This window comes from Lonchura striata, chromosome 1 (assembly GCF_046129695.1).
Source record: "Lonchura striata isolate bLonStr1 chromosome 1, bLonStr1.mat, whole genome shotgun sequence".
NCBI classification, from domain to species: domain Eukaryota; kingdom Metazoa; phylum Chordata; class Aves; order Passeriformes; family Estrildidae; genus Lonchura; species Lonchura striata.
The window spans coordinates 114534010-114674179 of NC_134603.1; the positions used below are offsets into that span (position 1 = coordinate 114534010).

General features: G+C 41.7%; 3 protein-coding genes across 4 annotated transcripts; 1 reads left to right on the forward strand and 2 right to left on the reverse strand.

The window, feature by feature from the left end:
• Positions 1-31547: 31547 nt before the first annotated feature.
• Positions 31548-89551, forward strand: ZNRF2 (zinc and ring finger 2). Its single transcript, XM_021548797.2, has 5 exons — positions 31548-32053; positions 62013-62108; positions 81741-81846; positions 82563-82640; positions 83747-89551. Exons 1-4 carry the CDS (start codon positions 31582-31584, stop codon positions 82618-82620), a joined length of 732 nt encoding a protein of 243 aa, XP_021404472.1. The 5' UTR covers positions 31548-31581; the 3' UTR covers positions 82621-82640; positions 83747-89551.
• Positions 89552-97387: 7836 nt separating this feature from the next.
• On the reverse strand, positions 97388-122778 carry NOD1 (nucleotide binding oligomerization domain containing 1). Of its 2 annotated transcripts, XM_021525907.2 has the most exons (13): positions 122737-122753; positions 119648-119690; positions 115903-116232; positions 113903-114077; positions 110896-112699; positions 108754-108837; positions 107648-107731; positions 106005-106088; positions 104277-104360; positions 102136-102219; positions 101433-101516; positions 99291-99374; positions 97388-97917 (listed from the first exon to the last, which is right to left on the reverse strand). In XM_021525907.2, the coding sequence occupies exons 3-13, from the start codon at positions 116116-116118 to the stop codon at positions 97845-97847; spliced, it is 2856 nt and encodes a 951-aa protein (XP_021381582.2). In that variant the 5' UTR covers positions 116119-116232; positions 119648-119690; positions 122737-122753; the 3' UTR covers positions 97388-97844. The 2 variants fall into 2 exon arrangements, with proteins under 2 accessions (XP_021381582.2, XP_077643062.1); XM_077786936.1 differs by lacking the exon at positions 119648-119690 and having other exon boundaries at positions 122737-122778.
• Positions 122779-123295: 517 nt separating this feature from the next.
• On the reverse strand, positions 123296-133261 carry GGCT (gamma-glutamylcyclotransferase). The gene is made up of 4 exons (XM_021525908.2): positions 133100-133261; positions 129845-129990; positions 126654-126789; positions 123296-124780 (listed from the first exon to the last, which is right to left on the reverse strand). Exons 1-4 carry the CDS (start codon positions 133220-133222, stop codon positions 124631-124633), a joined length of 555 nt encoding a protein of 184 aa, XP_021381583.1. The 5' UTR covers positions 133223-133261; the 3' UTR covers positions 123296-124630.
• Positions 133262-140170: the final 6909 nt, after the last annotated feature.

Genomic DNA, 140170 nt, shown 5'->3' on the forward strand with positions numbered 1-140170 from the left:
AAAAGAAGGAAAAGAACCGAGCATTTAACTTGATAAACATCTCAGGAGGCCTGCCTGAGATTAGTTGATGAATACATGGGCTGCTTGGCAGTGTACTTACGTCATTCCTTGGTTTTTTCCTAGGCTTTTCCTCTTAACCCATAATATGACAGGGTCATATTTATTTGGTGTTGCCCACACAGCTAAAGGTCATTTGATGGCGGGTAAAAGATAGAGAGAAAATCTCAATAAATGTCATTTGCAATCTGAGGGAGGGAATAACAAGAGTGACTCATTTTGAGAACACAGCTTTCTGAGCCAAGGTATCCATTTACCTGGAGGTGGAGGTCTGGTGCAGATCATCTTTGCTCCAGAGTTTTGTCTGTGGTGGATTCTGACTTGCAGATGTCTGGGATAGTAAGTTGGAGGGAAAAACAAATAGAGAGGTTTTCCTCTCATGTATCCATGCTGCCAAAGAAAAAGATAAGCAAAACCTGAAAAACTCTCAGGAGACCTGTTTCCCTTCAAATTGCTCTGTGCTTAGCACTGGTGTTTTTTTTGCAATCTGTCTGTTGCATATGAGTAGGTCATTTCATCACAAGCATGTGTTTTACAAGCCATAAAATAAAATTTTTAGCTCCCTCAAAGTTCTTGCTTGTCAAAAGCTTTGCTTTTCCTTTAAAATTGCTCACGTGCTTTGAATGCAGAGTGCCCCGTGTCTGACTTCACTACTCCGTTAGACACAGAGAGGGCAGACCGAGGGACACAATGGGGCAACAGATTGGCCAGCGTGGCAGCAGGTCTGTAATTGCCTGTTCCTGGCTCCTCTGGAAACAATGGAGGAGCAGAAGCAGCTGGTCTGCAGAGGAGATGAGGCGTAACATCTCCGTGGGAGCACTCCTGGCCCTGCCAGTCCTGGGCTGTCCTGCCAGTCCTGGCGAGGGCTGGCCAGCTCAGAGGCTGCTTTGGGGCTCCTGTCTGCTCCTGTCTGGCTACCATTTGTTACCATTGCCCAGCACAGGCATCTTGCTCCAATCTGCTGCACTTCTCCACGTGCTGGTTCTGACAGGAGCAGCAATGATGCTGAGAGGGTTGGGTGCTGGACAACCTTGGAAAATGAATTTGGCTCTTAGTGTGTTACCAGAGGAAAACAAACAGCACAGAAAGCACCAAAGTGTGGATTAAACAAAACGACTTGCTAAAGACATGCCTTTCTTCATGTCCCCAGCTGGACTTGCTGAATTCATTGATTTTAATGGAGTTATTCCAGCCTACCTAGCTGAGGTTACAGCCCATTAGATGATATATTGCCATGTAAAAATTCCAGTGAGTGATATGGTTCATTTTCTCATTTGTTGGTTCTGCCATCTAGCATCGTTTTCTTATATCCATCTCTATTCACTATCCTCTGAAAATATATTTTGTGTTCTCTACAGACTGTTACTTTTCCCTTGCCAAATGTTAGCTTCATGACTGAACACTTTTGATTCCTTTTGAAATCACTTCACAACATCACTTTTTTTCCCCTGACAATACCCTCAGGTGTTTATTATGATATTGGATTGTGTTGCCAGGTGTACTATGAGTTAAAAGAATACAGCTCCAGTTTGGCAAACATTTGTGCTTCTTTACAGCTTTAATGGGTCCTGGTGACTATAAATAATAAAGGGAAACTAAATAATACACTACTTCTTTTAAGTCACATGTAGGTTAGCTCCATTTTGGAATTCACCTCCTGAGAGAAGAAGGTTTGCCTCCATTTTAGGACAGACAGGTATATCGTCCTGCAATGGCACAGGATCATCCTGTAGTGGATGAAAAGTCATGGATGTCACAAACACCAAAATGACACATTTAAACTGTAAACTCTTTGTGATTGATTCAGAACATGTTCTCCCAAAAAGGCTTGTGCTCACCTACTGAGGGATGGGATTTGGAATTTTCCTGCAAATATTCCCAAATATTTGGCAATAATGAAGTCTAAATAATAATAATAATAATAATAATTTAAAATAATAAATAAATTAAATATATTTAATTTCCTTTAACTGGATAGATAGAAAAGGTTGTTCTAAGCATGAAAAAGTGCTGCTGAGGTTTTCTCTCTTTGAGACACACCTGAAGAAATGCAAGCACAGGTACTGGTTGGTACCTGTCAGCTGGTGCTTAGAAACAGGAAAGGTGGGAAGCAGAAGCATAATGGTGAAGCCTTGCAGTCCTGTTCTGACAGAACAGTCAAGGCACAGCACAGGGGGTTACTCTGAGCTCTCAGTTCTTATGGAAGTGGGAAGTACTCAGCAATTCTTGGGTGGTCCTCAGAATGTTTCAAGGCCTGGGCTTTTATTTTTTAGGACATTATGTATGGGTTGAACCACTTAGAATGGATAAACAGGAATTTTAAAATAAATTGTGACTATAATATTCAGGGGAGGTGACCTTTAAGAGTAAATAAAGCAGAACTTTTTCTGCCCTGGAGGGTGTCCTTTGGTTGAGTCTGTGTTTGTGAAATGATTAGAGAAAATTATATATTTAAAAAGATATATTTAAAAAGACCAGGAGCAGCAAGAACAAAACACAAGAGAAAACATTTAAACACAAAGGCAAGGTGGCAGAAGGGCCATGCACAGAGAGAGCTCTTCCACATTTCACTGCTGCTTCTTTCACATTTGCAAATACACCACTGAGAGATTAGCTGAATTAAGTACAAGAAAGGATGTAATGCAAAAAAGAAACTGTGATTCCCTAGTAACTGACTGGCAAGCTGGTGTAGTGGATCAGTGAATGCCATGAACCATTTCCAGACCAATATCAGAGAGTAAAGGGGACACAGTCCACTTAGCTGGGCATTTGTGCAGGGCTTTGACTATCTGAAGTATTCAGAATACCATTGTTTTTTCCTTTCTCACTTATAACCTCCTTTCACCTCTGTTCCTTCCAGATTCAGCCACGTACTTGTTAGTCTACTTTGCCTAATTCTTACTTTGTTTCATCATGTTAATGGAGAAGCTGAATTTCAGTTTGTTTCAGTTGTTTTTTACCAAGAGGAAATCACACCTAAGAATATTTTGTTCCGTTTCTTCCAAGTGCTGAGCTTTTTATTGGGTGAAATAGAAAAAAAAAATCTCATATTGGGAAAAATAAGCATTGAATGGTGTTGTGCCTGATACTATTTCATATTTTGCCTCCATCTGATTGTAGCATTTTGTAATTGGAAGACCTATGGAACTTGCAATCAAATTATTCTGGTGTATATGGAGTTCATATCCAAACAGTCAGATATGGGCATCCCATAAACATAAATCAAATAAATCCATAGAGCAGGATAAATTTGTCTTATCAAGATATCCAGAGCTGTCTGAGACTGCTCCTAAAATCAAAGTGTGATGCATAGCAAACAGCTTGGAGGAAGAGTAGCAATCAATGCATCAGAGACAAGAAATGGAAAACAGGGCTGTAAATTTAAGCATCCCTAATGCCACAATGTTTCTGAAGCAAGTTTGACACGCCTGTCATGCTTTTACATGAGATACAGCTAGGTCATGCCTGAGATTTTCAAAATCCCCACTTGAATCTGCAGTTCTGTCAGAGTCTAAGCTGACCAAGGTTGCTGTTGCCTCTTGGCTACCTGCCCCTCTGTCCTATGACACTGCTGACTGGATTTTCCACCTCTCCCTCACACTAGCAAAAAAACCATACCTAATCCTGCAGTGAGTTGGAGAGCTAAACTGGAAGGAAATGCTTCTTTTCCTCTCTGCACACCTCATGAAATGAGTTGCCAATTTCTCACCCTTAACTGGATCTCTGTATCAGGAGAGGAGAGGAGAGGAGAGGAGAGGAGAGGAGAGGAGAGGAGAGGAGAGGAGAGGAGAGGAGAGGAGAGGAGAGGAGAGGAGAGGAGAGGAGAGGAGAGGAGAGGAGAGGAGAGGAGAGGAGAGGAGAGGAGAGGAGAGGAGAGGAGAGGAGAGGAGAGGAGAGGAGAGGAGAGGAGAGGAGAGGAGAGGAGAGGAGAGGAGAGGAGAGGAGAGGAGAGGAGAGGAGAGGAGAGGAGAGGAGAGGAGAGGAGAGGAGAGGAGAGGAGAGGAGAGGAGAGGAGAGGAGAGGAGAGGAGAGGAGAGAGCATGTAAGGAAAGGGGGAGGGCAATCCCACTTTAGATCATATACTAAAATGCTGTGGAATTGCACTTGAAGAACACAGCCCCACTCCCAGTGATGCATATGTGTGTTTGCGGGTGTTCCAAAAGGACTGCACATTCACTTTGCTGCATTGGCATATGTTTATGTCTTGGTTAGACAAGACAGGAGTCTGTGAAAGAGGGCAAAGCCTCCTGTGCAATGGAGAACGGCAAACCCCCCTCCCTCTGAATTACCAGGATCTTTAAATTAAAAGGCTCTCAGGCAAAGATATGGGAGTGGGAGTAACAATTCTTTACTAGGAGAAAACTAGACAACAATTTAAAAAGGCAAATGCAATCAGTACAAACAAAACCAGTGAAAGAAAAAGTCTAGAACCTGAGGAATGCCAGTATCAGTTTTGCTGGGACAATTGCTTTCCCTTGCAATAGTTGATGAGTTGCAGCTGAAGTGGTGATCTTTAGAAGGGTATAATTTTCCTCTGAAGATCTGGTGGCAGTGGGGGCCGGTCTTCCTCTGCGCCGGGGTTGCCTCTGAGCTCCGCTGCCGTCGCCTCTGCGCGCGCCGGCTGCTTCGCTGCGAGTGCCGCCGAAGAGAGAGCGAGAGAGAGCTGCTTTTCTGGGAATCCCGCAAAGAGAGAGAGAGAGCCGCTTCTCTCGGAGTCCCGCGAAGAAGAGAGAGAGCTGCTTCCCCCCTCTGGGTGGGACCCCTCACGGTGTTACATTTTTTTCAGCCCTTCATTGAATCAGTCAATGGTGTATAAACAAACCATTGCCTCTACAGGACAAACCATTGTCTCTGAGAGAGATAACAAAAACCTGTCCAACCGGTTCGCCTTCGACAGATGGCAAATGGAATACAAGCTTATCTTACAACCCAGGACATTATCCACCCCTTATTCTATTTCCATCTGCACACCATGAAATCTTACACCCAGTTCTCTCTTAAGACCAAGTTTCCCTGTGGTACACAGCGGGTCTCCCCATCTTCCTGCATTACCCACCAAGTGTAACCAGGTCCTTGAGCAAAGACAATCCCACGAATGGGTTGGTCTTTGCCTGAGGTGGGATTAATCCAAACAGTTTTCCCTAAAATACCTTTCATATGTACTACAGGGACCTTATCTCCATCTACTGCGTGTAAGGGTTCTGACTGAGCAGGGCCAGCTCGATTGACAGACCCCCGGGTGTTGACCATCCAGGTTGCTTTTGCCAGGTTAATTTCCCAGTTTCTAAATGTTCCCCCACCGAGTGCCTTCAGGGTAGTCTTAAGGAGTCCGTTGCACCGTTCAACTTTGCCGGCAGCTGGAGCATGATAGGGAATATGATATATCCATTCGATACCATTTTCTCTGGCCCAGGTGTTGATAAGGCTGTTCTTGAAATGGGTGCCGTTGTCAGACTCAATTCTCTCAGGGGTGCCGTGTCTCCACAGGACTTGTTTTTCCAAGCCTAAGATGGTGTTCCGGGCAGTGGCATGAGGTACAGGGAAAGTCTCCAGCCATCCAGTGGTGGCTTCTACCATGGTCAGCACGTAGCGCTTGCCTTGGCGTGTCTGGGGCAGTGTGATGTAGTCAATCTGCCAGGCCTCCCCATACTTGTACTTGGACCACCGCCCACCATACCATAGGGGCTTCACTCTCTTGGCCTGTTTGATGGCAGCACACGTCTCACAGTCATGGATAACCTGGGAAACACTGTCCATGGTTAGATCCACCCCTCGGTCTCGTGCCCACTTGTAGGTGGCATCTCTGCCCTGATGACCTGAGGCATCATGAGCCCATCGAGCCAGGAACAACTCCCCCTTATGGTGCCAATCTAAGTCTATCTTTGACACCTCTATTTTTGCTGCCTGATCTACCTGCTCGTTGTTCCGGTGCTCCTCATTAGCCCGACTTTTGGGGACATGGGCATCTACATGACGGACTTTCACCATCAGCTTTTCCACCCGAGAGGCAATGTCTTTCCATATATCAGCAGCCCAGATTGGCTTTCCTCTACGTTGCCAGTTGGCCTTCCTCCACCTTCCCAGCCAGCCCCACAGAGCATTGGCTACCATCCATGAATCAGTATAAAGGTAGAGCTTTGGCCACTTCTCCCTTTCAGCAATGTCCAGAGCCAGCTGAACGGCCTTGAGTTCAGCGAGTTGGCTCGATCCACCTTCTCCTTCGGTAGCTTGTGCAACTTGGCGTGTGGGGCTCCATACGGCTGCTTTCCACTTCCGGTTCATCCCTACGATGCGACAGGAACCGTCAGTGAAAAGAGCGTAGCAGGTCTCCTCTGCTGGTAGTTGGTTGTATGGTGGAGCTTCTTCAGCCCTTGCCACTTGTACCTGCTCCTCATCATCAGTGAGACCAAAGTTTTCACCTTCTGGCCAGTTTGTAATTATCTCCAAAATCCCAGGGCGATTCAGGTTTCCAATACGGGCGCGTTGAGTGATGAGGGCAATCCATTTGCTCCATGTGGCGTCAGTGGCATGGTGGGTAGTAGGAACCTTTCCTTTAAACATCCACCCCAGCACCGGTAGTCGGGGTGCCAGGAGGAGTTGTGTTTCTGTGCCAATTACCACCGAGGCGGCTTGAACTCCTTCAAAGGCAGCCAAGATTTCCTTCTCTGTGGGAGTGTAGTTGGCTTCAGACCCTCTGTAACTTCGGCTCCAGAATCCCAGTGGTCGGCCTCGAGTCTCCCCAGGCACTTTCTGCCAAAGGCTCCAAGACAACCCATGGTTCCCGGCTGCAGAGTAGAGCACATTCTTGACCTCTGGTCCCGTTCTGACTGGGCCAAGGGCTACAGCATGAGCGATCTCCTGCTTGATCTGGGTGAAGGCTTGTTGCTGCTCAGGGCCCCAGTGGAAATCATTCTTCTTTCGGGTAACCAGATAAAGAGGGCTCACAATCTGGCTATACTCAGGAATGTGCATTCTCCAGAAACCTATGGCACCCAGGAAAGCTTGTGTTTCCTTTTTGCTGGTTGGTGGGGACATAGCTGTGATCTTGTTGATGACCTCAGTGGGAATCTGGCGCCATCCATCTTGCCATTTCACTCCCAGGAACTGGATCTCTCGGGCAGGTCCCTTGACTTTGCTCTTCTTGATGGCAAAGCCAGCTTCTAGTAGTATCTGGATGATCCTCTCACCTTTCTCAAACACTTCTGCCGCTGTGCTCCCCCACACAATGATGTCATCAATGTATTGCAGGTGTTCTGGAGCCTCACCCTTTTCTAGTGCAGCCTGGATCAGTCCATGGCAGATGGTGGGGCTGTGTTTCCACCCCTGGGGCAGTCGGTTCCAGGTGTACTGCACGCCCCTCCAGGTGAAAGCGAACTGAGGCCTGCATTCTGCTGCCAGAGGAATGGAGAAAAACGCATTAGCAATATCAATGGTGGCATACCACTTTGCTGCCTTGGACTCCAGCTCGTACTGGAGTTCCAGCATGTCCGGCACAGCAGCGCTCAGCGGTGGAGTCACTTCATTTAAGCCACGATAGTCCACAGTCAATCTCCATTCTTTGTCAGATTTGCGCACAGGCCAGATGGGGCTGTTGAAGGGTGAGTGGGTTTTGCTGACCACCCCTTGGCTCTCCAGCTCCCGAATCATTTTGTGGATGGGGATCACGGCATCTCGATCCGTCCGATACTGCCGGCGGTGCACTGTCGAGGTCGCAATTGGCACGCGTTGTTCTTCCACCCTTAGGAGTCCTACTGCAGAGGAGTTTTCTGACAGTCCAGGCAAGGTGTTCAATTGCTTAATGTCTTCTGCCTCTACAGCGGCTATTCCAAAAGCCCACCTGAGTCCCTTTGGGTCTTTGTAATATCCGTTCCGGAGGAAGTCTATGCCTAGGATACACGGAGCATCTGGGCCAGTCACTATAGGGTGTTTCTTCCACTCCTTCCCAGTCAGGCTCACCTCAGCTTCCACCAGAGTCAATTGTTGTGATCCCCCTGTCACACCAGCAATGGAAACAGGCTCTGCCCCCACATGTCCCGATGGTATCAGAGTACACTGTGCACCAGTATCAACTAAAGCATCATATTTTTGTGGCTCTGATGTGCCAGGCCATCGGATCCACACTGTCCAGAAGATCCGGTTTTCCCGTGCCTCTCCCTGGCTAGAGACAGGGCCCCTCTAACACTGGTTATCATTCCTTCCCTGGGCATACATACTAGAGGTCCCTTCAAGGGGGTCTGACAGATCGTACCCACAAGCTTGGTCACGGGAGGTTGAGGCTACCTTCACTTTGGTGGAACTCCCCCGGTTAGAGTTTCCCTCCTTGAGTTGACGGACCCGTGCTGCCAGGACAGAAGTGGGTTTCCCATCCCACCTCCCCATGTCTTCCCCATGGTCACGCAGGAAGAACCACAGATTAGCCCTTGGGGTGTACCCTCTCTCTCTAGCTGGGGATTGTTGGGTGCTGATTCTGGGGCCTGTGACTCTCACGGGTGCTGTATTAACCTTCCTTATCTCCTCCCTCATCTCCTCTTTAAACTCCTTAATCACAGCTGAGATATGAGCCTGCATTGGGCCATTAATCATACTCTCATAATTCCTAAGTTTGTTGGCAACAGAACCTATTGTCTCCCGGTGGGTGTCAGCATTGATCGTTGCAATGAAGGTGGCGTATTGAGATGGCCCAAGATTTGCCAGACTCCACAGCATTTGTCCCGTACACCTGACCTTGTCAGGGTCATTATTGTGTCGTCCATCCCTCCCAAAGAGTACCTCCAATACTGCCACTTCTCTCAGCTGTTGGATCCCTTCCTCGAGGGTCTTCCAGCGCATTCTATGATGGTGCTCTTGCATTCTCTCTCTGTGGATAAACCTCTCCCTGACACTCATTAAGAGCCGCTCCCAGAGAGAAAGGGACCCTGGTTCCCTTACAAAAACCTGATTTATACCCGAGTCCTGGGTCAAGGGTCCCAAGTTCCTTGCCTCACCACCGTCCAGCTGCACGCCTGTACCCATAAGATCCCAAACCCGGAGTAGCCAGGTAGCATAAGCCTCACGCCCTCGTCGCACAATGTCTTTATGCAGATTGCGAAGACTTTCGTACGTCAGGGACTCGGTGATGATAGCAATCTCTGGCTCCCCTGTGGGTTGTGAGGTTCCTCCATTCCTGTCCCTATCTGCAGGGTGCTCTGCTTTCACCTTAGACTTCCTTGTTTCTACCGGGGCCACTGCTGCTGACCGTGACTGCCCTTGTGGTTCAGCTGGAACCTGGACAGTTGTAACATTAGTGGGTTCCACAGCTGTACTATTAGACTGTCCCTCCTCAAGGCAAAGGGCCGGTTTCTCACCAGCTGGGGAAATGCACTCCTTCAGCATCTCTCGTATCTCCTTAACCAGAACCCTCACCCAATCTGGGCGGTTCATTTCTGAGGTGGGCTGTGGGGCAGGGTCAGGCTCTGGAGCAGCAGCATCTCGAGTCTGTGGTGTAGGTGTGAGGGTAGTTATCCAGGTTAATCTTCCCTTATCTCTGAATGCTAAATATAACAGGACTATCAGCAACACCACCCATTGTATGGTATCATTAGCACTTATAAAGGATCTTAACCCTTTGAGAACTGGTGGAGCAGACCCAAAAAGATGGTTAAAAGGTTGAGAGAAAGTTTGCCCAGGTGCTATTTCCTTGCAGTAGGTACCGTTATTAAAGTAACCCCAAAAACATACAGTTAACATGTGATAGCTATGAATCCATGTACCTGCCTTCCAGAGGAAATTAAAGATCCATGAATTCCTCACCCAATTAACCCAGAAGCCAAACTTGATAACAGACACCGTAGCCTTAGTTATAGGACCCATTTTTAGATAAGGGTCTGCAAATGGGAAAAGTATAGCTACGATCACATGCCACCCAAACCAAGGTAAACTAGACCACATGGTGATGCTGAAGATGTTTTTACACACAACAAAACCAAATTACTTAAGAACTGTTAATCCTTTTTCCCTCTCAATGCCCTCGGGCCTCACGTTGATGCGCCAAATTCTGTCTTGGTTAGACAAGACAGGAGTCTGTGAAAGAGGGCAAAGCCTCCTGTGCAATGGAGAACGGCAAACCCCCCTCCCTCTGAATTACCAGGATCTTTAAATTAAAAGGCTCTCAGGCAAAGATATGGGAGTGGGAGTAACAATTCTTTACTAGGAGAAAACTAGACAACAATTTAAAAAGGCAAATGCAATCAGTACAAACAAAACCAGTGAAAGAAAAAGTCTAGAACCTGAGGAATGCCAGTATCAGTTTTGCTGGGACAATTGCTTTCCCTTGCAATAGTTGATGAGTTGCAGCTGAAGTGGTGATCTTTAGAAGGGTATAATTTTCCTCTGAAGATCTGGTGGCAGTGGGGGCCGGTCTTCCTCTGCGCCGGGGTTGCCTCTGAGCTCCGCTGCCGTCGCCTCTGCGCGCGCTGGCTGCTTCGCTGCGAGTGCCGCCGAAGAGAGAGAGAGCGAGAGCTGCTTTTCTGGGAATCCTGCGAAGAGAGAGAGAGAGCCGCTTCTCTCGGAGTCCCGCGAAGAAGAGAGAGAGCTGCTTCCCCCCTCTGGGTGGGACCCCTCACGGTGTTACATTTTTTTCAGCCCTTCATTGAATCAGTCAAAGGTGTATAAACAAACCATTGCCTCTACAGGACAAACCATTGTCTCTGAGAGAGATAACAAAAACCTGTCCAACCGGTTCGCCTTCGACAGATGGCAAATGGAATACAAGCTTATCTTACAACCCAGGACAGTTTACTTTGATACAGGATTCTTGAAACACTGGGTCACCTTGATTAATGAGTTAACCATCGAGAACCACCATATTCTTTGGCATTTATTCTTCTATTAAAGTACAAAAATTGCTCTTATCTATCATGGTTGTTCAGGAAATCTTCCTAGTAGGTCCAAACTGTGCAGAGTTTCCTTTCTTCAGTCCAAAAATAGTCTGAAATTATACTGATGAGATATAAACGCTGCCCAATTTGCTTGTTTCTATTCAGGCTTTGACTCAAAACCTTACTGACAACATTATAAATGTCAACATTTGATACATAATACATGAATACATTTTAGCAGATGGGGAGGAATAGAAATGAAGCCAAGATGCAGTTGAGGCTAGGCTTGGAATTGCTGGATGGAGAAGGATGAAGAAAGGAGAGATGCCAAGAAGGAAGTAGAGCAGAAAGAGAGAAAGGAAGATGGGAAGGAAGATAAGAGAAATAACCCGTACTGAGTTTTGCTGAATCAAATACTGAAAGAGTGAAGGGATAATAAACAATCCATTACCTTCTGCAGCAAAAAGTGAGGCTTTGCCTTTGTTCATTCTGTGAAGCTCTCTTTGAGACAGGAGCTGTGCTATGGACAGAAGGCAATATGCTTGTCCATACTCATACCATAGCCCATTCTCTGTATCCTGGGGTGGAGTTTGTTCTCTTCCACAGGATGAACAAGGTACCCACCCTTGGTCAGAGACACCTCAACTGAAACAGCCTCCTAACCACCAATTTTATATTCGCAAGAGTAACCTATTGCCTAGAACCAATAGCTTATACCAAAACTACAAACTGCACTAAGCTTCTGGAATGGTTCTGTCATAACTAAAAATTATGATCATTCTAGATTAAACAGATACGGAGTGCTACCATTCATTCAGTCTGTAAAAAAGTTCAAACTATTTTAAAAGGCTAATTGCCGTCCAGCAGAAACACATGGTATAGGAATGAACTGCCTGTGAAACAGTTGTTGCAATATGCCAATGCTAACTATACTTCTAGGGGCTAACAAAAAGATGCCAGAGGACAAGACAGGAAACAAGGTGAAAGTAAAAGGTAAACTTACGATTTCGCATTCTGGGGACCAGGTTACCAATGACTATTATCACTACCTGTGCATCAAACAAGCAGAGAATGTGATTTTCAGAAACCCCCTTACATTTTCTAAAAAGGAGCTCTATGAACCTTCTCTTCTTTTTCCTATGTTATTTCTGTACTGAATATTCACACTTCTTTTCTTGAAAAGACAGCTGATTTGTCCCAAAGTGTCTGCATTTAAAATATGACTATTATTTCTGATATTCACTATTCCCATGCTTTTCTTTCTCAAAATTTAAAAGAACAATAACAATGCAATACTAAGAGGAAATTTCCCTAGAAAAACAAGGAATCTCTTCTATTTCAGATCCTTGGTAGCTCCATTTTCATAGAGCCGATCAGTTTGTCTTCTTCCGGTCTCAGAATTGCTTTTCTAGCCTTCAGCAAGTGCAATGCACAAGTAGAAGTCTGACAAGCTTGATTTATGTTAAGAAATAATTTTTCTGTTGTCATAGAAACCATTGCAAGATGATCCAGGCATGAGTAAAAAGTAACAATGAAAAGCAAGTTGCTGGTTTCACCAATGAAATTCCCTTCGCTGTTGATGTCCCATCAGTAATTTCCTTGCCCTCTAAGGCAAAAAGGGCAAAAAGATTGTATCCAGAAGGTTGGTTGAGAGGAAAAATTTACCTAGAGGGAGGCTTCATTGTCACAAGACAGGCACATGCCTCAGTCCAGAGGGTGTGCAGCCAGCCCAACTTCTGCAAGGCTGCAGCAGGGGAATGTTCTTTGCAATAGGGAGCAAAACCAGACTAGAATTCCCTCAAGCCTGTTATAAAGACGTCCATGCCATGGTGGAAAGAAGCAGAATAATTTCCTTCTCTTATGCCATGGGTTTGCTTCCATCAGCAGAAATGAATCATATCCACATTTTAATGTTTGCACAGCTCTTGGCACCGTGCTATGCATAAACAATTTCTGCTTCAATAAGAGGAAGCATTCACCTGGACAGCAACAAATACAAGGGAGTAAAAGCATCAATGAAGGCTGAGCATCATGACATGTTCACGTAGAAGCCTCTGCACCCAACCCAGCACTGCCTGCCCACAAGTTCTGTGACACAGCACAGGCAGCTGCACCCTGCCCAAGAGAAATGATCATTCATTGCCATTTTTGCGCAATGAGAGCGCAGGAATGTACACTGTGTATGACAACACCTACCCTCCACTCAGGCTCCACCATCAGTCATTGACATGTTAGGGGTGTTTATTCCCAAGATTTACAAGGGCAATGAGCATTGCTAGTACTTGCCACTACAGCTGTCAGACTGACTTGACATTATTTCCCAAGGGAAATCTGTTTCTGCATCTGCTACTGTTGGTTCAGTTTAAACCAGGCTTTCAGCTAAAGGGCTGTTGCTGTGGATCCCTGGCCTCACAAAAAGGCAAAAGGATAAAAGTATTACTGAAAAAAAAAAAAAAATCAGAAAACCTGCAACATTTTGTTCAGCCTTTGAGTTCCTGTAAGTAGAAAAGACAGAGGTTTTCAGTCCAGAATACTCCACTGCTGAAATTAGTCCTGGGAACAGTCCAAAAAGAGGAGGACTTGGATAGATTGTAACATTTTTTTTCCTCTCATGCTGAGTAGTTGCAGTTTGTCAATAATTAGAAAATAGTTTCATGAACTGATATTGCCTCTTTTTCAGATGGTACTCTGTCCAGACACTATTGTTTCCCCCCTGTTATTTATCATTTGAAAATATATGCCAGGCAATCTCTCAAAGTCCTTTCTGAGATGAAGCTTACTGGCATTAATTTTGCAAGTGTAAGAAACAGAGGCAGGTCTAACATTGGTTCTGATTCCTGATAAAGTAGAATCAGCTTTTATCACTGGGTTATGCCATAGATTATGAAAAGGGAATTCTGAATGTTCTTTGTAAAATGCATTCTTGTAGGCTTTCCATGCAGCATTCTTTTTTTAATAAAGAAAAAAATACAGACTTCAAGGGGTAGGAAGACAGATGAAATAAATTTCCTGATTTTATAAGTGGATGTTAATGGACATTTTTGACAGGGCTCACTGAACCTAGTTCTAAGGATCTGAATAGAAAGCCTCATTTGCTCTTGGTCATTTGCTCATTGCAAATGACCATTTGCAATTTAGTAATTTACTTCTTCTCTTGAGAGACACAAAAGTGCAGGGAGGATGGAAAATAAAAAATAATTCCGTTATTGTCATGATTATTGTTGCCACATTATAAGAAATCTGCCACTTCTCCCATATGTGCACATGTGCATGTCTCTTTTTATGTTCACTGCCTGTCCACAGCTTGTCTCACACGTGCATCTCTTTATGTCTCATTATCACATTTCATTTCCATGCTCTTTACAATGCAAAACAAGGTGTGTATTTGGTTATGAAAATGCTAGAGGGGGTTGAGGACAGTTTTGCATGGGAGATGCAAAATCACATCAATCACTGCTCCTTCTCTTTCTTAGTCTTTGCCTATGAATCCTGCATGAGCCTCAGCTAGGGTGCTTCTGGCACTGGGGAAGCTGAGATTTAGATAGCAGGTTCTCAGCCCAGGTCCCCTGGCATGTGATTCCCACACTTTCAAACTTGCACTGAGGGGCCTGAAGGTCTCCTCCCACCATGCTGAACACCAAGTTTAGAGCTCAGCATAATTTGTAGGTTGCTGGGGGAAGATGGTCCTTCCCAGCTGGCCTCTTTCACTCTAGGCTTACATATAATCCTTTTATTTTTTTTTCCAGAGGGAGGGCTGTTGCCTGTTAACCAGCCTAGCTACCAAAAGGGGAGTAGGGGAGGGAGAGCACAAGCTTTTGCTCCAGCATAATGCTATCCACTGGTGCTGGCTGGATATGCCATTCCTACCTGTCATCCAAGCTCCTGCTGCAGTTTGTCCCCTGTGAATGTGAGTACTGATGAACCTTCTGCTGCTGCTGATCTGCTTCCCCTTTCTCTTGGATGTGAGCTGCAAGTTTTGACCTGTGTTCAGCAGGGGATGCCGTTACGCATCAGGACCCAAAGTCTCTTGGAGGAAACTTTCTTTTTTTGGAGGCAGCAGGGCATGCAGAGGGACCATAGAGGGAAAGGACAGGGCACCTGCCCCTCGGGAGGGGAGCAGGAATGGATGGAGGCAGAACTGCAGAACAAAAACCATTCAACTGGAATAGAAAAGGCTGCTGAGCAACGGTGGTTGCTGTGACCTGAGCTGTGGGCATCGTGCTCAACTGCATGACCTACACTCCCCAGAAAAAAGTGAACCTTGAAAATTGTTATGAACAAAACAGCCTGGCTGAGACACTTGGCTCGAACTAAGTACTGACATTGAAATGTTAATTAGCTAATTGCTCCTGGGAATCACCTACCACCTCACCCTCACTATCATTCTAGGACTGAGATGCAAAATAATCCAGTGGAATCATGGGAGGGGGTTTTGGGGATGAAAAACACCCCTAAATGGAAAAGATGGGCACAGTGGAGGGGGCTGGATGGGTGTGCAGGTTGGGGAAAAGGGAACCCCATCCCTAGTCTGTGTTTGACCTGTCACCATACCCTGCAGAGGACCAGACTGGACTGGGCTGTGGGAAGCAGGCACAAAGGAAAACAGACACTTTACCTGGTGTTACCAGCAGGGAAGGAGAGGGATAGCTGCTGCTGGACTTCGGCAGCAGGCTCTGCACATTCCCCCACCCTGTGTGCCAGGCGGAAAGGAGAGAGGACGGTCTGCTGGGACTTCAGATACAGGCTGCACACCTCCAGCTACCAGTGTGCCAGCGAGACTCCAGGGACGGACTCTGCAGCCTCCTCACCCTTCGGCTACTGGGAAAAGCTACAACAGTGGGGACGAGCTCTGTGTCGAGCCCCCTGCCCAGCTGACTGTTTAGTAAAGAGCTGAACATTTATAAAGGCATAGACCCTGCTCATTTCAAAAATGAGTGCTTAAACCACCCGTGTGCTCAGAAGGCACAGTCTGGATTGCTGCATACTGGGGCGACTGTAGATCCAGCACATTCATCAGCTCTTGGCAGAGGCTCTTACACGGCGAGATGGGACAGGAGAATGGAGATGTGGAAGAGGAGAATGCTTGCAGTAATAGAAGAGTAGCAGAGCAGGCAGGTTGGTGGGAAAGAAGGTGTTGCATTTGCTGGGATATGGATATAAAACGCAGAGATGCCAAATCAAACTGTTCCCCATGTTTCCTTTTTTTTTTTTTTTTTTTTTTTTTTTTTAATTTTAATTTAACGAATAAGCAGTGACTTAAAGACAAAGACCGATAATAGTATGCCTGCCTTTATATTCCAGAGCGTCCCCCTTCTCCCTGCTGTTTGGCATCGTGCCCATTTCCAGCAGGCACTTTCAGATGCAGATTTCTCCCTGAATAGGTACGGCGGGGCTCTTTGTCCTCATCTCCCCCACCTTCATTAGCGGCTCTGCTGCTCCTGGGGGCCTTGCTCAGCTATCAGAGGCACCAGGGCCGGGCAAGGAGCAGAGCAGAAAAAGCCCCCTTCACACTGATTCATCACCACACAAATGGAGGAACACCCCAGCTATGCAGAGGGCGGTATCTTTCTAAAACATGCGTAAACAGCACAAAAAACAATGATCACACAGCGCTTATGCACCAGTTCAAATTCACCCTGGGTCGGCTGGATAACGCATATCCATAGAGGATAAAATGGATTCGCTTTGGATCTGCAAATGGTTCAGAGATGTCTCTTGAGATTGGGGCACTGCCTGGGGCACGGTGGACGTGTCTGGGTAGTAACCTATCAGCAGGGCGGCAAGCCGTGACAAGAAGACAGATGAGGAGAGGAGATGACCCCCGGTGTGTCTGTTGCCCTGGTTTAGGCTAAATGTTGAAAGATGAGACATCCGTGTACCAGACATCTGTGTATGTGTGGCTCAAAGGCCAGTCATCCCACATAAATGGTGTTTGGAGGTTTGCGTCAAGCAAGAAGACTCTCAATTTTCAAAATTTGCTTTGAGTAGGAGAGGAAAATGCTGGGTAACTCGTGTGTTCAAGAACTGAAAACCAAGCCTGGTTTTAAAGTGCTTTTGGTGAAATATAGTCTGACCTCATGCTTAGTGAAAATAGTATGTAAGAAACACTATGAAAAGTCTATTTTATAAGAATATATTAATTATGTAGTTTTTTTGATATGTGAATATTAACAGCATATAGAAAAAAAAGTATTGACTGGTGAGAACACACTCCTGGATGAACATGAGATGGGATGTCACACGTTCAAGACAAGGAATTGTAAGGAAGAGATTGATTTCCTCAGGCCATTTGGGATATGTTCCCTCTCTGCTGGAAGTTGCACACTTCTCCATCAAGACTGCTAATGTCTGCATTTCCTGAAGTTACCTAAACTTACACTTCTGAAGTTGTAAATATCAGGGTCATGTTTGGGAGGAAATAAAAAGTGAAAACAGATCTAACAGCAAAGAGAGGTCAGGCCACAAGTGGGATTAATTAAAGAGCTGTCCATGGGAAACTGTCCATGAAACTGGGAAGCTTCTTGCCTGGGCTGTTTAAATCCAGCATTTCTGGACAGGGGCTTTCAGGAGGAAGAAGATATTGAGGCAAAGCCTGTGACCCTCCAACTGCCCATACAGGTTTGCAGAAAACAGATCTGAGTGGGAAGAACCACTCTGTGCCTTTGGGGTCAAACCCCTCATACAGCTAAAGGACCATCACAGCCAGATGCTGATAAATTAATATTGTCAGGAGAAATGGTGTCAGTCTCTCTGTGAACATCTTGTCAGTACTGAGGGCCCAACCACTCCAGAGGGTGGCTGGACACTGGAACAGACCCCCCGGAGCAGTGGGGTCTGCCAGAGATCAAGGAGTGTTTGGACAATGCTCTCAGGGACATGATGGGATTGCTAGGGTGTCCTGTGCACGGACAAGAGTTGGAATTGATGATCCTTGTGGGTCCCTTCCAACTCTGCATATTCTGTAATTCTGTGATCCCTGAGGATTCCCTCAGGGCTCTCGCTGGATGCTATGCCCAAATATGACAACAAATGCACACCAGCTCATCCAAGGGTTTCCTTTGCACTGCACTAGGCTGGGTTATGACCCTAAATCCCTTTGCTGTCAACAGTCACAGTGGCATCATGGGGAATGCCATTTTGCAAGAAAACCATTTAAAATGAGGGTTTTCCAGTCATGGCCTGAGATTCATTGGAAACAAATGACAAAACAGCTTGGGTTAGTATAAGGCTGAAAACTGTGGGATATACCCAGAGCAGCTCTGACACCATGATAACCAAATGATAACCAAAATGCTTGTGCAATTCTTCCACCTCTGTTTTCCTGCCCTCCTCTCTCACTTGGCACTAGGATGGTGATGGATATGGCACGTGAATGCAGCCCTGCAGCGTGACTGCACAGGCTCTGGCTGGGTCTGCTGCTCACTTGAATTAGACCTAGAGTGGAGACAGATCTTGAGGGGCTAGAGCTGAACAACATGGCCTGAGAAAACCTGGTTCATCAATTCCAACTCTTTTCTTGCCACTATCAAAAGATTTTCTTGCAGCATTTTATAGTGTCTACCTACAGCAATAGCCACACAGCAGGCTGGATTTCTAACCATATAATTACATTTTCCAAAATAATATATTCTTGCCCTCTAAAGACCTGAACAGGTAGGTAATAAGCACTTTTTTAGCAAGTATCCTAGAAGACCTTCAAAAACACAGTCTGCTGTGGAGAAGAAGAGGAATGAATCACCCTTTCTATAACCTCTTTAATTCATGGAGGGAAAAAAACCCCTTAAAATCTACCATGTTTCTTTGAAAACTAGCATAAGGCAATATTGTCTACAGAAATGTGCTTTATGTCCTTTCAGGTTCTCACTTTTCAAGCATATTTGCTGGTATGTGAAACGCATACGTGCCTCTCAGTAACAGCTATGATTTCAGATCTTTATTAACCAGTAGAACTGGGACACTGGCATATCCCCAGTCTGGGAGAGGAGGATAGGGAAAAGGTCTTCTGAGCTCCATGAAAAATGAAATTTGGAATATAATTCAGGATTTCTTGCAAATGTTGATCAATTGACCTGCACCTGCGATGTAAACCAGGCTGTAGTCTCATTAAGAGATTCCAGATTAATAATATGCCTCTCAAAGAGGCGTCTTAGTAAGATTTTTCTGCAAAGACTATTGATGTAATTCAAGTTATGTTTAATTCTTGTAAATATAAGGGCAGGTTTTTTAGGATGTGTGTTACAGAAAGAGGTGAAGAAGTATGTCAGGCTAGTTTAACCACGATTTCAGCAACAGTCTGGTTAAATCTGTTTCTAAATCAATCTAGCTCTGCTACCTCTGTGACCAAACCACACACAGAAAGGCCTTAAAATCTGAAGTGATAAACCACCAAGGAACAGCAGTTTTTAATGAAAACAACAGGGATGATAATTAAAGTTCCACCAGTGGTCTGAATTGGCAGTCAGCTCAGTTAGTGAACTAATAAAGAGACAGACCAAATTCTTTACTGCCTGCCTGTGGGACAGATCAGCCTTGACAATGTTTCACCCTACCTCTCTAAAATGGGCTGAAACACTGCTCAGGCAATAGGCAAAGCTGTTTCCATTTGGCATCCTCCTCCTTTCTCATGGGTTTTCACCTACCATTTATTAAGGAGCTGTTCTAGATAGACCTCCCCACCCCATTTGCCTCTGGACCCCCAGCTAATTCTTGTCACATTGCTTCTGTTTTGATGCCCATAAGACTTTTCAATAAGAATTAATTTTTTACTTGAGAAAGCCCTCATATGCACCATACAGCAATATTAGCAAAAACCAGTAGGTTCTGTACTATCTGATTTCTGGGATTTTGTGATTAATTGTGCAGCACTGACAGTAAATACATTTGGTTTATGTCAGTTGCTGATCAGAAAGAAAATGTATCTATTTTCCTCTAGTACAGGTCATATCTATAAATCACCAGGTGAATTCAAAAGTGGCTTCTCAGGCTGCTACAATCTCTACATGATAATGTATTTCTCTGACTAATTTTTTTTAGAGATATCCTGCTGTATACAAACTTACAAGGTATGTTTGCAGAAATATTTATTGCATGTTCTGTTCTCCATGGTCCTCCTTAGCAGGTGAGCATTAATGATGTTTTTTTGTGACTGGCATTTGCATAACTTGGATACCATGAGGTCCCTAAAAGTTCTGTTTCCAAAGCTCTTCTTATCATAAGGATATACTACAAAATGTATTGACCTTCTGTGCTTATTAACATGCTTTTACTTACTGTTTGAGCTTCCTACAATTTGTAATGTGTTTTATCCTGACAAAATGATAGAGGTTGGGAATAGAAAGGGAGGAATGGAATCAGCTAGAGACTAGACTGACTTATAAGTTGCCCAAATAATTAAGCCAGATAGCTGACAAACAAGGACAAATTTTCTTCTGACTTGTGCTGCTGCTCTTCAAGCATTGTACCCTCATTCCTTTTGTTCCTTTTCTTCTGGGAAAATATACTGTCTTTCCAGTTTTCTTCCACTGGGAAAACATACTTCATGTAAATAATTTTTGATTTAACAACATATTTTTAATAATTTGTAGCATCCTTATCCTTTAGCTCATCCTTATTCAGTTTGACTTTTTCTCTTCCCTTTCCAATGTGCCCTTCATAATAATGGAATTGCATTAACATTTCTCCTTCAGCCTCCACTGCAAATAGGGACCTGAACCAAAGCTCTGGTTTGAACACTATTAGTAGAGGCACATCAGTTCGGGTGGGTTACAGCTGTTGAAACCTGCTCTGTAATATTCTCAGAACAAACTATCAGATCATCAAATATGATTTTAAATGAAATCTGAAGTCTAAAAGGATTCTGGAAAGAACCATTTTCACATAAAGGCAAGGAGAATTACTCCAATTATAATGAAGGAGCTAAAAAAAATGCTCCTCAGCTTCCTCAGTTCTGGGGGGTTTACTATGTATTTGTGTATTTTCTAAAACATTGTTTTCCTCTGTTGTCCCTGTCTAACACTCCACACTGCATAAATATCATTGTGCATTTACATTTTTCTTTGTTGCTGAGGACAGCCAGCTTGAATTAGAAGTTGTTCATTGCCAAATTCCGAAGAATCGGGATATTAACTTGGATGTGGCAGTGGATTAAAGCAGGGCTGTCCCACCCCTTCTCCCAGCCTCGCAGGGGAGGGTCACACAGCTGCTCCTGAGCTGCCACTGTTCCTGACTGACATATTTTTTGCTTTACTCTAACATGTCAAGCTGTCTGTATCCGTCTGTCAGCTCCAGGCAAGGATGCCAGCCTCTAAGATAAGGGCAGCATGGTGAGGCAAGGTTGGTACTTGTGTCAGCCACCCCAGCTTGATCTGCTGCTGCATGCTTCTGCACACTGCCAAAATTCTGTCATTCCTGTCTTCTGGGCAGCTACTGCTTGTAAAACCGATCTACTTCTTTACAAAAGTTATTATTTCAGCCCAGATTGGGGACCTGTCCACGTCCTGAGTCACTGGGAGGCCTCATTGGGACTCTCTCACTTGGGCTGTGGGTGTAGCCCCTGCTCAGACTGTATGAACAGTCTGAGCCCCACTCCTAAGCAGAAGGCAAAGGATTGAGTAGGAGATTTAATATTAAGAACTGGATGCTAAATGAATACCATCCAACCTAACTCACTGCCTGCCCCCAGATATTTGAAATTCAAACAGATCATGCTCTGCACAAAGCAAGCCAGTGCTCTTGGTAGGGAATGTATCTGTAATTGCCTAGTACCACACTGAAAAACCATTGATTTCCACACACTCTGAATGTTCCTAAAGGCTTAGGAACTAATGTCAGCTGACTATATTTGTACTGGATGCTCAATCAGTGCACCAAATATGCTCTGCAAACGAGTTACCTTTAAAATGATAGTGGCACCTTCTTGAATGTATTGCTGCCACCGGATTTCATGGGTCTTCTTTGGGTTTTCTTGGGAGAAAAAAGGGAAAGGATGAATATGAACATGACCTGATGACAGTAATGTTGAAGTGATTTAATTCCATGTTATTAATATACATTTGGAATTTTCCCCATGTGTTTAAATTTCCTCAGGGACATTTACTTCATTTCTTTCTTGGCATTTTTTCCCGTCTTTCATTCTCTTCCCCTTTTTCTTTTCCTCTTTCCATTGTCCCTTTTCTCTCCTTTTCCTTTACCTCTCCCTGTTCTTTTTCCTTCTTTTTATTTTCTACTCTAATCTGTGATACATTCTTGGCTTTACTATTCTATTACTTTTTATTTCTAGAAAATTCTAGACATGTGATAGAGTTTTGCATGCTTTTGCCCCTAATAGTAATTATGGGTCAATTTTCACACCCTATAAATTTGGATGCCTAAATTTGGTGCAATTCTACTGATATTAAGGGAATTTTAACTGACATCGGACTCTAACCTGACATTTTAATGATTGATTTGCATGGTCTCAGCTGCAAGACAATTTGTCTTAAGCCCCCATTAAATCAGAAAATGACTGTTTCTGACTGAATATGCCAATCATTCTAGCTTATCTAGTGAGGGATGCCACATGCTTTCTCCTGCTTTAGCCTTATTTTTTGACAGCTACTTAAACTATTTACTGTCTAATTGGGTCTGCCAATCCTCCGTTCACATCCCAATCTGTCCAGCCCAGACACAAAAGTCTGAGAATATTTCTAAAATCTGCATACTGTTGTTGATTACAAGATATGGAGGCAAAAAAATGCAGCCTAGATGTGACAACATGCTTACTTCTGTATCATTATTTCCCAGCAAAAAATTTTAAAATTTGCAAAAACTGACAGAAGAAATTATGTCTGAGTACTGGGCTGATTCTGATTAATGAGGGGAGGAAGGGTACCATGTACAGGACAAAAGCCACATTTTTTTCTGTGGCTTTCACACTGGTAAGGCAGTAAGGGCTAAATCCTGCTAGTTGTTGCTTGCTGTGCTGTGAAGGAGGAGGAGGAGGAGGAAGGAGCTGCTCCCCAGGCAGTACCAGGAGATGCAGCTTGCTGTTGTGCCTCAGTGTGTGTCTGAAAGAACAGGATGCCCTCACACACAGCAACCCCTGCTTTGCCTCCATGCAGAGAAACAAGAACTCCCCTGTGCAGAGTCCCACTGTGTCATTCTGCTCATTAGCACCAGGATTCTCTCCATGAAGGATACATCTGCCAACCTCACAGCTGTGGCTTGCCAAACAGCACACCAGCATTTGGGCTACAGGTTCTCTCTGGAGTTGGCAGAGCTCTGACATCCACCAGGACTTGATCCAAAGCTCATGGGATTTAATGGGGAAAAAAAAGTCCATTGATCTTGGTGGCTTTGGATCTGTCCTTTTGCTCATCTCTTTTGATGATTTATGCAACGCTGACATGCATATTTCACTTCTGAAGCACACTCAGCACATGGTTTTAATCTCACTATTTCCCTGGTGACAGGGAAGTAACTGTGTTGGCAGCTAAGACACTGAAAAACATTCATTATTCTGTATATTATTATTACTTTTTACTTCCCCACAGAAGGTAGAAATTACAATTTAAAAAATCACAAATATTTTTTTTTACAATCTTTGCTTGCCCATAAAGGCACAATCAAATATTGTAAAGTGTAAATTTTTGTGTATGTGTAAAACTATGAGAATGTTTTTAATTGAAATATTAGGTAAGAGAACATCAAGTACTAAAAGCCACTGAAAAAGAAAAGAAAATCTCCCCTTCCCTAGAAGCAGGTTTAGAGAGGGAATCTTTCCAAAGTCCTAGGAAATTGTCTTCTCAGGTTGGAAGGTGAGAACAAATCAATCTTGTAAACTCTTTGTAACATGAAGATTACTGAGCCACTGGCAGCAGTTCTCTATTAGTTATGCTGATCTGCACCAAGTCCTACAATAGCAGTGGCTACAAAACAAACTTAAAGTCACAACTCAAGATTCCTCATGACCTCAAGTTTTCAGGAGCAGCCAGGGGATCTATGTTGTCTGTCAGACTCAGTATCCTGTGCATTTCTCCAAGGGATCCCCCCTCAGCACCCGAGTTCATGGAGACAGAGCAGCTCCTGCCCACAGAACAGACCCATAAGCAGCCAGGCATTTTCATAAAGCAGGAGGGATGCTTGGCTATATTTTTAGATCTTTCATTCCTAACCCAACACCTTTTCCCTTCTTTGTTTCCTCACTGGCTAGTGCAATTTTTTCAGCACTAGATGTCAGTGTGGACTTGCAATACCAGACTGCTCTGCAAGTTTTCTTCAACAGAGAAAGAATTGCTATCCAGAATGAATCCAAGCTTCTCCAGCCTCATGATATGCTTCTACAAAACAGGTCTTTTTTGCTGTTTAAACTCCATGTGGAAAGTGTAGAACTGCTTTCTGTCCTTGACTGGGATTAATACAGCTGTAAAAGGACCCTATCTAAATTGTGATCATATCATGACTGAGTTAAAGAGGAGTTACCATGAGTCCAGAGGAAAAGCCTTAGAAAATAATGAAGAAAATAAATGGTTCTGAATTGTCTTGATAATTTGTGATCTTGCTAAGAAAGCATTGCACATGTGGTCCATGGGAATGGTTAATCCTGCAACTAAGAATACTCATCTCAACAAGAACCTACTGACAAGACTGAGTCTTTGCTTTCCTACTTCCTAGAAAGATATTGCATCATCTGGAAGTGTACTGCTACAGCAAGCAGTTACAAGGACTGTTCTAACTTGCATTTGATTTACTATTTGCCTGGCTTTTTCTGAATACTGAACTGAAACCAGCTTGGGGCAGAACAACCAGCCAGGAAGTGTATGTTGGCTTTCTCAAGGGGTGAAATGACTAGTTTCTACCCCTCTTTGGAAAACATTTTACTTATTTTTTTAAGAAATTTAAGTCCCTCATTCCCTATGCTGTTATGGGAAGGCTGAGGAAGAGAACCCTGACTCCCCTCATTTTGCAAGCAGCAATCTAGAACAAGACACAGCTCCTCTTGCTCCTGGAGAAGTACAAACTGTAGAAAGGTAAAGCAGAGAGAGGAAGAAGTGGGTTCACAATTCTGATTTCTCATCTCTTACGTTCATGGGTTTTGGCTTCTGTTGAGTGGATCTGAGCCAACACGACAGATGGAGCCTTTTACACCACCCTCACGCTTGGTTTGCAGCAGGCGTGATGCACAGAAGCTGAGGCAGAAAACGTTTCTGGCAGAGAGCAAGGAGCTCTCCGACATCCTCCTGACCCGGTACTGCTGTAGCTGTGATCTAGGCCTTCAGAAAAATCCAGTTACATGCCTTTGTGTTCTTCACTAAGCATTTGCTAGTTAAGTATTATCCTGATACATGCATTAGTGTGCCTAGATTTTATTGTACTTTATGGTTGTTACTGTCCCTTTGACTCGTGCTGCACAAAGTCACTGTGACACATGTGACTGCCCAAGCAGCTGTGCTTAACATTCCTATGTGTTTTTGTTTCTCATTATTAAGCTTATCAGTAGCAGACTGCAAGCATGGGCTGTAGAATATCAATTAATAATTTATATAAAGTATTAGCAAATACTGTGCAAAAATAAGGACAAAGTCATTTTTTCTTCTGGGCTCTGAGAAGGTAATATTTGGTAGGTGAGAGAAAACCTGAGAGAATACAGATTGTACTTGGCAAATCTAATATCACATGGCTCTACCAGCTGCTCTCATTCCTACATTTTTTGCTGTTATTTTTCTGTAGTACTGCTTTCCATACACTAATCTCTTTCTATAGATGTCTGGCATTCAAAGAATTAGTATCAATAATGAAAGATGTATCCTGTAAAATAGCTTTGCCTGCAATCAGCTTCTGAAGACTGATTTACTTGTGTAATTCTCATTGTGTCATGACTTGAAGTGTCTTCCTTATTATTAACTATCATGAACTGCTCTAGATAAAGCTTGCTGTTAAGCCAGCTGCCTTTTTAGATGGGGAAAGATTTTGTAGTCCCACCCTGTATTGAAAAACAAATTAGTGTAAGTCAGGGATATAACTCAAAAGAGTACCATTATTTCCCCCTGCCCAAGTAAAGGGAGTTTAAGGTGATCAGTTGTCCTCCCCCAACTCCCAAATGCACACTCAGCTGGCATTGCTGGGTACTGACATGAGATCTGAAAACGAGAGAGAGTAAACGTGCTTCGCATATGTTAATTTGTCCCACACCCTCTCTTGGAGCTGGATGGGACCTTTATATATCAGCTTGTATACCCCAAACTCACATACCCACAGATGTATCATGCCTTGCCCAGATGAACGTGCATCGGTCTCACTTCATTAATGAAATGGTGCAGATTCCTCCAGTGCAGAAATGGGCATAGCCTAAGCAGCTATTTGTCTTCTCTAGCTTCTCGAGCATGTAATAAAAATGAGGGCTGGGGGCCGGGCTGTAACTTCCTGAAGGTTCAGGAAACTACACAGAGAGGTGATTAATGCAAAGCTAATAACAGCAAAACCCCCACCAACAAGTAAAACTAATACAGCATATGGGAGAGCCAGTTAACAGTGCTGGCCTGATCACATAGCAAAAAGGCAAATTCATATGGATAGCATTTGGCATTACCTCTGGTTGCCTACATAGGTACTCAGTGGCTATGATAATACAGATGTGAGTGCAGGACAGCATACAAATTATTAGTGTGAATACTCTTTTCTACGAGAAATCTTGAACTGAAGTATATTTCTTAAAGTATTACTTTACAGCATGTGATAATGAAGTGCACAGCACAAATTGCCATTTTGTCAACTATGTTATTTCCAACTATTTCTTCCTGTACAAAATGGTCAATCAATAAGTCCAGTCAAAATGTCAGTTTATTTTCAAGATTAACCTATCTTCTTTATGAACATCAGTTTTCTCTACAGACAACTCTAGAGTGCAAAATACAACATATTGTTTGCAGTGTGATAGAAACTTCAGAAAAACATAAACTTCAAACAAAAGATAGAAGGCTTTAAACAGAATTTTTTAAAGCAAGGGTGAACCTCCTTACCCTTGTGAGCACCACCACACATTTACAAAACAATTTTAGAAATCAAACCTCGAGTTTGACAAGCAGCTTGGTTTTTTTATTCCATGAAGATTGATCTCAACATGTTGCAGAATTGTTTTTCATGTGTCAGTGCAAGCATGTGCCCAAATCTTCATATGATTAACATCAATATGTGTAAAGAGTTATTTAATGCAAATAAAAATCTAAATCTGGATAATGGGGTCTCCTGCATCTATAAAAACACCAGACAGCAGCTGGAGCATCACTGACACCAAAATCTATCTAAAGGGATTCCTACAATAGCTTTGTGCATTGTTTTCAGTCACACTGAGAGGGATTATATGGGACCTATTTCCCTCAGTGTACAGATATGAACATAAAACAGCCTCATCTGCTGGATGGCTTACTCTAGCTACAGATGTAAGGCATGTACATTTTACATGTCTTATTTCAGGGGTATAAAACAGCTTTGTTTTGCTTTCCCTATGAGCAACTAAACACATCAGAAGTCTCTATTTTCAGTTATCTGTGCAGAAGTGGTGTGCAGAGCTATTTCTTTGAAACAGATGAAATACACAGTAATGTAAAAATGGCACTAACCTCTTCTAATCACAATGTGCAGTTCTAGCCTGGTACCTGCTCAGAAAATCTAGCTGGCTAAACCTTTTTAGAAGGTTTTAGAAGCCCATACTTCTTATTATAAAATTAAGCTGTATGTTATAAGGGTATCCCATTACTTTGCGAATACTTCTCCTTTAGAAAAAAGGAGATTGGTTCTGAACAGAATGAAACTCTGGCTGGCTTTATTAATTCAGGGTCAGATGCTTCTGTAAATAATGAAACCTTGCTTAAATCCTTGTTTCAGTGTCCCTTTAAAAGCCATAGAAGAAGGGGGCAGCAGGGGAGAGGGGAAATTATCTGTCTGCATAGCTCTCTGTCAAGCAAAATGCAGGCCCCTGTTCCATTTATCAGTACACATTTTCCAAAATGTGCAATATTATGAATTTTGTATGCTCAGGGCACACCTGTCACCTGGTATGTTCAAGGAAACCAGTCAAGAACCAAGTTCATTATTTTCATGTGCTGATAGACAAGGTGGTGCAACCAGAACTGAACAGGAGGTATGCAGATTGTAACAAAGAACAGTGAGTATATTTGCCTGTCTAAACCAGTTTTTTCCCACTATTCTGGACAAGGAACAAGTAGTGCTTATTTAAGTATGACTATGATTCCCTAGATATGTTTCTACGGGAACAAAAGCAGCATTCACCCATATAGACCTATAGAAGTTAATTTTTATATAACTATCTGCTTTTCCACTGAATTCTTGAAATCTGTAGCAGCAAGATATTCTACTTTCTCTCTGCAGTGCTTCCTCTCATCACTAGTGACTTTCTTTTGTAACTTATGAAGTTTTTATGCAAACTACTTCTGGAGTGTAGTAATGAACAAATGGGTGGAGGTTACAGTGCCAGATACTGCCTCTACAATAATAGACAGCTAAAAAACATTTGTTAGAAGAAATGTTATCTTAAAACCCTAACTGTACTGTTGCTTATATAAAGCAAATTTTCAAATCTAGAAAAATTTCTATTCATTTTTCAGAGAGATCAGGAAGAATTGAGGGGAGAAAGCTGGCTCAGAGATGTGGCATGCTTTTTTTTTTTCCTGAAGATGTGTTATTTGAGAGGTGTGTCTTGTTTAGACTCACACTTGGTAGTGAGAGAGCTGCAAATATGTCCTAGATGCCAAACAAAAACTGAAGCCTACAAAAAAACCCACAAAAAACCAAAACCAAAACCAAAAACAGAAAATCACATTGCACTAGGAGCAGTCATCCTCTCTGAGAAGGGAACACAGGCTGTCCTGTTGTGATTTCTTTTCTGTGAAATATCCTATGCTGTTAAATATAACTTTATGACTGTAAGACTGAGTAACTGGATGTCTTTTTTGTAGGGCTTTTTTTTTCCACCACAGGCATCATAATTTAGTCCTAAATTGAATAAAATATTATTCACAGTCACATATGATCTGTATTTAATACCTGCTCAATTCTTAAATCCACTGTAAAAAAAATACAGAAAGTGCTGTGATACTGTGTAGCAATGTACTATTTTCAAAAGGCTGTTTATTCTAGCAGCTGAACAGCTCTACTAACACTCAGTAGTGGAAATTTTAAAAACTCCATAAAACTCTGAGCATGCTCCCTTTAACCCTGCTCCAATAGGGCTCAACATGCCACAGGCATTCTGTGAGCAGCAGAAATTATGAGTCATGTTTGCAACATCCTTTGCCCAACCAGATTCCTGGAATTTAGCAGGATAGGAATTCCTATGGTAGTTTTCCTTTCTGTAGGAACATTAGAATCTCTGTCTTCTACATAACCACTTATTTTCTATACTGTTAATGTCTCTGAGAGATTTGGCTGAAGCTGGAGAATCATTTAAAAAGTAACCGGTGGTGGCAGCGCAGACAGCATATCCACACTGACTTTCTTTCTGCAGGGAATTGAACTAGAAAGTGCTCGTGATTGATCTACTTTGGAGTATCTACCACTGCCGGCAGAGACTGCATCTTATAATTCACAAGTGGGGATGACATAGCTTGGGACGGCAGATTATCGACCCCAGCTGTCTGCCCAACACCCAGCACACAAAAGACTCTTCATGAGACAGCTGTGGAATCACTGCCTCTTGCTGAAACGGGCAAACAGTTTACACCAGCATTCTCTAAATGGGGTTTACAGTATTCACAGAGTGTCTCAGCTATCCAGAAAAGTGGTGTTGGAATGAAGAGCGGGGCTAGTGCTACCCCCAACGATGGTACCTCTTCTTGCAGACCCAGCTGTGAGCTGCAGTGATGCCAGAATGTGATGCCACATGCAGTTGTAAGAGACACGGCAAAAGGAGGTGGAACAGAAGGCCTTTCACATCTGAGAAGGAGCATCAAAGATGGCACAGTGGAAACAGCAAAGTGTAAATGTAGTGCTCCGTAATGCTTTTTATTTTAATTAAGGTTTGGATCAGTTTCATGGTATTAATTATAACATACTGTGCCACTGTGACATAGGAAGGAATGTAGCTGGAATCCCTACCGAGACAGGATGATGGAGAGTCCTGATGCACCGCTTCATGGTGACATAGTCTATTTTAGAGCAGACAAAAATCCATAAAACAAGCAGTTTACCTCAGATGACCGACTGTAGGAATCATAATATAAATTCAATGTATGTGACACTCAGTATCAAACAAGACACAAAACAGTTTTTGGTCTCTGAATGTTTTGTCATGATCAAACTGAGCCTGCTATCCACATGGGTATTATACACTGGGATAAAATTTACGGCTTAGTTAATCCTCGTGTAAAAAAAAGTGACTTTGAGTGAGAGACTGAGGTATACAGGATTTTCCTGTATCACCTGTGAACCAAAGATGTCAGAGATTTCCATCCTTCTAGTCCTGCTTCCCGGTATGTCCGTATGTCTCCTGGTACATCCAGGTTCTCGGAGAACAGACTCACAGCAAACCGTCAGGGTTGGAAGTCCGGGAGAGCTCCCAAGGGGGGCAAGCGGCCCTTTCCCCCACTGCCCCGCCGAACCGCGGCCCAGGCGGGCGGCCGGGAGCCGCCCCAAGCGCCAGGCTCGGGCATCCGGGCGTTTGCTGGAGCCGCAGGGGCGGAGAAGCGAGCGGCGGCGCGGCAGGGGAGCACAGGAGGGCACCGCCGCTCCGCCACCCCGGCTCCTCTCCTTCACCTGCCGGGGCTCGAACGGAGCCCGGACACGGGGCCGCCGCCGGCCGTCCCCAAGCACGGCCGCTCGCGTCCTGCCGGCGGCGGTCTGGCTCTTCTCCGCTGCCCGGGGGCGGGCAGCCGCGGCACGCCGGCGGGCGAGGGGCCAGCGAGCTCCGCTGGTGTGCGTGCGTGTGTCCCGCCGCGGGGACCGTCCCTCCCGCCGGGGCGAGGGGGCCGGAGGCACGCGGGCCTCACCTGGCGCCGTCCCGCACCTTGCGGGAGGAGCGGGAGGCGGGGCGAGCCGGGGCCCGGCCCGTTGCGCCGCCGCCGCCGCCGGGGGCCGGTCTCCCGCCGGGCGCGGGGGGAGCCGAGGCGGCGGCCCCCGCCCGCCGTAACCGCTGCCCCTCCCGCCCGCTGGTGCCGCCCCCAGCATGGCGACACGGTAGAGGAGCGGCTGCGCCGGGGCGACCGCCCCCTCCCGCCTCCTCGGCACGGGCACGGCGCGCCGCGGGTGAGCGAGCGGCCTCGGCGGCGCTGCTGCCGCCGGTGCCCCGCACAGGGCTCAGCGGCGGCGGGCGAGGAGGAGGATGGCGGTGACGGTCGCGCCGGCGGCGGGCACAGCAGCAGCGGCGGCGGGGCCGAGCGGCCGCGCGGCGGGAGCCAGCACCGTCCCGAGCAGCTCATGGTGGCGCCCCAGACCCGCCAGCAGCGGCCGCGCCGGGGCCGCCAGCTGAGCCGGATCCCGGCGGGCGGCTCTCCCCTCTCCACACCGACCCACCGAGCGACCCGTCCCCCTCCCCCGACTCTCCCTCTCCCCCGTCCCCGGCGCGACCCGCGCCTCGGATCGCACCCGCCGGGACCGGACTGCCAGCACCCTCGGGCGCCGCGGGGAAGGCGGCGGCGGCGGCGAAGGGCACCGGGCAGCGCCCGGCGGCGGCGGGACCATGGGCGCGAAGCAGAGCAGCCCCACCGCCGCCAATGGCCGCACCCGGGCGTACTCGGGCGGGGATCTGCCTTCCTCGAGCAGCAGCAGTAGCGGCGGCGCTAACGGGACCGGCGGGCGCTCGGCAGGCGGCGGCGGGCGCTACGCGCACCTGGCGGCGGCGCCTCACGCCGCTCCGAGCGGCGCGGCGGCCGCGGCGGCCGGAGGAGCGGCGGCGGCGGGGAGTGCCGCGGGGTCGGCGCCCCGGAGCAGGTCCTTAGGGGGGGCCACGGCCTCCGGAGCCCGGGCGGCGCAGTCCGCCTTCAACATCCCCCACAGCAGCGGCCCCTACGGCTCGCAGGACTCGGTCAGCAGCACCCCGGAGGAGGGCGGCCGGGAGCGGCTCGCCGGGGGCGGCGGCGGCGGCTCCTCCGGCGGGCCCCGGCTAGTGATCGGCTCGCTGCCCGCACACCTCTCGCCGCACCTGTTCGGAGGTAAGGGACACTGGCGGGGCGAGAGGGTTTCGCTGCCTGGCCGGGGTTGCGGGCGGTGGGATGGGGTGTGGAGGGTCTTTCCCCGGCTCCGAGGTGGGACGGGTAAGGAATCATCACTCCGAGGAGAGCCGCGGCTCCTCCAGCCTGGCGTCCGGGTTTGGAGACGGTGCTGAGTCTCCCATTGTCTGTCAGGAGAGCTGTGAAAGGGGAGGTTAAAAATGAAACGAGCCCAGCGGCAGAGAGGAAGCGGAGCCTCTCCGGCCGGCGACTTTAGACTCTAATAGCTGTAATCAGTGCCTGTGTAAATACTCTTGCCTACTACTTACATAATTAGAATTTAATTGGATCATGTGTCTCCGCCGTTCATTCTAAAATCGGACCAAACCCCTCTTTAGGCACTGATTAATATGTGGCTGATGTTTGTTCCACTTTCTAAGTTCTCGGGTCGTCTCTTCAGAAAGTCGATACAGAAAAGCAGAAGTTAAAGTAAGTTTCTTTGTTAATGAGAGGTGAGCGGAGCCGGATAGCTGTCCGTGCCGCTGGAGTACAGGCTTGCAGCACCCTGCAGCCCTGAGGACGGGCACATGTGCTCTTGAGGCAGGAGGAACACTCGGCTAGACTCTGAAATAACCAGGAAGCTGAGGCCCTTTGATAAGCACTTTAAACGTGGAGCACGTTGTAGTTTTTTGGTCTGGAGCTGCCGAGATTAATTGGGCTGTATAGGACGAGTGTTCTGCTGCCTGTATTTTTTACCTTGAAGTTGGAAATCATCTTGTTATTTGTCAGCTGCGTTCAAAGTTGCTGGCTCCTTTAAGAACTGCAGCTTAGGCTGTTCGGATAGGTCAAACAATCTGCAAGTTTTATTTTTTAATGTATGTATTCTTCAACTGACATTTTTAATACACACATATATATTTATATATATAAGTATATATAACTGTATAAACTTAATACCCCAAAGCTTTTTTTTTTAGGGGGGGAAACAAGAGGCTAATGTAAAATTTCTATGTCTCTTTATTCTTATTAATCCATTTGTGAATACTATTTTGTAGTAGGTTGGCTTTCTCGTTTTCTGTAATTCACCCAGTTTTTAGCCAAAGCAGAGCTGTCTGCAGCCTGACCCTCGCAGGTACATGAGGTTTCTGTCACATGGCCTGCTGCCTCTGGCGTGGTGACCTCAAGACAGGCATAGCTGTTACTTCCTATATCTAAAACTGCTTCTTCCCAGCGGTTCAACATTAACAGAAAGCTGTCAAACTCTTTTATAATAAAATAATATTTAACTCTAAGAAAGGAAACATAACTATTTTCATAGTACCAAGCTGGTTGACAGGAGTGCTTTGTTGCAAGGATGCTCATTACACCATCAAAGTACCTTGAGGGGGGAAAAAGGTGCATGTGTTTCTTCTAGTGATGAAAGGATGCGCTATCACATGGAGTTGTAAAGCTCGTGCTAAACATTAGGGAGTCATTAGAATGTGTAGCCAATTGTTTCTCAAAGGTGAAACGTTTTTTTCCCCCTCTGTGCTTAAACACTGTACTTAACTTGCCTTGGTGCCAGGAGGGAGTGGATTGAAGGTAAACGAAGTGATGAGGATTAATAACCTAGGAAGCTGTATTCAGATGCAGGAAGGTCTCTTCAGAATAACTCTGAATTTGATCTTTTCTATGGCATGTAATCATTTTTTGATTGCTGTACTGCATTGTATTTTGTCCTTGGAGTGATGCAAAGCTTGTTGTTTTTACTGGTGCAGGAGAAGTGCCAGGAGGGGTACACTGTCTTTGTCTTCTCACTAATAAATAAGGACTGCCATATGTTAGGAGTATAACTGGAAAATTTCAAGATACAGTAAGATTTTTAGTGAAGAAGCAAACAGATTCATGGCTATCTTGTGACCACATAAAGACAGTGTGGTCTTCATCTTAGGGATGAATATCCACTTAATCATAATACTACAACACCTGTGAAGAAGGCCTCACTTGAAGCATTATTCTTTCTTTCAATTTAAATATTTTGTGATGTTGATGATATGTTACTCCACATCCCACTCAGTGTTGCCATCATTTTCTAGTTGTATGCTTTGTGTTTTCTTGATTCCTTGTAATAACTACATGCTTGGAAAAAGTAGCCCAACTGGAGATCATATATTAGTAATATCAGCATTCTGAAAAACAACTTGAAGCATTGTTTTTGTCCTGATAGTAACTAGCTCAAGCTTGTCTAGGTGTGGTATCTGGCATTTACGTTGTGTATCTTGAGCATGCTTGAAGTCCCCTCCCTTGTTTTGTAACTTACAAGTTAGATGAGTTATTTCTTTTTATCCTGAAAACTGCCCAAATTAATTGTGAAGATTAGCATAGTAATTCTGTGAAAATGAAAAAATAAAAAAGAACAAGAATACCTTCTGTAAGTTGAACCAAATCTCCAGCTATTTATGTTTTTAGGTATACTGCTTGGCTTCATCAGTCAGTGTCATGTGGGTGTTGCATTTGTTAAATTACTGTCATTAATTTGCCATTAGTGAATTACACTCTAGTGTCACTTTTACTGAGCTGTTTTGCATGCTAAAATAATGTCTAAATATTGACCCTCTCATGTAACTTGCTTAAGTCTATTCTAAGCTTGTTAATACACCATTTGAATGAGAATATAAAACTTACGTTAATGTATTGGCAAGTACGTTCAGTTATTGTCTATGTTCCTTTAGTAGGAACTGTAGTACTAACAGCCTTTCCTGACTGTGAAGGTCTCGTGTTCCCATCTGACCTCAGGCTACGGCACTTTCATGAACAACATACAGTGGAGTAAATACTGCTGTGTAGCTTTGTGTCATCTCAGGGGGAGTTCAGTTCACTCAATAATCACAAAAAAATATATGTGTGTGTTTAACTTTGTGCTGTGAGCGTGCCTGAAGTAGGCTTAGGGCCTTAAGTAGAGCGAGACCCAAATTCCATAAGATCTCAGGGCACTCCCAGAGGCCAAACCTGTGCCTGACATTCAAGAGCTTTCTTGCAACACAGTGCCAAGTTCCAGCTTCCTTTAAGGTGATAACACTTATCAGGAATTTTGACCAGTAGTTTCCCTGCTCTGTTCCTCAGTGAATGGGACTTCCCCTCTCCTCCAGCCCCAAGGTAAATATTCTTACATTCTGTTATGTGTAGAAGAGTTGGCCCTGAGGACCATGGGACCAGATTCACATTAGTTTTTCCACTGTGTTTTTAGAGATTACATACTCATCAGTGCTGCAACAAAGCTACCACTGTAGTTACAATGTAGCTTGTTTTTGTCAGTGATGCAACTGGTTCAGCTAAAAATGGATTTTTGGGGTGGCCTTTACTTTGGGTAACTGCTGATGTGTTACTTCCACCACTTAGAGTGTTGACAGCTCCTTAGAACCCTCTGTTTCTGGGTGGTCATGACTGGGAGAATTCTTGGCAAAAATACCTAGTCTAAGTGTCTTTCTGGTATTCAAATTTGGGAATGTTGTTGTAAGACAACAATGCCTTTAAACTCTTTTTTATTTTGTTCTTTTTTGTTTTGTTTTGTCATTTAGACTCTCTTGGGGAGTCATATATAAAAATTCAGCTGAAGACAGCAGAAACTCAAACATACTGAGTCTTTAAAATTTTCACATCAGTTCTTCTTTAAAGATGACTGAGCAGAGACTGTACAGGTATAATATAGAATCTCAGTTTGTGTTGCATATGTCAATATACAATTTTATATGATTTTTTACAGATAGATTTTTTTAAATATATAGTGTCGTCAGATACAGCTGTTAACAGCCTTCATGCCTATGTAAAGATTAGGAGTAATGATTTGGAGATAAGGTTGCATCTGTTCAACTTTATTAGGAGAAGGAAGTTTGTTATGTTTTTCTTAAGCCAAATAATGATCAGACTTCTTTTATTAAGTGCTTTACAGTGCAGGATTTGTCACCAGCTACTGAATGTTCATAATACGGTATGGGTAGAACCTTGTAGGTATATTATAGTAGCATCTGTTTGTGATAATAATTAGTACAAGTAATGAATGAATTCTTCATTTGATAAATGAAGGTTTATGAAAGCCTCAGGTTATAGAGGCTAGATGGATTGTGGGAAGATGAGAACAGTAAAAGAATTATGTGAATTCTCAGAAGAGCTTTTTAGATGTCTCTCAAACTGCCTAGAAGGCCACATCTTGTTTTGTTTCCCATCAGATCTGTTTAGTTGTATGATACATTTGGATGTATTTTTGAGGTTCAACTGTCTTTTGGTCACTTCCTTGCCCTTCTGTTCCAGTATGACACAAGTACTATTGCTTTGAGAAATTCTGAAACTCTAAAACACTTAATGCTGCTCCCATTTTGCCAGCCAAAGGGGCACTCTGAGGTCTTCACCCCCTGAAGTGGGAGAAAGGTTGGGAAGTGTGCCTTGTAATGGGACTGTTGGGCTGGTGGGGGCAAGGAATAGATATATTGAGTTGACTCCAAAGTGAGAGAGAAGAGTCACTTTTGCAGTCTCTGAAGATATGGGGGATTTTGTAAATACATTAGCATCCCCTTTACCAAAACACAGATTGAAAAATCCATTGTGCTAGGAGGGCAGTCCAAGGATAAGTCCATTGATAATGGGCTTTAGCAGGTCTGTTCTGACTGGTGAGTTTGAGGAACCCAGTCCCTTTGCAGTCCCTCACTGTTCCAGTGTTTAGTTGGGCTGCTCTGTTCCTGTGTACATTCAGCAGGCAATATACAGTTCCTGGTTTGGTGGCAAAGGTGTAAACCCTCCTGAGTGAGGGACAAGAAAAAGTAGCAAAAAGTCTAACACCACCAGCCACCTGCTCCAGCTCAGTCAAGAGAGTGCTCATAGTCTCAAATGTTAAGTGTTTGGACAAGTGAGCTAAAAGAAGAAGTGTTTGAGTCTTCTGATGGCACTCATGAAGTCCCTGGGAGTAATCTTTCATTTCCTTCAGTTGGAGACTGGTCTCTGTGATGATGAGTAGCTTGGGGCAGTGAAGTAAAGTCTGAGGTGAGTGACAGGGGCTCTTTGAAAGGCTCTTTTCTTTTTTGCTTTTTTTTTTTTTTTTTGAAGTGCTTTTTTTTTTTTTTTCTTTTTCCCTTTGTTCCCCTCTTCCTGCTTGGTCAACAAAAGGGTTTAGGAGAAGCTAAATGATAAAAAATGGCAGCACTGCATTTGTGGGAGAAATGTAAATAGTTAACCATGTGAAGGAAAGGAAACAGCCTAATTGTAATGGCATATATAAATATTTCTTTTGGCTATCAAGGTGGTGATAATACCTGATTGAACCTTTGCAGTGCCAGTTCAAACAAAGGCTTTCCTCTTATTTAATGTCTTCTGAATACCTATGCAACCCTGATATTCTGGCAGTGTCTCTCCTCATGTTCTGTCATATAATTGCAGACTAGTCTCCAACAACCTCCCAAGTAATTTCTTTGTCTCATAAGGAAAGCCTTTTGTCACTGCTAGAAATTCAAAACTGTTTTTAAAACACATTGCCTGTGCATCTGTTTGGGTAAGTTCTGCTCCCCTGTTCTTGCCAGCTGCTAATGGAAAACTTCATTGTTAAAACGTTCTTGAATTGCTCTTTCAGCCTTGCAGGAAACTTTTAAATTTTGAATAAAGTTGTGAAAATTTTTGGGTAGGTTTTCCTTGCTCTTTACGTGCAACCAATTTTATATTGCTTCCAAGATTTTTCTGCAGTGTGTCTACTGCCCATTAATGGCTTAATTAGTTTCAGGAGAAGTGTATGGTCATTCTGACAGATTGTGTTCATTTACTGTGGTAATGGAGCATGTTCTTGCAGATGTTTAACCTGTGAAAAGAAAGTGAGAAATCCTTGAATGCTCTGAGTTTCTATTTTGGAACATCTTTAAAGACATGCATCTTTCCAATCAAAAGAAAGCAATTTGTATAAAACCACAACTGTCTGGGTAAAACCAGAAATGCATATGTTAAGCATCTAGGAGAGTGGTTTTTGTTGTCTATTATCTGGATAGATATTTCGTAAACAAATGCCTATGTTCCCAAGACCACCTTTCCTTTGTAAATGATCATGGTGACTTTCATGAGGATATCTCAGTGTGCATCCAGAGGCTTATGACCTCTGTTGTTTTGTAGGCTACAAAAATTCCTGGTGCTTATAAAAATGGGAGGGTAAGCCATAGAACAAACGAGGCTGGTTCTCCCTTTCAGTCAGGACATGCTTCTATTTTCTGCATGGAAATTGAATAGTATTGACCTGGAGAGATCAGGAAGGAAAATCTCATAGGGCTCGAGGTGTCTGACTGCCTGCCAAACAGAACACATGAGAGAGTTGTGTGGGCTTTGGCTGTTATCACTGTTGTCTTCAGGAGTTGACCTAGCTGGGTGTTTTCTTGCTAGTCTGCCGTGTCTCAAAATCAGACCACCACAGCCTGTGCACAGTCCCCAAAGGGTGGGTGTGCTGCATACCATCAGGGATATTTTTAGTAGATTCTGTTTGCTGACTGACTTAGTGTGCTATAAATACAGAGTTCTCATCTGGCATGCACTTTGCTTGTCTTCTAGTAACTTATAATAAATTCACCTAAGAATAATGGCAAGGAGAAGCAAGCTGTTACAATTTGTTTGGCTTTCCATACAAAGTATCATTTATATAAAGCAATTATTTAGTAACATTTTAACTGTAAATGGTTTTTAAAACTAGTGGTATTCCAAAACACTTCCTAGTTGGGCTCCATAATTAGTCCTTATGTCAGATTGATTTATACTGTGTTTTTATTATGATTTTAAAAGTTGAAGGTAGGGTTTTTAGAGATGGGAGGTTACTTGAGCATCTGGAATATTGTTAGTACTAGTAAATTAGTCTTTTTAATACCAATGCTAGCATAGTCACTAAGTGTTATTCTCTGGTAAAAAATTGAAGCTTAGTTACAACTTTCCTGGATTTTTTTCCCCTGAAGTATAGGTATATATACAAGTTCTGGAGTTGAAATATAGTTAAGGCACTTATAGGACTCAATGCGGAAAGGGGAGGATCCCATGTCTTATTAAAATACAGATGCATTTGTCTTTGAGTGTTGAATTTGACACAAAATTGAAGGATGGGTTCTTCTTGACTTGTACTGAGTATAACCTAAATGCAGTTGTTCTGTACTGCTAAAATAACAACTGTCATAGCATACATTAACAGATGTGAAGTTTTCCATATGCAGCAAAAGAAAACTGCTCAGAGGTGCTTTCTGCAGATTGCCTGAATACATAAGCAGTATTTTGAGACTCTTAATTATTTTTATAATGAAATCTGGGCAAATCTGGTGATAGTCTTTCAGTAAAATTGCAAACTAGATTGTCTTCCTGTCATGAATCTTAGATTGTTCTCTGAAAATCATGTTACTTTGAATCCTGATTTCTTGCAGCTATCAGAAGTTTTACTTATTGTAGAACAAAGAAGAACACTTCTTTATTCTTCAGTGTGAATATGGATAAAAGTTCCAGTTTGGGGAAACAGAATCTTGCTTCTCTTAAGAAAATGCTGCAGCTTTTACCAAATAGAGCATCATCAATTAAGCAAATGTCAGAGAGATAATGGTGGACAATCTCCAGATCATAAAGAACAACGACAATAATAAAATGTGGTTCTCTGTGGTCATTTAACTGCTTTGCTTTCACTGTGAGGCAGTTCTATTTCTTCTCAGTGTCTTTGCTGCATCAGCAAGGATGACTGAAATAGCCTAAGATGCTAGACTTGAGAATTTGCTGCCATTTTCTTGTTGTCCTTTGGGAAGAATGAGTTCAAAATCACACACCCATTCTGAATATTGGAAGGCATCGTTTGCATGTGTATGAGTGGCTCAGGGCTCCTATAATATCTTACACTGGGTAATAATAATTCATCTTCAGAGCCGATTGTGATTAAGTTTTCTAAAAGGTGATATAGCTGAGTTCAGGTGTGCAGTGCCCAAGTACAGGGTTAGCTATGCAACTTTCCTTCTGATTTTTCAAGCTGTGATCTTTTCAAACCCAATTTTAAATTAGAGCTGGTTTAAGTGTTTGAATTTAGGGGTTTTTTCACTCTCTTATAGTTGTTGAGGCAGTCAGATCAGTTTTGATAGATACTTGTTTTATTTTTATATTGGAAGTATTACTCAATGAATGGCAAGTAGATTGGTTGCCTGAGTACAAAGTAGAGCAAAGATGATCTGTTTTTTATCAAACCTCTAGCAATCTATTAACAAATTACAATTCCAAAATAATAAAACATAATTGTAAAACTTTATATATTTTTAAAGTGCTGTGTAAAGAAATAAAATACCTGGTTTGCCCATGCAGTAGTGCCATAAAGCTGTTGCTGGCTGAAGAGAAATTATATACTAAAACAGCTAATGAATGAAACCAGCATGAAATTCACATATGAAAAAGGGCTGCATGCTATCAAAGAAACACCCTTTGAATATTTAATTAATCTGTCCTAACATATGCATGCTAGATATCTAATATTAAGATACCAGATGACAAGCGTAGAGACATTGCCTTGCTTTTTAAAGACTGAAATAGAGTTAAAATTAATTCAAGAGTAATGCATGTTTGCTATAGCTTGGCTGTTGGATTAGTTTATATCCCAATGTTCCATATCTATGAATTTGTGTGTTTTGTAAGTGATAACATTTTCAAAGACACATGATACTAAGCTTCTTCATAACCATGGACATGAAAAAATGAAGTGTTAAAACTATTATTGTAATAAAATGCAGTACTGAAATAGCTTCTGGATTGGAGGAAATACAGATGCCATTGCTAGAATAATAAACTGTGTACCAAAATAAACTGGTTTTCATGCACTTGATAAGATCAAGATTCAGTGACAGCATAAAACTAGGGAGTGGAGGAAATGTTCCTTGGAAATGTGGGACTAGTTTTGCTGCAAACAAAGGGATAAGAATGCTAATGCAAATAATGTGTTTGCATATTACAAGGGCAGGAATGGATGACATGTTCAGCCCGGGTTACTTTCTTTGTGCCTCTTCAGTCATAAAGCACACTGTTGTGTTCAGCTGATGAAGTCAGAGGAAATTCTTTTGATGAAGTTCAAATGATGAACACATTTGGAGCTGGAGGGCAGAAGTTCCTCCTAGTGGGGTGGACTGGTACATGTGACTTCTCTAGAGGTGTGCAGGCAACCAACCTCTTACATACATTTAATGATTGCACATTTTGCTTTAAACCTTTGTTTAGAATAAATGTTTAAAAGCATTGTAAGCTTGGATGATGTAATTTTTTGACATTAAACTGTTTAATGTGTTGGGGGAATCTGTTAATTTGTGAAAAGTGAGCTGGAATTAAGCTCCCCAAAGAGAGCTTGGACTGACAGCAGTGTTGAGATTGTTCTTACCCACACAGATTTGTGAGGTCATGGAGTGGTTGTCAAAAGCATTCTAATTTTTAAATTCTGGCCATTGTTGATTCTCTTTTAGGGATTGGCTAGCCAATAAGCAAGTTGCAGAGAAAGACTGCCATGTTACAACAAATAAAAGGCAAGGCATACTTAGCATTGATAAAACCATTCAGAGTATAATTTTTACCAGGAATTGTAAGCAATAGCAGAAATTAATGTTTATTATTCTAAAAGCAAGGACCACAACAAAAGTCCTTGAAATCTTTTGCTCTGATGCTTAAACAAACAAGTTAAAAAGGAAAATATTTAACAAGTTTTTAAAATAATTATTTAGGCAGTGGTCAAAACTACAGCTTGCCAATACCCTTATATTTTCAAAAAAAGCTCTAAATTGTTGTTTATAAGATGCACCTCTATGGACTGCTGTTTTTTATCATTTTTCTAGCATGGATTTGCACTGTCTCTGGGCTGTTAAATAGCTATGTCCCATGGCAGCCTGAAAGCTTGTTAGCTGTACCATGCAAGCATTCTTTGAAATTAGCTTTAAAATAAATGTTTGTATTCAACATGTTGCTGACCCAGCACCATTCACAAAGATGCAGAATTAAAATGAGTGGAAAATGTAAGCACCTCAGGAAATGCTAACCTCAAAAGAAATCATCTGGCAAGGATGCCAGACTTGTAAGCAAGAGAGAAGGGAAGGTCTGTATGGAATAGTGGTGTTTGTTCCATTCTTACTTAGAGGGAATTGGGATGCAGGGATATGAGTACTGATACAACTGTTTTTTGATCTCCTAGACTGTGGTCCTGTGACACTATAGTTCTGTGTCACTTATTGAGAGCCTCTCCTTTCTTCTTCCTTTTCCCTGCCCTTTTTCTGTTTTCTTTGTTGTTTGAGTCATCTTACTTGCAACACCTTTATTAGTAACTGTAGTGCTATTGAAAACAAAAATAAATATGCAGAAATATCAACTTAGCTGATCGTAAAAACACATTTAAAAAGAAGATCAGGGTTTAAGTTTAGGACTTGTTTCTTTGTTTTTCTTAACATGCATAATTTAAGGTATTATATATAATTTGGATTTTAACTAGTATACTAGTTTTATTTACCAATTGTATGTCAGTACTATTAATGGAGGAATAACACTTAAGAGCAACCTACTGAAATAGATAATTAGTTCTGTATCAAAAAGAAGAGGCCATTTTGATTAAATTATTTATTTTAGGATATCTATTCATATGTATTTTCTAAAATTAAAATTTTTCTAACTTAGATTTCCCGAAACTTGAAAATTGTGATGTAAATTTTGTTTTTTGTTGGCAGTGTTTTGAAGCACATATGAGTTAAAACTGATTAAACTTGCTCCCTCAAAGAGCTAACCATGTAAATAGGCTGTACATCTAGCACAAGGCACTCTAGCCTGGAATTTAAATGTCAACATATTAAATTCTAATCCTATTGGTTTTCTGTTTATGCCTTGAGGATTTGTAAATTTATGAAATTACACACTTGTAATTTGATTTCAGACATGTGAAATTTCAGATAGAAATAGGAAAGGAAGAAAAGCCTCAAGATAGGACCTTATTTTTGTTTTATTTTCCCTCCTGGAGTTTCTCTCTGACATACTAAGCCTCATGCTCCTTCAGGCAATGATGGTAAATGTACTAGGTACAATGTGTTTAAGCTATTGGTGCAGCTAAAACACTTTGAGGACAGTTTTACTCCTTGCTCCTGCAGGATTTCTTGTTTGCTCACAAATCTACCTTGAAGGGCATAATCCCATTTGTCAGGAATTGTCATCTATGACTGTCAAGGATTTCTTCCTCTGCTGAAGGGGAAGGAGCTCTTTCTGCAGTCTCAGTATTCATGCTTTTAAATTGTTAGATTTGTAGGCCTCCGCAGAAACTCATAAATTGTAAGTAAATTTTAATGATGCTTTCCTAACCCTGGAAGTCAGTGAGTACTATGGCAATTGAACCCTCTAACTGAGGATTACAAATATCACCACAAGTACTTGTACACAGAGAGGGAAGTATAGAGGAAAGATACTTTGCCAACTATTTCAGTCAGTTGTTGTTGCAAGCAATACTTAAACATTGCTTTTTCCTTTCTCACAGAGTGTTTTGGAAAATAATTAATCATTTTTAAAAATGTCATTATTATATTTAGGTTATGCATACAATGACTTCTCTGAAAACTTTACGAAAAAGGGCTTGTAAGGACAGATTTAATTCTAATGAGTGATGTGTGGGCAAACATCTCTCTGATGTTCATAGTACATGAAGAGACCTTGGGGTTCCTACCAGCACTGCAATATGGGATCAGCTGGGTTTGGCCCGTTCCAAGCAGGTGATGTTTATTCTTTCTTAATTTCTTAGTGGAAAACCCTCTAATTTCTCTGGTATTTTATTTTGACAACTAATTTTACCATTGGAAAAATTCCTAATAAGCAAATTACTCATACTGTTTTGCAACTGATTTCCCATTTTGAATGCAGAAATTTGCAATTGATGCATTTTTTTTAACAGGTAGTTCTTTTCTCAATGCAATCATGAAGGGTTCTTTTTTTCCTTTCTAATTGTATTTGACTCTTGCTAGCTATTAGCTACAATTTCAATGATGCATATAGCCTTGAAATGCTACTGAAAGGATATTTATTGCACTTAGTGCCTCTTGATTTTTATAGCCTCTTACTTTGAATTAGGCTTGTAGAAAGCTCTAATTTGCTGCATGTGTGTGACACATAAGGCTAGGGTGGTAATGAAAAAGACAACATTTAACAATAAAATAACTGTCTTTAAAAACAAAGTTGTTTATTTCTGTCAGTGGCTGCCTGCCTAGTGAGATTCAGGAGGATAGACTGATAAGAGAATTCATTGAAATCAGGCTTTTGTATGGAGTTATCTGGTGTTACTGTTGGTGTTAGCTAGTAAACTTGAAACTGCTGTTTCTTGTATAAACAAGACAGCCAGCAGCAATTATTCTTTAAAACTAAAAGCAGCTGTTTGGGCTGTAAAAACCTGTTTCCATAACACAGACGAAAGTACCATTGTGACTGTTTCTACAAATTGGCACTCGTGCTGTATAAATAGAGGAGAATTTCAGGGTTTTTCTTACAGTTGCATCTGTAAGAACGCAACTTATCATCTTGGTACACAAACTGAAGTTTTTATCTTTGTGCCTTTAAGCCATGAATTTCAGCCTAAGGTTGAGAGTAAAAACGTAAAGGGCTTGATCCTGGCTTGGCTGCAGAAGACAGACCTCATGTATCAATATGTTCGTGTCATTCTTGTGGCATTTGGCTAACTGCGCTTAATAGCAGGATTAACGAACGACAGGCAATGGAGGGTAAGTTGTTTGGGGTGGCTCTGTGGAGGCCGGGGAGAGGAGCGGGCGCCCCGGGCGGGTCCGTGGGCGGGCGGAACGTGTTCAGCACCGCTGCCCTGGACAGCTCAGGCGGGGCCGCTGCCCGCGGGCACCGCGCGGCCGCTGTGCGTGCCGCCCGCGCTCCATCCCATTGCAACGCCCACAATCCCGCATGGACCCTCATCTGCCCGGCGCCCCGGGCGCAGGAAGCAGCTCGGACAGCCTCAAGGCTAGACCAAGCTACCCTGGGAGGCTCTTAGTCATTCTTCCAAGCTTGACTCACAGGCCTCCAGTTATTTTCTTTCTTTTTTTAATCAGAAGTTTATCTACTTATTCACTTTTATCTTAGAAAGTAGGGTTCTTGTCACAGCTTTCCAAAATATTGCTAAATCATCAGCTTCCTTGTTCTTAGTTTCACCTCTATTGTTTGTTTTTCACGCGGTTTAAGGACTTTCTGGACCTAGTTCTCATTTTCAGGCTTGTGGTTTCAACTGGACTTCCCTGCTTGGTTCCTCACAGTATGTGGAAGTAGAAAAGAAAAGGCAAATTATGCAGATCCTTGCTGTTCTCACACTGTTTGATGCTCTAAAAGAGAATTAAAGTATTTGACCTTAAATGTTTAAAAACCTGGAGAAACCTCTGATATGTTTTGAGTTAGTATTAGAAAGATGCCTTGAGCAGTAGGAGGGTCACTGGAAGATTAACCTTTAGAAATAATATTAGTTTTTCTTGACAAGAAGATAAAATCTTCTTGTGGTGATTTTCTGAAATATTTACTTTTGAAAAGGGATAGGTTTGTATCCAGTAACGCTGAGGTAATAAGACAAGATCTATCTTGTGTTTGGAAGAAAAAGAACAAAACGTGAATTATTAATTTCACTTAATGGCTTTCAAAGCCAAGATGGAAGACACAATAATACTTTGATTCCTGGGTGAAAACAAGTTCTGTAAATACTTTAGTGACCTTTTTTCTTTCTTTTTACAATCCTTCTGCAGAGAGCTATGTGGTTTGAATATATGTTTTTATATTGCTAAGTGCAGTTTATTTAAGACAGTATGTGCTTTTTCCCCCTACTTGCTATCATCTTTTTAGCAGTGTCTTGCAGGATTTGCCTTAGGGGTGGAAATCTTAAGTAGATATTAATTCCTTTTTGTCCTGAAAACCTTTTGGTGTGCTACAATATCATTAAAGCAGGTTCCATAAGAACATTGGTAGCTTTATTCAGTTTGCTACTAAACAAGTAAAAAAGGACCCCACGTGCATTTATTGTACTCCCTACTGGAAGAGATAAGGTGAATTTCAGGAAGAAAAGAAAATAAACTGGCTTTGTTATGTCAATTGTAAATGAAAAATAGAAACCCATCACTAAACAAAATTAATACTAGAGTTTTCTTAGTGTCTTAGAAAAGATGTATTTCCAAATCACTTGTCCCTAAGTTATGGGTAACTTTGTTTATGTTGGGTTAGGTTGTTTAGGTTGGACCCCTGCCATATATCTGGGAGCTGTGGCAAGTTGTTGCATGATTTCCAGGGCTGCATTCTACCTTTCAATGTTATTTTTTCCTCTCCTCTTAATCCTGCTTCATTTGAGACATGATATATAACATGATTTTATTTATAAGTCCTGGGGTTTTATTGAAATCGCATTCTGGATTTTATTTCCCTGGCATTCTGATCTCTCAGGTTTGGTATAAGAACATTTTTTTTTCCCTGAATAATTACAGAACCATACAGAGATTGGACAGTACATGAAATACTATCTGTATTTGCTTGGTTGGGGATGGAACCCACCATGTACATTTACATTAAATAAATTTCAAACTTTTTTTAACAGATTAGACTGTGCAAGACAAAAGATAGTAGTTTTATAAGTGTTTTTCTTTCCTTGATTAATTTTCAGTTTCTTTCTGTAAAACTGTCCCTGAGGGAATAGGAGTTGATAATGCAAGTTGTCATAACTGGCACTTTAGAAGATGTTCCTGTATCTTTTGAGAATTGCTTGTGTACAAGCCATTTGTCTATGAAAAATAAGGCAGCTTTGTAGCTGTCCATATTAATACATTTGAGAGCAGGATTTTTGTCTAAATTGGTTTTAAAGACTCTGATTTGTGTATGCATGTTCTTGCCAGAATACTAATAGATTAGAATACTGTATTATTCTTTTAATATTTGGAACTGATTCCGGAAGGCTTGCTGGTTTTTTGTAGATAGCACTGCCCTCAACTTCATGACAACCCAGGACAAGCCAAGAACAACAATAAGGTACTGCAGGAGTTATAATCCCACCTGTGTTGTGGGTTAGTAACATGGTGAATTGACACACATTTTGTTTTTCTGAGCCTAGATCACCTATTTTTTCACTATATGGCTCTAGAGGAACTAAGTGACAGTATAACAAGATCAGTCAGTCTCAAGATTTAGTGCAACCCGTATGAATTGTATTGAAGGTAGACACCTGGTAAAGGAATTTTTATTTTTCTTCTGGAAGTTACTGTGTAGATGTTCAGTGCTGTGAACATCCTTCCTGAATTAAGATTTTAATTTGCAATGTTGTTTTGAATATCTCTGATTTCAAGAAATATTCTCCTATTTACACAATAGTGAAGTAGACAATTTTCTTTGTTTTGATATCTACCCAAAAATGTATTCTCATGTATAAAAGAATTTTATTTCCATATATATGACATAACCCTTCCAACTGCATCAATTTTTTCCTCTTCGGCCAGCTTCTGGACAATTCTGTATTTTAACTAAGCATCAATTTTATAACAGGAGCAGAATTTCAGTCCATCATACTGTGTTTGGGGCAAAGTACCTTTCAGAGTGTACCAGGCCGAAGTCTTCTGTTCACAGAACAAGTTCAGCATTCAGTCATTTTGCAAACTGGAACTGGAGAAACTCTCAGAAGGATTAGAGAGATGTTAATTTTCTGTGACGTGCCCGCTGCCCTGCAGAGATACATTCCAGACCAGAAACTGCTGTTGTAGGTTGCAGGATTAGTAGAAAAAAAATTGTACAATGTCTGCACAGTTCTGGAAAGACAAGACATAAGTTTAATGATTTAAATGGCATTTGCACTGGCCAGAGCCAGGAATCGTATAGAGTATTGCTTCATTTTAAGGGAAAAATCCAAGAAAAATAGGTTTCTCTTAGTGGCAGATCTCTTGGTTTACTGATCTCTGATTTGATACAACTGCTGTAAAGGACAGGTATGGCAAGACCTCCTCTAGTGAAAAGAGGTGCTTTTGTGGTGACTGGCAGGAATGCTGGCTTCCCTTAGGAGCTTTTATTAAGTGTTCTCAAAAATGGTAGTTAAAGGCAAGTTTTAGAAAAAGTTACTTGATAAACCCACAAAGCCTGGAGGCAGAGACTGTCCTTTACATGCCTATGACTTACTTCTCAGAAGTTTTAAATATAGATAGAATTTGCTATGGAAGGACTGGAACAAGTCTGTCTTTTCACCAGAGCTCATGACTTACACCTGGCTTAATCTCACTATTCTGTGTGTGGCTGTACTGTGAAATTTATCACAGCTGCTCTTACACTCACCTGTGTGCAGTGGACTGACTAACCTTCTGAGGGCTTCTTCCACAATGAAAGGAATGGATTTAAACTTGTGTCCATGTAGGAAAACAGCTATTTTGACCTCTCTTAAAATAAGAAAGCCTTTTAGAAAATTGGTAACAGTTTAAGTGTGAGAGATTTATACCTCAAGACTATCATGGCAATTTTATTTTATAAGGCATTGAAAGTACATCTCCTGTCTACTTAAACGGAGGCATTTTTTAGGTACTAATGCTCCTCTTAGATAAAGGAGAAGATTTAATTTGAAAAAGAAAAGTGCCTATAAATATTAAGTGTTAGAATTAACAATGTGACAATTCAGTGCCTGAGCACTCAACAGTGTGAAATCTTTCTTGCTTGGGCAATGGTTTGATTAAGTAAAAGTGCCTTTTGAGAACTATTGTTTCCTTCACAGACTATTTTGGAATGTTTCAAATTTCAACCTAGAATGAAAGGCTATTATGGGAAAACAGATACAAATCTGTGTCTCTAATTATTTTGACATTGGGGTAGTAGTTGTTCTAAGTAGTCTACCTCAGGGCTTTAGATGTCTCATGTGTGAAAGGCACTGAAAAATAATTTATGAGTGCCTCTCTGAAGAGAATTAAATCCCAGGTGTTGGGTTATTTGATGTGTATTTTGAAAGGTTTTTTGTCTGTAAGTAAGTTGTTTACTGGTAAAGTATGCGTACAGCACACATTTTGGGCACATCTTTCTTTAGCTTTTTTCTTGTAGCATGGGGTTTTTTTTTTAGCTGTTTGTTTGGAGTTATGTCATGGAAGAGTTTTTTTGGATGCCCCTTATTGGTCTTTGCCCTCTAGCTTCTGTTTGATCTTTTCAGTCTCCAAGTTGGCTAATACAGCAGAGAATGAAGGTGAAGGGATGAACATGTAAATAAGTTGGGAGGAGTAAAGGCTCAAAGTCAGGCATTTTTTATGCTGCCATCAAAAACTGTTCTAAAGAGCTTTTTAATTCTTTCAAAACATGATTTTTTTTTTTTTCAGTGAGCATTTTATTGTTTATGTTTAAGCTACTCAGTCACTGGACTTAGGGAGCTGTGGTAGAGCCTTGCTAACTCATTAGGTACGATGCTGGTTAAGTAGGCAGTGCTACATGAAAAGGCAGAGTAAATTTCTGTCATTGATTTACTTTTTCTCTGACCCTTGACTCAATGTCATTGTGGGCAAACAGTAATTTTTATATAAGGTGACAGCCAGAGACTTAGGAGACTTGTTTGACCTTCTGTGTAAGGTAGGGCTAGTTTCTTGCTGCCTTTCTAAAGTATATAATAGAGACATTGCTCCCATTGTAACCATTGCTTGTTCCTGTCTATTTTGGAGTGTAAGCTCTTTGGAGGAGGGACTATTACATATCTGTGAACAAACATATTTTTACCGCTTGGCATTCCCTGATTCTGATCTAATACAGGCACTCCTGAAACAGGAATACTAACTGCTCCTTAGTTGGAATTGCTCCATAGCTGCTTGCAAAAAAACCCCAAAAACAACAAAACAAAACCCACAAACCTCAACAACCTTTCTTATTAAAGTATAATTCATTAGCATGTTGCAATGTCACGCTCTCTCAGTTTTCAAATTCAAGACAGTGTCTCCTTTCTTTTATGAGTATTGCTTATGTCTATCAAAGGACAGGTCATTATTTCCTTTGAACAGCGAAGAAAAAACCGTATCTCTTAAATAGGTGTAGATTCTTTTACCCCAATGCCTTATGGATGAGTAAAGCAATGAAAACATATAACACCCTGTGAAAGGTGTAATTAGATAAGTAAAAAGATTTGAGTTACTGTGTGTTTTTTACAAGCTGCTGAAAAGTCAAATTATTATTCAATATATTTTTTTCCAACTGCAGATCCCTGTTAAAATTCATTTAGAGTCTATGCTCTCTGTGTGTATGCATGCATATGTGCATCTTATTAGCATGATCTGGTTAATGTAAACAAGGTGTTTCTCTTCTACATGCAGATGTTTAAAATGGGTAACTATTCAACTTTTTCTACAGTTTGACTGATAGACCAATGCAGCGGTTGTAAACAGCAAAAAAGTAGGAAATGCTCAGTAGCATTCCTTACCAGGGATATTTAAAATGGGAGTGATAGAGAAAATATGAAAAGTTTGTTCAAGTGGTGGCATCTTAGCCATGAAGAAGCAAGAATTACATTTTCTGCCTTAGTTGCTGTGGTAGCAGTGGTATAACATGTCATTTGAAAGTTTGGTTGGTTTGGGATTTATGGATGATGTTAAAGATTTTGCAGAATATGTTATGGGTGCTGTGTATTCTCAGAGGTGAAAGACTATAGACAAATCTCTCATTGATATGTTTAAAGCATGAAACTCAATACCTTTTCTTCACTTTTTACTGACAAGAAATAGTTTGGGGGTTATATCTTTTTTACTTCAGTTCTATCTTTTTCTGAACTAATAATGCATTTTCTTTACTGTTCCTCTTATTAGGCATTTTGGATGCTTCCTTCACAATGGTACATTCCCAAATGTTCTTAAGAGGTTCTGTCTTAGACATGAGAACTTTTGCAAAACTAGCGGTTGCATTGCATAGGTGTGTGCTACTGAAACTTCACATTTTCTCAAAACACATTTTCCCAAAATTTGTATGCTGCTCATTTTAAACACTGAAATTATGTTAATACTGGGGAATTTAATGGTCTCATTCCAGTGTACATGTTTTGTAATGAACCCTTAGATGTCTCTGTATTTTGTAATTTTCTCTTTAATTATCTTAAATGTCTGGTTTCTTATGATCCAACACTCTAGTCTGGCCAGTTGTCCATACATTAAGGTAAATATTCTCCAAGTTGGAAGAATAGATGGGTCAATGCAGAGTGAACTTCTTTTAGCTGAATTTTCCATTTAAAAACAAAAGGCTGTTATAGTAAGCAGAGAATGTCCATGCTTTTAAATAAAAACTTAATCCTTAAAGAAAATTCCTTTGTTCTGAGAATGAATGGTATTTGTAAGCCAGACTTTTCTAATAAGTTCTATTCTTATTCATAAGCCATATTCCTACTCTGGAAAAGAATCAAGCCAAACAACCAAAAACCACAAATAACCATCCCCAAAACCCCCAAACAGCCTCCCCCCAACAAATTCAAATAACCAACCAGCCCTACTTATTCAACTGTCACCACTTTCAAGTGAATGAAAGTAAATGAGTGCATTGGTTAGATATTTCCCTGTTGAACTGATCAATTATGCAATCTATGGGGGACTGCTATTGTGGAGAGATAAAGGGGGAAAATACAGAGTATAATAATATAGGAAAATCTGCTGTTGTGCTGAAGTAATAAAAATATTGCTGTGTGATGAAAAAATAGATGAAAAGCACAAGAAAACAAGTATGCTTTGAAACCTTTGTTTTTGACTTTCTTGAAACTGTAATAGGTAAAATTCTCCTGTTATACTGAGTAATAAATGTGATAATAAGTACTTTTGGTATATAATTTAATGTTGCTGTCAAAAAATGAATCATTATTCTGTTTAGAATTAACATATAAACTCCTGGGAACATCCCACATATAATTTAACATTTTACTTACATATATTCTTCCCAGATGTAATCTTTTTATTTTGTACTCTGACTTTTTTGTCATTGATTCGTTTTCCCCTTTTTTTTTTTTGTTTTTGTCACTGCTACCTCTATTACTGCAGGAACAAGTAGGTTATTGGTAAGTATTTCGACTAAATCAGACTTTACAAAGTTTTGCCTTAGTGAGGACCTTTTTTTTTTTTTTTTTACCCTCACTTACTTTGGTAAAAACTTTGTAGACAACAGACTAATTGTCTGTAAATGGTGTGCTTTCTCAGGTCTCCATTATTGCCTTGTTTGTGTAGTAGAATAATAGTTCTCAGATTCTCCGAGAGACTTTGTCTTCTGCATGCTTTCAAGCAGCATCATTATCTGTGCTGTCTTCCGAGATGCTGCCTTCTCCTGGGGCTTGCTCCTTTGTTCCTGTCTGCTGAAGTGCAGTGTTTACTTTGTCTCTCCCATTTCTTTTTTTGTAAGACTTCGTATGCATTTTGGCCAGTTTGCTCAGAAGACTTCTCTTCGTCCAACAAGATGCTCTGTTTCACGTGTTCAGTTTAGTCATCCTTGTCAACCATTATTCAGCCATTTTCACATCATACCTCTTCCCTTTTAGCTGTCATTAAATATATTCTCAGCATGGTGTAGCCACCCTCTCCTCTCTTGTTTTTGTGCTTTGTGTAATTTTGATCAGATTTGTTGCACTGTAAGTATTAGTTTTGAAAATATTTACACCTGTGCAGTTTGAAAACCTAGGGCTTGATTCTTCTCATCTTGGAGCAGCTTTTCCTGCACTCTCTTTTCAATGATGTGATTTCTAATGGAAAATATTCTTTAACCCTGGTATGTTTTTGAATGTAGTGACTTTATTGTCAGTGTGAAGTAGGGCAGGGGAGTGTAGACAAACTGGTTCTATGCACTTAAAAATTTGTAGTTGTCCTGCCAAATTACTCAGTTGCTCAAGAAGTGCCTTCTGACAACAGAACACAGTTGTCCTGTCTTCCTCCACTTATATTGTGAAATTACAAGTGGAAAGAGCTTTTTTGGTTTCTTAAGAAAAATGTTGCTCCAGGCAGTAAGAGAACATTGAGGGAGTAGCAAAATTCAAGAAGAAAGAAACAAATGTATAGGTTCAGGAGAGACTGGGAATGAGAGAGAATTCTTCCTCTTCGAACTGAGGTTGGTGAGTTAAGAAGAAAAAAGCAATGGGAATATGGGGTATCTCTGAAGTAAAAGTTTTCAGGCATTTCATTTGCTTAAAAGTTTCCAGACTTCCAAGCTGGCCTGCACTGAGTTATTTGTCATCATAACTGAGCTAGTTAGGCAGGTTGATCTTATCTGCTGAATGTAAATAAAACATGTTTGTGCCCTGAACCATTGGCTGTGCTTTCTGGCTATGTGCTTTCTGAAGAAGGCAGTCAGTTGGGCTCAAAAATGCATCCACCCTGGCTGAACTTCATATTCAGACAACAGCTCAGCTCTGCAAGGTTTCACCTGAGTGGCAGGTGGCTCCACTTGTGTACAAAAGCCTCTGAAATGGTGATAGGGTTAGTTTCTTCCCATACTCCTTATGTTACCCTGCTGGTGAGACTAGAGGGGGACCTTGCCCTTGTCTCTGCTTGCCAAAGATCTGATGATGGAGAGACGTGAGAGAGAAGAAAAGTGTCTTTTCCTTCTTGTCCTTGAGTCAGATATTTGGAAGGGAGTCATCACACCTACATGAAAAAGAGAAGTGTGTTTCCTGGGTTCTCTCCCCTTCCCCATCCCTTGGGAAAATACAATGGAAGTGAAAGATATTCTTCTGGGCAAAGTCTCAATGTTAAGGGGAGTTTTTGGTTGCTAGTTGAAATTGTGCTTCTCAAGCATCATAAGCCAAAAGCTAAAATCTGGGTTTAGGGTGTGGGTGGAGCCTAAACTAAAGCTTGATCCCAACCAAAGTTTATATTCACATTTGTCATTCTTCAGCTGCTTCAGATCCATAGAGAAACTTGTGGAGTGGATCTGTGATGGGAAGGGTGTGACGTGTCTGAAATGCAAGTAAAGTAGTAAGTTAAAGAGTGAATTAATAGCTTACAAGTCACTTGAAGAACTGTTTCTGTTTATGTGCTTGTCAGCTTGAAAGTGCAGGTACTCTAGGACTTTGGGTGACAGAGACTTGAGTAGTCTCTCATTTAGCTTGACTACAGATCCCTATGGATGATGGGACTGGGGAGATAACACTGACCCTGCAAAACAGGTGGAGCTAAAAAAGTCTTTCCTTCTCCCTTTGTTGGGTGCTTGCATTGATCTGAAATGTCACTCTTAAAAGACTGTTCCTCTAATAACAGCTGTTCTTATTGTTCTATTTAAAGTAAATATCAATCTTTACACAGGTCTTTCCTACCTGTAATTTCATCTTCTGGTTTGCAAGATATATTAAATTTGGCCTTTTTTTCTCTCTTAGTGGTTGTGTTAATTCAGCTTCTAAAACTGTTCAGCTGTCAATTATAATCATCACGTGAAACTTTTACATTGATATTAGAGAGCTGAAGTTGTGTCGTTGATAAAGGCTTTATGAGTCAGAAAATGCCTTGTTCAATTTCTCTTCATTCTGTACTGCATTATTTTTCAGTGATTGCTACTGAAGATCTAACTTTCCTACTCACCAAGATGAAGGGAGCTGACGAAGTTATGTAATAAGATTCTGTCTTTCATAAGGTTTTGCTTAGGAGATGAAGTATTATCCAAACATATATTTTCTAATTATTCTGTGGACTCCTTAACTAAAATAGTTCAATTTTTTTATCCACCACTTTATCTATCCCCCTTTTTCCTCTGAGTTCTGTGGGACATTTAAATCAGAAAATACAAGAGAAAATCCCTTGTTTCCCTCAAGGAATTCACAGGTTTGTTTACTTCAGTGTTATGGCACAAAAGTGGGGAAGAAACCCCCTCTAGATTATGAACCTGAAATCAGTAAGTGCTTATTTGTTTTTACTGTGGCTCAGTTTTCTAAAAAAAGAGCCTAGAATGTTTGTTTCCTTATTTCTGTTTGATTTCATATTCTCTCTCAAAGTGAGGGGAGTATTTCTTTATTTCTTTTCATCTCCAGAAGTCTTTCCAGATGGTGCTGTGTTCTCGTGGCTTAGACAATTGACAACAGAAGGAAGGATGAAAGGTAGAGAACTAGATGTGATTTTTCACTGAGACATTTTCTTCCTAAACAAAAAACTTACGTCCATAAAATGGCAAACCTTCCCTGCATAGCTATTTGTATTGCCAGTTACAGCACCTAGAAATTTTCCTGTAGAAGGTTCCCTAGGAATTGGTAATGCTCTTCCCAATTCCCTGGGAATTGGTAATTCCTTTTTTTCTTTCACTTTTGAACTGAAAGACTTTAAAAAATGTTAGGTTTTTGTTCCTGAATTTAGTGTGAAATAATTTTCATATTCTCTTTGAAGGCTAGGGTAACCTTGCCAGGCAAGATATTAGCTTGTGTAAAAGCAGTATGCTTTAGTGAACAAAGCTTCATGGTTTTGAGCTTACAGAATTACTCCTTCTCTTCTTCCATTTCACGTGTCTGGGAGAGGAGAGAATTCTGTGACCATATAACTCTGATAGACCATGTGGCCTTTACTGCACAGCTTCTTTTTTTTTTTTTAAACTTTAAGTTTTACAAATTAGTTTACAGAGGATGGGAGTAATAGAATTTTATCTTGACCAGGACTGTTACTTCACTGAGCAGCTGAATTATTTCCATTTATTTTTCTGCTGTTCTTAAAATTTTACTTCATAGTCTCTACAGTTGAACAGAAAAGGAAGAAATGAAAGAAACAGAGGCATTATGCTTTGACTTTAAAATATTTATGCTATTTTGATGTATATTATTATAAGCCATCTTACAGAATTTGGTTTAGGTGAAAAAGTAGGTGGATGCTGAAATACTTGGGGAAAAATTCCTACAGCTGCTTTAGGAAAGCAATTCAAATCAAATCACAGTGGTCTGCTTTGGGTTCTTTTTCAGTCAACTTCTTTTTTGGAGGTTGGGCACTTGAAAAAACCAAATAAAATGCTAAACTTATAAGCGCTATGGAGGGCAGAATTTGCATTCCTTTTTTTTAACAAGCTAAAAGAGTGCCAATAATGATTACAAAAGACAGATAAGAGTTAATAAGTGTGAGCAGAAATAAAACACTATAAATGGACCTTGCTAGCAATGGTTCTGCTGAAGATTTTGGGGTTGTAAGACATGAGAGAAATGAGCCAATCACCTGTTGGTTTGTTTAAAATGTACCTACCTATATATACACCCATAAAAGAGATATTGCTGTGTATAGCTAGATCTATATATACTAACACCTAGTGTATTGGAACAATGTAATAGGCAAGTAGTTATTTCTGCTCAGGACTTGTGAAGTCTTAGCCTGAAATCCCACCCAGTTCTTGGCAATGCACCATGGTAAGATTGGAGAGAGGCCAGAGGACAAGAAGAGCAATAAAAGGTTTAGACATCAGGGCTTGTGAGGAAAGATTAGAATAACCTGTTTGTTTTCAGACTAGGGGAAAACGATAAAGGGTGCCCACTTCCCAGTGTCTACGTGTGTTTTATACTGAGCAGAGTTACTGACTGTTCTCCATGTTTACTGAACACCTAAGAAGTAACCAACTCTTTTTTTGTGTTGCATTGTTTCCTTTTCAGCATCATTATGCAGGCTTTCTTTGTGTGATAGTGATTTTACATACCACCCTCATATCGTCAAATTTACTGGATGCTGTGTTTCCAGATTGTCTGTACTTCTTTTTTGAAGTCCCAAAAAACATGTGTGAATATGTAAGTAACATTTGTCAGGCTTCTTATTCTCAAATACACCTTAGAAAAAGTGTATGGATGCAAGGATTTCTCTTGCAAGGACTTCTTTAAATGCAAAACAAGGTAGATTTATCCATCTTGTTTGAAAATACAAGGATACAAAGACTTAAAATAGTAATATGCTGCATACTTTAAAAGAGCAGCTGCTTCCATTTTACTTTTAGTTTGTCTTTGGCAGTGTTCCAGTTGATGTTTTCTGCTGAAAAGTTACTCTGATCAGGCTGGTTCAGTCTTTTGTGTTGATGCAGGTTTTATTTGTGCTTACTTCTTTCTACAGCTGTTTAATATTGAATGAAAGGATCATCCACTCTTCTGTGCAAGTCTACCATGTTTCTTTACGTGCAATTCTGTGACACTCTGCACTGTTGTCTGGGAGCTCTTGGCAGGTTTTTTTTTTGCACCACAACGTAGATATTCCAGAATAAGTGCCCGCATGATTTTGTAAAAATTTTAGCAATCTGGGAGTTCGTTTTTCATTGGAGGTTTATGTTTGCTCTGCTGTGCACTGAAGTGCAAGTTAAGCAGTCTGATGCTTGCAAAGCAAGGCAAACACAGTAAGGCATCACTAAGAGGTTGAAATTGGTGCCTATAGAATGACTGGCCACTCATCAACCTGTCCCTGTAGGTAGTTCCCAAGTCTGCTGGAGAGGAAAAGTGTGAGTCTGGTAGATGGATGTGAGAGAATATGGGAGTTCTTGGTTGACTGGAGGTTCACTTGCAAAAGATGGCAGAGCTTGGAGAAGAGAGAATGAGACAGAATTCACCTCTGATATAAGTCCTGATACTTAAGCAAGTTTAATTATTTCAGATTTTCTGTGTCACCTTGGGATTTTCTAGTAGCTGTACTGCAACTTTCTGTTCTGTCTCCACTTCTTGTAATTGTAATTTTTTCCCCAGGATTTTGGTTTTGTTTTAAGTAATGTGTTGCTTTCAGTATTGTAGTCAGGGTTGTGAAACTGGATGATGGGAGCTTGTAAGAATTTAGCTCCCTGCTCTCCAGTTGTAGAAGTCAGCTAGAGGTGTCTGCTTGCTCAGTTTTGGTGCTCAATTCTTTAGTGCTGTACTTCTGTATGTAGGGAATGGTGTGAGAGGTATTCCTTCAGCTGATTTAGGGTGTGTCACAGCCTGAGTTCTCTGCGATGGGAGAAGTAAGGACCTTACAGTGATGTACCGACAGTGACAATGCTAAGACAAATATGATAGTTGTCATCTGGGACAAAAATAAGGGATGCTGTGAAATCAACACCTTCCTAAGGGCTGGGTTTTTACCTAGAACTGTAAATTATCTGTTGTGCTCCCCTTGTAAAGAGAGTGAGAAAGTAGTTGATTGAGTTTCATAAGATTTTGGAAGACTCTTCATGTGATGCTGCCTCATCTGATAACTGCTTCCACTTTTTTGCCCAAATGTCTGTGAATTATCTACAAAACCCAGTAAAACAAGTCATGTAGAGAGCAAGTTATTTCTGACCCATTGCTGATTGTTAAAGTCATGTGAAATTCTCTATAAGTTATTGGAATTGTTCCTTGAGAAGATGGTAAAAACAAACATAGGTTATAAATGTAGTTAGCCTGCTGGGCAGGGATACAATAGAGTCTTTGTTCTTACCCAATACTTAATTGTAAACTGGGTCATGAGACTATTGCCTTCTGATTTGAGGAAAGGTAGGAAAATATGAGCTTTTTAAAGGACCTTCAACTGGCTTGTGGATAGTGTAGATTGTTTGCTTATTTATAATTTCAAATACAATTAGAATAAAGTAAATATTTTGTCTATAGTCAAAATAATTGTTCTTTAGGGTTACTAAAAGGAGTTGGAAATGGTAATTTCCTTCACACAAAACTTACACTATGCATCTCTTGGCAAAGATCTCTTGAGCTAAATCCAGGAGTTTGATGGCAGTGGAACATTGTGAAGTAATGAGAAGTCGGATTTCACTTGTATTTAAAGAATGTTTCAGCAAGTGTTGTGAGCCCAAGGCTCTTTTTCTGCTATTATGCTAGTCTCTGGTATACAGCTGATTGTGGTCACTGGAAAAAGATATGTTCCACAAACACACTTTTTACTTCTGTCAGCTGAGTTGTTCCTTAAATCTTAGTTAAGATCTCCATTCTTTGGGTTCTTCAGTTCTGCACATTGAGTAGAGCACAGCAGTCAGGTATCCCAGACCTGCTGTATCAGGAGGATGTTTGTAGTTGTTTAACCCTTTCCTTCACATCCCCTCTGACACAGGACAAGTCACAACAAAATGTATTGTTAAAACATTATATTTCTAGAACACAGATTATTTACTAGATTTAAGGGTAGGTGCATGGTGGTAAAAGCATATTAATCTGAATACTCTAGGTGAATAACCTGAAAGATTTTTTACAGCTGTCTATCTTCAAAGCATGGTTTTGAGTAAAAGCAGTATTCTTATTAAATTATCATTATTATTCACTCAAGCTCTCCCCAGTATTTTATTTGGATTAAAATATTTCCTCCAAGAATTCCTGGGATATGTACTCTTCCTGTCTCTCCCAATTACATGTGCTCATGACTTTAGGGAATAAGCTAGAAGAGTTCTGTCCAGCAAGCAGAGAGATAACTTGCTAGTGACTGTCTCAGTGCTTAACTAGCCATGAACATAAAAGTTAACTTTTCTGTAATGTAAACACCCCCTTCTATCACAGCAGGACTTGGTCTGAAGCATATAGGGAAGTTACAGGCTTTCCCCCATCAAACTCTATTGTCAATTATGCCTTATAGAAGCATATTAATGAGAATAATGCATGTGTCTTGAGTCTAGTCAAAACCTAGTAATCAGCAGCAGTAGGGTGATAAAGATTGAGAGGAAACTTACCCTGAGTCAGTTTTTGAAGGAACTTGTAACAGAACAGTAATGGGTGGTGTGTTTGGAGGACCGAGATACTAATTTTGATTTTAGTCATGTTCAGGTGTAGCCTGATGTCCTGGTTTAGGGCAAATTTGAGAGAAAACCTCTAAAGGGGTTCTTCTAGAAAACAGATTCAAGCAGCCCCTCCTCCAACTGGTTCAGGAAAATATTTCCTTGGAGAAAAGTGGAAAAACCCTGTTTATTTACCAATTCATTCACCAGCACAAAAAATGAACAATACTCAACAACAAAGCCTCTCGCTGCTCTGAAGAGATGATAAATTCAGGAAGTCCTCTTTGTGGGCTGTAGCTCAGCTCACTCAGTCTGTTATCAGTCCCTCCGGCGCTGGAATGCAGCTCCTGGGCCTGGTGGGCCACAGGTGTGAGTGAGCTCCTGGCATTTTTCTGGGTTCTTCAGTCCAGAGCAGATTTGAACAGTTCCAAGAAAAAGAAAAACCAGTCCAGGGAACTTCTCTGCCTCAGCTATCTAAAAGTAAAGGAGAGCTCTCTCTTGCTGTCCATTCTTCAGACAACACAGGAGCAGGAATGTGGAGGAGTGAGTGCAGTTTCTGAAAACAAACTCCACGCTTCTTCTTCTCAGTCTTTGCTCTCAGAAGCAGTATTAAAGGTGCAAAACTTATTTCTGGGCTAAACAGACAAATGAGTATACAATTCAGCATCATAAAGTCACCCCAGGACATCTGTGTGAAGGAGGTTACACAGTGGCTGAAAGGTCACTGATAAAGCTTTCAACAAGTAAATTAATGCTTTCAGCTAGTTTTTTCCAAAAGACATGTTTGGCTTTGACATGTCCAAAAGACATTTCATGCTTATTGATCTGTTGTTTGTAAAAATGTGGGTTGGTAGAGGAGGAATAAAATCAAAGAGAGAAGAGCAATGTTTAAACTGAAGTGTAGGATTGACACAAAGAAGAAATAGATATGACTAAAATTGGAAGAAGCAGAACTGTAGTTTATCTCAGGAAGTGGTTTCCAGCACGTGTTCAGCTGCTGCCCTGAGTTCCTTATGGTTGTTACTAGCTGTCCTCTTTGACTTGCTTCCTATGAGCTGCCCATAAGAAATACATCATTTTCTTGATAAAGAAAGTGCAGTACTTGTCTCAAGTGCTAATGTTTCAGGTTAGTTGCTTGATCTACATCTGGATAATAATTAACAGTAAAGATGAAAATTCTCAGGCATCAGTTATTTGAAACTGCAGCGTCAAGTTGCTTGTCATCCTTGACTGACTCCATTTATTGTGGCCTCCCAAGGTTAGAAGTACAAAAGCAAGAAGCAATAAACTAAAACATGTGGGAGCAGGCCCAGATGGGAATGCTGGTGGAAGGTGCAGTGACCTTTTATACAGGCCTGCATCATTATTCTTCACAGCATCAGAGAAAAAGTTGTGCCTTTGTGCTGAGGGTGGATGTAGATTAGATATTTTTGCTGAATGTTGTCCCATTGGACAATTTGCCTGTAGATGTACTCCTGAACAACTACTATGCATCAAGATCCCTCTTGGTGGGGGTTTTTTTGTCTCCCACTTGTGTGTTAATTATTCAGCAGATCAAAATCAGTCAGGCTCTTCTGTGGATTGTAAAAGTTGTCCAGCTGATCTTGTCCTTTAACTGGAAGATTGCTGTCTTTGGCAATGACATAAATTAAGGTATTAAGCACTTTTGTCATAGGCTGTTATGCAGTTGCATCACAATCCAGACTGTCTTAATTATTCTTTACCCCATGTTGCCTGAGGCAGTGACCTCAAAATCTAAACAAGGTCATGTTTGGATTGGATGAGAGCAGTCAAACGAATTCAGTGCTACAGGAAGTATTAGTGATTCAGTAGGTGAAGCAACACCCCTGAGTTAATATTTTCCCAGAGCCCTAGACTGGTAAAAGATGCTGCAGCTTGTATGACAAGATGTAAAACCAAGATCCTTGGTTAAAGTTTCAGTACAATTCCTGGTAAAAATGAACATGTTAATTCAGGATTCCTGCACAAGTTCAAATTTTTATGGCTCTGTCCTCTATACATTTGTAATTTCTGTTTTAGTAAAGTCATATTATCCTCTTGCTCCTGCCCTAAACTGTTCTTAAGTTGTTGAGAAAGTTTGTGTCCAGAGGTGCTGACAATGTTTGCAATTGTCAACAGAATTATTTCCAGAAACAATGGGCCATTTTGAGATCTTTTGAAAGAAAGAAATGAAAGATTTATGAAAGAAACGTCAGGTCAAAACTGAAAAGCCTCCAGGATTTCTTTTTTCTTTATTTTTATATGTGCAGAATAGCTTTTTTGGCTTGAATATATATATATATATATATTTGCTACATGGTTGAGTATGCTCACACTTACATATTTTTATTTTCCATAGGATTCAAGTGCCCTGTATGTTCAAAATTTGTATCTTCTGATGAAATGGATTTACATCTTGTGATGTGTTTGACAAAACCAAGGATAACCTACAATGGTAAGAAAGAAGTAAGCTGATAATTATTTATTAATTTTAAACATCAGTGTGATAATCCTTTACTTAATAAGATATTCTGGTAACTAGTTTGGTGGACTCATAATTTGCAGGGGTTTTTTTTTGCTTGTAGTTTGTTTTCTAATTACTTCCTAAGAACTTGCTCTTTATATACTGCATGCCAATATAGTTTGGCCTGTGTCCTGCAAACATAAAATTATTCTTATTTGAATGTGGTTATTCCAATTTTTTGGCCACTGTGTGTTTATTGTCCAGTTGAAATATGTGTAGTTTACACATCCTTTCGTCTAATGACATCAAGTAGTGAGGGTGGGTCGATCGAGTCTCCTGGGGACTTTATTAAGGACTGTTACTTGACATGCTGTGCATTTGCACATTATTCAAGAAAATTACACTTTCTGTGAGGAACTAAAGAACTTCTAATTTTTCACTCGATTCCATATGTGATACTTCATAAAGTCTGGTTATATGTTTTTGTTGTTTTAATCAAACTGGCCAATATTAAATGAATCATCTATAGGAGCACTGTTTTTTTCCCCCTGCTACTAAGCTTTCCTTCTAGGCAAGCTTTAACGCAAGGCAAACAGGACTTCTGCCACTGAGATCAAACTGTTCCGTCACTGTGGCTTAGGCTGACACTCAGCTCTATGGCAAGCACACAAAAAGGCTTGAGGAAACAAGGAATTAGAAAGTCTTACTGAAATTTTAGTGCCTGCTTGGGCAGAAAATCTTACAGTGCATCTTCAATGAGATTATTGTTCACCAGTCATCAGATGTCAGAATAGAATGCAGTTAGCAAGAAATTGCAGAGAGGAGAGGGAGATGGACTTTTTTGCAGGTGAACAGCAAGAACCTGAAAGTTGGTGGTTACAAGTTACATCAAGGAAGAGTCTGATTCAGTATTAAGTAGAAATGTGACATAATGAGGGGGGTGGTCAAGGAACTCGAAGAGACTGTGCAACCTCCATCCTTGAGCAACTTAGTCTAATTTGGTCATGCTTTGAATGAGGGGCTGGGCCAGAAGACCACCAGAGGTCCCTTCCAATATAAGTATTTACTACATAAATAACCTGCAGTGTCAGGGACCCTTTGACCCTCCAGGCACCTTGCTGTTAGGGTATTCTACACTGGACCATTTTATTGAAATAAGTCTTGAAGAATGGTTGGGCCCATCTTATTTTTTGATAGCATAATGCTATCCAAAACTACTGGCCCATAATTACAAAAATAATTTGAAATCATATGCTTGGAGTTGTGAAATCTATTTGAAAGCACAGTACTTAAGAAGAATAAATATTTTGTTTTTCTTCCTGGTGTTACCACACATATATTTGAGAAGGTTGACTTCATCCAACAAAGAGGGCTTTTTTCTCTTTATTTTTCCTTCTTAAATTCAGGTCTGAGAATTTTACAAGATAAGGGAATTTTACAAGATAAGGGGGATGTTGCATGCTGGAGAGAAGAGAAGCGCACTAGTCACCCCAGTCAGGGCAGGAAAATGCACTTGGGATCAGTTAGGGTGGAGCAGAAGGAGGAAGACTGGCAGAGAGCAAGCCCTGGCACTAATCCATCTAATGGGGTGTGCACAAATTTGACTGACTGAAATCCTTTTACCCTGCTGCTTCCTACATGTACATATGAGTGCACTCAGCTGACTTTTGTTTGAAGATATGGCAATTACATAATGTAACCTCTCAGTATCATTTATGATGTTTGAATCACAGTGGTGCCATATTCAGACTCCTTTTTCTTTTTTGCATTGTTTCAGCTTACACACTGCTGGTTGGAGCTCCTTTGGGCCATCTTGTTACCTTTACACAGTTTAAGTCAGCAAAGCAGAAGTGAAACCTGTGAGTGGCAGCTGAAGCCACTCTGGGTAGTCTGCAGCATAACAAAAGCGGTTGTGGGCAATGCAATATGAATTAACAGCAGCGTGTCATCTCTTGGTTTAGGAGTGTGTCTGCTGTACAGTGAGCCTCAGAAACTGATTCTAGGAAATGGTTATGTAAGTGTGAAATAAGGAAACTATCAAATTAGGCTGGTTTGAGAGAGATACTTAGAAGTATAGTCTCATTTTCACAAACACTTCAGAGAAGTGTGCATTGATCCTTGTGGCTCCAGTTGGTTACCTCCTGGAGTCATAGGCTAGATCTTAAGTTATGGCCTGTAGCTGGCTATTTAAATTACTGCAGCATGAAGAATTTGAGGATGGCTTCTGAGTTGTGTAGTGCTCAGTTATTACTTGGTGTTATAATTGTGGTCCCTTTAATGAGGCTAATGAAAAAAATTAATAGATTGGTAACTTAATGCTGCCATGATTTCAGGCCCAGACCTGCATATGAATGTCTACACGCATGTGCATTTTTTTCTTGTTTGTTTTGCTGTTTGTCATCATGAGATCTCTGATGAATTGGCCTTTTTGCCATAGGCCAAGGGCATCTCAAGTTTTGTTTGAGAAAAGATGCTGCTGTGAACTTTTGATACTTTTGAACTTCCAAAATGGAAGGCATGTATTTATGCTTTACTTTCTCATTGTTATCTTAGCCTCATGCCATATATACTAGAATAGAGCCAACCAGGCTTTCATTTGGTTGTGTTGGTCACTGATATTTCCCAGTCCTATTATCACTAGAAGGGAAAAGTATTTTTTCTTTTCTTTGTTTTTTTTCTCCTCACCTTCTTTTGTCTCTGAGTTGTGTTGCAAGTAGTTGAAGGGAACCTTAGACTTTGCAGGTGCAGAAATACTTAGAGATTGAGCAGTTGGATTGAACTGTGCTTATGTCTAGTTCTGTTCTAGATGTCTTTCCTCATGGTACTGTAAATGTATTAGTTGTTGTTTCTAAGAAACACCAGGGAGCAAATTGTATGTATTTTGTCATTCTGAGAAGACAAACCTTTCTTTTTAAATATGAGTCTGAGGCATGCGGTCTCCCCCAGAAAAATGTCACAAGACTGCTTAGCTGTGATTTGAAGTTTAAATAAATTAATGAGTCCTCCCAGCCAATCTCTAATTGCTTTCTGAGCTACCTTTGTGCATTGCATTTTTAGTTGAAAGGGCTAGTGAACTGCAAACTCGGGCAGCTGTCTGATTTACATGTATTTTCTGAAAGAGTGGTCACAAAATTGTCTCAGCTCTGTGCTGGAAGTTGTGCTGATTTTCATATAAATATATCAGTACATTTTATTAGCCTTAATCTTTCAAAATCATGTGACTTGCCTGCAACAGAGATCTCATTGCTGACTCAATTAGGCATTTTAAAAGAGTCCTTTCTTTTTTTCTGTGAAACTTTCTTCCTCATTCCTTAAACTACTTGTGATGTTCACACATGAACTGATATCTAGGCATTTTTATGCAAAAGCTGGTTAAATGAATGGTATTGTGGAAAAAGCATCATGGTGTTTGGTGATGTCTTTAAAAACCTTTACTAGCAATTAGCAAATGCTGTTACTTGCTGAGTTGTTGAGGAGCCAGAGTAGGTCCCATGCACTGGTTAACCACAGGTCGCCAAAAGACAGTTTTTGAAGAAAGTGGGTTGCTTGCTAGTTGACAGGGTTAAAAAAAAAAAAAAAAAAAAAGACTGCTAGAATATTGTGTAGCCTATTCCTTTGAGTTTCTCCAGAGTGTTAAATGAGGCCCCTTGCATCATCTTGTTCAAATTTGTCATGGTGACAAGCAAGAAGCCCACTTAGGGACTGCTCTGTGAAAGGTGTTGCTTAAATAGTAGCTCTGTGTTTTGGTCAGTTATGGGCATTTACATAAATTTCCTCAGTGCTTTGGAAGCCACTTACCTTAAACTCCTTGCTGATGAATACAGGTGCCTGGTAAAGTTTAGATTTTGACTATAATTATTGCTTATTTTGTGTTGTTGCAATATTGATACCGCTTTTTTTCACTGGAAGATAAAAAAATAAAAAAATGAGGAGACACAGGAGAGACTTGTGGCTTTAGTTGCTTTGCAACAAACATACCCAATAACTTCTGATGAAACCCTGCAATTGGTTCTGAAATAATTCTGGTTTTCATTTTAAAATTCTTCTGTTTGTTTCTCAGCACACTTTGTAAGACTCCATTAGTTTTATTATTATTAGAGGGCCCCTGAGAGGACAGGGCCAGCAGCCTGGCACCTGGCCAGATGGGGCAGCCAGTGACCCTGGAGGGCTGGGGAGAGCCAGTCAGCTCACTAGACTGGTTGGCTGGCCTGGCGAGCCAGCCTGTCCTCTTTCAAAAGTTTTCATTGAATTAGCACATTCCTGTGGAATATTTTGGGTTTCATCAAGTCAGCACTTTCTGTTGGAATGGTGCTCTACTGGAAACTTTCTAAGCTGATCTCCTCAAAGCTGCTCGCTCAGGGGTGGTTCTGCTTTGATATCAGTGCTGCTCTTGCTCAGACTACTCTGCATTTAATTCACAGGTGGCAGTGGGTCTGACTGTTGGCCAGCATATTTACTCAGGGGAAAAGCTTTTACTAGTGTAATTCAGAGAGGAACAATGTTGAGAAATCCAGTGCATGAACTGCTGAAGGTTTTTTCCTTACTTTGAAGTAAGGACATTGCAATTTTTTTATTTAAGTTACAATTAGTGAATTTTTTAGACCTAACATATTAAAAAACAGCAGGCGATTAGACATCACAGATAGCAGGGATTACAGATAGGATTTTATATTAAGAGTTTATACAATTTCTTTGAAATGGAGAATTACTGTGTGGAAAACTGTTATAGAAAGAATATTAAAAATTAAGGTATGTGTACCAGAAGGAAAAAAAAAAAGGAGTGGAATTCAGCCTGGTCTTCTTGTCTGAAAATGTACTTTGTGTTCTGGGGTGTTTGCATCACCAGACACAAATAGTGGAATGTTCCCATGCCGTCTAACCAAATTCACAGAATGACAGGATATTCTGAGTTGCAAGGCACACACAAGGATCATTGAGTCCAACTCCTAAGTGCATGAACCACACAGGGATAGAGCCCACAACCTTGGTGTTGTTAGCACCATGCTCTGACCAACTGAGCTGATCTCAAATTGCCTTGGGCCACAACAGTGCAATTGATTCAGATGAGCAAGGATGCAAAGCAGGGTTTTACTTTGATTTAAACATGCTGTTTTTTGTTATAAATTAGTTTGAGGTGTTGCATCAAGTTTTGTCTTGAGAGGAAAGCATTTCTTGCTGGGATTGCCATATGCTGAGACCTGCATGTGAGCAAGTGTCAGAATCTTGAGCTGGAATCTCTGTAAGCAGTAATCCTTCTATAGGAGTTGTCAGCATTGAAATTATGGTCATAACATGCATTTTGATCAAGAGCAGAGGCTTAAATACTGACATGAGTCACCTAAAAGATTAAATAAAAATATTTTGGAAACATTCTTTGTGAATGGGGCTGACCTAACTTTTAATAACACAAGTTACAACGTTTGTTGACTGCAGCCCGTTTCAGTGTCTTTGGGGCAAGATACTTATGCCAGAACTTGCTGAGTTCATATTTCTCAGTAGAAGGAAAGAAAAACAGTGCACCTTAACCTAATGTTTGAAGCACCAAAATGCATGATTCTGGTAGTCCTGCCCACTGCAGTGACTTGATTTGCTTGGTCACTTATGTGCACCAAGGAAGAGTATTCAGCAGGGCTGATGCTCTCAACTGTTTTGACTGATGCAGTCAAAACTTCAGGAATGAAAAGAATTATTAACTTCAAGTTAACTTCTCTGCCAGAGTTCCTGAGATCATACCGTGAAAGACCTTGCAAAAGGGCATCTTGCCAGTCTGCCTGGAAAAGCTTAAGCCTTCTTCCTTGCCCTCATCCTTTAATAGGACTAGACTTTTAGCAGAGCAGTACAAAAGAATGCTAAGGCAGATCAGTTCTTACATTCCACTTTATCCAAGGTGTAAAATTCTCCATAGAATTTCTTGATACTGTATTTTTAAAAGTTTAACAATATGCCTGGCTAAAAGTTCCTGGTTTTTTACTCTGCCCTAGGTGGTTCTGTGCTCTGTCCTCAGGGATGCTGGGGAGGCAGAAGAGCATACTTTAAAAGGTAGTTTAACAGAACACGTAAAAATACATTTATTCTGTTTGCAGTTAAAATAGTAATATTTACTCTTTCTTTTTTGATCTTGTGTTCTCATGAACATCCTCCGGAGTATGTAGGAGGTTCATTCAGATTCCCTAATGCTTTAAAATTGTTTTCTTTAGTAGTTCTTGAAAATATAAAGAACTGTTGAACTTCGAGATTCTGTTTAATGTGGTGACAGTAGAACATCATTATAGTAAATAAAATTTTCCTCTCAGATATTTGCGCAGATGTTCTTCTGTGAATTAATAAAATACTGGCCCAGACTTCTCATAACTTGTCTTGAAAATCATTGTTACATTTGAGGAGGGCTATGCTATTTTAAGAAGAGAAATTGTGTTTAAAGTAGTGTTTGATTAAATTATATTGACTGGTTTGTACTTTCTCCCTTTAGGAGTTGTTGATAATGTTTCAACAAGAGCAAACTTTTACTGATGTTCACCAGTCTAGGCCAAAGATAGCTACTTTTCCAAACCAGACTACCAAGAAGAACAGTGGCAAGCTTAATTTCTTCCTCCCTTTCTTCAGTAAAGCTGTATTTCCTTCCTGCCATCCCAAACCTCTCCATCAACCGTTTTTGGTACCTCACAGAAGAGCATCACTGCAAAAGCAGCCTGTTACATTTCTAGTTTGTTGGGAAGGGAGGTTGTTAATCTTGAAGAGTAATGCTGATAAATGTCACTAAGTAAGATCACACTGTAGTTCAACTTGTGCAACCTGTGTCTGCCTCCTAAAGGGAGGAGGTAGGACCTGCTTCAGTGGCCCCATTCCAGCCTCAGTCACTGGATGAACTGGGTCAGTCTCTTACAGTGTGGAGTTGCAGCACTTTGAGAAGCTTCAGTCTCTTATCTTTCCTCCACACCCACAAACTGTCAACCCTTTGCTATGGAGCCAGAAAAGTAAGCTGTGTGTTTGTATTGGTGTGGCTGTGAAGAAAGCTGATCAAATGGGAACACAGTGTAACTGACAGGGAAGTACTTTGAATGTCTGGAGCAGCAATTCCCAGAACTCCAGACTGCCCCATTTATCTCTGCAAGATATACTCACGGAGATGCAGTGGTGGTGGTTGAAGTATCAATATTGCTTATTATAATAATAAGAACTTTACTTTTCATGCAAGAGAAATGTGGGATATAGATTTGTAAAGAAGCTATGACAGCTCACTTTCGTGGTTCAGGTTGGAAATGCTCAATAGATGATGCTGGATTTTCTTTCTATTGTAATGAACTGAAGTTGACATGGATACTGCTGAGAAGGACACACTGCAGAGAAGATCACACCTATTAATATCTTAGATTTTTCTCTGATTTGTTGTGCATGTGACTTACTCTTTTAACAAACCTTTGGAGAGAAGTATTTTCTGCATACTTTCCCTTCAGCCAGGCCTGAATCTTCTAGACTGAGCTTCTTGTAACAAAGCCATGGCAAAATTATTTCAATGTCACCTCATACTTAATTCAGTTCTTGAGAGCAGGACATTTTTTTCTCAATATGCTGGAATTGCCTTTATTTAAATGCATACCTGTATTATGGGAATATTTTATATGCAGCACTGGATAAATACAGTAAAGCTTTTGACAGCTATAGAACAAGCCCGCTTGTTTCTGCAAGAAGCAGAGAAAATGGGACCATTCATGTGCTGAATAGCTCAAGTTATTTCTTTTACTTATATGCCACTCCTTAACCTGAGATACTGCTGTTGCCCTGCTGTTGCCCTGCCAGCGCTGCTGGAGTCAAGCGCCAATCCTTGTCCTAGGGAATGGCAGACACGCCTGTGAAGCAGCGCCGCAAGGAGCATCTGCGGGTGACGCGCGGAGGGGACCCGCTACCTGCGCTGCTGCGTGTCGCGGTGCCTCTCTTACATAACTTGCCTGCAGCAAGCCGGGGACAGCTCTGTCCCTCGCCGGGCTGTGACTCCGCACCATGTGATGCGGGCAGACAGCAGCTACCTTCCATGCCTTGCACTTAATCAGTCCTTAGCTCGGAGAGGTCATGCAGAGGATGTCATAAATCGCGGCTGCAACTGCTGCAGTCTTGTGACTGCTGGGAACTTAGCTCCGGGGGAAATCATGTTCCTAGTTCTGCTGGTTTTCTATGGTAATTCTGTAGTCTTTAAAGCTGATACCTCTAAAACCTTAAGATTTTGCTCATTTGCTAGCAGCAGTCTGTCGTTCTTTTTTTCTAATCATAGAAAATGGATTTCATTTGCTGGATTTTGAAATAATACTACTTGAAATCATTAGGTCTTAAAAAATAAATACCAGAGTACATCTCACTGAGATTGAGTGATCTGTGTAGGAATTTCATGGTATTTCTTTCCCTAAATTTCTCGCTGTTTTGCAGGAACTAATGCAGATTATTTGCAGATGAGGACTTTCTCCTTCTTTCCTCTAAAGAAGTATAAAAGAATAAGAGCTACTCCTTCTGGCTCAGAAACTGCCTTAAGGGCAGATCAATTTGAAACTACTGCCTGAAATGTCATTTGTAATTTATTCTTTTTCTTCGGATTAAAATCTTGCTTTAAAACCTGCTGCCCTTTGATTACTTAAACAGTCCTATGTTTCTGAGCTGAAGACTCAGTCCTTCAATGCACAAAAGAAGTCAGCCCAGCTTTTGTAGGGGAATTCCAGTGATAAAACAAGCCAAACTCTCCAGAAACAAGCTGGGTGAAAACACTGCTAGTGTGATAGAGTACTCTCACTTCTAAACTGGAGATTCTTATCACTGCTTACACAGGGGAGAGATTACCAGTTTCTAGTATTTTTAACAAAATCCAGTGATTTTAGAACAGGATGTAAAACATGTACTGACATAGGTACAAAATACTAGACTTGCCTGTTCCATCCTCCCTGAGGGAACCTCTTTGCTCCCCAGTTTGTGTAACTTTGTCTCACGTGGCTACAGATTTGCTCAGCTTCAGAAATAACCCCAAATTCTAACACACAGCTGAAACTTGAGAAACTTCACTGGTGTTTCAGTGCTGAATCATATTAACACTCATGAAACCTTGTTAAAACTTCCTAATAAAAACCTCAACTTCCATTTTAACCCTACACTAACAGCTATCTGTAATTTGAATCCTTATCAGATTTTCATCATTTGGACCATGTTCCTCATGCCCTTCTTCCTTGTGTGAAGTTTAATTAGGTACTATTTATGTGTATTATTAGGTATTTGATAGTCCCTATGTTGCCAAGCAAGAATGTAGTATTTGCTGTTAATTTTTAGCCCATAAATAATGTTTATTTGTTTGGAATGAAGATGTGGAGGAAGGAATAGTTTGGTTAACGCTAACCTTTTTTCTTCTCCCAGTTCCAAGGAAGTTTATTTTAATTTATTGCTTTATTAGCTGAAATTATGTTATAATGGTGTTCAATAGTTTTGGTAGCCTCTTAATTGAAAAAAACTAAGAGAAAAAAAAAACCTTTAGTATGGCTGTAGAAATATACTGCCAGATTATGGGCATGTAACTTGGAACTGGAGAAATGTCTTTGAGGACATTTGGTTTTTTAAACCCATCTTCCATGTTAACCTTTTTGTGTTATTGTTCGTGAATGATCATGATTGCTGAGTACTGTTGGAATTGTGCTTGTTTTTTATTTCACTTAGTCACTTTAAATTTCAAAGGAAGTTTATTGATGTTTTGTTTGTTTGTTTTTGTTTGGGTTTTTTTTCATTCTCTTGCAATACAATACCTACATACTCAGTATCTCGCTGGGATAGTAATAACCCATAGGTACCAGTTAGCACCAGAAATACTGTATCTCTATGCTTGCTGCAATAAATTATAATACTGGATAATGAGCTAGTGTAGAGTAGAAAATCTGAGATAACTTTGAAAACTCTGACTCAGTATCTGATTTTATCAGAACCTTTGCATTCAAACATGTTTTGCATTCCATCTATATCACAAGGATAATTGCATTTAAAATAGGAATAGCTTGTAAAAAGCAGTCTGTCTGCTGCAAACAGAAAAGACAGACAAGTTAAAATTATGCAGTGATTTATATCCTTGTCCCGTGTATGTATGTTAACACCAGACATTGTGTTAATCTGGAGAAGGCTGATCTGGAGCCTGCTGGGAAAAGTACCTTCTAGGCCTAGCACCTGGCACTGGGGGTAATAAGCCAGACTTCATGCAAATTGGGTTTTGGCACCAGTGTTTTCATTGTGTGTTGCTTGGTATCCTATCTTCCCTAAGAATAGTGTCTTAGTCACACACACACCTGCTTTTTCTCCCCCCCACCTCCTGTTTCACCTTAGGCTCATAGCTACCTCCCTTTGCACTCATTTTGCATCAGATCAAACCAAACTCCTCTGCTTGCAATGAGTCAGTTAGTTGGCCAATGTTAAAAGACTGGAAAAAAGATTTGGCAAAAGTCATTGTGCTTAGGGCACCTGTAGGAAGACTGGTATAGGATCTTGAAAAAGGACAAAGTGAACAAAACATGAAATCAAATCCTTCATCCAACTTCAAAACAAGTTCCCATTAAAGTAACCCATATTGCCCAGACTAATAGGATAGATAACTTCTGAGCTGCTTCTATTCATTCCCTCTCTCTGCCTCTGTTGTTCACGGACACTTACTGCCCTACCCTTTCCTTCTGTGAAGCTTTCTAATGTGCTTGTTTTATCTGCCTTTCTGTCATGTGAGAGTTCTCACACATTTCATTAGGTCAGCGTGTCCCCGTCACACTCCTTGTTCATTGCAGACCATGAAGAATGAAACATCTTACTTGAAAATCTTTGCAACGCAATTTCTTAGGCTCTGGTTGTACTTTCAGTGATGGTGAACAGTTGAAGACTCCCCATTTGGAAAACTCTTCCCTGCAATCTTTCAGGTCTTCTGTTGTGTTGGGCATAAAATAAATTTAGTCACTTAAAAAAGCTGACAAAGCAAAAGGGATTTCCTAAACATAATGGGGATCTTTTTGAACAACCACATCAACATCCTGCACTTGTGAGATCTCATCCAGCTTAGATCTTTCCTTCAGCTTGGTCAGACAGACATCTTGCGTTGTTTCCTCTGCCACATCCATGCTTTGCCTTACTTGCCAAGTTTTTAAGAATGTTGTCGGTGATAGCATCCAGTCTGAATTTGGAAAAAATGTTCATTTTAACAGACTTACAGTTCGGAGTAAAGTCTTCCTTTTGACTGTAAAGTTATGGGAAAAGACCTGTTTCTGCACTATATTTGGAAGGAATTCTTCACCTTTCCCCTGACCACAGTGGTAGCTTTTCTTCATGAAATCATTAACTCAGATACCCAAGTGATTTACTACTAAGAGAAGCTTTTCTAGATAAATATTCTTGGGGTTATATGCCTTGGTGGAGTTGGGGTTATTTCGTTGTTTTGGTTAGTTGTTTGAGTGGTTGGGTTGCTTTTTTTTTTTCATGTGTGTTTGGGTTTATATTTGTTTGGTTTTGGGTTTTGATGTTTTTTACCTTTGATGAAGAAGTTATCTGCTATGCAAGGCAAGCTGGAATTCAGGTCTTACATTTTTCTTGAGTGTACCCTGCATGGTAACCCTGCCTGTTGCTTTAGCAGAAACTATATGGCTCACCCACCTTTGAATGGGATTTCTGGACTACAGTTCCAAGTTTTCAATAGACCTAAGCTGATTTTTCATCTATCATAGCAGTTTCTTAGTGTTGGTATGGATTGGTGGGTATACATAAGCAGCATTTAAATATTTTGCTTTGTTTTACTCCTGAACAAACAAAAGTGATAGAAGATCTGCGTGTGTGGATCCCATGCAGATTCATTTCTATTCTTTCTTGCCTGCTTCTATAAGTTTCCTTCATCCCAGCTCTATCTCCAACTCCCTGTAAGAAACAATCCTCTCTAAATGCAGCAGACTTTGGCAGCAATACAATCTGGTTGCCTCTAGCCATTTAATCAACCACTCCTTTTGTAGCATACTTGTGGTGCAAGATCCTTTTTGATGGAAAACTCAGCCCTGAGAAGTGTAAATCATTCTTCCCTGATGGAGCCAAGGAGGATGTATTCCCCAAGTGATCCTTTCTTTACACTGTTTCCTAAGGTATCTTGTTTTGCTGCAGTTTTGTTTCTTGTGGGTTTGCCCCTTTACATGCTGCTTTTAACTCCTGACATTCAAGATTAACAGGCGATAACCTGAGAGGTCATGTAATACTGATGAAAAACCAAGAAAACAGCCTCAAGGCAGCTTCCCTATTCCATGTGCTGCAATGAGCAGCTTTGTTTCAGGCAGCATGTGCTAGGGTACACCATTCATGGTGTGATTTCATACGGGGGAACAACTTTGCTATGGCTGCATTCAAGACTTTTTCACTCAATCACTTCTGAGAAGACAATATTTAGAAGTACTGTCTCCCAGAAGCAATGTTTCTGACAAGAGTGGAGTAAGCCTCAGGACAAAATACAACATGCCAAGGAAGACTCTTCAAGAACAAGGTACCCCTTGGGTCATTCAAAAAACAAATATATGTAATTTCACTTGAAGTGGGGACTTGGTACAAGATGGGTAAGGCTGGCAAAAAGTCTTTTTACATCACGTTCTGGAGGACAAGACTGTTTATTTGTGGTTAATTTATTAGCAGGTGCAGCTCTTTGGCCCATACCTAGACTAAAATTTGACAATTTAAAGACACGGTACTTACAAATATGGTGAATGGAGCTTACCTTTAGTTGTCAGTGCAACAGGAGAGTTATTTAGCTATTTTGAGATTATTTAATGTCCAAAGGCATCTTAAACTGCAAGGAGGCTGATTAAACAGATGTTGGAAAGACTTAAGCAGAAGTTTTAGAGTAAATCGGATGATTGTATTGAGAGCAAATCTTGAATTACTGTGGAAAGGCATAGTCACTAGCCATAAATCTCAAGATGGGAGGAAAAGACATTTCATGGCCAGTTGGACTAATAGAATTTTTCTATTATCAATACCTGTTTCACCCCAACACTTTCTGTCAACAGTACAAATATGGACTGAGAAAGCTGGTAACACACTGATAACAATAGCAAGGAATGGCTATGGATGTGGATGCTGGAAAGTGAGGACCTTTATTTCTCTGACTACAGGCCTTTTTGCAAAGTGTAGCTTTTCACTGGGAACCCTGAGGTGCAAAAATGATTTTGTCTGCAAGGAAGATACCTTAATTGGACATTGTATCAAACCTGTGTTATTTATACTTGAGATTTAATTTTTCTGTTTTGTTTCAGAATCATAACTTGCATTAGCACCCTGTATAATATAGCTCCAGCTAGTTTTCCCTTGTGGTCACTGAAGCTAAATCTCTTCTGCTTTCTATATTAATTAGCTATCTGTATACAATTCTATTTAGTTAAATTTATGACTACACAACACAGACTTTTTTACTCCTGCTCACTTAAATGTATTTCTATCACTATTGTTTCAGTTTTTATCTTTATCTCACCGGAAGTATTTTTTTTTTTCTACCACAGACCCAATAGTTATCTGTCTGAACAGGAAGCATCTAACTATTTCTCAGAATTTACTAAGCTCAGAATGTCCCACAAAAATTTAAATCCAGTTCTTCAAATGTGGGTTAGCTAAGAAACTTCTGCAGCCATCTCCTTCCATCTCAGCCTGGTGTTGCTACACAGGTATTGCCACTTAGGCCTAATTCTGCAAATATTTTTCTTGTGTGACTTTCCCTTTGTTTTTCAAGCTCCCTCCCCTTTACTTCTGTGTTTTAAGAAGAGGGAGCACCAAAGACTGTAGACAATGTGTGTGCAGGAAGTCTTTCATGATGGATATCTGTTTGCACATAACTATCTCAGTCCTGGATCAACACTGAACAGTGAGAGGGATGGGGAAGACAAGGATAACGCTTGGATTTTGAGTAGGAAATTGTAATGGGCTGCCGTGTTGCAAGGGCTGAAGAGTGAGATGCCAAAAAACATCCACACCTCCCAACCCAGCAATTCATCAAGCACTTTGTCAGTGTTTGATGAAGTGTCACATTTGTTGTAGCTTGTTAGCTTGCTTTGGAGAGGTTTAGTTTTTGTATATTGTGGCTGGGAAGGATTTGCGGCTTGCTTAAGTTCTAGATATTACCACATGAGCTATGCAGTGGTGTTTGGGGTGATTGTATGCTCAAAAAGTTACCACCTGTGCTTGTTTGATTAGCACAAGGGTATTGGATTTTTCCAGCAGCACAAAAGGGAATTTGGATTTAAGTAGTTCAGGGGAATTTTGTTTTAAGTTATTCACATGCTCAATTTTGTGGCATTGTGAATCCTGAAAACTGCTTAGCCGTGGTACAGGTTAAAGTATTGGATGTTAAATATCTTCCCTTTTACTTCTGATCCAGAGGAGGTGGCTTATACTAGAGCAAAAAGGAATGTTTCTAGTTAGGAACACGCTGCTTCTTCACTACCTTGCTGAGGGTAGTGACATTCAACTTCTGGCTGTGAAGGCACAATCTTCACAGGTGAGCTTAGCTGATGTCTTCAGCTCTGCCTTACTCAATCTGCTGACTGACCCTGTAGCTGTGAAAGCTAAGTGGCAAAATAAGTATCTGCAGTGATAACTGAATAATGTTCCTCCTTCTGTTGAGAGCTCTGAGCACTTAAGAATCATCTCTCCTTCAGAGTGTCTTTCTGCCTCAACTTTTGAGCAGCAGAGGATGGCTGACCTGGTCATCCAAGAATGATCCCTGGAGAATCAAGAGTATTCCTCTTGTGGCAGCCAGAATACTGAAAACCAGCTGTAATGTCAAAGAAACTGCTGGCCCTCCTAGTGCTTAGGATGGACTGGGAAAGACAGACAGCACCAGTCTGCAGAGACAATCACTGAGCTACATGAGAGAACCACTTCCTGTGCATAATTGTTTTCCTTCCATTCTAGTGTCTACTTCTCCCAAGGACATTAACCCCATATAAGAAGGCTGTCCATATTATTTGTATCAGATAGTTAAAAATATTTCTCTCTTCCTCCTTTCTCCAGTGCCTGCTTTGCAGCAGAAAATTAAATGAGATAACAGAGGGCAGGAGGAGTGATAGAAAATACAGCTCCAGAGAGAACACATTTTAGGGAAAATGAGTGTGAAGAGGAGCAAAGCATAGTGAGAAACAGCCAGAAAGAAATGGAGAGGGAGAAAAACAGATGTGACAGAAGCCATAAAGATTTAGTGAATGAAGTCATTAACATTTGGTAAGTGTGTAATCACATACACACGTCCTTCTTGCCGAATAGTAAGGTACCTGTGGAAATGTGTAGGTCCTCCTTGACTCCTTGTGATATCAGCAAAGGTGATAGCAGTAAAAATGTAGAGTAAATTTTGCAATAGGGATGAATTCACACTCTACATGTGAAAAAATATATTGGTTTATAGATTTCTAGAGCTCCATTTAAAAATAAGTGGAGACAGTCTCTAGTACTTTATTAAGACAGTTTTTAGTCATCAGCTTGAAAATTAAATGAATGTGTAATGAATACATGATAATATGTACTATTTAATAAAGTTTCATCAATGTTTTTTAATGGTTATTGTTTTACCAATTTTAGTGTCAATACTCTTCAAAAGGTACGTTTTTATTAAGTTTCGGTAGTGTTCTGAAAAGGATTGACCTTCGTGGTGTCCTTCACCAGTAAGCTAGTTGGGATGGCAGCTTCCATGGATATTTAAGCTTTTAAATTTTAGGAAAAGATACAGACATTTTGAAAAGTTGTCATACTGAATTGGGTCAAGGTGTTTCTAACCTGGTGTTCTCTTTCCAGTGAATGCCCAGAGAGAAGTAAAATAATGCAGCTACAAGGTGATAGCTCCCAAAATATATTGACATCTTCATGATTTGTGACTTCAAGTTTCTTGAGCCTAGGGATATATCTGCCTGTGTTTTAAAAGGAAAAACAAAAAGCATCAGCACAGATTTTAATTACCTTATCCAGAAGGTATGCAATACATCTGCTTTTGCAGTCCTCAGTTTAAAGACACTTTAATCACAGATATTGCCTATAACCCTAATCATGGCTGAGTTAGTGGCTTTTGAAATTATTTAGATGTATTTTCAAAAGTCCTAAGAAAAGTTTTTAATTGGTAAAGTATGTGCAAAATTGCCAGAATGCTTGTTTTTTAATCCTCTCCTACTTACTTTTGCTATAAATGCAGAAATGCTGTAGAATTTATTTTCCAGTAAAGATAAAAGTAGAAGTTTAGGAAGAAAAATTGCTGACAACCCAAAGTTAAAACAGTAGTAACCAGGGATAGAGGAGAAGAGGAAGAAGTATTTGGGCAGACTCAGGAGTGAAATACTGTACTCTTCAGCAAGATTTCATTTTTGACACCAGTCTTTGGGTAGTGACTTGAGCTTTCCCAGCTCAAGTCGCTGGGAAGGTGGAGGAGTGTTTACCTCCTATTAGGGGCAGTGCGCTTGGATGTGGGGGTGTGGTATTTGTGTATGCACCCATATGTGGGCGAAATGGAAAAATGTGGCTTTATTTCCTCTTCCCATCTCCATTTAGGTAATACACTGATATAAATGTTTTGATCATAACATTGATGAAGTTTTAAGCTGCTTTACTCCTTCTTTTGGTTTGTGTGTTTTGTTGTTGATTTGGGTTTTTTTAAGGGAAAAATTTTAAAATAAAATGTATCTGCTGAATCACTCTGCTGCAGGAACAGAAGAAAACAGAAAACCTCTTCGGACTGCAGTGCTTCTGTGCAAAATGATATGCAGATTTTTCTGTAACAGATATGTTTAAAAGTCATTATGAAATGGCCCTTAAGGCGACTTCCATCTGATACAAGCCAGTGTTGGTGTAGGAGAGTGCTGTATAAAACAAGTACAAACCAAATTCTGAAAAGATCCAGGTCTAACTGGATTATTCAGTCCTTTTTCTGTGTCTGAGATTGATGATCCAAATCACCTAAAATGGTCAAAAGGTAGTTGGATTCAAGGTGTCCTGAACCAAGCCTGTGAAGGATTGGTTTTGCTGTCATCACTCTATGTGCATAATTAGCTATAAGCTTAATTATATGTGTTTGGAGTATGTTAATGTGCGAGTTACACATGGGCATTTGCAGCAGTTGTTTTTTTGCACTATACCTTCACTATTTACGCACAAGAGCCTTAGGTAGGATTCATGAGGTTTACGCAAGTAGGGAATGCTGATTCCTTGTTATTCCAGAGGAAGAGGAGCATTGAGAACTGTTAACATAACCTCTTCTGCAGAGATGGCAGAACTGCACCGTGTTTTCTGAGGTCTGGTCTGTGCCAGCCATCATTTGCACCAGCTCCCTCTGGCATGACTGGGCAAAGCCCAGTGTGTGCCTTGGTGCCTCATCCCAGTTGGAAAGCCTGGGGTGAAGCCAAGGAGGGCAGCAAGCTGTTTGCCAGGGACTTGTGCAGTAGGGCCAGTACTGGCAAGAAGGAGAGTACAGGAATAGTGGATGGAAAATAAAAGGAGTGTCAGACACTTACACCAGGGCTGGTGGGAGGTACCAATGTTTGAATTGGCATCATGCCCTAATGTTAGCCAAAAGGTGCAGCACATTGTTAAATTGCTCAGTGGGAGTTCAGACACAAGCATTGTGCAGTCTAGGGAGTGCAGGATAAGCCAGACAAGTACAATAGAGAACTATGGGAGAGCTGTTCATAGGAGTGCTTTCTTTTATAAACTGTGTTTTTATCGGACAGCTTTTCAATTTCTCTTATCAAAGCTTGACTAAATGCTTCCCTCTTGAGAGTGCTTGAGGGAGTGAGACTGGGATTAATTCACTAGTGGTATCTTAGTCTCATTTTGGTTTGGGTAGCAGCTGCTGATCTGATAAAAGGACTCTGTGGAAAAAGTTGTTTTTCTTAAGTATGCTCTGGATGTATGATACATGCTTGAATTATTAATGGTGCTGCTTCCTATAACCTGTGAGAAGAAAACTGCTCACAGGAGTTTTTGTAAAGCTGTGCAAAGAGGTGGTCTAGGAGGATGAAGTCTGACAGCATCAGACAAATATATCTCTCTAGCCAGACAATGTCCGGAGAGTATTTGCCTCCTGGTCAAATATTAGAATACCTTCATATAAAAAGACCCCAAACAATCAAATACCAAAATCCAACCTCAAGGAAGTATTTATCCTTAGCACCCTCTTCTGGGCAAGCTGACAGGTAAGAGTTCTTAAAATATTTTCTATTCTTTTAAATTACCTTGTCTCCCTAGTATCACTAATGTTCTGAGAAGCTTACAGTTTCTGGTTAAATAACAGGAGTTTACTGTGCATAAAATAAATTTTAAAACTTTTCTTGATGTGGTGGATGTATATTGTTTATTATTTTGTTTTGAATATTTTTCTTTATAATAGTTCATTTCATGCTAGACATTTTTCACATCTCCATGAAGGTGCTACACATGTAGCATTATACAGGCTTTTTAGCATGACTAATGAATGTAGTGGAGACTGAAATAAGCACTGCTTTAGAAACCCAAGCACCTGCAAAACAGCTGTCATTTAACAGAAACAATGTAGACATAATTTCCTTTTACTTTCTTGCTGCCATGGCAGCTTCCTAGTTGTCTGTCATTCTCTGTGTTTGGAATGCCAGTGGTGATGGAGCCACAGGAGAGAACAGCATAGAGCTGCTGGTTTCCCAGTCATAGCTGCAAAAGGTACTTTCCATAAGCAATCACTCAAGTGCCTCTTGACAATGAAGGGCAAGCTTTTCCCATGAAGCCATGGAAACTTGAACATGTGGACTTACTTTGCCAAGTGTGCACCTTTCTGATCTGCCAGCTTGGTTGCTATGTGGTGTCTTATTTGGGAGTGCCCTGTGGAGTGTGAGGTTGTGTCTAACAGGGACTTCTCATCTGCATCTGGCAAAGAGGGCCTTATGTGATCTTCTGTTTTGCTTCGTGCTAAGACTGAATTCTGCATCCCACATTCTGGTTAAGAGAAGTGTCCAAGAGAGAAGGTTTTTATTAAAAATAATATGTTTTCCCAGAAGCTTCTTAGTGAGAGCCAATTCTTTTGCATTCCTAGTAATTTACTTTTTCCTCCTTTTTCTTGGACTTGGTAATTCTGCAAAAAAAATCAGTGTCTCCAGGACTCATTGGAGCTATACAGCAATGATATTTCCTTCATGGAAATTTCACATTCCTACAGTTGGCAGTTTCATACTTTACACTGAGAAAAAGGTGGATGGGATGTAGAACATGCTAGTGTGGTGAGAAGTAGTGAAGGTGTGAAATTTGAGTTACCAGGAAGGCTGATGAAAGAAAGTCAGATGTATAGAATAGAGATGAGTAGGAGAGTAGAAAAATCAAATGACAAGCTAAGTGTTTAGAAGCTAGGAAAAAATTTTACCTAGTTATTTACCTACAGTCCTTGCCAGGGAAATCTTATATTCAGGCTTGAACTTAACTTCCACTTTGAAGACTGAGCATGGGTTCTCATCATGATTCTTCAGTCAGCTGGTGTGTCACTGATCCTTGCCTCTCTGCAGGACAAAAAATACCTTCTTCAATAGACATCCTTGATGTACTGAATAAAGAATGTTTTCCTTGTAGTAGTCTGATTCTTAACCATTTCACTTTGTGCTCTTTCCTCAGAGGATGTGCTGAGTAAAGACGCTGGGGAGTGTGCAATATGCCTGGAAGAGCTGCAGCAAGGAGATACTATAGCACGGCTGCCTTGCCTCTGCATATATCATAAAGGGCAAGTGTTCCTTAGGATGGATATAAAATTTCAGAAGGTTGCATTTATGGGGTAACTCTTCTTAAGGGATGTTTAAAGATGTGCTGAAACATAGTTGCTTTTTGCATTTAAAAATAACAAAGAAACAGCAGTAGCAGCCTTAAAGATGTTTTTTAAATGACATCTTCCTGCATCTCTACCAAATATATCAGAGGTTAATTTTTCCTCCTACAAGCTTCTCATTCTTGGAATATCACCTGAATGAGGAAGGAATGTGTATTATGGCTGAGGAGCTTAGGTTGTGTGGGCTTAAGTTTTGTCAAATGCTAATAGAGTTGTGCAGGGAGAGAGGGAATGTTTTTTTAACCTGTTTCATATTTCTTTTTCATAAGTGTCTGTACTTCACAGAAAGTAAAATGTCAGTGAATGACATAAGCAAGATGATAATGTTAGTAGTGAATTAACCTGTGTATAAAATCTGTAATTTGTAAAATGCTTCCTTAGAAAATTTTAACACTTAAGAAATTTAGATTTTCAACAATGTTTAATACTCAAATATTACTGTGGTGTGGGGTTATTAATTTTTCCTGTGATGCGTGTATATCCATATACTTCTTTGTATAATATAAAATTATACTAGTCATTGAAATGAAGAAACCAATTTATATTTATATCCTACTGCTAATATTACTGGAATTCATGTCAATTATTCTCATATTTTGTCTTGTATCCAACAGCTGCATAGATGAATGGTTTGAAGTAAACAGATCTTGCCCTGAGCATCCATCAGATTAAGACAAGATTCATATTTTTAGGTAATGTTTATTTATGTTCCAACAATAAATAGCTTGATTACCTGAAGTAACTGTACTATTTATTTTTAGTTGTGAATTTACTACTGTGTCTCAGAACTATGATATTAATCAGTAAGGATTGATGTATATTGCAATATAGGCAGAAGGTTTCATCCTTACATGGCATGGCCTTTCCAGTTTTAGTACTGGAAAGTGGTAAGTCAGTGTCAAGAAACCTTTAGCATTAACTTTCTAAGAGTATTTTTCCATAGAAATGAAACAAAATTAAAATAATACAATTGTGTAATTTCGGATTGTTCTGTGAGTACTGGCATGTATTTCTGACAAGGCTTTTGGAATCATATGAAAAGGTTGAAGCTAGGTATTTTCAAAACTACCTTAATGTTAACGCATTCCAGAAGTTTAAAGCATATAAATAAATAAGAAATGTTGATGTGTTTTTATCCATCTTATCTCACAGAAGTTCACATTTTTCCAGTTTATGTTTTGTGTTAATGATTACAGATCTGCAATCTGTGTTAAAAGTTTAAAGGATAGTTTTATTATTTTGTTAACTAACTCAGAAACTTTGTCTTACATTAAACAATTGCCCCTAAGCATTGCAAAGCACACCAACAATCATAATTCTTAGAGAAATAGAGATATCTGAAATTCTGTCTGGTAGGGGAGTTTGGTTTTGTTCTGAGGGAATTTTAAAAAAATCTGAAGTATTCATGACTAGCATTTATTTGTGCATTTGTTTCATGTTGCTTCATGTGTATGTGCTGTAGGGGTAGCAAAGAAAACCTTAAGGAAGATATCCTGCTACTAAGATAATTGTTTTAATCTCAGGGCAGTGTTAGCCAAAATTAATAAACACATTTCCTTTATTGCCCTGAGTCTCTGGTTGTGGCAGAAGGCTGCATGCTGTTCATGAACACCTCTGTCTCTGTACATGCTCATGGCTGTCCAGCCTCATGTTAAATTCTATTTGCTTTTTCCACAGCAGGGATGTGATAACTGGGGGCTTAGAAAAAAGGGGAAGGAAAACTCAGTGGTTGTGCTCATGCTGTTTGAATGGTTTCTGTACTGAAGTAATGGTATTTTGTCCTCTGCTTTTCCAACAGCTGCTTCCACTGATCAGAAAACATAGGAGATGTAAGGTTCCCTTGCTGAACACAGCGTGCCTGGCTTGAGACTTAGTTCTTTGTGGCTGAAAAAGGCAAAGATGGACAGTGACATGGAGAAAGCATTGCAGACACCGTTACTTGACAGTAGTGCTCAGTAAACCAAACACTCATGCAAAGGACACACAGGGATTTTGAAAATGCTGCACATCCTGTAACAATCGACTCCCCAGAGACATTACTGACACTGTTTTGTATCGAAGGCCAAAGTTCCAAATTTCAGCCTAACTTCTGGTTCTGTGAAGAAGCAAGTTATTGGACATGTTTCCTACTGCCTCCAGTGGAAGTGGAGACATTCAATACGTGCTATCTGAGACCCTTGCAGGGGGATGGCCCCAGATTGGAGTGGGAACGTTTTCACCTTCTCATTGGCTGAAGAACAGTAAATGGCAAACTAAATAAAATCTAACAGTGTGACCTTAATTCACTGAATTCACACCCTGTTTTACGTTCTTCACTTTTTTCAAGAACAGAAAACATAACCCGCTCTGTGTAGGAATACTGTATTTCAAAGTTTTGTAACTAAACCTTTGTCACAATGCAGTCCAAAGAATAAAACCAAGACAGGTAACTAATTTATATTGATCAAGCTATAGAGATTGTCGAAATCTGCACATTGTATTGCTATTTAAGTAACTAAAACATCTCTTTTACTGCTCATGCGTCAAAAGGACAGAAAGAAATGCAGCAAAGCAAAATCTTACAGCTATGCAACTTTTTTTAAAATAGGAAAAAGAAAAGAATTACCAATTTTAAGTGCTGCCAGTTAAGGTAATTTGTTTAACGGGTATTTTTTTAAAGATGTTTCAGGTAATTATTTTATTGTACTACTCTCATCTCCAGGCTGCCTGCTGAGGTGTAAATGAATAACTGCAAGTGTGGGCACAGGGAGAGGTTTTTATAGACATGGGCAAGATAACATTGAGGTGGGATTTATGTTTATTTTTCAAACATGTGCAAGTTCATGTTTCCTTGTTTGAATGTTTTTTTTTTGGTCGCAGGATCTGTAGTACATTGCATCTAAACCCTTGGTGTCTTTGTGTGGAGACCAGCATTTGACAGTGTGGGTTTTTGTTTAGTTCGGGTTTTTTCTTTCTTTCTTTTTAAATTCATCTACATTTGTTTAATTTAGTGTTATTTTACTGTATTATATTGGTATACCAGAGCTCCACAAAACACAGGATGTCTCTGGGTGGGTACACTGAGTAAAACTGTGGCTATGTATTAGTTCCCACAAAGTATCACAGTTAAAGTAAATATTTTTTTTAAAAAAAAGGCAATGAACTGGAAGAGATATCAGGGTTTAGAAGCATAATTTTTATATTGATAATTAATTGCAGTAGTTTCTGAATTTCACAACACAGGGAAGAGTTTATGAATATATATTAGCAACAGTATTCTTAGTGAGTTTCAATAGTTAAAATAAGTTGCACAACACTTCAGACTTTTTTCTTGTACATAAATACTTCTGGTTGGATTTTTTTTTGTTTGTTTTGTTTAAGTACACATTTCTCTCTGTTGCTGCTGTGATTTATATCAAAAAGGGCAAAGAATAGGAGGAACTGCTGCTCTCTGGAGAAGAAGTGCAGTTCATGCTCCTAAACTCTCCAAATTTGCTTGAAGAGCAGTTCTTCCCTGGATAACATTTTCTCATGAATGTTGCTCTGTAAAATGCCTTTGTTATGCTGCAAATCTAAAGGAGTCCAAACTAGATAATTGTTGTAATTGCCAGTGCAGTTTCTATACTTTTGGGCTTGCATCACTGGTTTCAGCTGAACCTGTAAGCTATGGGGCCCTGTTGAGTTCTCTTTTTCAGTGGGAGCAGAATCATTTTGTCAAACATTCAATTCTGTAGTCACATCAAATGTACAGTCATTCCCTGTACAGAGTCCTTTTTCAATGAGAATATTTGTATTGCCTTGTATTATCTTGGGGGAGGGAGGGAGGGGATGAGGAATTACAGCAGCTGTGATACTCAAATAATGGTGTTGCCTGCAGGCCCATTTTCCCAATGTTTTAAACTCCTGATATCTTCTGAAAGTAAAACTTTTCCATTTGCATTGATTTAATGTTTACTGTTGGCTTAATGCCTGCAGAAACTCACCTGTAGTCATGTAAAGTGGGTAGGTCATTGTTTTGATGTCCTGTGCTCTGAGGTCATAGATAGTCTTTGGCTTGAGGGTTAAGTATGTGAATACAAGAAACATAAATCTGTGTACAACTTGAGCTCAGATTTGGTAGTTCATATTTCTAGTTCACATACAGTTTCCTCAAAACCCTTCATTTTCTGTGTTCCAATGGAAGTAGCTGATTTAAAGACCCAGCAGTTAGGACTATTGTCCCATGTTTAGGAGCAGTGTTGGAAAAGCAGGTCACTAGCCATTGCACTGGTGATGCTTCTGCAGGCAAGAGTCCATCACTGCTTCCATCAGCACAGTAGAGCAGCAATTCCTTGGATTATTTGAGGAACTGATACAAGGTCACCTTTAGTTTGATGTTCTTGGTATCCATAAATTTCTTCTGAAAGACTGTAGGAGGTTTTCTTGTATTGAAACCTGTAACATGGACCAAGCCCAGAATGACCCTGAAAGCATGAGAGTGATGCTTGGGCTTGAAAATACCAGTGGAAACTCACCTAGGTAAGCTTTCTGTCACCATCAGCTGGCAATGATCATGCTGTAGGCACAGCTCTAGTCACAGACAACACCTTCATTTTGAAAATGTCTTCACAAGGGTGTTGACTCATTGTGCTTCAGAAGGGAAAAATAAACACCAAACAAGTCCTGTGTCTCAAACAAGGAACACCACACTTGTCCACAAGGAGCAATAACTTCAATTTTGGTGCGATATGCTTCTTTGCCTGTAAATATCTCGAGATTGCCAATTCTGTGCTGTGTCAGAGTATTTTCTGTCATCTGGCCTATATCTTCCCTAAGTATGTAAGGGTGTGAAATAATTCCCATACTCAGGTCTGCCATAAACATGCTGTTTGCCAGCAGGGGAAGAGTAGATTTGACACTGTCTTGAAATGTGTGATTTTTCTGAATTTGTAACATGTCTCTTCAGTAGCAACTCGTGTTTTAAAGTTCATAGTGGAGGTGGCTGTGAGTTGGATTGTATATAACATACCCCATACAATAACAAGGTAGTCAAGACTGCTGTCAGCACAGGGCACCCTTTGTCCTGGCTCTAACAAGTCAGTATATCTATAATAATGCTTCCCTTTGGAAGGAGGTAGCTCATTTTCTTTGTGTGTACATTCAGCAATGAACTGAGTGGGATGTAAAAGCAAAAATACAAAGCACACCACAAATTATTGGTATTTTATTTTTGGGAGGGATAAAGCCAAAAACAAAACTATTTGTAGTCAGGTTAGCTGTCATAATCAAGGGTAAGTGTACTGAGGTGTTTTGGAATGGAAAACATGTAGGCAATGTACGAAAATGTGGGTGGATACTTGTGACCTTGGTTTTTCCCTGCTCCCCCCCTTATGATGTAAAGGGGATTTATGACTGAATCTCAAGATTTATACATTTATTCCACTTCTTAATTTTAGGAGCACTGGGTTTTTAATTAAGCCCTGCTGAAAGGCTGGAGAGCTGGTAAAACAGTCAGACTCCCAGGAAACTGAAATCTCAGCAAATATGGGAAAGATAGTTTTTATTCAGAAACGTGGATTTGGTGTTTCTGGAGGGATATGTCTAATATGTGAGATGTACTTAAGAACACTTTTAGAGTGCTGCCTTTTCTGTGTGAGGGCTTTAGAAACTTGCTCCATTTCTTCCGTGTTCCACCAAAAGCCAGGAACTTGGAACTTGAATTTTACTATTCTCTCTTTGTAAATGGTGGCAAAACACATTGGTTTTGAGACAGGCAGTGATCTCTCTGAGTTTCTTGTGGCTTTTAGTCACTTTGCTGTATTCAAAAAGAGTATGCAAATTTGGTACTAATTCTGCTGTGCAGTTGGGATTTTCCTGCTGAGAGACTACCACACACCTGGGAGTGCAGGAGTGCTACTATGGGATCTTCCAGCTCGCCTTTGCTAGTGGAGGATTATCTCTTTTTTTGATGAGCGCTATGTTTGATGATTCACTTTCCACCCTTCCAAGCTTAAAAGTCATTTTAGTATCAATTTCTTCTCTGCCTACCTGAAGACAAGATATATGTTAGGCTATATTCCCATATGAATAGGCTTTCCATTGGCATCAGCAAAAGTGATGTAAGAGGTTGTAAGAGAAGTCTTCTTATGGGTTTCCTACAATCCATACAAATGTGGTTCTTTTCATGCAGCTCCTACCATCTAACTTTTTGCCATTCAAAACACGCTGTGTGAGAAAGTCACAACAGAACTATGCCCAGGATTTGTTTCCTGAATGAAAAATCTGATGTTTCTGTATCTCCACATAAGTAATCTGCTTCTAAAATCAAGTTGGAGACGGTTTAGCCTCTTGGGGATTAAAAAAAACAAACCCAGTCCATACTCTCAAATTACATTTGGTTATCTTACTCCACAGTTATAGGCTGGCTTTCCAAGTTGCTTGTGTTCTGTAAAGTCACGTCTCAATTAGTACATCAGAGCTGATGATGGAATAAGCTATAAAATGAACTCACTGTGGGACATTATTAGTTGTTGAAGACTTGCTCAGGTAAACCACCATAGGAATATCCTGCACCTAAAAAAGGCTGGACTTGGTTCTATCTTGGATCTAATAAGTTGCCAGTGTACAAGAAGTAGAAGGCAGCCAGCCCACTCACTGATCTTTCTGGCAGCTTTTAATCTATGTGTGTTTGTTTGAGAGACTTTTGCCCTTGGGTGTGCTTTGGAGAAGATTTTGCAACGATAAATAGGATTTGCTCGATTTTGGCAGAGTTTCAAGTGTAAGTAACCCGACGTTGCAAGAACATAATCTGTTGCTGAATCCTGTTCCTCTCGTTTTCCCTCAAATCTGTCCCTTTTAATGCTGATATATGTCATAGTAAACACTTCTCAACACGACTGGTCACAAGCTCTCAAAGTGTGAAATTCTGAGAGGAAGAGACATCAAAGCTTGATTCTATACTCCTGTATATATTGAGATGAAGCTGGAATATTTGTTACCATACAGTGAAGACTTCTCCCCTAGCTGATATTGCCAAAGCACAATAACTTTGAAAGAAGAAGGGTGGTGGCTTAGCTGTAGAGGGGATGCTTTAGTGAACTACGCAAAAACTACTTGTAACAAATTTTAAAAGCTGCAGTGTGGCACTGAATGAGTGATCCAGTGTTAACCTTTATCCCTTGATTACAAAATCTCATTCTGGCTCTTCCCACCCTTTGGGTGATACCTGCTGGTAGGGAGCAGAGTGTGTACTCCCTTTTTTTTTTATATGCCTCTTCCTACAGAACTAACCTTGCCCACAGTGAGTTTAGAAGGAAGTCCATGCTAGCTTCTGAAATGCCACCTGTACATGCAGTGGTAATGGACGAGACACCTTCCTTCATTACCCGGAGCAGAAATCGGAATGTAATTTGCAATATCTAATGTAAATGTAAAATATATTTGTTTGTTTTGTTGTTTTGGTTTTTTTTGTTTTTTTTTTTTTGATTGCAAGTTGACTTAAGTTGTTCTAAGGTACTCTTTTCAGTGGTTTGCCAGTACATAATCATGAATGAAAATATTTTTTTATTGATTTTTAGGTTGTATGTTTAACATTCCATTCATGTAAAATATGTACAAATATATGTAATAAATCTTTTGAAGCACATTTTTCCTCACACTTCCAGGGGATGTTTTTTTTAAGTATTGGTGAAAGAGGCATTGCTGTGGGATAGAACTTCTGTATGTCTGTGCTGTAGTCTGAGCTGGAGCAGAGGAAGCAGTGCATGGTTTAGAGTCACAGCCAGTAAAGCAGTGGCATTTCACCTGTCTGCAGTCCTGCAGGTGGGAGTGCAACCCTCTGGGCCAGCCTCTGAGTCCCTCTCAGTCTTCACCTGTCCCACAAGCAGTGATGTGACAGGCTGGTATCCCTCTGGCCAGGGGAGATCTCAGCAGACGAGGTACCTGCTCTTTTGTGGGGGTGGCTAGAGGTTGGAGATGAGATGTCTGTGGTTAATGCATCCTCTGCAGATCTTCAGCAGACATGATGACCTTCAAGGTTAGCATAAGTTAGAGCTGCCAGGTCTGGAGGTAGGGAAACTTATGGGTGGTTTCCAAAGGAAAAAAAAAAAGGAATATGGGGCAAAGATGGTAGCAAACAGTCCTTTCTCATCACATGGAGTCTGGGAACCTCCTTCAGAGGATCAAAGTAACTTAATAGCTGCTCTTTCCTTCAGTTTCCTTAAACCCAAACACCACTTCAGCTTCCTCCCAAAACATTTCATAGCTGCCTCTTTAAAACTGATTCCCTGACAGCATGCCTGTGGCTGTGCAGTGCATGAATTTCTTTGTCCCGGATGGTTACCAGCACTCTGTTCTGTCCCTAAACAGCTGGAAGGAGGCTCTAACAGGCTCCTGCAGAGACATGTTGCTGGAGGAGGGAATTTCTGCCCAAAGCCATTGAGGGTGTTAAATTGTTCTCCAGTGGAGCATCCTGACAAGGGCAGAGCACTGTGATGCATACTGCCTGGAAACTTTCTCCTGAGGCAGTGGCTGCAGCTCTGCAATCAGGTCACCTGCAGCAGGTAGCTGTGTGTCTGAGAGACCTGGCTGGCTTTGTTACCTCTCCAAACCTTCCTGCTTGGCCTGGCAGCAGCTGGGGAGCTGCAGCCCTTGTGCTGAATGTAAAGTGAGACGAGGACAGGAGCACAGATGAGCCATGTGGTTTTGGATAGTGTACGGGGTAAGTCTGCTGCGGGGAAAGTGTGATTTTACACCTCTCTCCCTACACCAGTTGGGAGTGGAGCTGTGGGTACTGTGAGTAAAACCAAATGGATTTCACCAAGGTTATGTGGAGGATGTGGTGGAAAATGAAAGGAGTTCACTCTCCAGGCAGGAGATATTTCTTGGGTGCTGCTCCCAACCAGGGGAACTTGTGCAGGCTGTTAATACCTGCTGATGGAATGCAATGCACTGATTTATGGCACAGGTTCCGCCACAGCAGTGCGTCCATCCTTGCTTGCTCCACTTTTCAGATAAGCCTTTTGGTGGGGCTGGGAGTAGCTGAACCCGTTGCTGAAGCACAGTGACAATTGGACCATCACAATTCTTTCTGTGGGAGATGATAGTTCTAATGCATAAATTATTCAAGTCTGCACCCAGAAACAGTTGGATGCAATAACTGAGGAACATGTTCCTGTAATTTGTTGGACTAACTTTCTTTCCACCACCCCTCCCCACTTCCCCAGCTGCTCCTCCCAGTCACCTTCTGGAAAGCCTGAATTCCTTAACTGCTGGTCATTTCTGTGTTTTCCTCCTCAGTCTTGAGCTGTGTTATGGAAGCAATCGATAACTAGTTAGAGCAGAGTTTGGCTTTGCATCAGAAAAATCTGCTGGAAAGCATTCCAGTTCAGTAGGTACAGGATTTCATGTGTGACATTTAAATTAGTGGAATCTGTTGGTATCACATCCTACCTTCCTCCCTATGGCTGGGACATGGGATGTGCCACCTCAGCCCCAAGCTGCTTGTCCTGTAGGGTGAACTGGGAAGCTGTGCTGGCCCCAGTGTGTTCCTGGGAACTGTCAGCAATAGATGGTGATGTTGTACACATGTATGTGTGTGTCTGGCCCTGCTACCACATGCTGTTGTTTGGTACAGCCAGTGGTCCATGTCTACTTCTGGATGCTGTGTTGTTTTTAGCAGAACGAGGGGAACACCACACACCCTTCAGCAAAGAGACCAGGAAGGTGGGAAGAGTCCCCTGCAGTAGCAGGAAATAACAGGGAAATTCCTCCCCTGGCTTTTGGGTGCCCTGTTCTGTAAGGTCTCTTTCTCCTTCTGAGGCTGCGACACCTGAGCAATGTGCCGGGGGCGGGGGGAGCAGGCTGGAGCCTGCTGGTGTCTGCAAACATCCCCCAGCATGTCTGTTCACTAGAGGAGGCTCCTGGCTCCATCCCACCCTGCAGGGAGAGGGGTGCTGGTGTCCAAAAAGCAAAACAACCAGAGCACACTGCCTGTGAGGCGCTGTGCAGCTCATTCCTGCCGTCTCCTTGTCAGCCAGCCACTGGGAAACAAGGAGCCTCAGCAAAAGCCAAGTGAGATGGAGTTTTCCAGCCCTCACGCAATAAAGCATCTGTTTTCTGAGGGGAATGAGATCAGGGATGCATGGTGGCAGGGAGGAGGGTTTGACATAAATAAATAATTGCATAAAGCCCATCAGTTGACGCAAGATGACTCACTCCTCGTGAAGGCAAGAGCGCAGAGGAGGCAGATCTGAGGCAGGGACGCGGCCTCAGCTGAGCCCGCTGGAAATGGCAGGTGCCTTGTGCCTCCGCACTTGGCCCGTTGTCTTCGGAGTCACGGTCTGCCCTACTTTCCTTTCTTCCTGTTTACAGATTGCTTTGTTTGAACATGCGTTTACATTTTAACAAAACCTTCCCCTCCCTTCCCTCCTTGTTGTTTCTTTAAGGCGGCTTTAGCAGAAGGAAGGGGAAGCTGCCCGGCGTCTCCCCGGGCCCCGCGGGCGCTGTCGCGGAGGGCAGCGAGCGCAGCGGGGCTGCTCCCGCCGCTGGCAGCGGCCTCTTCTCCCCGCCGCCTCCCCTGCCGACCCGGGCGGCTTCTCAAGGGAGCAGCTCTCCCCCTCACAAGTCACCCGGGCCGGGATTAATATCTGCTAAACTCAGGATTAAAGCGTCTGGCAGGTAATGAGAGCATGAAAGCTTGACAGCTTCATTTGCTCCAGTCTGTGAGCTCCAAGCAGCTAATGGAGATGCTGCCTTCAGTGTGTGTGTGAGGGGAATCCCCGGACGGGAGAGGCTGGGCGTAATTCAGTGTTCGCAAGGGCTTTGCTGCAGCTGGAGCTCTGGTTGCCCCCCACAGGAGCGAGGGGGACGCTTCTGCACCAGGGCTGGTTCGCCGTCGGGCACAGCGCTGCAGTGATGGAAGTGGCCCTTCAGCCGTGTCACCAGCAGCCAGCCCCCGAGCCAGCTGCCTGCGTGGAGGCCGGGATGGGCAAGCGTGGCACCTTTCTCAGACCTGCACTGCACAATCGGCAGCCTGCCAGCAGCCCTGGTGCCAGCAGCACCTGCCGGCCCTGTGTGTGGCAGGAATTTATGTACTGCCACCCCAAAGGGTTGCTTGAGCCCTGCAGGTGCTGACCTCGAGTGGGTGAGGTGGCACCAGCGCTGCCCAAAACCTGCTGCTTTCTAGTGCATCACCCAGAGACTCCCTGTCTGCAAAAGGCACAGGACATTTCCTGCTTTCCCAGTATAAAGCAATGACTGCCCTGGCTGAGTAGGACCAGTTTTTATTCTTTAACCCACCTGCTGTGACCTCTCATGCCTTGATGCTCCTGAAGCTAAAGCTGCTGTTTTCTCTGAAACATCATCCCTGTTTTCACATCCCCCTGTGTACCTGAGGGCAGCTGTTTCAAATGTCTGTAACTCGTGCCATCAGCTCTCATTTACTTCTGGGAGTGGAGAATGAATACTGGCTGACCTCAGCCCTGTTGAGATTCACAGGAGATTTGATCAGCAATTTCCCAGGATGGAAGAGGGACTCCCACAGCACCTGTGGCACTCCCTGCATCCTCTCACCTTCCCACTTTGGCAAGTGACAAAGGACTTGCCCTAGTAGCTCTGCTGTGTTTTCAGAAGGCTGATCTATCCCATAGAGCAACTGAGAGCCTCCAACAAGCAAGGAGAAACCTCCTCCTGTGAGTAAATTTGGAGTCCCTGAGTGCAGCTGGCAGCTCCCAGCCTGGCCTCCATTTTCATCTAGCACAATCCTGCTGTTGTTTCTACCTCCTAAAGCAGCCGTTAAGGCCTTTGTGTACAGCTGCAGCTTTTTGTGCTGAGATTACTCGTTCCATCAGTTGAAAACTGAGTGGTTTCTCCAGTTACCTCTCCTTCCTCATGGCAAACCCATCCCTCACTGCTGTTCACCTGGCTCTGATACAGCCTGACTGCAGCCATTTGTACAGCTCTGCAGTGGGCTTCTCTTTTTGTCTGCTGACACAAGGTAAGGGAGCAGAATGAAGCTACAGAAAAGCAGGCATGGGTGTCTGTGGTGGCAAACAGTAGGCATGTATAAAGCATCACAGTCTGGATCCTGACTTGGCCCAACATAGCCATGAGAAAACTAACATCTCTTCATTAAAACAGAAGCCTGTAACAGTGAAAAACAACCTTTCCCTGCAAAAGAATTCTACAGATTAGGACTATTTACCTGCACCTGTTTCAACAATCCAAACCATCTCCACTTTCATAATGAAAATAGTATCTCACAAACAACCCTTTCTTGCACATAGACATCTTGTCCAAGACTGACCAATTACTATGGGGTAGCAGCTTGTTACTGACCAACAGGAGATAGACATGGGAGGCTTTATAAAACTCTATATAAAGGGATGTAAAAAAAAAAGCTTTAGCTTTTTTTGCTCCTGGAAAGAGTGTGTCTCATCTCCCTGAAACGAGGTCAACAGCAACAGGTGTCTTGCTCTGTTTTGGGCATCAGTACCACTCCCTCGGCATTGAACAGTGAGATTGGGATCCTGTACTGGCTGTGGTTGAAGAGCAAAGGCTGCGTGGCCTTGTAGCACCCTGCAAGTCATAAACTGCACTCTGGCACCTGGAGACACGTGTGACACCAAGTAAGCCACACCAGGCTCAGACAAACACCCTTTCCTGAGGACCTGGCAGTGTTTGACTGGAGCAGGACTGCACTGTGTCACAGCAGGGCTTACCTGAGGGCTGCAGCATCATCTGGCACCAGTAAACACACAGTTTGCACCAGCCAAATACAAGTGGTGACACCTCAAACCAACAAGTCTTTGACCCCAGCAGCAGAAGGTGGAAATGCAAAGAGCTCCTGCAGTCAAGTGTGGCAGGAGGACTACAGGGGTGCAGCATGGCTGCAGCACATCCCTGAGGCACCTCTGTGCTTTCCCTCACTGCCCCTAACTGGATTGGCACCTGCTGCTGGAAGGGCCCCTCATGGGCAGTGGCAGCTGTGAAAGGCCTTCTCCAGCTGCGGCAGATCCCCTCTCCTGTCTGCAGCCAGAATTAGTTGGAGTGTCACTGTCCCATCCTGAGGCAGCCAAGCCCTGCTCGACAGGGCTTCAGCAAAGCCCGAGCACTTGCAGGCAGCTTGTTCTTTAAAAAGCTGTTTATTATCACAGTGGATGAGTGGAAAAACATGACACAGTGTACAGAGAAGTCTTCAGCAAATTGCAAACAAGTCTGAAAAAAGTTACAGTTGTCTCTGAGTAAACAAGGCTCTCCCTGCAAGCTACAGAAGTGTTGCTCCAATGCTCCTTACAAACAGGCTGGTAAGACTAGGAAGAGCTTCAGCCAGAAATGCTGTGCAGATAAACAAGGGATGTCTGGCTGTTCCCAGAGCAGCAACCAGTTTGCCCAGCATGACTCCTGGAACTGTGATGTGCTCTGTGAAGCAGACCTCCTGCTTGGGTGAGCTAGGAGTAGGATGCTGTGAAACCCCTTGGTTTTGTCAAACCCAGAGTGACCTGTGCTCAGACCTTCAACCCAGTCCAAACAAGCATTTGCTGCCCAAAATTACCTCTGGAAGGAGTGGCTGTGACTGGCTCTGTCTCTGGCACTGTAATCTTGTTCAGTGCCAAACTCTGTCCTACATGGAGATGGGCTTGATCCTGCCACCACTTACCCTGAGGCTGCATTTAGCTGCTGCAGACCTGTAAATGCTGCTGTCCCTGAAAACACTCCCTGGATTCCCACTTCATAACAGCCAGGTATGGAACAAAATTTGCAAAGGGCTGGGCAGGGCTGAGCTTGTCACTACAAACAATGCCAAAGGCTGCTCTAGCCCAAAAAAGGGGCATATGTGACTGCACTGGAAAGTTTGGGGGAAGCTATTTTAGTCAATTAGTGAAACAAGGACAGGAACCGTAGGCTTAAACATATTTTCTACCTGGTAAATGAGCAAATAATTCTATGATCAGAGCAAAATAGGAGCACACTTCCTCAAACACAGGCAAATTACACCTCTGGTGAAGGACCTTCCTTGTACCAGTATTTTCTCCCTTCCATCCGAGTTGGCTGGCAAAACACACTTTGACAAGGTGCATGAATCTCTGATTTGTTAAAGTCACTGAGAAGTCTTTAAAAGCTTTGCTTTGGCAGATGTTTTGGCAATTGAAATCCAGCTCATCTGTAACTGTGTGCCCTTTTACTTCAGTAAACAAATGGTTCAGGTGCAGAAATCATTCAAGTTAGCTGAGTTCCCTCTGGCATGGTTGAAAAACCTCATCTGTCTCCCTGTGAAAAATCAGTGTTGATACCACAGGCACAGAGGAAAAGCCATTGAAAAATAACTAAGTTGGTTTTCTTCCCTTTTTTTCCTTTGTAACTGCAGTTTTTGTGAGAAGCCCAGTGGATATTTGAAAATGTGTTAGGGAGCTGAAGGGAGTAGACAAAATTGAGGGCTGGGAAAGGTTTGCTACCACATAGGAAATGGAGCAGCTCTGACCTACAAAGCAAGCATTTTCTTTGCTTCATGGGGCAGGATTTGGAAGGTGGGGAAGTGAGGGTTCATTGGTTTGGCATTTTAACTGGAGATTCTTATTCCAACCTACCAAGATTTTGCGGGTTAGTCAGCAACTGGAGAATTGTTTCTCAAAGTTTGGCGGGGGGATGATGGTAGCATGGGACAAGGATGGAAAATGGTTCACACTTTACCATTTTAGGTTCATAAACTCAAACTCTACCCCCTACACTGTGAGGTAGAGTTTGAGTTTATAAAGCTCCCACAAAGAATAATCAAATACCCCACTCCTTTGCTAACTGATTTTTTTTAAAGCCTCTAAAGTTACACTCCCTGAACAATAATCATTTTGGGGAGGATAATGTTTTCCTGCTGGTCCTTATTATTACTACTGTTCCTTGCCTTGCTCTGTCCACTGATTCAAGCATAGACTAAAAGCTTTCCAAGCCAATCTAAATCCTCCTGTGTCCTTGCCTGTTGCTGGGAGAGGGATTTCTACTTGATGAGTTGATTTTCAATCATCCTTTCTCCCCACTGATGCTGGGCAACGTGATATTGGTGTAGTGCCACCAGCATGGAGCCTAGGCCAGGAGCCAAGGCAATGAACAGCCTACTAATTAATTGTTCACATTTCTCTCCAGACCCCCTCCCCAGAACAAACACTGTGGAAACAGGAGGCAGCTGTTTCTATGCAGCCCTCTGGAAATTTGAAGCAGAAGTGGTTTACTGCCCATGCTATGGTTTTATAGTGATGGCACTAAGGGCTTCTGGTTGCGTGAAAGAGATTGGCTTTGATATGGGAAAAAAAGATTACTGAAAGTCATTTGAGCCTGATGCATCCATTTCTACCCATCCAAAAAACCCCAACAACAAAAAAAAGCAATGTCTACGATGCTGCCTGGAGAAATAGGGACCTAATTTCTAGGCAGGAAGAAGGAATTCATGTTGAAAACACACACACACACCAAGCAACTACTATAGATACTGTTTCTGGTAAAGCTGTGTATATATTAATTTTCAGATCTGAGGCAGGTAATAGTCAGAGCTGGTGGAGTTTTTGGATCTTGTACCCTTTCTTGCACATGTATACTTGTGTGTCTTTATTTACGTATATAAATAAGTTAAGAGATTATTTACATCACTGTACAGAATAGATCTAAACTCAGTTAACAAAATGCATACACCTGCCAGTGGATCTAGCCTGTTAACACTTTGCATTTCATCTTCAAAGCATCAAACAAATATTAATTATTTACCCAGGCAACTTCCCACTCACCAAAAGGATTAAAAATAACAGGCAGAGTAAGGGATGGAGCTGAGGGAGTGCAGTGTGCTCATAAAAAGGCAGCTTATTGTGTATCTCTCTCCTGCCACGAGCACTGTAGATTGATGCCTTTATAAACTCTGCTGTCCAAGTGTAGGAGCAAAATGGGAAAGTCCCCATTCAAAAGCAAATGATCCGCTTTTCATTTTCAAAAGCTTTGGCCTCTTCTTGGCTTATCAGGTTCCCGTTCAAGCTGCAGGAGTAGAACAAAAGGGATGTGAGTGCAAGTAAGGTAGTGACTGGAGCCCACCTCCTACGTGCACCATCTTTGGTGCAGAGGTTTGCAATGCCATGTGGGCTGCACGCTTCTCAACTGGGAATGGGTGTTAGGCTGGATACAGCACTGCTGTTCCCACTGCACATCCAAGAAACAAGGCTTCTCCCTCAGAAACAAAACCTGAAGACACACCTGAACTCCAGTAACTGAACTTGGCATTGGAAACCCAGCTGTTTGCATTTCAGCAAGAAGCACAGAGTTGACAAAAGTTCTTACTGTGGACTGGACTGCTTTAAAGATATTTAAAGTCTCCAGACAACATAGGAAGAAACTTCCGTGAAGTACTCAAGCATGAAATGACCAATAGCAAAATTTTCAATTCTGGCTATGTAAAGATAATCTAAATTGATACTTACAGCCCTGAAAATGAGCAGCCTAGTTAAGTGCTCTCAGAAATGTTGAAGTCCACTAAACCATGCAGATTTATGAAATTACTTGGGTTAATGAATGCCTCTGAACATTCAGGCCAGAATCAAAAGACAGATTTCAGTCTGAAGATTCAGAATGATCTGAAGGGGAATTGATGCCTCTTCTGTAGATGAAAGCTGACAGTGGCTTTTGGAAAAACTACCTCTTCCACATCTCCAGGGAGCACACTAGTCAGACAGTGAGTCATTGTCTTTCTAAGCAAGAATCAGTGTCCTTTCACTAAAACAAATATATATATTTAAAAATAAATTTCATGTTCAATAATAAAGCAGCAGTGCTAAAACCAGCTCAGTTCTATTGACTCCTGAGCTCTCTGAGATGAGGAAAGTAATGTGGTATTTGGCTTCCTGCCTTAAATGTACGTGTGACTATGTGATGCCCACCTAATCTAAAACAAACAAATCCTACAAAAAGTTAATCTCCCTGTAACTTAGTACTTTCAGTATGTTTGGGGCATTGCCCAAAAAAGTTTGAGCACAAATTCTGCAAACCAGACTAGTAGTACTGATTAAAGGTAACCAACTCCTGCTTGTTTGGCATTTAGGTCTTGAAAAGCAGAAGTTTAAAAATAAAAACAACATACAAAACTTGGTCTATAAATTCAGGCCCTGATTCTGCAAACGCACATGTTCTGCAAATCAGTGGTACAGAGAGATGTGAACCAAGAAAACTGCCTGACATTCATAACACACAGGGAAATGTTTTAGTGGCAGTGGCTTTTTACCTGTTTGAAATCCACAGCTGGAACTACAACCCCCTGCCAAGCATAAACTTGCTCTGAATTTTTTAGGTTGGGAAGTAGTAAGGCCAATAGGGTTTTAAAGGGAAAGGAAGTGACCCTTTGAGAAAGGGACCTTTACCAGATTTCTTTAATAGTTGTGTTCTCCTGGAGAGCATCACTGAGGCACTTCACCCCTTTGGCTGTAATTTTATTCTGGATAAGCCTAAAAAAAAAGCATTTCATGTCATTCTAACATATAAACTAATTTGCAGTACATACACAACCTATGCTCAGTTTGACATCAAGGAGCAAAGCTCTCTGCCACAAGAAAATGACTGTGATTTTATCTGTGAGAAAGGTACACAGTATTGGTCAAATGCCCCACACGCACTTTCAGAAACAGAGCTCAGAGTATTAATCTCTTCCTTTTAATCTTACATGTAGTTTCATTCTGGAGATACTGAGCAATTTTAATTACACAGCTGACAAAGTTCTGCTATGTTCACTAGTGGTATGGAATTTTGGTATTTAGACTGAGACAAACCTCTCAGCTCTGCTTTCTTACTAAGACTGTGAGACATTTTTAAGTGATGCACAGAAAATTCTGAGTACAGAGCCTGTGTTGGCCTAGAGTTTTAGCACCTATGATCTAGAAGCTGCCAAATCCTCCAGTCTTGTTTATCAGACCAACAAGACCTTTGAAAAATAAAGCACTGATTTTGACTCTGGTATGAGCAGGTGCAAGTCCTAGTGAAGCCAACTTACCAGCTATAAATTATGTCTCATCTGAGCTTAGGGAAGGGAAAAAAAACCCCATACATAAGATCCTCAAGTAGTCAAACTGATGAAGCAGTAGGTAACTCTTACTAACCACTGTAGACCATTCCACTAGCTAAAGAGGAACAAAGGCCACTCATCTGCATGAGTATAAAAATACTCATCAGCCTAGTTTAATTTAATACTTACCTTTCAGTCTACCATGGTGAGCCCCATAGCTGTACCATTCCATGTGACTGGTTGCATGAATCCCTCAGGATTCAGGATGAGGCTGAAAATTGGAGGGCATTGAACAATCTCTTAGGGAGGGAGGGAAGGAGGCATTCCATTAAAGGAGTTTCTGCACTTGGTATATGAATCAAAATGCAAAGGGATCCAGTAGAATCTTTCAGCTACTGGAAAAAGACTTTAACTCAGTCTCAAGTTCAACTATCTATATAGGTCACCACCTCTTGGAGGTATCCACTGGTGCAATCAACAAAGCAGGATATCAATTTGTCCACTGGCAGACACCCTTGGACAACACTGAGCTATGACAAAGACACTTACCTCGATTACTATGCCTGCTTTGGCTGGGGTAAGTTTTATGATGAATTCAACCCAAACTCTCAGTGAATTATATTTGCAGCTGTGCACAAAGAAACCAAGCACTTCCCCCATTGTCTTTTCATTTTCAGGGTGATGGGCACCACAGCTTCTGCTGCTTTCAAAAGAGGCTATGAGTACTTGGCACCCATGACAGCCAGCATGCTTCCTAAGGGGCTGGAACTAGGATTAATACAGGGAATGTGCTAGAGTGTGGTCAACCAAGTCTTTGTAAAGCATACAAAGGGACTCCACGTCTGATGGTTACTTGGATCACTTGGAATGAATGGATGGCTATTTTTTTTACAGCTCGCATCTGCCCAACTCCATCCATTGGTAACCTTTGGATTAGAAAAGCCAATGCTGCATTTTCTTATAAGTGTAAAAAGTCTTACTGTGATTTCTAGAAATAATTCCTGGTTTCCTGGGTATTGATGCCTTGGAGATGAGTGTCTTGCATCAGTTTATTGCTAGCCCAAAAAGAAAGCATTGGTCAAATGCAACACGTATATAAGTGTGTCATGTAGGTTCTTGGTTGAAGAGTTACTTTCATAGAATGATGATAAACAAAAAGACTTGTAATAACCTTATTCTATTCTAGCTGTCTGCTTGGGGTTTTGGTTTTCTTTTTTTTTTTGAAACTTTTGATTTTGAGGCTAGTACTGTTCCCCTAATGAGAGATGAAATCAATCATTAGTTTGAAAGTTACCAGAAACAGCTTGAACTTTTTCCCTGTATGGAAGCAGGTTCCAAATGCTAGACAGCAGCTTTATTAACTTCCCATTAGAACTGTCTACAAGCAGTCAGCTGCATCCAGACCATGCACAGAAGCTGTTACTGTGACCTACATAGACTTGGAAGGTGCAGCTTTAATGTAGTGACTGCCAAAGAGCCTGTGCCACTGTGGAATGTAACTCACCATAAATGCACCAGTTTCTTGTTGACCTTCAGCATCTCTGCAAAACTCATTGCTGCCTCATCATCCAGCTCGTTTTTAGTCAACCTAAGTGGGAGAGAAAATGTTCACTTGGGATGTTGACATTATTTTTCAGCCCCTTGTTTTTGCAGCTTGTCTGTGACTTAGCTTTAGACAGCCAAAGGGGGGATGTGTTGTTCCTGCCCTGAGCAATTTGTAAAGGCTGGACACAAAGAGATATTGAAGAGAAGCCCTGGAGGTAAAAGAGACAAGAGTATCAGATCTTTATTTCTCTGAGCAATGTTCTAGTGATACTTTCTCATGATGCTTTAGTGTCTAAAAGGTGAATGAGGTGTAGTGAGAAAAGGTAAAGACAACACTGAAGAGGTGCAAAAACTGAGGACAAAGAACTTGACTTCAGATGATGGAAAGGAGAGAAGATGGGGAAACCAAGATGGAGGGAGCAGAACGAGGCATGGCACTGGGTCACTGGAATGTATCCCAAAGGACACGTGCTGCTGATCCATTACTCATGCCCACATTCTTCCAAAGGGGTATCTTATAGCTTGTTGATAGGGAAAGCATAGGGGATGAGGGCAGGGAGAGAAGGAGGGAGAGTAGGAAGGGCGATGGGCTTGGAGGACATAAACCAGGATTTTGCTCTGGAAAAGGAAGCAGAGGAGAAAGAGACCACACTGTTAATTACCAGAATATCCTCACAGAGTTGTTGTGCTGCATGGCTTCAGCAATACTTTTGCCTCCCTCTGTTGTGATGCCATTGAATGCAAGACTGTAAAGTAAAGATACAAATGTCTAAGAAGCAGCACCACGTGGCTCTCCCACTGCCAAATACAAGGGAATATCCTGGATGATCTGCTTCCCAGATGTACAGCTCAGCATTGGTGTTTCAAAGGCTCACACAGTTCACAAAACACTGAGACCTTACAACTTTTACAAGTGAGAGCAGTTCACAGTCTGCAGCCTGAGTGCAGGTCTTTCATACAGTCCAAAAGATTTGCTATCACTGACTTGTGCTCTTGGGGCTGACAGTGGACAGTTGCACCCAGTAATTTTGAGAGTTGAGACTCTATACAAGGACAAAGAGTTGTGCTTAGCAGTACACAGGTTTTTACATGCATTTGTCATCCTTGTACCAACTGGGCACTTTGTCCTTTACGTCCCTCAGGCATCCAAATACTTAATTCTTCTTCCAAATACACCACCTTCTGCTGTGTATGGAGAAATGAGCTTGTAAATGCTTTCCATTACAAACCACAAACATTTCTTAGTCTGCCCTTCATTCTTTGAATAGACATTGGCAAAATCATCCAGTTAAAGTTATGCTCTGGGTTTCAGAGTTCAAAAAGTTTCTCCCTCCTCAAAATAATGCAATTCCTCAAAAAATGTAGAAAGAGGAACCAAGTAGAGCAATGGCACAAGTATGTATTGGCATGAGTACCTCCTAGCTTCAGCTTAAACTGGATAGTCTCAGTCCATCATGCCTGGGCCTAAAAATGGCAAATAAAGTAAATTGATGTAGTAGGGATTATCTTCCCTTGGTCTTCACATAAAGCTACCACAGTTATTACTATGAATTCTAATCATGGAGCAAGATTAGCCAGTGGGAGATAAGAAATAGAGCCAAGAGCAAGTACACTGCGGAGCAGAGGATTCACCTTGCACAAGTACCAGCAAACCCAAGCTCAAGACAGCACAGTTACTCCTCTTTATTTCTGCAAACACATTCATCAGCATATTTGCTCTTGTCTGAGAATCCCTGAGCTCTGATTCAAGTTCAAAATGTTTTCTTTCATGTCTGATGCGTCTGGATGGATTGTGCAATTATGGGAAGATGGCTATTTCAGGTGGCTTTTAAGTTTAAATATATCTAGGTCACTGCACCTGTTCAGCTTTTAATTTTTAAGCTTGACTACCCGCTTCTAGAAAAGAGGACAAGGCACAGCTCTGAAATCCCTGGATCTAAAGTGGCAGCAATAAACTCTCCAGAGATCCCCAGACACCCAGAGTATTTCTGAAGAAACTAGTGCCATATGCCACCTTGTGGGGAAACTAAGGAGCCTTGCCTGCTCCCTCACCGTGGAGGCCAGTGGAACTGGGAGGCAAATAGAAAGGGTCACCATGAACCCAGTGCTCCAGCTGTGTGGAGGGACTCCAAAACATCTTTAAATCTTTAAATCCCCCAGACAGCACTTGAAAGTTGAGCAGGGAATGGGCTGTTTAACACACTGGTTTCTGCTGTGCTTCCAACCTCACCTCTGTTATGGCTTCCAGAAGGCTGGTTTGAGATCCATCCCTGACCTCCAGTGAGTATGACATCTCACTAGCACTGAATGTGTGGTGGTGTAGCTCCACTAGAGCACAGGATGAACCCAAATATAAGAATGTCTCAGCCCCTCATATTACAGCCTAAAACGTACTTTGGTAAGAGCCGCTGCACTCTCTCAAAAGAAACTGCTAATACTGAGCTCACTGGGAACCTGATTCTGTGACAGCTGGTGCCTCCTCCTGCTAATGCTCCCAGATCAAAATGGCACCCACTGACCATGTGCCTCCACAAATGCCAGAACATATGCATCATGAGGGGAGGAGGTGCACATCAAGGAAAGGATGCCTGTTGTTGGTATTTTAAACTTGCCTAAAGGCTGCACAGGGCTTTTGGACAGAGTCTGGCCTCTCACTTGCACCAGGGACCTCTTGGCTGCACAGCAGAGGCTGCAATACCAGATTGGTGTTCCAAGGCAACCCTTGGTGGGAACAGCCATTGCTTCACAGCAGGATGGAAAAGCCAGCGCTACACCGAGCTGCCTGGCTCTGCCGGTGTTTTACCTCACATTTGTTAACTTAGGGTGGTTCCTCAGGGCTTCTGCAAATGCCTTTGCTCCTTCATCTCCAACTTGATTACCCCACATCCTAGTGAAGAGAGGAGAACATGAGATATCAGTTGTACTGCCCTACTGACTCTTGCGGATGCATTCTCCCTGTTTCTCTCCCCTCCCCTCTTTCCTGATTACTTCACAGTCTTTCAGGCTTGTGAGCAATCTGGCAGGTACCTTCTCCACCGAGGCAGGTATGTTCCACTGCCTGCACATTGCACCAGTAACCTCTGCTGACTCACCAGCACCCTCAGGCCACAGCACAGAGGCAGCTCTAGGAGACAGCCTGCTGCAGCAGGAATGCTTTCAGGATCACCTTCCTGCACACTGGTAAGAAATAGCATTTCCAAGGGCAAAACAATCCTTGATTACACAAAGGGTTATTTTGTGAGAGAAGGTAACATGGTACAAGCTAGAGAGAATTGATCAGAAACTAGGAGTACCTGGTCAAATCCCTTCTATGCAGACTAACCACTTTGAAAATTCATCCTGTATTATGAAGTTTGAAAACATTTCTGCTGAGGCCTATGTTGTTGGGTTTTTTACAGGGATCCTGGCTTGTTGACTCAGAGCCACACTCAGCTTATGGGTAATTAGTTGGCAGCTCTTTTAAAATCAGTTGAGCTCTGTGGTATTTAAACACATGGACTTCCAGTAAGTTCCCCAGAATTTCCTTGTCCTTCAGAGCCAATGCAGTTTGCTATTTAAACATTTCTGTCCAAGCTATCCTAAGTCCATTTGGAGTGATCATTTCCTCCACAGGAGAAAATAGGAGTCCTTCATTGAAATTAGAGCAAGTACAGCACAGCAGACCCAGCTATATGGAAGTGTTCAGGTTGCTCACTGTATTTATGAAATGTTGTAGAATAACAAAATTAAAGGCCAAAAATCTGATTGTACAAATCTAATTTCCATGTTTCATGGCTACTGTGATTGTCACAATGGCCAATCAGAGGTTTTAATTCCATGTATTCAAGTATTAAACGTTAAGAAATCTGTTATCCTGTACAGTGAAAAGAGAAACTGAGATTTGCCACAAGAGGGGGGAAATAAATAAAATAAATCAAACCTAGCACCTTTCCTGAGAAACAGGGCAGGAACTAAAGGTTTGCAGTACATTCAGACCTCTCTCAAATAACAGCACTTTGCAGTTAGGGACAGCCTAAGAGAAAAGGATGATATGAATTCCCTTTTATTCTCCCAGCTCACAATTTTATGAGGATGTGATGCAGAAGGTTTGACAGGTTTAACAATGACACTCAATAACTAGATGCAGTGCCAATTGTCATAAAACTATACAGACTTAAAAATAACCAAGTATCTCTAGAGGAGTTGTGCTGCAATAAAAAAATAAAGTTGTGCTGCAATAAAGAAAGTGGTCAGCTTTACACCCTGTCCTCTTGTTTGTTTATTTCTCCTTCAAGGTTCTGTCAGAAAAGTGAAAAAGAAAAAAACAGATGTCAAAACCCAAACCAAACATTGTGTGAATGAAGAACAACAAAGCAGCCCTCCTTTTCCATGGAAAATGTGGCCTCTATACTCGTTTGTTCTAATGCTGTTGTTGAGGAGGGAAGGACTAGAAGGAGGAGAGAAGATAAGCATGAAAAAAAGAATCCTAAGGGATTTACAGGTGCCTGGCCAAGATCAAGCCCTAACTTCTGCTCTTTAGCACTGAACTTACCCAATTTCAAACATTGTCTTGCTCTTCTGGATGGCCTGGGCAAGGCACTTCCCTCCTTCACTCGTTATTTTGTTTGCTCCTATTCTGCACAAAGTACAGAAATTGATGAGGTGCATCACTTACAGCTGTGATGTACAGCTATCACAACACCAGTTCAGAAAGCCACACAAGTATTTAAGGCTAATTAACTCTGGAGGTTACCTGCAGTTATCAAAGATTAACCCAGAGGGAAAAAATACTGCAGGCACTTGACCTTTGACCAAAAGACACAGTTTTATGTTGTCTTTTGCATATTTTGCATGTCAGCCCTCCAAATCAGAAGTACTGCAGTAGAGTCTTGGGTTTGGTGCTCAGTATGTTAGAAATGAGCTTTAGGAACTGATCCTCAGGGCAAGGACCCCGGCCTTGTCTTTAACATAATTCATACTATCAACAATTGCTACAGAGCTCATGAATTACATGCAACATGTTTCATGATGCCATAGGGAACAGAATATTTCTTGACTGTGTGTTTCCAGAGGAGACTGCAGCTGATAGGCACAGACTGCAATAATTTCAAGTTCTTCTGTTGTAAGCATAGGCTCTAGGCAATGGCATAGGTCAGTGCAGCAGTCAGTCTCCGGCTGGCATTTTACACAAGGCCTTTTCTGTTTTTGGCCTATGTGGATATCAAATGGCTGGAGTTCAAGGGAGAGATAATTGCATATAGATTGATTTAAAGAATAGACCAAACCCCCAACCCTCCCCCACAACCCCCAAGCCATTACATTTACATAAAACTGTCTTGTTTGGCTGACTTCTGGCACATGAATGTGTACTCTATCTCAAAATAATCTCTAGGGTTATTATGTAGCCTGAAAGCAACCATCTTTCAACAGGCTTTTTTTGTGAAAGCTTCACTAAATAAGCAAAGCACTGTCAAAGCAGTGAAAGAACTAAGTGCTCCTGGGTTTCAAAATTCTGCAAAAATTTCAAGTAGGAAGGATATGGCCAGAGTGGGGTTTCAGACCAAGTCAGTGGGAGAACAAGGACTAGAATCCAAGAGTCCCTGGCTGCCTGTTCCTAAATTCCCTCAAAAAGCTGACATTGCTGCAGTTACCTCTGGTTTCTGCTATGGTCACAATTAAACCATTGGTTAATGATCTACTTTTATGTCCAACCAATGTGCACAGGCAGACACTCTTATCTGGGGAAGTTCCAGGAATTAAAGGGAACAACTCACCAAGTGAATTTGGGGAATTTCAGAGTTGAGGTATGACACCAGCACAGCCTGACCCCAGCGGCTCATAAAAGATCAGACACTAAAAAGCTTGGTACTAAATCCAAGGGAATTTGCCTGCTGGAAGAAACAGCAAGGTCCATACACAGCTTAAGCCTTGCTCAGGTGCTCAGACTGGATTTAGGTAAAGAACAGGTCTCATGCACTCCTTTAACTCACTACTGTATTCCAGAAAAGACTATTGATTCAAGAGTTTCACCTACTGCCATCCACTGCTGGACTACTGCAAAACATATATACAACTGCAACCTAAATTATATTTTATTTCAAATACAATTTTTGTCTTTTTGTCTACTCTTCCTCCCCTTTCAAGCTGCTTAACCTTAATTAGGATAGTGTAGAAAGGAAAAACAATCCAACATACTTTACATATTCCAGGCTTGAACACTCTTCAATTAATTTTGCAACATATTTGGCTCCAACATCAGTGATTTGGTTGTTGTATAAGCTTAAAGAAAAATCACATTGGTAAAAATAGGTTATTACTGCTGTTAAATATTTACAGCCTGAATGTTTTATGATGCACACATAGCATCTATCTTTTCTGTGCAGCTTTGTACATATTCACAGTTGCTTGTATTTCTATTTTGATATATAATTTATACTGTGATGGGCTAGATATAAAATATAAGGAGACCAGACTGCAAATCATGAATATTTATACAATTTTTAAAATAAATGGTCTCCACAAGCAAACAAAGCTTCCCTTTATTCCTGTGCTAGTACAGAAATAATATTGCAAGAAGATAAGTCAAAAGACAAAACACCATAATGTACTTCTGGTCTTTTAAAAGTCATAAAATCCCCTTGCAAATATTACTGAAGAGCAGATACCTGAGCAGTTGTACTTACATTAGGGCACTGGAGGAAAAAAGCTATTCTTGGTATTCAGGTTCACCTTTCAAAAAGTCATTTTTATGTAGCTACTTAACCAAGCGCAGGAAGTCAGAGCTAACGTGCCTTCCAGCTTCAACTTCATTAAGAACTAATTAAGCTCTTGAAAGAAATTGGTATCATGAATACCACACTTGAAACTGCATGTTCCTGACAGCAGTCTCTACCAAGCTGTATCTGCTTTGCATAGTTGAAATAAATCAGTTTACAGTGGAGAAAAGAGCAGACTAAAACTACACATGCTCTCTTGCTTGCAGTCTATCCCTTCCACAGCAGAAGACTTTCAGTATAAAAATTAGCATTCTCACACAGTTCAGTAACCTGACACTGGTCCACACTGTGCCTCAGAAGGGTTTGATGCCAGCAGGAGGCTGTGAGGGAGGGAGATATGAGAGGAAACTGTGGTCCTTGTCCCTGTGAACTGTCACAGAATCATTTCTGACACAAAAAGCTCTTTGCTTAAATGAGGAGGTAACTGCAGTTTCCAGCCCACCTCTTCCATGCCAGTACTGGCAGCACTAGAGTTCTATTTTCTAGAATCACTGCTGAGTGTTTTGTTCCCAGCTGGGTACATACCCCAAGAAAGACACAATTTGGTACTTGGAGAGTTCTTCATACAAGATCCTTACACCGTGATCTGTGATCTGATTTACACTGAGCCTGGAAAGAAGGGAATGAAAAGTATGAATCAATACATATTAGGAATGTTCATATCCTGTGAGTTAACAAATTACTCAAATTACTAGAGGCCTATGCATTTTCCTCTGATATTTTAACAGGTCCTTATACCAGATATTAAAAGCTCTTAAGAGAAATGCGAGCTCACATTCATGTGGCTCACTCCAAAACTGATAAAAATCAGAAAGCCCCAGATCTCCTAGGTAATGCTCTGGAAGCTGTCCGCAGAACTGAGAACAATAAAATGTAGGAAGTCAGACTCCAGATAAACATCTCACCTCTTCCTGTGCTTACTGTGATTCCAGGAAGAAAGTCTGCTTAACACCCTAGCAAAAGCAAGCTGTCCAAACGACTAGTCTTGCAATCTTCTCTCTGAGTACATAGTGAAAGCCAGGCATCTTGAAAGTCACAACACATTCAGGCTTCACCAAATAAAGGCTGTGAAAAGCCCTGGCCAGAAGACAGAACTCTGCTCCCATGGGTATGCTAGATATTTCTAATTTTATTGTCCCAGCCAGACACGAGACAAATCAATGTCAGTCATTCATAGAATAAAAATGCTTCTTCTCACAGCTGTTTTGGGGTGGGTTTTTTGTTCTTGTTGTTGTTGTTTTGGGTATTTTTTTGCTAACTTCTCAAGCTTTTTCAACTTCACTAAATGGACAGGTTCAAGTGAAGCATTCAGATTGCCATGAACCACATTTTCTGGGCAAAGCTGTCTTGATGAAAACATTTCGACCACATTTAGTTTGCACACAAACTCAGTAATGGAAGATTTCCTTCAGAGAGTCCCTTATCACCAACAGCCTCCCTAGCCTTTGCTAGTTAGCAAAGGTCCCTTTGGAATGCACCAGTACACAGGAGAGATCAGCCAATTTCTACAGATAAGGACAGCCTGCTTCTTTGGAAGGGATAGTTAAGTTGCTGGAAACAACATTTCTTGACCTGAAGAAATTGCTCATTAGAAATAAAAGTTCCAACATCTGAAGATCCATAAAGGGATCCTAAAAGGGAAACCTAAAATACTGTTTTTGTGCTGGGGATGGTGTTAAGATCACACTGTGTATGGCATGATCACATGATAGGCACAAAGAATGAAAGGCTGGCCTTTTCTTCTTTTTTTTGTCTTATGTACTTATGCATTCTCCCAAGGAGTTTCCTTATGCTTTCTCCTGGGAAGTCAGTCAATTTGCAAATAACTGGGGAAAAAAACAAGAGCCACTGGCTTTGATTTATTTCTAGAGTAAAACAAGCCAAGGCACAGCCAAACAGGATGAAGAAAACAATTGTTAAAAAAAATTCTCATGAGGCTGAAGGAGATTTAAAAAAGATATATATGAAGTTCCCGATTTTCTGCACCTAAATGTTTGGACAAATAAGATATAGCTACATGGTACAAGCTCAAAGGGCTGGAGGTGAAACAATCTGGCCTGTGATGTTAGAGGTGGAGTTAGTTCCCCCTGTTCACACCAAGCCATGTCCTCCCTTCACATCACCTCAGGGAAACGCCACATCTGAAGGCGTAAACTACATTCTTTCATGGATGGACATGATAGTTTTTGTCTTATGAAAACCAGACATTTTGACAGGATGCAAAACAAGAAATTCAGAGCTTCTGATCAAGGGTTACTGTGAATAAGAGATCCTCCCTTACCCCTTATGACCGAGGGTAGAGATGGCCTCAGATGATCTTCAGATAATGGAGAATGCCCTTATGTTTCCTTTTTCCCTTTAGCACCTTCTCTCATAAAAATCCTCTTCTGAGACAAAACAATTTGAGATGGAGCTAACTAAATCTACAGATTTAAACATTCTGTGCTTCTAAGGACTTCTTTCCACCCTTTCCATTTTGGTTTCTAAATTCACAGCTTACCTCTGCTCCTGTGACTACATGAACAAAGATTTCAGAAGATCTGAAACAATAATTTTGAGCAGCACTAATCCTCCTCTTTCTCCACTTGCGAGATCAATTCCTCAGCCCACCAGTTAGTGGAATAAACGAAGAATACACAAGACCTGCTTACATACAAAGACTCCTACCTGATCACTGCAAGCTTGCTGAAACAAGGTTGCAGCTGTTTTATTCCATAGTCATTGATGTTGTTGTTGTCCAAATCCAGAGCCAGGTGCTTTTGGAAGTGGTGCAGAACAAAGGAAATGGCGCTGCAGTCAGCAGAGCAGGCGTTGCAGTAGGCCAGCTTGATGTAGTTGGCATGCATGCGGCGGGCTGCCATCCTCCCCACCTTCTCACTCTGTGTCTCATACAGGCACCTCAGCATCCACACAAAGTTGGGCTGCATCTGCACCTGATTGTAGCTTTTAAGCCTGGACCGAGTGTAGCCTTTCAGGTGGGATTTCATGCTCTCCCCAAGGTACATGATGAGTGTTTTTCTCTTTCGCTTAATGACCGCAGGCGAAACTAAATGTCTGAAGAGCTTCTGCCTGGATCCAGAAAGTAGGCCACAAAGAAACAAGTTGGTAAAATTAAAGTGTTCTTTATTTTGGAAAGGATCCTCCCCTGCTAGTTGTTTTTTCAACCAGGGGATACGAAGGCAAGTAGGCTGGGCAGTCTCCAGGGAAGAACATTCATTGAAAAACTCAAGTAACTCCTTGGTACCCACCTTCTCCTCCATAACCAAGAACAAAGCTGTGAAAAAAGACTGAAGGGTTAAGTGCAAGAATTCATAACTGGCCTGACTGCCACAGCCACTGTAACCTTTAACTGTCCTGAGAAAGCCCAATTGCAAATCTTCTTCAGTGATGTTTGCCGATGAGACTTCTTCCTGCTCAAAGATAAAGGCAGAGTTCTCCATCCCTTTGTATGCCATTTTACCCAAAGCTAGAAGACTTTCCTTTCTTGATTTGAACATTTCTGCTTGGCTCCTGATATTGGTCTTCAGCAAACTTGTTTTCACAGATCGGTTCAGGTGGACTTCAATCATGAGCAAAAATACATCTGTTAATGTAACAGAACTGTCTGGAAGTTCGTGGCTGTCAAACATGGAGTGGAAGTGCTCAAAGCATTTAAAGATAATCCAGCAAAATAAAGGCACTGAACACAAACTGCAGAGATTTGGGTTAGCTTCCAACTGGTTTGATACCAGTACTCGTCGCTGCTCATCTTTGAAAAACATAGCTGTGTATTCCTTCAGGTTATTCCTGGAGAAACCACGGAGCAACACCTTCTTCCTAATGATGTTTTTTTGGATCTCAGTTCCTGTCCTGGCAGTAAGAATTTTCTTGGACCCCTTAAGAAGCTTTCCTCTGAGAAGGCTTACGAGCAGTGCCAGGGGGTGGATGGGTTCATTGGGTGAGCATATCTCAGGTACGCTGCTAAGATCAAAATTGGAATAGATCTCATCAAAGCCATCAAAAGTGAAAAGAACTGTATGAGGGAACTGCAAGATGTGATGGAACACTTCTATGGGGTCCTGGTCTGGGTAGCAATTATATTTGAAGAGCAGGTCTTTCAAACATATGGCTTCATCTTCCTTGAAACAGCTAAACATCCTACAACGAAAACGGAAAAAAAACTTGGCCCCTATGTCCAATTCCTTCCTGGCCCAAAGACTTTGTATTTTTTGCAGCAAGATTGACTTTCCAATTCCTGCATCACCGTAGACATAAACAGTCTCTCCATCTTCATTAATTAGCCCAACTGCATCATCAAAAAGGGCTTCTAATTGACCCACCTGGCCAAGACTCTCATTGGTAAAACTGACCAGCTCCATAATAGTGTTGGAGTAGATTTCTTCAAGCAGCATCTCCTCTTTCTGAGCGTACAACATAAAAAACTTGGAGTCCCGTCCCAGTTCATGTCTGAGTTTCTGGCAATACCTGCTGACTAAAAAGACAGTGAACTATTAGTAAAGAGACTATTATTTAAAAACCTATGCATACAATGACCCACCTTCCTGGGAACTCAGAGGGGGTAATAAACAAAAGTAATTCTAATGTGGAAAGGGCTCTTTGGCAGATTAATTCTATTTGTGCTGCCATCATCACCCACTTGGGAAATTCAGGTGCTAAAAAAAGGTCACATGTGAGCCACCACTTCCTGAAAGCCAGTACTGATGCTGCATTGGTTTAAGGGGCTGCTATCCTTCACCTGAGACTCAAAGTCAAGTCCCTGACACTCTGTTAAAGGCTGCTTAACTCTCTGCAAAGGTTTGTTGGAGTTGTTGGTCACTGATTTCACTGTACTTATATTCCAATTGCAGTTCTATCAGGTAGGTGGTTATTAGTTCCTACTTTCTTTAGTCATTTATGTTATTGCAAATAGAAGCCATGCATTTCAGAAACCTAGTACCAGGCACCTCAAAAGATTTTTTTTAAGATGACAAAAAAAAAAAGAAGAGAACCTCAGTTATTGCACAACGTTTCCTGTGGTTTTCAACAGAAACTTTGCTTCAGATGGGGACAAAGTAATTCTTATATTTATGTGGTATGGAAAAACCTCTCCAGAGGAAATAATTTCTGCAATACTTATACTCTGATTTTTAGGGTTGCTAAAAACGATCATTTAGGATGACAGTAATTCTGGTTGGAAGGGACTTCAGAAGGTCTAGTCCTACCTCCTGCTGAGAACGGGATAATTTCTGACATCAGATGAGGTTACTCAGGGCTTTGTCTAGTCGGACCTTGAAAACTCCCATGGAGACTGCACAGCCTCCCTGGGCAACCTGCCTCATTGCTTGGCTGTTCTCATAATGAAATACTGGCTAGTCCATGGCCAACACATCACAATGTTGCTAATAAATTGTAGTAGAGGCTTAGAAAATGCTACAGCTGGTACAAGGTGGTTCTGCCATTGTGTTACATAGCCACAAACAAATGCAGAAAGAGCCTGAGTTTAACAAAACAGGATGTAATTTATCAACATCATCCTTGTATTATACAGTGGATATAATTTGGCTACCACTGCTAGCAAGCACACAGTTATTTTCCCTGGCTGTACTCCCAAAACTCTTACTCTTCTGTCACTTTTTTGGAGCTTCCTGCATAGCAGGGTAGTTGTAAGAGAAGGGATAGAGATGCATGACCTTACCTGGATCTGTATTTACCACAGGTTTACTACAAATATTCTCTGAAGGCTTGTAACCTATTTCATCCAGCCAAGGCTGAAGATCATAGTAAGCATCAGTGACTTTCTGCAGGACATAGACGAAATATTCCGAAATTTCTTCTCCCTTGCTTTGAACCAAGTCTAGAATTTTGCGAACCTGAAGAAACACCGCAGGAAAGATCATTGGTACACAGCATTTTATCACAGTAATACTCATTAACTGCTTTAGGATCCTTTCTGGACTGGAGGAGGGGGGCAGAATCAAAACTGGTGCTTCAAAAAGGTGAAATCAAAATCCAGCTCTGAACTGGAAACCACCACAAAACTCAATTGCTGTTTGTGTTTGAATGCTGTGAGAGAGTTTGTTCTGCAAGTTAAGGTCTGAACTTGTAGCTCAATCACACTAACCAGAAACAAAATGGATAAATACCACTCCTCAACAGGGAAGCCAAAGGATTTCCTCAGCTTGGCTAGATAGTGTACTTTAAATCCTGTGCTGTTTAAAATGAAAATAGAGGTGGTTTCTCAGTGCCCTAAATTCACCCTCTGTTTTGTAAATACTCTAGTCACATTTGGATTTACCTCAGGATCCAGCCAGGTCCAGAGCAGGATAGGCTGAATCCCTCCCTGGATCTTAACGCTGAGCCAAAAGCCTTCAAACTTTCCTTCCAACACAGCAACTCAATTCTCCAGGCTCTCTCTGTACAATGGCCCCTCTTCCTGCAGTTATTACCAAAAATAATGGCTACCAGGCAGTGGCTGGAGCAGTTCAGCAAAGTGTCACGTCCATGGGCAAGGCAGAGGGTGATCTCGGTGCACCAGCACAAGGCAGTGCTAGTATAAAACCCTCTGCAAGACAGAGCAGTCATCTGGAGGCACATTTTGAATGTCAGGATCCCCTTGCTAGAAATAATTGAAGAATGTAGTTCTAAACCAGACAAAGGGTTTCCAGAGACTGTGGTCTCTTGTGGGCTTAAATCAGGGTGATGTACACGCAGCACAGCAAACATATGGAGCATTTTCTGACAATTTGTATGCTCTAAAAAGCAATTTTATGCCTCCCAGAGAAGCTCCCACAGAGTCCACTTCACTTACACTACTGTGGCCTGTTCTCTGTCTCTGCTTAGACTCCTGATGCATGGCCTCCCCCTCAGCCTTGGTACAACAACCATGCATATTATGCCGAACAATAAGAAATTGAGATTATCATACAGTGTGCATTTATTCAGCTTTGACCCTACACACAGTGCGAGCACTGTGTTACCATTTCAACATGCCAGCAAGAATGATTATTTTATGGAAATCTGCACTGTTTGTGAAGTCCAAGGTCTTTGAATTTTTTATGGTTTGCCTGCCCCTAACTGTGACAGGGTTCTGAAGCTGCCTGATTGGTTGGTCTGGGAAACAATCTCCTCAGCTGTTTCAAGTTACAAAGCAAAGACCAATTTTGTAAACCCTAATTTCTCCTAACGAAAGGAAATAATTCTTGCTATTGATGTCTAAAGATGAATTAAAACCCCAAATACACCAGGATACGTCAATTTTCCACAGAAACATTTACAACACTCACAGGTCTTTAAAGAGAAAGGAAGGTGTTCATACAGACAACAAACAATCATTGACTTCCAAAACAACATTTCATTTCTGTGTCTCCTAAAACAAGATGATCTATACCACAGTATCCTAAAGCAGATTTTCCTTGCTATACTCTAACAACCATGTGGCCACCTCTTTATCAGAGGACAAAGCTGCAGCTGGGAGGGACAGAACAGCAATTATCACCCTCCTAAATTCTTACAGCTGCCAACGGGCATAACCAGCAGTGCCAGCCCTGCTGGAAAGGGATATACTGGAGACACTCATCCAGGAAGAACAGAGCGGAAAAACTCCAAAACAAGAAAGATTAGAAAACACACTAGATGTAAAATTGTCAGATGAACCTGTAACCAAAAGCTTCACTGGCTAGAGAAAAAAAATTATACCTTATCTGCTTGAGTAGGAAACTGGACAACGATCTCTGCATCTTCAGTGGAGAAGTAGTCGTTCTTAATCAAGTTATCAATCAAACACTGCGTGTTTCGGATCCTACCGACCAGAAGCTCTCGGTGAACCTTCAGCAAAGCAATGAAGGACTGAGGGCTTGCTCCTGGTGGTTTGTTCACAGAAATGTCCACATTAGCACAAAGTTGGCCTTCCATAGCTGAGATACCAAGAAGCTGCTCCACCAAGCCTCATCTTTGAAAAACTGTCTGTTTGGTCAGCTTGGATTTAATTTCAGGCAAAGAAGAAATCTTTCCTTCACATCACCAAGCCTGCAAAAAGTAATTGCACAGAACCTCAGTTTAAACCTTATTCTATGCATATACATCCTTCAATTAGACATCACAGAATACTCCCAAACTCTGCGTAGTATCATGGCCAACTTCTTAATAATGTTTCTTCCTTAGGTACTTCCATTTATTTGTTCAGGTTTTGAAAAATAAAATATCTACAACAGGCAGTCTACCTCCTGTACCAGTATTTTACTCTAGCTTCCCTCAAACACCACCACTGGCATCTGCCTTATTAACTGCCTGTTCCTAATACATAATTTAATATTTTTTATTAGCTTTTCATGTTTCTGTAGACAAAGCAGGGCATCTGTCCAAACCTAATCTGGATAAGGAAATAAACTGAATAAAATTATACTTCATAGCAATTAATTTTGTAGGAGGAATTAATTTATAGTAGCAATTCACTCTGCTTTTTCATTGTTACAACAAGAGACTGTATGAAGTGCTGCAAATATAATGACTGCTCCTGAAAGCAAGGCCTTGTGAACTCTGAGGCAGTTTTAGCTAAGCTAGGGAAAAGAATTTAGCTTCTAAGGACACAAGGTCCACCAACACCAGGAGGGAGGTAATTTTGAAACCATACTCTTTAGCATTAATGCCCTCTCTTTGTCTGCAAATATATACACAGTGTATGCCCTTGTTCTCCAAACCACCTCTTGCAAGCTCTTTTTAGATGTCCATTTATTCCTATTTTTCTCTACAAGGCATAAAACAGGAGGAATCACGATCAGACTGCTCTCTATTGTATTACTAAAGCAGGGCTTCTTGTAATTTTACCTAATGTTCCCACCATATAGTAGGTATGAAGTTATACTGAAATTACAATTCAACAGTAACTTCATTTACGTACTATTTAGGTACAAACTTGCACATACAATTTCCCATGCAGGAAGCTAATTTTTTTGCCAAGATTGCAACTGAATCACCTTCACACATTCAGCAAGAATCTGCATGATCAACACAAATGACTGACAACACCCAGTAACAGTTAAACCATACTGTCGTTTCAGCAGGTCAAGGAATATCTGGAAGAATGGTCTTAGATTATGATTACAGTCATATTAACAAAACCAAAAGACAAAACCCTTCAACAATTCTGTAAGTATGCCAACTCTGCTGCTACAAAATTCTCACGATTTCCCAAGACATTTGCAGTGATGGTAAACTTTCTCAAATGCTCCCTAGCATTCCCCTGTCAAGCTATAACTGAGCCCTGCCAGCTCACAGATTATTCTAAGTGACCTGCTACTGGAACAATCTCACTTATATGGGTTTTCTATATCAGAAGCTGCTGTCTGCATCAGTAAAGCTTCTCTTACTTGATGCTGGAGAAAGACACAGTTTATGCTACTGCATTTTAGTGATACTAACTATCTACATTCAAACCAGCTGGGCAAACCAGCTTAGCCCCTTGGATTTCCCAACAGGTCCCAACTTATGGTTGCTGACCTGCATGGATGCAGATAACTGCCTTAAAAGTTAGGCTCTCCAAGGGCTGAGACCTGGCAAATCCCCAGCACAACTGTTCTGGGTCACAGCCAACTCCCAAAATGGAAAAACTGTTTGCAACAAACGGAATGTAACCAAGTGATCTGAATTTCTCACCACACCAGTAAGTGACTGCATCCACTCAGACAAATCAAGCTTTCATTACCCCATTCAGATGACCCACCCAAGGAAGTGGCTGATTTCTGAGTCACTCAGCTTTCCAGAAGCCACACTGGCACATCTCTTTGTTCAAGAAAGATCATTCCGTAAATGAAGACCAAGCATGCTGAAAACAACATTTAGCCTTAAACTTCTGTAGGCTTTAGTTAAAGAGATAGCATCATCTTAAAACATGCAATTAGAATATTAACCCTATTTTTCAAGATACTGCATCCACTCAACATTCCTTGATTGCTTTGGCAATTCTAGGACCACGTTATTCTAATGCATTTTCTTTCTTCCTAATTTGTAAGAAGAACTGAGACAAATCTTCAGAAAACCATAAGAATGAACCAACACGTTGTCAAGTGTATAAAGCAAATAGAAGCATTTTCTTCACTATTTCAGTTCCATCTACAAAGAGCACAAGAAAAGAAAGAAGAAATACAGCAGCAGGACAGAACATGAAAAACAGAATGACAAGTAAGTCTCAAAGATGTCTGTCCTGCATCTGACTACATCCAAGTCAGTACAAACCATGGTTGCTACTGGAACTGGTGTGCATACAAACGCTGCAGGACAGAGTATGTTCCCTTTCACATCAGGTGATCTGCAGGAGAATGGAGAAACAAGAAACCAAGCAAAAAGGAATATAAAGTGAGGCTAAACATCAGGGAGAAAGGAGAAAGAACAAAAATGCAGGGAAGTCAGGATTGGGAATATGAATTCTGTGCATGATGACATACTCAATTAAAATACTAAATACAATGCAAAACCCCACACCAGCCAGTACTGGAGTATTTAGTACTTTTCATCAGTCCTTTTTAGTACAACAAAAAAAAAAAAAAAGGAAAATTCCACCATTCACAGATTAAGAAAATCCATACCAAATGAAGAGCTGAACACTTCAAATGGTGCTGGAACAGGAAGACTTCCTACTACATGTATTCATAGCAAAATGTATCAGCTGTATTAAGAAGCTTGACAAAAATGATTCTGTTTCACTGGAGCTTTCTTTGTGTTGTTGAGGGGTTTTGAGCTGTTGGGGTTTTTTTTTGTGGCATTTTTAAAAACACGAGGGCAGTGTGTGACAATATGAGGTCTCCAGCTTATCTGCATCCCATCATCTCTCTTTCTACAAAGAGCACCAGCTTCCACAGTGCTCCAATATGAGTTTTTCAGTGAGGGAACACAAGGTTGCTAAGTCTCTTGTGGAAGGATCTGTCAGTTTTACAATGCTAGGTTACACATCTGGTATTTTTAAAGGTAAATGCAGCTTATAAACAGGCATTGAAAGCACTTCCTTACTAGAGTGCATACAGTGTTCTTTGCCTTATCTTGAGCCCTCCAGATGCTGGATTCTATTCCGGTGCAATTCGTGTGACTGATGTTGCATCCGTCATGGGGATGCTGTTAGAAAAGACTGAGACATACATTAACGTGAGATTCCTCAGTATACTGACTTCCATTTCTGAAAGGGCTAAAGTGAATAAATGAATAAGTGTCTTTTCTGAAAGACACCTTAAGGGTCTTACAAGTTACAGTCAAAACAGATCACCTGCTTTAACAGCAACAGCTTGTGAACACATCTATTTGGAGAAATGAGCAAGAAAAAGGGAAAGACTTGCAAGCTTGACAGAGCAGCTGAAACAGCAGAACACCTAAGGAGGAATGGAGACAGACAAGACAGATGATACCTGAATGAAGCAGGAGTCTGGTATGAGGAGACAACAGGAGAAACACTCACAGTGAAAAGCTTCCTATCTGGGAAGAGAATGGACTTCTTGTTCCTAAGAGGAAAACGAAAAAAACCCAATTACTTACTAAAGAGGCTGCCAGTGATGTTGAAGAGGAAATACATTTAGTCATTTTGAGGACAGCGAAGTCCATCAGGTGAAGAAGGCAGGAAACAGACTAGAACTAATTAAAAAGAGCCCAAGAGCAGAATACTTACCCACCCACTTGGCTGTAAAAGCCAAGAAGAAAGGGAAGACAGGGTCTTGGCCAAATGAAATGCTGATGGAGATTGAAGTGATATGAGAAGCAACAGCAAGTGTGGCAATCAATGCTATCATAAACCTGTGCCACTGAGAATAAAAAGAGGAAGCAAGATGGGGATCAGGCCAGGAATAAGGAGGGAAATGAAACAGAGAAATGAAATTTGTCATAGTAAGAGGTACAGTAAAAGCATCGTACTTCCAGCAAGGTTTTGTACAATCCGTGTCAATAAGCTGCAGTGGCGCCAATGCCTTCTGCACAAAGGCACTGGCACTTCCATCTCGTGTTTCCTCTGAGTTCCCTCTACTCTCAGCATTGTGCAAGCGTATATACATTTCTACTTTTCCTGGCCCTGCCCTCCTCACATCCTCTTTTTACTAAGATCTCCTAGTTCTTTCTTCTAACAAAACTGTGATGCCTGTTCCACTCCCAGTGCTGCAAGACCCCTGGCAGCAAAGAATGTGCTGGTTTATTGCAACAAGGTTTTCTCAAAGGTAAATGCTGTAGATAAACGGGCTGAAGAATCTTACAGAACAGCTAAAAAACATTTCAGCTTCTGGGTCAGCTAGGGAATTGAATCCTTATTAACTTCTGGGTCAGCTAGGGAATTGGGACTGTGTAAAATGACACAATAAAGGCAATACAAGGAGCAACTTAATTTAACAACTGTCCCTTAAAGCAACTAATTTGATACCAATCTAGAATATTTCTGAAGAGTTGAAAACTCGGTCAATATTCCTTCTGCAGTCTTCCTATTCTGACAAGAACTGCTCCTCTAAACTGCCTGTGAGATAGTCCTCTGCTATTACCTAGTTACCTGCAGCCACTAGCTGGATTATCTTCAGGATTTACACAGCACTAGTAGCCAACTCTGGCAGGACAACAGTGAAGCACAGAAACCTGAGTGCCAGTCCAGGGCTAGTGAAGTCCCCAGTACACAGCCTTCTGTCCATAGCATTTGCAAGATGATCACTCTTCCAAAGGTGGCTGTATGAAAGCTATGCTTCATTTCACATGAAACAGAGCCCTATGCCCTTTGTGTCTTCAAGTCAAATTTGTTTCCTGAGAAAAGCTATTTTACAGTGTCAGTTACTCACTGCGGAGTCATTACAGCAAGAGGAGAACTGGAAATTTTGGTATGCTTGGTAATCTGGACTCTGTCAGCCAGCATAAATTCTACTTTTTGCTCTCATTGGGAGAGACAGAAAAGGGATTGATTTTCCACATCTTATGTCATGCATGCAACAGCAGTCAGTCTTTGACTATAATAAGTGAATAAAACACCTATTTCCACACAGCAGCTCTCACATTTAAAAGAACTTTAGCTATTTTACTTATTTCAAGAACAGTAAAAAACACGCAGAGATTAAAGGCAAATGGGCACATGTGCTACACAAAAAGTCTGCCTGTTTGATGAGAAGCAATGCAATGTACTCCCAAAGGTACTAAAAAATAGCCTGTTATTATTATAGCAAAAATGGTGCATTTGTAGAGCTTGTACAGAGTCCCCATGCAGATCTTAAATTATTCTGCTTTTGTGAATTAAAGCACACTCATCACGCCCCACTTCACAATCTCTAGCTATCATCAGTGATGCTACACATGTCAATAAATGCCCAGGGACCCATATGTTAACATCATATTCCTGTAAATCCATTACAACTCATGCTCTTGCATTGCTCTGGGGTCCCAGAGATCAGCATCTTTCAGTGGTTTTTCCTCCCTCCCTTCTCTCTCTCTCTTCTGACTGTATCATAAGCTTTTGTAAGCATCCCTAGTTATTTGAAGAGCAACAGATATAAAAGAATACAGAAGAAATTATGTCTGCCTCCATCTGGTAAAATGACAAGCTTTTTTTTAAAGGCACAGGCTTTGGCAGAAATATTCACATCCCTCACAGGTTTTGTTCTTACATATCTTAAGAGATTCCTTTGTATAGAAATACAACTTTATATATAGTGTTTGGATGCAATAAGAAGCTCCTGTTAGGAATACTTTATGTGACTTCCTTGTAACTCCTTCCCGGTGGGAAAAGATCAATAAATAATAATAAGGAGTCACTACTAGAAAGCAGAGAAACTTTCTCCAACCAGAGAATTTTTTGCGATTGTTTTGTTTTGTTTTGTTAAGAGACAGAGGAGGAGGGGGCAATTCACTGTTGTCTATAAACATGGAACTGCTTTTCTACTGTCATTTACTATTTTCACATGCAACCAGCAGCGAATCCTACACGGAAAGTTGCAGCTGATGGAATGACGGAGCTGATGGACTCGCGGCCAGGCCGCGGGGCACCGTCCTGCCCTGCGAACCGCTCCCGCCTCCTTCTCTTCCAGCTTCTTTCGCGGTAGGTGGGCGAAGCACCGGGGCCTAAGCGAGCGCCGCGTGCCTCCGCGCCTGCACTGGGATCTCCGCTGCGGCTTTCGGGGAAGCCAATGGCTCCCTGCACCCCGCCGCGGCCGGGAGGGGAGCGATGCATCCCTCCCACCTCCTCCGTCCCTGGGACCTCACCACCCTTCCCCGACAGCCGAGGAGCACATCCTCGCCAGCATCGGGAGCCCCACTTACGCCGGCAGCGCTGCTGTGTTTCGCACGAAGGCGCTGTCTCCGCGCTGTCCGCGGGCGCTGCTCCCGTCCCCGTCCCCGCTCCCCGGCAGACAGCGCCGGCCGCCGGGCGGGACGGACCCTCCCGGGGAGCCCCGAAGTTTCCAGCTCAGGAGCGGCGCAGCCCTTCCCCTCCCACCTTCCAAGCCTTCCGCGCGGTACCGCAGAAACTTTGCTGTACAGAAAGCAGACACTGGAACCCGCCAGCCCTCTCCCCCGGCCCTTCCCCGCACTCACCGCGGCGCCGAAGGCACGGAGGCCAGGGGAGGAGCCCACGGGCGCTCTCCTCACCCCCTCCCGCCCCACACACGGTCTCTCCTCCCCAGCGGGAAGCGGCTCCTCCCCGCGCAGGAATGGCCCAAGGCTTTCCCTCCGCCAGCATAGCATTGCCCTCCGCACCCACCCCTCCTTCCCCGAGAGGTGCCAGGGGTCCTCTGACAGCGACCAGTTCCCTCGGTCAAGCTCCCCCCGCGCAAGGAAACTGCCAGAGGAATACTTCATGCATAGTTTTGCGCTCCCTACTGACTTTACATCCATTAAAAAACCACAAACAGCCAGTAGATGCTTCAGCTGCACCCCCACATCACATTTTATTTACATCAGCAACGCACTCTGCACAGGGAGGTCGTGGAGTCTCTCTCTCCAGAGTAATTTCAAACCCACCTGGACGTGTTCCTGTGTTACCTGTTCGAGGTGACCCTGCCTTGACAGATGGTGGACTGGATGATCTCCAGAGGTCCCTTCCAACCCTAAAAATCTGTGATATGCTTGAGGGGTGCACACTGAACAGACATGGTTGAGGTTTGGTAATCACAGTTTTATTTACTCCAACTAGACAGCGCTAATGCGGAAAGTACCGTGTTTTACAGAAGTCACTGTGCCCAATTCTGGAAACAGACATACTACATCAGGACAGCAGCTACACCAACTTGGCAGAAGTTTATAGAAAACATTTTAAACAGAGAAGACATGGTCAGTCTGTTATTTTATCATTTACTTAGCTAAGCAGTCACACAGTGACATCAATTATATCTTACAGCTCTCTGCACATCAAGAGAAAAAAATACACTGTGAAGAAGATAAGCCAAATCTCAGTGATTTGACACCTTCCAGGTTGTCAATTTTTCCTCATTCCCCCAAAGACTAACTGCAGGGGTTGCAAAGTACCATGAAAATAAATTCTCTATATGTTACAAAAGCTTCCAGTTTTGCATTGGATTGTCAAACTGTGGGGAGAAAAAACAAACAAACAAACAAAAAACCAACACAAGAGGCCAAGTCTGTTAATTTAGGGTTTAATAGAGAAAAAAACCCACAAAATAAATGTGGTAGGGCTCAAAGGAGACTTTCTGATTTCACTAGACCAAGGCTTAGATAGACAAATAAGCCATTCAAAAAGATAATTTAAAAAACCTTAGAAATACCAAACCAAAATGAATTCTTTAAAAATTTATTGGTTATAGCTAACGAGTTCACCCATGACTTTCACTAGATGTTGAAAGGAAGGAAACTATGATGGTTTGAATGAGATGCTTTGCTGAATGTTGTCTTCAGGCCCAGGCTGCCTTTTGGACTTACGCTTTAAAACATGGAAGGAGTTAAAAAAATGCTACTTTTTTTCTATTAACTATAAAACAGGAACAAGAACTGGGCTTTAAAACATTATGAGAAGTAGCAGAGAAAAAGGTTTAGCCTTAGAGGTTTGAGTTTACTTTGCATCTAACAAATGTAGTCATGCATACATATAACTTGTACAAACATATGACCTGATCCTGCAGCCCTTATTCCTCAGAATGCAACAGATGCAAAATTCATGACGATGGCCTTTTTCTTTTTAAAAGGTCAGTAAACTGGACATGAAGCACAAATTTACATGCAGCACTGCATGACAATTGCAGATAGATAATTCCTGAATCTGCAACGTACTTGCAGCATGTACTTCAGCATATACTCAAGCTATTCATAGAAAAAGAAGTTACCAATGTCAATGTGTCTTCAGACTGCAAGTTATGTCTAATGGTTTGCTGCAGATGCACAGCAAACTCATTTTTCTTGATAAATAAACTGCTAAGCAGCACAGTGAAGAGAGATATCTAATCAAGGTGAATGGCCAAGCAAATGCAGAGGCATTCTATGCAGAATTTATTTCCTCTGCTTTAATAGCAGCTTCAATCTCTTCCATGATTGGCACCGGTCCTGCATAGTTATTAGTTTCAATAGCTTCTAATTTCTCCTGATAATCAGTTGGCAAGCCATTCTGTTTTGCACCCATGCAGATAACCTATAATTAAAACGGAAAAAAAAAGCCTTCAGTAATAGAAAGGACAGACTCCTCCAAACAATCACTTGAGTAGGAGGAACCATTTAAGTTACCCAGAGAATTCATCTCAAATAGTGCTATTTGTACCTAAGGTTAGCCAAAGGCTTCTGGCAGACTGCTGAAGACCAGAACAGCGTGAACAAAATTACTCTGAAAAGGCTTTTAACTACCCCTGAGATTCTGATGCGTTACTGAAGTGCACAAGACTCTCTAATTAAGCTGTTATTCAGTTCTTTTTTCCAGACAAGATGATAATTTCAATAATATATGCTACTTCTCACTCAGGTGTGACACTGAAGTTGGCTGAAAATTTAAAAAGTATTTTTAAAACTAAGCTGTCCAAAGGACAACAACAAGTACCTAGACAGGGTACAGGAATAACAAACAGACACTTAACTCAGTGAAAAAGTACAGATTCCTTAGCTTATTAATGCTGCTTTCCTTCTATACATGAAAGAAACTAAAGTATTGGTGCAGAAGAAAAGATGTGATAGTGAGAGGAGTAGAGGAAGTTGTAGGAATACAGCTTGAAGGAGACACCAGCAAGCTTGCATATAGAAATGAACATTCTAAATATGTTTTCATGCATTCAACAGCATACATTTCAAGGATGAGGTGTCTGGAAAGAAATAATTTTGCCACAAAAAGTACATAACAGGAGATGGATGTAGTTCAGTCACTGTTAGCAAATGCAGTAATCTTTTAAGTTTTTAGCTCTCCTGCCTGGTTAATTTAAACAAAGAAACAAAAAAAAAAAAAGCTGGGGGCACAGGAGAAGAACAGAACTAACAACTGCTCCTGACAGAACCAGGAAGGAATGATAAAGTTGTCAATATCAGAGGTCTGCACTTTCAGCATACCAATGAGAGCTGACACACAGCAGCAGACTATATACTAACTCCCTGAAAAGCCCTAAAGACCTGCCTTGCCACGAGGTGGATCGGCAGGGAAGAGGTTTGTGGAAAAGCAGAGCCTGCTTTCTAAGCAAGCCCTCTCTTCAGCACTCCCACAGAAGCTGTGCTCCTGGAAGTCGTTCATAGGAGTGAGTTCCTCAGTTTGGAGAAGGTGGCACACTTGGGATTTCACAGGCTCACTCCTGGTTTCTGCACTTCAGGTAGGAAAAGCCAGCTGCAGTGATGTCTGTAGCAGTACTAAAGCTGCACTACTCAGACACACCACCCCAGCCTGGGCCTGCACAGATCTCACAGGCTAAGCAGGTCAGGCCTGCTGCGTGACTGGGTCATGTGTCCCTACAGAGTCAGTGTTGCAGAACAGTGTTGAAACACGTCTGCCTCACCAGCCATCAAGGGGGAACCCTGCAGTGCTCTGCAATGCTGCTGGAGCCCTGTGGTGTACTGGTGATGTGTCTGGTAAAAGGTGACAGATGCACCCTGTCGTGATAGCAAGTACTTCCTGTGACAGTAAGCATAACCCACGTCCTGGAAACTACAAGCCAGGTGCTGTATTTTCCCCACAGAAGCTTCCCTCTGTCCTTTCAGTAGAGTACTTAATTTTTCAAACAGAGAATTGCCACATATATGTGAACAGCATCCTCCAGAAATCCTTGTGCAAATCACAGCTAATTCACAAGTTATATAGGGACTTCCTGTAAAGTATAACTAAACCAAAAACCCCAAGCTGATTTACAAGGCCTGTAAGAGCTAGCAATCTCCTGTGAGCATCATTACAGCAGTACATTGCACAAGGACTGTTATACCTTTACAGTAGTCATGCCTTCCATCCACTGTAATCAAAGTACTTATTAAATAGCACAGAAGTACTGCATTATAAACTTCTGTACACTCTTCCATAACTAAAGTGCTGCATCACCTACCTTTTTATACTGTGGAGAAGGGGGACCAGAGACATAGTCCTTCATCTGGTAGCTTCGACAGGTCAGTACCTTTCCTGCTTGTGTGTGTACATTAACTTCTATTGGGACATAAATGCCATCCTCAACTCCCTCTTGCCTGTAAAAGACATATATTCCTATCATGTCAATTAACCAAGCCACCTTTCAAACCAACTATGCAATTAAACATGGATTTATTATAACAGAATTCAAGGCAGGCCACTGGTCTGTGCTTTAATATACTTAAAGAAAAACAAATGAAGCAAAACATATTTCCATGCAAATTGTTTAATATAAGAAAATACGCTTTTATAGAAGAAGCAGCATTCACTTTTATCATTTCAGCTCTGTAAGAAATGACGACTTGTGATTAACCTGCAAAGTCAGAAAGAGAATACTCCTAAACTAATTACTGTGGAAGACAGGTAGTCTGAAAGAGAAACAGATTATCAGAATTAATGAGACAGACACATGTTCCTTCGCTGACACTCAGATAAAGAAACAATTGCAAAGTTTTATCTTGTCCATTTTAATAAGGGGAAACTTGCACAACTTGTGCAATGCACTTTCCAGTGAATAATCCAAGACACCTTTTAATTTGCACAAGATACAGAGCAGCAATGAGCTAGGTCAGGGCAAAAAACTACTTGGTTGTTTTTTTTTTTTAATTAGCAAAATTATGCTTCAAAAAACAAAGATTCAAAACCAAGGCTACTTATTGTCCTCAACCACTGGCATTTAGCCACCAATAAAAATCTGAGGAAACAGTCAGAAGTAAACGAGAAGCTTAAGCAATACAAGAGATTTTATAGCACAATTAGCTTTAGATGTACTTTAGCTACGAGTCATAACATGGTTTTAACCCTGCTTGTCCAATATAAACTTGTCAACTCATCTTTTTCTCAAAGACTTGATACCATTTCAAGTTATTTAACATACATAATGTGGGCCATGTTAGCCAAGTAACTAGGTTGAGTGCAAGTACGGACTGGAAGCTAACTGCAGATTCAGACTACAAAATAAGTCATGTGATTGTGTGAGAGCAAGAAAACTGTTCACTAACATCCATTGCTAGAATCTATGAGGCAAAGTCATTATTTAGTCTGTAACTTAAAGGTTTGTGAAGTACAGAGGACAAAAACCCCACAGAAGTGACTAAGACAGCAAAAAACATGAATTTGAAGCCAAAGAGTTCTGCCATCTAAGCAAAAGTTTCCCCTCCCATATCTGTTTTCTATATATTACATTGTTTCGTTAGTATTTCAACTAACTACACGTAGCCTCAATTACACATTCTCTCCTCTGCTTCTGGATAACACAGAGACTACCCAGATTAAGAGGGGCAAAAAAAACCAGGTGGTCACTTTCTTTTTGGAATACATGGCAATTTCAGGAAACAACTTGGAGGAGAACCTACAAATATATCAGCTTGTATGCAGCCAAAGGATCCCAAGACCTTCAGCAGAAGCATCTGCAAGGTCATTTGACTGGGTTAGGAGCAATTCTTAGAAGAGCACTGTTGACTATGATTATAAAAGCCAAGAACACATCCAATTTTCAGTCTCCTTCCATGGCATCAATGAGGCAACGGGGAAAAAGTAATCTGTAGTGCTAGTGTCCATGCTGCAGATTTTGGTGGCGTTACAGCACTCAAGTCTCTAGTACCTTAGCAAGCATTGCAAGCAAATTTATGCCATCAAACAAGTACCAGGGATCTGCAATCTTACACTATATCTACTGTAAACAGCGTGTAAACACTTATGGAAATCAAAGGACAAAATACTGTCCCCATGGAGGGGAAACACAAAAGCAGATGCTGTCAGACAGGATTATCATACTTAGGAAGTTTATGCTTCAGGAAAGCATGGTAAATCAGGAGTTTTAAATAAAGGTCAGTAGAAGGGGGGTCAGGATGCTCAAGTGCTACTGTAAGCAAGAGCAGAGGAACTCAGGAGATAATAAAGCAGGACATGTGAAGCTGTCCACAAGCACAAGCATGCCAACTTGATGCTCCTGTCTTCTTGCTAACACTCCCAGCCAGGACAAGAGAGCTCAAGAGCGGCCATTACCATAAGGTGCTAAGAGAACTTGGGCAACAGTTTCTGTTGTATTTCAGGTTCAACATAGGCAGCAAAAAGCACATTGGAACCAAGTATCACTGCCAGGATTTTAAGGACATGTTAACACACTGGAATTGCAGCAGTACCAGAGACAGGTGAACAGTATTGAGGTAGTGCTTTCACTGGGTTTATTATGCCTTGCTCCCTTGTTTTTACTAGCCCAGATTTCTATTGGAATTGTCAGTGATTAACTGCTCTGAACAAACAATCCTTGTGTACCAGAAGCACCACGCTGTGCAGGCACATCTCAAAAGCTGCAACAAGCACATGGCAGCAGGCAAAGTTTTGGAGATTAAACCCTGTCTTAGACCCTGCAAGAAGTCATGCTATTCCTTGCTTTGTTTAACCAGGTGGTCTTTCAGACTTCAGCCTGGGAGCAACTTGCTCAGGTTTCCTTGAATGTCTCTTAATTACCAGGCACAGGTAGAACATTCTACACCATGCATTGCAAAGGTGTAGTCAGGCTCTCCCATTCGAAGGGGGAAACTTTAACACCACAGCTCTCTGCTTGGATATTCCTCAAGCTCACAAAAGTTTATGTCCTTAGAAGAGATGACATGTCAAATAACTTCCACAAAAGGTCCCTTTGCCTGTATTAAAGATCTCCCTTCTGCAGTCTTGTCCTTATCTATTCCTTTTCTGCTACAACTGGAGTCTACAGATGTATACAGACAGACATTGATGTCAGTCTCAAAGGAAATTTTCCCTAAAGTAATGGGAAAAACACCATAGGACAAATACAGATTTTAGAAATTTAAAATAGACAGGAAATTGGGAAGACAGGTTAAAAAAAGTAAAAGGAGCATGACTTCAAATCAAGGTCCACAGATTGTTAAAATACCCCTAAAAGTAGCTTTGACTTGAAAACAACGCTATTTTAATCACACAAGTGTCAGAAGTCAATACACATCCTGTGAAATAGAATTCACATATTAAAATCAAAAGCATCTTCTTGATTCCAACACCATAGCTTCCATACAGCTCTTTACCAAAAATTAACTAATTTTCAACCACTCTGAAGTAGCAGAAGACAGCAAAAGTTAAGTCACCTACTTATCCAGCGAACTTAGATTGCAAGTGTTCATTTTCCACACTATTCCCCACACTTCGTCCCCAGGGCTCTGAGTAATGGTAGCTGTACCTCCATGCCAGACAGAACTTGTCCTGCCTTGATGATGACCAAACTCGAGCTTAAAATCCTGCAAATGAAAGCAATGTAGACAATCAATTTCCCCTTGAAACTGGGGTTGTTGGTTATTCTTGACATGAAAGGGGCAGCCAAAGGACAGTAGTACATGTAGCCAGTTGGAGACAAAGAAGGAAGAACAGACAGCCACCTACCACCTACCTGGTGCCACCTACCTGGTGCCAAATCCTTTGAAGGTTTTTGTGATAAGACTTAAATGCTACTATGCAGGATCCAGGAAAATAGTAAAGGTAAAGAAGTCTACAAGATGGTGAGCTTTGGGTCTTGTCTAATAAGACTACCCAATTACAAAACACCATCCCTTGTATTTTAAAATGTTTATGCCATTTCACCACTCATCTGGAACATTCTTCAGTATTTTCAAGTCAAGGCATATGTCTCCTTCAGTGAACTTATTCAGGTTTTTGCAAGTAGAAACTTTCTTTTAGGAAACAAATATCACTTTTTCTTACAAGCATATAAAATATTAACATACATGAAAAAGAGAATAATGGGTTATTGACTGGTATCAATGTAATTTCTCACCTGACTCAATACACTCATTTTTCTCTCCTACTTATTAACCAATTTGTGAATCCTTCCCTAGCAGTACAGAAGGGAAGCACACCCTCCCTCCCGAAATTCAAACCAAGCTTTAAGGAAGACTACCTGCTTAACAACAACAAAAATAAAACCCAAACCTACGCAACCCCACAGCTTTGTGTATTTCTTACAACCACCCTCTTGAACATATGATTTTGATTTGAAACACTCATGTACACATTAGTATTCCATCTGAGACACATCACTCTCATTATAATATGTCCTAATAGATATGGGAAAAAGGTTGCAAAAAAATAAAGCACTTGGAGGCACACAGAGAGAACACCTATCAATTTGTGTGTGTGTGTGTGTGCATAAGTGACAGCAGCCTGGCAAAGCCACAATGTTTACTCTAGAAACATGAGTCTTCTTACTGCCCCATAAAACGTCCCTTAATTAATCAATTTCACTAGAAAAAGTTTACTTAGATGCACCAAGCTATCTGCACAGAAGTCCAGTCGAGTCATAGATTGAGGTTACAGATGAGCACAAGTAATTGAAGGGCAGCTCCAAGAAAATCCTGGATAAAATCAAGTACTCTCACTTTAGTCTCACTAAAAAAGGTGGGGGGAAAACTCCCTTACATTTTCTTGGACCTGATCTGCACTGAATAGCTGCAAGGAGCTGTATAAAATCATCAGGCACCACCCAAAAAACAGCAACAGAGATCACACAGAAACAGCACAGTTCACTCTGGTTCTGGAAGCAGGAAACTCTAAGTTACACTATGGTTATAACTTACATGTGTGGGATAAAACACAGGAGATACTTTTTTCGGTCAAGAAATTGGTCTTTAGTCCTTCTAAGTACCAGTGTAATACCCTTCCTGTGCTTGTTACACATCCCATTTCTTAACAACTTTTGGCTGAAGATTAAGAAAGCTTTGAAAATTTAAGTTAGAGGGAAGTTTAACTAAAGTTTAACTGAAGTTTTTACTTTAGTTTAGGGTCCAAAGAACTCTGTTTACAGGCTGTTTCTTCTTTTTTTAAGCCCAAGTGGCACTATCACAGAGCAATTAATAGGAATCACCTCCAACCTTCCTGCAGTTACTCACTCCCTAGCATCAGTGATTTTCCAGCTGGAAAAAAGGGAGTTAAGCCACCCGGTGTCGGCAGGGAACATAGCAATCAGTCAAAGGCCAGCTAGAGAAGGCAGCCAACCTGCAGTGGGGCAAGAGGTGCTTACTGGCTAAGCTGGAAATCAACCTGAAGAAGCTTGCTTTTATTCAAAGATAAGCACACACTACTAGTGCCTTTCTCCCTGCCTTCAAGGTCTGATCCTGCAAGGTGCTGGGCTCTCAGCACACTCAGTGGAGGGGTAGCTGTAAGTTCCTCATGCTTTACAGGAGCAGGTCTCAGCTGCCAGGTTGATAGTCCCAAGAGACACCAAGTATCTGATTATGGGGAGTTGATTGATGACAAGTTTTTGGAACTTCTTCATACACTCTAACATAGATCATCTCCTGCCAGTTTCCCCAAGAGAACCTTCGAGTCACCTGTAAGTGTCAATTGACACTCTGCTCCTCCAAGCATCCTTCCAGTTGCACAGATCTGTACATCAACAGCTTTAATGACCACAAGCTTGTGTTTCCAAGCCTGCACTAAAGCCAATCTGATCCAATGGTATTTAATAGCCTGGCAGGGAAAGAACTGCGCTGTATGGTGTATGAAGGTGTCAGCTGCAGGTGTGCAGAGCTGGGTGAAAGCTCCCATCTGCCTGCCACACAGCACAGGGAGAGCTCCTCACCTGTACGAGGGACACCTCCCACTAGACAGGTTTGCTCAAAGCCACATCCAACCTGCTCTTGAACATTACCTGGGATGGGGCATCCACAACTTCTCTGGGCAACCTGCCCCAATGCTTCATCACCCTCACAGTAAAGAATTATTTCCTGCTATTTTACATTTCAAAGTCCATAGTGTTTTACACACGGGCCATGGGTCATGGCTGGCAGCCTGGGAGGTCAGGTCCTGTCAGATAACCCTGCAGCAGTGGGACTACCACAAACATTCCTTCTGCTGCGGGCAGCCCCGGCAGCAGGCCCTGGGTCAAGAAGCACAGGATAGCCAGGGTGGGAAGGGACGTCCCGGGATCATCTGTCCAACCCGTCCCGCCAAGTCAGCGGCACCTCCAGCAGGTGACACAGAAACGCGCCTAGGAGGGTTTGGAATATCTCCGGAGAGGGACACGCCAGAACCTCCCTGGGCAGCCAGTTCAGCGCTCTGCCTCCCTCCACGTAAAGAAGTTATTCCTCATGCTGAGGTGAAACTTCTTCCGTTCTAGTTTTCGTCCCTCGCTCCTTGTCCCGTCACTGCGCACCACGGCACAGAGCCCGGCACCACCGCCTCGCCTGATCCCTGCTGGGGCCGCCCCCGCGGAGGGACGGACGGGCTGCAGGCACCCACAGGCAGCCGTGGGGACGTGCGGCTCCGTGGGGACACTGGGGCTCCCTGCAGGAATGCCGGGCTCCCTGCAGGAATGCCGGGCTCCCTCAGCGCCCCCGCCGCCCCCTCACGCACCTGCAGGCGCGCCGGGGCGCAGAGCGCGGCCGAGGGGTTCCGCAGCAGCAGCCGCTCCCGCAGCAGGTTGCTGCCGTACGCGTAGTACAGGAACCAGCAGCCGCCCTCTCTGCCCGGCTCCATCGGCCCGGCACGGCGCGGCCCCGCCGCTGCTCTAACGCCGCTTCCCGCCCCGCCTTCCCGCCTTCCCGCCCCGCCTTCCCGCCGCTCCCGCCCCGCCTTCCCGCCGCTCCCGCCGGCGCGGAGCGGGCCGTGACGCGGAGCCGGGCCCGTGAGGCGGCCGGAGCGGCCCGCCCCTCTCTCCAGCCATCCCTCCGTCCTTCCAGCCGGGAGCGGCGCTGCGCCGGAGCCCCGCGGCTCTCGGGGCTGCGGGCACAGGCCGGGAGCTTGGGGGTTCAGTCTCCTCGTTCATCTGGCTTAGCTTGTACCATTGAAGTCTCAGTTTGAACAGCAGGGAAAAGAACCCAAGTTTTAGGAGAAAACTTTCACTTTTTTTTTTTTTTTTTTTTTTGTGCGTGTGTTTTTTGTTTGTTTGTGGTTTGTTTTTGTTTATCTTTTTTTTTTAATATCGACGGTTCCAATAATTTAAAAAGTGTTATGAAAAGCTAGTTGGCTCTCTTTTAGAAGAATGTAACGTCCACCTCAGCTCACAAGGAGCAGCTGAGAGAAAGCCCGATCAGTAGCACAGCATGCACTAACACCGGGAAAAGCTGCCTGTTCCAGCATCTCAGCTGCTTCCTGAGCAGCATCCTCTCTGGGGAGGAATAGGCTTTGAGTGAGCAGGGCCTGCAGCCCCTGGAACCTAAAGGAGCATCCTGGCCACCTCTGAGATAAACAGTGACGATTTGTAAATACAGTCAATGAGAAGAAAAGTATAGCAGCTTTTCCCAGCTGGGAATACTCAGAGTAGAGTAAGATTGGAATGTGCAACGGTAAAAGGTGAAAAGATGCTGGTGTATGGGCAGGCAGAGCTGCACAACCATGCATGGAAGCACTTCTTCCCTCCCTGACAAAAACAATGCTGCAATGGGACAGGAGACCTTACTGCTGGCTGCAGAAGCAATACATACATATGTATAACACATCCAAGGAAGGCTGCAATTAGCTATAGTGTAACCATTAATGATGAGATACCACTCATTAACACAGGTAAAGTAACCCTCAGTTCAAGCTGGCTTCCTGAACAGAGGCAGCTGCTGCAGGATTTAGCATAGCATCCCTGGCAACACAGTGCCTGGCCTCTCTGGGCACATCCCCATCCTGCAATATAGAAGGAAAGTAGCTCCTTCCTTCAATGATGTGTTCAGTACTCCATTTGAGTCCCTGCTTTAGTTTTTCCAGCACAGGCATTGGGAAGACAGATTCATGATGAAGAACATAAAGTGATATAAATGATTCTGATCCTTCCTGACTAGTACATTTTTATTTTTAGGAATTATTTTTCGTATGTAAGAACCAAGTATTGTGAAGTGAGAGGGATTACACAGGTCATAGGAATATATAGTAAAACTCCCTCACTCCTTACAACAACCAGTAGCCAAGCCTGTCTTTTGAAAACCTGCTTCTGGTATGTGCTTTTAGTCCCTTTTCCCTAAGGACATGCAAACCATGAGAAGTGTCTGTGTCATCTTTCGTCAGCTTCTGGACTGTTGCCTAATTTCAACCAGGAAGCAAGGGGTTTCAAAGATATCTACATTTTGGCTGATCTCAAGGAGAGTCAAGAGGATGGCTGAGACAGCAGGGATCCCATGAGGGAAGCTTCCAGAGGGTTCTGTAAAGTTCAAGGGACTAATCCTGCTGGTGAGCAGGTTTTCCAGCCTACGTGCTTGCTGCACTACATGTTTGGGCTTTATATGAGCTGTTCCTTGTGAGCTGAGGTGGACATTTCTTTCTAAACAGAAAAAAATTTGATTGAGGTTTCAGTGAAGCATGTAACAATTGTTACTCTTAAATCTCAAAATTACTTTCCAAAAAAATCCCAAACAGCCTTTTGTAACACTTTTTAAGTTATTGAAACTTGTAGTAGAATTTCTGAGAGAGAGAGGACACGATTTATTCTTAGAGTGAAGGTTGAGCTACCCTGGCCTAGGCCTCAGATATGCAGCTAGAAATGAGTCTGGCACAGTTAGAAATTATGTAAAGGTGTAAGGACAGGGTGTGAATTAGTATAGGTCTGCAGTGTGAAACTTTAACCACCTTAAGACAAAGACAAACAAGATTTGCTTGCCAATGAGAGTGTGCTCACAATTGTAAACTGTATTGATTGTATATAAACTGCCATCTTATAAACAATAAAGGGAGAACATAGGATTAACCATATAGGTTTGGATCTATATTTCTCCTGTCCAGCTTTCCCAATTTTATATGAAGTCCCTTGCTTCTGAATCTTTTGACATTCTGCTTAAAAAAAGCCATTCTTTTTATCAACACTCAGAGTTTCAACAACACTTGTGATGATTTTTCATTCAAAATCATGTAGATGTTGAACAAGGAGAAACCAAGCTTTTCTCCTAAAGCTTTTGTTCCTTTCCATGCTGTTCAAATCAAGACTTCAATTTTATGAGGTTAATCAGATGATTGACAAATGAGGAGACAGAGTCCCTAATCTCATGGCTCAGTTTGTACATCAGAAAACCTCTCTTAGCAAATGCAACTAGAAAAATTACCCTCAAATTTATGGAAAGATAATCAGTGTAAAACACTGCCACTTGCAATTCCAAATATTCCATCCTTAAGAAAGGCCTTTGTAAATTAAAATATTTCAAAGTTTCCATTTTCTGCAGTCTGTACTGAATACCAAGCCTATTCGCTTACCAAGAAGCTGAGGCAATACTTCCAGGAGCATGGTTTTGGTATGCATGGTGTCTAGACATAACATGATGCTAACTCAGGTGCTATTTGAACTACTTAGGTAAACCTTAGATCTATGGTGATTATTTTTCTGAAACTGATTCAATTCATTTGCACTTCTGAAATCCATTTCTTCCCAGCTGGCCAGTCTGATGGCAAAGCAGAATGGGAGGAAAATGAATTTGCTCTGGAGTGAAAGCTCTGCAAGTCTTTCTGCTGATGTTTGTCCAAATCATGACCAAATGGCTGTATGTGCATAGGGAAATACTTGGGCACTATGTGCAGATTTTGCTCGGAAACCAAAAAACGGGAGGAGAACCTTTCCTGTAGGAATTTGAGTAGAAACCTGACAGACTTTGGTGGTGCTACCAGATTTCACACGTCTGCTGCTTCGTGACCTTTTCAGGTGAAAATTAACTCTCCGAGAGAGGAGTGTGTTAAATTAAATCCTGGGGTGCGGGTGGGGTTTGACTTAAGTCAGTCCTAGGTGCTCTCCAGAGCAGCTGACATGAGACCTGTGTTAACCTGTTTGAAGCCCCAAACAATTTGAGAGCATTGTTTCCCCTTGCATGTTGCTACAAAACCTGCACAGAGTAAGCAGTCAGGAGTACGCCTCCCGTTCAGGACCTTCCCAAACATGGGCGAAAGCTCTGGATATCCACAGCTATTTGTGCATTGTCTGTGGAGGAGATCAACAGGGTTATTTATGCAAAGAAAGCAGGAATTTGTTTCCATCAGTTTTTTTTTGCCTAGATGCAATATATTCCTGAGCATATATATCCTATGGAGGTTTTGGAGTGGGAGAAAAAGAAAATTAGGAAAAAATAAGGAATTAGGGGGGAAAATGAGATGCAGTGGGATAAGTTAAGCCTCCTGAAATGTCTGCCAGTCACTCAACATGCCTCCCCATCACTCCCTTTACACCCCATGGTTGTCACAGCATGAGCTATAATTGATATTGAAGAAAGAAAAGAGAACCTGGAGGAATAATAAGGACAACTGATGCAAATGAACTGCATGTGCAGTCCTCCCCACAGCTTTTCACTCCTCTCTGAGGAGCCCTAGTAGGATGTGCTCTGCAATTAGTATTTTATCAAAATGATAGCTTTTAGCTGTGAGATGGTTACAGCTGGTGGTATCTTCTTAATACAGTGTGCAAGGTCTGGGGGTCTGCAGAGATTTCATGTATATGCAAATGAATGCAAATTATTTTACAAGGTGTCATGATGTTGCTATGCTTGTTCCTTCCCTACAATTTGGGGACCATGCTGTCCTGCAGAAACTCAGCCTCTTTCCCTTCCCTGCTTGACAGAATAGCCACTAACCCATGTGTATTCAGGCTTGGCCCCACTGACAACCAGAAGGAATAGCCATCATTCATTTTGCAATTCTGTTCTCACAAATCATGCGGAACTATCAAAACACCTGGGTCTGTGCATGTATCTGCTTTTTTTTTTTTTTTTTTTTTTTTTTTTTTTTTTTTGTGGTTCTGCCCAATGCCAATGTGAGTTTTGGGCCCATCCTGGGGCAACCCTCAGCTATCCCTGGCTGCTGCACACTCCATGTGGTTCTGAGATGTCACCGTGTGGTCAGTGCCATCTGAGGTCTACAGGTACTTGTATGTGTGACTTCAGCAACTGGTTCATAAATCTTCCCAAATACATCTTGTATCAAAAGAAAAATGCTGTGTTGTACTGCAGAGACTGTACCTGGCACACAGTGTTTTTATCTTGTGCATGAATGTACAGTGGGAACAACTTAATAGTGGGAACAACAAGAGAAATCCCTGTGTGTCAGAAAAGAGGTTGACCCTGATCATCTTTGTGGACATACATTCCAAATCTGTCTTTTTTTCCTAGGACCTAGTGCTTAACTTCCCTCATTGTAAAGCTCTTCTGAATGATAGCAATTCTCTATTGATAAGACACAAATGGTTACAGGAGATTTTCACAGTCTCTTGATAATGAAATCTCTTAGTTTGCTGTGTCAAGAGGATTTGTCAGTGTGATGTTTCTGTGTCCTATTGTCTAAGGGTACATTATCTTCTCCCACTGCAGAAGTGATTGCTCCTTCCAAAGGATAAGTTCACATTGCCATCTGCTTCTGGCAGGGACTTGTTTCTCCCCAAATACCGAACAGTATTTCTCTCAAGTCTGTCAAGTACTTGAGCCTTTTTTCCCATGAAAGTTATAACTATCAAATTCAGACCAGTTGATGAAAAGGCTGTATCCTGCTATCTTTTGGCAACTTTGCTATTTAATGTTTATTTTTACAATGTGCTTCTGGTTTAGTTTTGTTTTTTTTTTTTAATTATCTTTAATACTTAGTATTATTTACAGGTTAATGTTCATTTGCTTTATTCCCATCCTTTTACCTTCTGTAGGTTGAGGGCACTTTTGTTTATTTCCCCTTTTATTCTCTTCCAGCACAAAAAAAATATCAAATAAAGCCAGTTCCAGATGGTGTTTTCCAGTCCTGCATTAACCCTATGGCTTTACAGTTGAACCCTGCAGTGAATTTCACACAAAGTTGATACTTCTCCTTTTGTACTGCCATGTCTGTAACCATTTCTGTGCTGCAAACCTTCAGCCTGCAGACGACATCACACGGCTCCAGCCATGATGCAGGAATGTGTCTCATAGCCACATCCTTTCCCAGAAGCAACATCACTGGACTTCTTGAACTCTGAGGGCAACTATGAGATGTTGGGATGGAGAAAGGCAGTAGTATTTCTCTGTATGAGCAGTGCTAGAACAGTTTCAGGAGCATGTGACATGGATGTCAAAACAGGCCCTGGTTGTACTGTTCCTCATAGTTCTACACAGACCTCACAAAACACAGTACAGGTCCCCACTGAGTGATTCTGGGCAGAAATGTAACAATTACTGGTAAATCCAATTCAGTCCTTCTGCTGGGCTGGTGGCCTGTGTGGATGCTTTTGTTGTGGAATAAAGGCATCACTGTTTTTTCATTTGTTTTAAACTCATTTTAGCATGGCATAAGCTAAACCAGAAAAATCCCTGTGTGTCAGAAAAATAGGTTGACCCTGAGCATTGCATTAGTGGGACAACAGCAGTTTGAGCTCATGCTGTGGCTTGCCATTGCTCTGCTCCTCTGTGTAAGCTGGTCTTTGAACTGGTGACAAGACCTAGTCCAGCTTAGCTGCACGGAACTTGTCTGGGGTTAGGGGGTTGGCAGTATTTTCCTCCCTTCCTCACTTGTTGGAGAAAGATCAGAGAAGGACCACTAAGATGATTAGAGGAACGGAGCACCTCCGTGTATTTAAAAAATTGCTAAAAGATATGGGATTGTTCAGCCTGGAGATGAGAATAGTCTGCAGTGACCTTATTGCGGTCTTCAAGTGCCTGGAGAGAGTCGACAAGAACAATGGAGAGAAATTTTATACCAAGGGCACGTAGTGACAGGACAAAGGGAATTTGGGTTAGAGTTAGGTAAAAAATTCTTTACTGCCAGGGTGGTGAGGCACTGGAACAGGTTGCTTAGAGAAGTTGTGGATGCCCCATCCCTGACTTTGTTCAATGCCAGGTTGGATGGGGCTTGGAGCAGCACTGGAAGTAGAGGATCTTTTAGGTCTTGTCCAACCCAAACCATTCTATGATTTGATGATGAAAATGATACAAAGCAAAACCAAGAGGAAAAGAAACCGGCAAGCTCTGTATCTCTGGAGATGTTGGGGCAAGAATATCAATGCTCCTCTGCCATATATGGGCACATCTCAAAGAGAAACAAGAAAGATTAAATCCTCTGTCTCTCAAAGCTATTTTTCTTTTCATCGTGCACTTCTACATTGTTGACTGTATTCTTAGCACTTGTTCCCAGTGATGGAGCACTCTGCCTACCACCTCTCTCCCCTAATTTTGCTCTTTCTTCCACAACCTCTGCCTTTGCATCAGGGATGCAACCTCTGAAGTAGAACAGGAGAAAAAACTTGCTGGTGGGAAGGGTGCTGGCACTTTGTTGTTTTCTTCACCAGAAAAACCTTCTGGGATACATCCAAGATATTATCATGAGCCATTTCTGTTATCTTGAGTGTCTTTCATGTTAAAAAAGCCGTCCTCAGGCTGTACCTGCATGTCCCAGGTTTCATTAAAATGATAACAGTGTTCACATAAAGTCACCTTTTCTCTGGTTGCTACCTGTGCTGGAGCAGTGCCAGACAGATGGATATCCCTCTCTGAGTGCAGTTATGGTACTTGGGAA

Coding starts and splice junctions, on each gene's coding strand:
- ZNRF2 (XM_021548797.2), top strand. CDS start 31,582: ATGGGCGCGAAGCAGAGCAGCCCCACCGCCGCCAATGGCCGCACCCGG. Junction 32,054..62,012: donor CTCGCCGCACCTGTTCGGAG/GTAAGGGACACT, acceptor TATTTTCCATAG/GATTCAAGTGCCCTGTATGT. Junction 81,847..82,562: donor CTCTGCATATATCATAAAGG/GCAAGTGTTCCT, acceptor TGTATCCAACAG/CTGCATAGATGAATGGTTTG.
- NOD1 (XM_077786936.1), bottom strand. CDS start 116,118: ATGGAAGGCCAACTTTGTGCTAATGTGGACATTTCTGTGAACAAACCA. Junction 106,089..107,647: donor TCAAGCCTGGAATATGTAAA/GTATGTTGGATT, acceptor TACTTTGTGCAG/AATAGGAGCAAACAAAATAA. Junction 97,918..99,290: donor ACAACTATTAAAGAAATCTG/GTAAAGGTCCCT, acceptor CTACTCCTGCAG/CTTGAACGGGAACCTGATAA.
- GGCT (XM_021525908.2), bottom strand. CDS start 133,222: ATGGAGCCGGGCAGAGAGGGCGGCTGCTGGTTCCTGTACTACGCGTAC. Junction 129,991..133,099: donor GCGCCCCGGCGCGCCTGCAG/GTGCGTGAGGGG, acceptor TTTCATTTGCAG/GATTTTAAGCTCGAGTTTGG. Junction 126,790..129,844: donor AATCTAAGTTCGCTGGATAA/GTAGGTGACTTA, acceptor TGTCTTTTACAG/GCAAGAGGGAGTTGAGGATG.